The following is a 144,179-nucleotide window of genomic DNA, read 5'->3' as shown; positions in this document are numbered from 1 at the left end:
TTTTAAAATCAATATTAAGACACATATTTCATGTTTTCTTACATATGTCACATCACGATATTTTAAATAGTGTCTTCCCTTGGACTACATCAAAATTTAAAACTTTTGTGCATCAAGAGACACTATCCACAGAGTGAAAGGCAACCTATAGAATGGGAGAAAATATTGTAAGTCATATAACCATAGGAGGTTAATATCTAGGAGCGCCCACCTGGCTCAGTTGGTGGAGTATGTAACTCTTGATCTTGAGGTGTGGGTTTGAGCACCATGTTGGTTGTAGAGATTGCTTAAAAATAAAATCTTTAAAAATATGTTGAAAAAGAGGTTATTATCTAGATATATAAAGAACTCCTACAACTCAAAGACAACAACAAAAACAACCTGATTAAAAAATGGGCAAAGGACTTCAAGAGGTCCAGGTTCTGCTGAGGTCATGATCTCACGGTTCATGGGTTCAAGCTCCTCATCCGGCTCAGTGCTGGCAGCAGGGAGTCTGCTTGGGATTCTCTCTCTCTGCCCTTCCTCTGCTCTCTCTCTCTCAAAAATAAATAAACTTAAAAAAACCCCACAATGAGATGTCAATTCACACCTATTAGGATGGCTATTATAATAACAAAACCAAGCAAGCAAGCAAACAATGAAATAACAAGCATTGACAAGGATTTGGAGAAATTGGAACACGTGTGCTCTGTTACAGGGATTGTAAAATGGTGCATCCATTATGGGAACAGTATGGGGTTTCCTCAAAAAGTTAAAAATAAAATTACCATATGATCCATTAATTCCACTCCGGGTAGATTCCCAAAAGAATTGAAGGCAGGAATTCAAACAGATATTTGTGCAGCCATGTTCAGAGAAGCGTCATTCACAAGAGCCAAAAGGTGGAAGAAACTCAAGAGCCCGTCAATAGACGAATGGCCAAACGAGATGTGGTGTATACAAACAGCGGAGTATTACTCCGCCTTAAATAAGAAGGACATTCTGACAAATGCTATAGCAAGGAATAACCTTGAAGACATTATTCGAAGTGAAGTAAGCCAGTCATAAAAGGACAGATACTATCTAATTCCACTTACAGGAGGTACCTAGAATAGTCAAATTCCTAGAAATAGAAAGTTGAACGCCCGGGGGCACCTGGGTGGCTCAGGTCACGATCTCGCAGTATGTGAGTTCGAGCCCCGCGTTGGGCTCTGTGCTGACAGCTCAGAGCCTGGAGCCTGTTTCAGATTCTGTGTCTCCCTCTCTCTCTGACCCTCCCCCATTCATGCTCTGTCTCTCTCTGTCTCAAAAATAAATAAACGTTAAAAAAAAAAAATTAAAAAAAAAAAAAAAAAGAAAAAGAAAGTTGAACGCCCCTTGCCAGGAGGTGAAGGAAGGCAGGCATGAGGAGTTACCGTGTAATGGGTACATTTGGAAGACAAGAAAATGTTCCGGAGATGGATGGCGCTGATGGTTGCACAACAGTGTAAATGTACTTATGCTGCTGAACTGTGCACTGAAAGATGTTTAAAATGGTAAATTTTGTGATATGTATCTTTTACCACAGTTAATAAAAAGTAACTTGTAGTAAGACATTACCCCTCTCTGACGTGGCAGAGCACATCTGTGTGTCCTTTTTCCTCAGGGAACAATGTTTCTGACAATGCCTCTGGAATCTCTCTCTTAAGGATTATGACTTTTCAAATTAATCAAGTTTTTCATTGTAATTAGTACAGAATGTCACAAGATGTCACTCTTTAGCTGAGAAACGATTCCAATTCCGTTCAGTAGCCGATCAGAAGTAATGCCAGAGCAACAGACAAGTCTGTAACTCTCCTTAGCGGTGCTTTACTCTACAGACATGGTTTTCTGGGAAAGAGAGAAGTTTCCATCTTTGAAGTACATTAATATGCTACTCTTGTTTATGAAACTTACATTAATATTTGTTAACTGCATAAGTACTAATTGCTTTTCATTAAACATCGAATTGATGTAACAAAGACATAACTGACTTTGAAAGTGATAATGTAATACAAAACTGAAATGTAAAGGTTATTGATCGCTGAAAGCTTGTGGCTTTATCGTTAAATGATGTGTGACCTTGGGTAAGTCATTTAATCTGTCTGATCTCACCAGAGATAAAAATTTCCATTCTTAGATCAGTATAGACTACTATATATTTAATATATACTAACATATATTTAAATTCATTCTTCTAATTCTGAAATATTTTGGTTTTTATAAGTGATCAAATTATAACTGTTCAAATACAATACCAAAAAGGAGTTCAGTCATAGAAAATACTGTCTGCAGTAAAACACTAGGAAATATAATGAGACTTCTTGACATCTTGGGTAATCATTTTAGGAAAATACTCACATGTATAGAACAATTATAAAGTGTTACAAACTCTTGATATGAAAAAACACATTTGTTACTGAGAACATTTTTTTAAAGATGGAATATTTTAAGCTTTGCTTAAATATAAAAATTTCAAGATTCAAGAATACATTAACTCTTAAAGATGACAGCATTTGAATTGGTAATATTACCTTGTAACTATAATCCAAATTAAGTTATTTTTTTAAACTTCTAATTTTTGCAAGCAGTTTTATAATCGATTTATAATACTTAAAAATAATCAAAAGCCCAAATGCCCATCCCTGGGTGAACTGCAGGACACTATGGTATATTAATAAACTAGGATACATTTTTATTAATACACTTTATTATTTTTATTCAGATTACATTATTAGGATAAGAAGCACTACGGAAGTGCTGGGTGAAAATATAGAACTCAGAATGATATGACGAGAGTGCAATGCCTGGTTTAGAACACGGACAGTTGTTTTGTTTCTAACATGAAATTTTTTATTAACTCTTAAAATTTAGATCTGTTTAACTTTATGCTCGGATGGTTAAATATGTAAAAGGAAAGAAAGGAATGACTTGTTAAAATTTGCATGATTATTTTAAACATGGGAAGCTAAACACAAGATGTATATTTCATGCCAGTGTCACTTCTATCATACATTTGGGGTGTGTATGTATGTGTGTGGTGGTGGGAAATCTCCCAGTGTGAGAGAAGTCTGGGAGGGGCACAGTGGGGGAGGCCCCTCCTGTCCCATTCATAACACGTTCATTCACTGGGAGCCGGCTAAGACCGACTAATCTCTCACGCAGTCATTCCCTCTACCCTAATAAAGATCCACCACCTCTCCTAGAACTCGGTAAGTCCAAAGTGCAGTCAAAATGCATGTTTCCCAGAAATAATCTGAAATGTTTTTGTAGATAGTTTACTGGAGGGTGAAGAAGGGAGGGGGTGGAAGCGGCAATTTTCAGACATCGCTTTCTTTTCGTCTTCGCGCAGGGTTTCAAAAAGATTTAAAACGATTTTTCAGACAGTAATTGATTTTCTCAGAGGGCCTCTCTCAGGCTGATGTGGGAAGGGGAATTCGTAGATGCGTTTGCAGCAGCGGTCTCTGCTTCTGTGCCCAGGTCCGAGGGACGCTGCTCTCCTGGCCCTGCCACCACTGAAGCGCCCAGGCGTCCCGGAAGATCCGACCTGAGCGCAGACCCCGCGGACCATGAGTCCTCGGAGGCAGCGAGCGTCGGTCCCGCTGCTGCTGCTGCTGCCGCTGCTGCTGCTGGGCGGCTGCCTCCTCGTGGCCGCCCGGAGAGACAAGGGGGCGGCAGGCAGCGCGGCCCAGCCGGCCCCGGGTCCCGCGGGCGGCTCCTCCGGCCGCTTCGTCAGCCCCGAGCGGCACGCGTGCAGCTGGCAGCTCCTGCTGCCCGCCCCGGGGCCAGCGGCGGGCAGCGAGCTGGCGCTGCGCTGCCAGGACCCGGACGGGACGCGCCACCAGTGCGCCTACCGCGGGGAGCCGGAGCGCTGCGCCGCCTACGCCGCCCGCGGCGCGCACTACTGGAAGCAAGTGCTGGGCGGGCTGCGCAAGAAGCGGCGGCCGTGCCAGGACCCCGCTCCGCTCAAGGCTCGCGTGTGCGCGGGCAAGAAGGGCCACGGCGCTGAGCTGCGCCTGGTGCCCCACGCGTCCTCACCCACGCGCCCCACTGCGGCGGGCTTCCCCCCGGATCCCAAGCCCCGCGCCAGGAGCCGGGGGCGCCTCCGGGAGCCGGCGCCCGGCCCCTCCGGAGGGGCCCGACTTCCCGCCGGCGCGTCTCCCAGAGGGAAGCCCTCTGAGACCAACGGCGGCAAGAGGAAGGCGGCCTCGGACCCAGACCAGGAGCGACCCCTGGGGACCGGGCCCGATCCCGACGGGCTGGACGAGAACGCGAAGCTCACGGAGACCTACTGTGCTGAGAAGTGGCACTCCCTCTGCAACTTCTTTGTCAATTTCTGGAATGGCTGAGGCTGCCCGCCTGGGGAGGAACCTGGGTGGGGGGAGGTACGCAGCCGGGGAGGAGAAGTTAAGGGCATCTTAGGCCAGGAGATAAGGGATGGAGAGTGGGGAGGAGTCCAGGTTCTAGAATGGGGCGAGGGGGTGGGAGGGCGTGGGCCTTGGGATGAGAATGTAAGGGGTATGGAGAATCTCTGAGACAGCAGAGACGTTAAACATTTTTGAAGAGTCTCAACCCTGATTAAGAGCAGAAAAAATAGTGGAAACAGAAGTAGGCATACCTTAAATGTGCAAAAACTGTAGACTGGGGAGAGAGACAGGAGTACAGAGGGAGGCTGGAAAAAACTAAGGGGGGAAAAGTGAGGAGAGTGATGTAAATCTCATGTGGGAAGCAGGATACAACATGTACTGTTTAACACATTTGTATTAAAATGTAATCAGGATCTATTGATACCCTGAGCCAGGTTGAATTGTTTAGTGACTTCTCACCCAATCAGCTGACGAGATTCCCAACTTTTTTTTTTCTCCCCCTTTTGGAATTAATATGAACTTGGGTACTGCTTCGTGTCATAGATGACCTCTATTGGGATAGAAGCCATTCAGAGGTCGAAATTGCCTCCAATGAAAAGATTTTCAGGATGGTTGCCCTTGAATTCTTTTAGACGTGTTACTTTTAAACAGAGGGATGCCTTACGTTCTGAAATTTTCCCATTAATCTTCTAAATTCAGAGGTGGATTGTAGTGCTCCAGTAGGTTTTAAAAAAGAATTCTCTTTACATTTGACCATATATTTTTTAAAAACCTGAAATTAAGTATATATCTCAGAGTCATTTGGACCATCATGGAAGTTGTATCTGTTTCATGTAATTAATTGTTAACATATTTCATTTTAAGTAAGATGCGATGACCACTTTGCACATGTTAGGTGCTCAATAAAGACTGTATGGGTAACTTGAAAGAGCTGGCAGGGCAATGGAAATTCTGACTGCATTTGATATAGTTCTGAGTGTAGCTTGAAGTAAGTTCCCAAACACCTCTTGAATGGTAAGGAAAAGACAAGAAGTCTGCATAAAGCAGGAGTGTCAAACTGGCAAACCTTGGGTTGTATCATTGTTCTTTTGGCCTGCATGTGGTTCTCTCAGTTTTCCTCTCTTCTTCCTCCCTCTCAATTTGGAGGTGTTGCCAGCATTTAAAAATTAAATAATTTCATATAAAAATTAAGATTTCTGAATTCTCTTGAAAAATCAGATCTATACATGTTTTGATCTATCTTCCAACAAGGCTGACACTGAATATTGATTGCCCATTGTAGTTCAGGCATGTTGTGTAGAGTTTTCTGCTGTGCCTAGAAATCTTATCTATAAACTTTATTCATTCATATTACAGGCCTGAGCCCATGAGACTTTTAAGCCACTGCTAGATATAAGGTTACCTTTTTCTGACCTTCTGTTCTTCTCACACCCACTCCTTTAAAACAGTGGTAAATGCAACAATCTTACAGATACCGAACATCTCCTGAACTCTTCTTTGACCAGCCTCTAAGAAATGTTAACTATGTCTCACCTTTTTGTACCTTCTTGTAGTCACACAATTGGCAAAACATTCAGACTGCACATGGTTTCAGGCCAGGTTTATGAGGCCATATTCTGAGTAACATTGACCATTAGATAAAATTCATCTTGGCCGTGGAAAGGAAGTTCAGAGTAGTTAGAGACCACTCCCTTAAGACTGGGGCCAGGGGGCGCCTGGGTGGCTCAGTCGGTTAAGCGTCCGACTTCAGCTCAGGTCATGACCTCATGGTCCGTGAGTTCGAGCCCTGCGTCGGGCTCTGGGCTGACGGCTCAGAGCCTGGAGCCTGCTTCCGATTCTGTGTCTCCCTCTCTCTCTGCCCTTCCTCCATTCATGCTCTGTCTCTCTGTCTCAAAAATAAATAAACATTAAAAAAAAAATTAAAAAAATAAAAATCAATTTAACTAAACAATATATACTTGTTGATACTGTGCCAGATGTCCTGGACTTTGTTTGGTGCTGAGGAAGCGGGGTGGGTACACCCTGACAGAGGACTAGACGTCAACAAGCTGGAATTTAGGATTATACACGAAACCCTTCGAGAACAACAATAAAAGAAATTAGGCTTCTACATGTAAGAGATTAGGAAGATGAGCTTTAAGTGTAGGTCTGGTTATCTGGGAAGCCCACTTAGAAGGTGTTAGCTTGAGGTAAACTTGGGTGTACTGTAACTCAAAAAACAGGTGTGGGAAATGAATGAAAATCTAAATGAAATGATGAAGAGAAATGATGTAAATTTAAAATTCCTGGGCCATGTCCCAGTTCTGCCTCTAGGTCTAATTCTGGGCAAGTCATAAAAATTTTTGTGCCTCAGTATGGCATAAGGAAAAAATATATACTATGCCGCTGAAGGCTCCAGAAAACAAGAGTTCTAAGATAACATCGCTGGGGGTGTAAATTGGTGTAACCTCAATGGAAGAGAAGTTGGCAGTTTATTTTCTCAAAATTTCAAATACCCATACCCTTTAACCTGGATAGTTTTTTTTTGTTTTTTTTTGTTTTTTTTTTGTTTTTTTTTTTTTTTTTTTAAAGAGAGAGAGGGAGGGACACACAGCATCCAAAGCAGGCTCTGTGCTGACAGCATAGAGCCCCATATGAGGCTCAAACTCACTAACCATGAGATCATGACCTGAGTCAGAGTCGGACACTTAACCAACTAAGCCACCCAGGAGTGGCTAAAGACAAATTAATACAAGGTGCGAGAAGTGAGATGATTCATTTTCAAAAATTCCAAATAAAAGCTGTGCTGTCTAGTTAACAATAGGTTTACAATCTATTGGAAATATGTACAACTCCCCATCCCCACCCCCTTCCACACACACACACACACACACACACACAATGGAGTCCCAAACCCTTAGACATTTCACTTCTTGGTTCTTCTTCCCCTCACCATTTCACAGGCTTATTTTTTCATGGGCTTGGCAATGAGTATGCACCAAAAAACTGAAGTATCTGAGTCACCTCAAGGAATGTACATTTGTTCCAATCAAAATACTTTTTACTTTACATGGGCATTGGCGGCTTCCAGGTAAGACTAACCTCAGTAGTCCTCAGCCAATGAGGAATTGGGGGAGGGACTTGCACACTAGGAGATAAATTGTCTGCCATGACTGCCCTGAGTGTGCCTGTCCATCAGTCACCCACTTTTTTTTTTTAATGTTTATTTATTTTTGAGAGACAGAGAGACAAAGCATGAGCGCCGAGGGACAGAGAGAGAGGGAGACACAGAATCTGAAGCAGGCTACAGACAGTGAGCTGTCAGCACAGAGCTTGACAAGGGACTTAAACTCATGAACCACAAGATCATGACCTGAGCTGAAGTCAGATGCTTAACCGACAGAGCCACCCAGGTGGCCCCAGACACCTACTCTTGCAGCAAGAACATTGATTAAAGCCTTGCTTCTCCGTGCTCCGCGTCTCCTCATCCCTCCTTTGATTGGGTCAGTGGGCTTATTTCTCACACAAAGACACATAGAAACACATACAAAGTTATTAATAGCAACATTGTTTATATTGGCCAAAAAACAGAAATAACTTCAATCAATGGGAAAGTAAGTTGCAACTCATTTATCTTTTTTAAAATTTTTATTTATTTGAGAGAGAGAGAGAGAGAGAGAGAGAGACAGAGAGAGAGAGAGAGAGAGAGAGATAGCAGGGGAGGGACAGAGAGAGGGAGACAGGATCCGTCTCACGAACCACAAGATCATGACCTGAGCCAAAGTCTGACCTTAACAGACTGAGCCACCCAGGTGCCCCAAGCAACCCATTTATATGGGATTGAGCCATATTGTGTGAACCAAACTAAGGCCATCTTGGACAAATCCACTTTGATGACTGTGCTGTGACCAGAAACCTTCTTGAGCATCCCTGCCCCTCCCACATTCTTTCCTTTTGTTTAACCACACTCTTAAGTACATCCCAGGAGCATAACATCCTTGATCTGCCCTGGAGCTATAACTGTGACACACAACTACCCTTAAACATTTCCCCTTGGGTGGTCCCCCAACAAGTACTCTCAGCTTCTAGGGCTATAGGAGTAGGTTTTTTCTTTCTGTTTTTGTTTTTGTTTTTTTAAACGTTTATTCATTTTTGAGAGACAGAATGGGAGCAGGGGAGGGGCAGAGAGAGAGGGAGACACAGGATCCGAAGCAGGATCCAGGCTCTGAACTGTCAGCACAGAGCCCAATGCAAGGCTTGAACCCAGGAACGGTGAGCTCATGACCTGAGCCGAAGTGGGATGCTCAATGACTGAGCCACCCAGTCACCTTAGATGAGGGTAGGTTTTAAGAGAGGCAGGGTCCAGGAGATCTACTGGTTTTGCGGAGCCCAAGACATGCTTCTGTCTGTAAGTCCCCTTAATGAGCCATTTCTTGTCAAGCTAGCTTTTTTCTTCCCTTTTATGGCTCCTTCAGCCTTTGGAAGTCATTTTGCATATTCTTCTCTTTCACAGAATACACGTGGACCTGTTACTTGACCATTCTGACCTACAGAAAAATGTCAATTTTATGTGGTTCGACTTAATACAATACTACGTGGCCATTTAAAAAATGAAAGATCTAACTGGGAGGCTCAGTGGGTTAAGCTTCTGACTCTTGATTTCAGCTCAGGTCATGATCTCATGGTTCATGGGATCGAGCCTGCATCAGGTTCTGCATCAGGGTCCTCACAGGTGTGGAGCCTGCTTGGTATTCTCCCTCTCTCCCTCCTCTGCCCCTCCCTCGCTCTCTCTCTGTCTCAAAATAAAATTTATAGAAATATCTCGGGGCATTCACTTTCGAATGTCCCCTGTCTGTAAAGACAGCTTTCCTACTATTCTTCATTTCTAATCTTACCCTGGGGTAAGGTGGCGAGGGGAGGGGAGAGGATGTCAGAATACCACTTAATGATTATTAGTGAAAAAACTTCTTGGAAGAATGCAAGGAGACCATGTGACAAATACTTACTCCCAAGCTTGAAGTTCAGCCCTCATGGTCATTTTCTTCTTAGCTAGGCAGGATAGTTTTATTCTGAACATTTGGGTCCTCCATTTGGAACATATAGCTACATATTACATTAAAACAATAAGTTGTTGGTCCTTACAACCTAAACACCTATGACTCCAAATGCTAAAGAAAACAAAATCTATCTAAAAGAAATCAAAGTTGGGGCTCCTGGCTAAGGTGGAAAAGCATGTGATTCTTGATCCTGGGATTGTGAGTTTGAGCCACACGTTGGGTGTAGAGATTACTTAAAAAAAAAAAACTTAAAAAATTTAAAAAAAAAAGAAATCCAAGTTAAATCCAAATTTTTCAAATAAAAGTATTTTATTTTATTAACTCTATGAGTTATATACTGTGGCAGATGTATATGTGAGTATATAACTAATATAATTACTTATATTATCCTGCCTCCTAGTATTCACACCCCTGTGTAATCCCTTCTCCTTGAATGTAGGCAGGACCAGGTAGCTTGCTTCTAATCTCAAAGGAATGCAACAAAGGAGATGAAATGTCACTTCATTAAAAAAAATTTTTTTTTAATGTTCTTTTGGGGGGGGGGGGGTGCGCAGAGAGAAAGGCAGACACAGAATCTGAAGCAGCACAGAGCTCCACATGGGGCTTGAACGCACGAACTTCGAGATCATGAGCTGAGCCGAAGTCGGCCACTTAACCGACTGAACCCCCCAGGCACCCCTTCACTTGTTTTTTAATGTTTATTTATTTTAGGGAGGGGGGAGGGGCAGGGAGAGAGTGTCAGAAGATCCGAAGCAGGCTCTGTGCTGACAGCAGCGAGCCCCAAGATCACGACCACAAGATCATGACCTGAACCGAAGTCAGATACTTAACCAACTGAGCCACCTTTGCACCCTGAAATGTCACTTCTGTAACTACGTCACATAATACTGTATCTTCTCTCTTGCTAGCTGACTCTTTTGCTGAATTTGATGGAGTAAAGCCACCATGTGGAAAAGCCCACATGGCAAGGAACTGAAAACAGACTCTAGCCGACAGCTAGCAAGGAGCTGAGGCCCTCAGCCTGACATCCACAAGAAATTAAATCCTGCTAACAACTCCGAGTTTAGAAGCAGATCCTTCCTCAGCTGAGCCTCAGATGAGACTCCAGCCCTGTTTGAGACTCTACAGGGTCATGAAAGAATGTGAAGCAGAAGACCTAGCTAAGCTGTGTCTGACCCACAGAATATGAGATAATAAATGTGTGTCCTTTAAGCCACTCAGTCTGGGCAATTTGGTACACAGCAATAGATAACTAATATAAGTACATATAAATAACTTTAAAATTATTTTATTGTGTATACATGCAAGTATATCTACAAGATAAACTTAAAACAATTTTTTTTTAACATTTATTCATTTTTGAGAGTGAGAGAGACAGAGTGTGAGCAGGGGAGGGATAGAGAGAGAGGGAGACACAGAATCCAAGGCAGGCTCCAGGTTTTGAGCTGTCAACATAGATCCCAAAGCGGGACTTGAACTCACAAACTGTGAGACCATGACCTGAGCTGAAGTCAGATGCTTTACCCACTGAGCCCCCCAGGCCCCCCAGATAAAGTCTTATACATGGAGTTTGTGGCTTAAAGGGTATATGCACTTAGGACTTTAAAAGGTATTGATATACATCTTCATTAAAATTTCCTAAAACAAGTAAAATATGGAAACTTCTATTCAGCTTCTTTCTCGTCTCCTTCCTCTTCACAGAAGTAACCACTGACTGTTAGAATTTGGTGGGAACCATTAGGGTTTCGTTTTTCCCTCTGGATGTGATAGATACTTAGACCACTGAGAAGTGGCCTGAGGTTCTCAAATTTGGATATATGTAAAGTTTCAGACTTTGTTCAATACAAAGTGCATATATGTATTTAATATATATGTTGTTTCTTTCGTACATAAATGGAATCATGCTATATATATTAAGCTACAATTTACTTTTCACATAATATATTTTCAAGATCCTTCTAAATTAGCATGTGAATATAAATATACCTGAGGCTTTTTCATCGATACATAGTACACAGCATGAACATAAAATAAGTAAAGTTTTGTTTAACTACTTCTCTCATTTTTCTTTTTTTTTAATTTTTTAACGTTTATTTATTTTTGAGACAGAGAGAGACACAGCATGAACGGGGAAGGGTCAGAGAGAGGGAGACACAGAATCCGAAACAGGCTCCAGGCTCTGAGCTGTCAGCACAGAGCCCGACGCGGGGCTCGAACCCATGGACCGTGAGATCATGACCTGAGCCGAAGTCGGCCACTTAACCGACTGAGCCACCCAGGCGCCCCAACTTCTCCCATTTTTCACTGAAGTATAGTTGACACACAATGTCACATTAATTTCAGGTATACAACATAGTGAGTCAACAACTCTGTAACGTTATGCTATGCTCACCACAAGTATAACTACCATCTGTCGCCATACAATGTTATTACAATACCACTGACTATATTCCCTATGCTGTGCTTTTTATTCCTGTGACTTACTCATTCCATAACTGGAAACCTGTGTCTCCCATGCTCTTTTGCCCATTTTGCCCTTCCCACAACCCCTTCCCTCTGGCAACCACCAGTTTGTTCTCTGTATTTATGGTCTAGCTCTACTTTGTTGATTTTGCTTTTTTGATTCTACATATAAATGAAATCTTATGGTATTTGTCTTTGACTTACTCACCTAGCATCATACCCTCTAGGTCCATCCATGTTGTCACAAACGTCAAGATCTCATTCTTTTTTGGTGGCTTAGTCGATCGAGTGTCCCACTCTTGATTTCAGCTCAGGTCATGATCCCAGAGTCGTGGGATGGAACCCCATGTTGGGCTCTGCACTGAGCATGGAGCCTGCTTAAGATTCTCTCTCTCTTGGGTAGCTGGGTGGCTCAGTCATTAAGCATCTGACTTTGGCTCAGATCATGATCTCAAAGTTTGTGAGCTCAAGCCCCACTTCGGGTGAGCATGGGCCCTGCTTTGAGTAAAACACAAGCCCTGGGTAAGCCCCACTTCTCTCTCTGTCTCTGTCTCTCTCTCTCTCTGCTTCTTGTGGGATTCTTTCTCTCTGCCCTTCACTCACTTGTGTCCTCTTATAATCAGCATGTCTTTATCCACTCATCTATCGATAACTTAGGTTACTTTCATATCTTGGCTCTTGTAAATAATGCTGCAACAAACATTGAGGTGCATTTATCTTTTTAAATTAGTGTTTTTGTCTTCTTTGGGTAAATATCTGGTGGTGGAATTACTGGATTGTATAGTATTTCTATTTTTAATTTTTTGAGGAAACTCCACACCGTTTTCCACAGTAACCACTTCCCACTTGATGAACAAAAGCTAAATCTGTTGGGGCACCTGGCTGGCTCAGTCAGTGGAGTGTGCTACTCTTAATCTCGAGGTTGTAGGGTCGAGTTCTACCTTGGGTGTAGAAATTACTTAAAAGAAAAACAAAATCTTTTTTTTTTTTCTTATTGAGAAGGGGGGGTGCAAGTGAGCAAAGAGCAGAAAGAGAGAGAATCCCACAAGGGACAAAGGGAGAGAGAGAGAGGGGAAAGAGAGAGAGAGAGAGAGACAGACAGACAAAGAAGTGGGGCTCACCTGAAGTAGGGCTCCAGGTCACCCATGCGGGACTCGAACTCATCTGACCATGAGATCATGACCTAAGCCAAAGTCAGATGCTTAACTAACTGAGCCACCCACGTGCCCAAAGAAAAATAAAATCTTAAAAAATTATTATTTAAACAAACACTAAATCTCTTTAGTTGCATAGGAAATGATTACAAAGTTGATATCACCTGAGTATTTCCATAAAGTTTTATTCTCTGCTTAGATCTTTAAATAACTGTGCTAGTTTGCTAAGGCTGCTGTAACAGAATACCACAAACTGGGTGGCTTAAACAATAGAAATTTATTGTCTCATAATTCTGGAGTCTAGAAGTCCAGATTAAGGTATCAGCAAGGTTGGTTCCTTCTGAAGGCTATGAGACATGATCTGTTCCATCTCTCTGTCCAGACTTCTGGTAGTTTGTTAGCATAATATTTGACACTCCTTGGCTTTTAAAGTCCTGTCTTCTTCATATGGCATTTCCCTTGTGTGTGTCTGACTCCAAACATCCCATTCTGATAAAGATACCAGACCTTACAAAAGGGCACCAGATAAGAGGCCCACCCTCCTCTAGGAGGACCTCATTTGAATGGCATCTGCTATGACTCTATTTCCAAATAAGGTCACATTCTGAGGCACTGGGGATTAGGACTTTAACTGAATTTTACGGGGGATACAATTCAACCCATTGTAGTAATAAACCTCTCTGACCCCCTCAACTGCCACACACACACACACACACACACACACACACACACACACACACACACAAACAGTCCTTTGTTGTTATACACAAACATATTCCCTTTTCCTATGGATATTGTTTTCGTTTATTTTCTCTCTCTCTCAATTTTATTTAACTAGAAAGAGATATCTAAGAGACTAGTCCAATTTGACTATAAATTTGCTTGGCACTCATGGGAAATGGCTAGTCACAATATGCTTGGCATGCTGTCAGTCTACCCTGCATTTTCAATCCAGGGTACTATCAATCCTGTACTAATATCTACAGGAATATTAGTAGGCTCATAAATGCCAACTTTCTACCATATCTCATTGCCTGGGCAGATTGTCACTGAAAAACGTGTCTTAATTTTCTGCATTCTGATGACTCAAAGACAATTCTAGGGGTAAACCTCAACAGGACAAAGTTCAAGGCCAAAACAAGATTCCTTAAAAAGGTCCAACTAGAAGCAGCGGGCAGTCAGGCCCACCTGAGAGAAAATACACAATGGAGAATCCATTTCCTGCCCTTTCCAGTGTCTGGAGGCTGCCCACATTCCTCGGGTCATGGACGCCTTCCATCTTCAAAGACAGCAATCACCTCACTCTGACCTCTGCTTTCATTACCGCAACTCCTCTCTCCCTCTCTAGCCTCTGTCTTTTACATAAAAGGAGCCTTGTGACTATGTTGGACCCACCCAAATAATCCCGGATAGTCTCTTCATCTCAAGGTCAGTTGATTAGCAACCTCAAATCCATCTGCAGCCTTAGTTCCCTAAAGCTATCCAACATAATTTATGCGCAAATTCTGGGGATTAAGACATGGGCATCTTTGGGGGACGATTATTCTGCCTACCACAAGGGGCTATGCTAATATCCAACAAAGTAAGTTCCAACACAATGAAAAATGATAAAGAGTGACATTACAGGGGCGCCTGGCTGGCGCAGTTGGTAGCACGTGCTACTCTTGATCTCGGGGTTGTAAGTTTGAGCCCCATGTTGGGGAGCACCTCTGAGTCCTATGCAGGGAGAGCGGTAGGAAAGAGGATTGGAAAGGAAAAGGCTTAGGTCTTGCAGCTCTGAGGAGCCCTCAGCCAGGCCGGTGGGGAGCCCCAACACTGAGGTTGGAGGAGTCCCACAGAGGACAGGAATGGCCTGGTTCTAGCACTCTGGCAGGCACAGTCATTGGCTGGGAGTGGCCTGGGAAGAACATGTTCTGGGTGTGGACGCTGTGATGGATTCTGAAGGTGTTGCAGCTGGACACGTCCCCTAACTACATTGCTCACAACAGGCCCTCGCTAGGGCAGATCCAAGCAGTGCACTGCCACTGTTATAAAATAATATTTCGGTTTGGTCGAGGCATAATTTAGGTCTCTTTTTCCTCCACCACCACAAAAAGATATTACCGCTTAAAGCTACCAACACTTTAGGTGACAGAGACCAATACTCCTGGGTTCAAACTTTGCGGTTGCTACTAAGCAGCTGTGTGACCTTGGAACAATTTATTAATCTCTCTGAGCCTCAGTCTTCTCCTATGTAAAATAGGAAGGAAAAGGATAGTAATTTCCCACAGGGCTCTTGGTGGGATTCAATGAGATGCTTATGGTAAAGCACAGTTCCTGGCACATCTCAAACAAGCATTAAGTATATCCTCCGTGCTCACACATTCCTTCAGTGTGGCCATGCAAGCATCCAAAGGGAACCTACCATCTTAAAGGGCACTTACACAAAATGGTGATCAGCAATGCTGCATCTTAGCTAAGAACAGTGTGAAAAAAAAAAATATGCAAGAAATGTGTGGTTGTGGAAGAGAGAATGATCTGATAATGTGTACGATACACAGTGATGGCGCCCGTAATGTGGAAGCAGGGGGTACATGACACCTCCTTGGATGGGGGTGACTTGAACAGAGACAAGGATGTTTGTGGTCTCAGAAGGCTTGGGGACCACAACTGACCTCCCAGCTTCCCGGCTTTGTCACAACTTCAAAGGGCAGCTCTCCTTACTTTTCGACCAGTGCTTACAGCCGCAGGGCTTTGATGAACTTACCCCAAGTTTGTCCCTCCTGTGACCTCTAGCTCACCACATTCAAACTCTTCCCTGTTTCAGTGTTTAAAAGCAGGCCAAAAGCCCTCCTCTCCCTTTTAAAGTAAGAAGGCCATTTTGGCAATATTCTTGGGTGGTCATCATATACAGACAACAGCAGTTAGAAAAGACGATGGAAAGTGCCGTTAGTAACAGCAACACAAGGTAAAGTGTCTAAGAATACACTCAAGAATTTTGCAAGAGCTATGTGAGGAACACAGAAATACTTCTGAGGTGAGAAAAGGAAGGCCTGAATAAATGAAAACATATATACGCTCAATGCCATAATTAAACAAAGGTCCTAACATTTAAAACAATGTCCATCTGTAAATAATCTACTCATTTAAGACAATATTTACATTTACATCACACAAAATATTTAATCATGTAGCAATGGCCAGAATAAAAAACTACCAACAGGATTTTAGAGTGTGAGGCAACTGCTTCTCGAGCACTCAGGGAAAACCAAAATGAATTTGGGGGCTGGAGGGATGCAGGACTGTATGTTTCAGAAGGACAAAAAAAAAAAAAAAAAGAGAGAGAGAGAGAGAGAGAAAGGATGCTTTCATTAAGCAGACAACTTGAAATGGCTAAATACAGAATCTCCAAAGGAGTATTAGCAGCACAGTGCAAAACAATGTCAATGACGTGAGGGGACTGTTTCTAGGTAACCATAGGGACTTTCCATGAAAGGCCAGAAGCTTCCGACCAGCACTTCAGTTGACAGTTGCCTCCTTTGAGCTGGGTGGTCATGTGATCGTGGTGGGGCTGACGACCCTAAACCTTTGATCCATATGTTCTTTTGTTCCCACGCACAATGGTTACAATGAGAACGATTCTTCTCCAAATCGAGACAGGGATAGGGCCCTTGTGCATTGATTTGAAGACGTGGGGAGACGGGTGAAGGGAAGATGGCTAGTGTGGGATCCCCCAGGAGGGTGAGATGTCACAGCTGATGTTTAACCGTGAACAAGTATTCCTTCACAGTGCCCCAGGGTGAAATATTTACCGGCATTCAGAGGAGTTATTTACCTTTCCCTCTTCTTATCCCTTCCAATGACTGCCCAAGGCTCTCTGGAATGCTCTCAATTAAAAAAAAAAAAAAAAAAAAGGCAAGGCAAAACAACACACAACAGCACACATACACAAGCACACACAGGATTGGAGTATTTTGAAAACGTACCAGCAGCAAGCGCCTAGCGGAAAGACATTTAGGACAGCCCTATCTTGAATTCCTTAGTTCACACCAACAGCCTCAACCTGTGGCTATGCAACCAGTTCTTAAAAATGTGTTAATGTTTACTTTTGAGAGAGAGAGACAGTGTGCAAGCAGGGGAGTGGCAGAGAGAGAGGGAGGCACAGCATCTGAAGCTGTCTTCAGGCTCTGAGCTGTCAGCACAAACTCAGGAACCCAGGAACGGCGAGATCGTGACCCAAGCTGAAGCTGGCCGCTTAACCACCTGAGCCACCCTGGCATCCATGCACCAGTCAGTTCCTTAGAGGCGTTTAGATGTTCTGCAAATCCATGTTAAACTTTGCAACATAAACCCTCCGGAAAATCTGGAGGGTGAAACCACTTTGAGTAACTGTGAATGGCTGGAGCCTACAAGTGTTATCCAAACTCTGAGTGAGTCGCCCAGAAGGAAGGAGGACCTCACTGCAAGCATGTGTGCCTGAAAGCAAGTAGGTGCCTTAAAAAGGCTGGGGGCAGATTGAAGGCTGAGCGCTGAAGTTATTCGCCAGCAGGATAATCGGCCTTGTGGAACCAGCTGGTGGGATGTAAGAGGGGAGGGGCAGGAAGTGGCTAGTGGGGGCATTTGGCTGCAGCCTTAAGTTACCAGCAGCCTCAAATTTGACAACTGCTTAGCGGTTAATTTGTTTAAAATAGCAGAAGAGGTCGTGTCTTGTAATAGCCACCCAGTTCCATTTGCCATTAAAAAAGTAACAACTACTGTTTAATGTCTAAAGTATCTTCTTTGGATTTTGAAAAGCATTTGGAAGACAATTTAGGCATGACTGGTATGTTATTTTGGTAGTGCAGTTTTACAAAATTCAATACTGACAACATGAAAGTCCCTTTGTTTATCATTTTACTGTTTATCTCAAAGTTTGCCATGAGATCCGAATTGAAATTCATAGACTTCCCAGCACTTGCTAAATATTGAAAGGGAGCGCTCAGATCTAAGCGTGGGAGGGTACTTAATGAGCTCTGTGAGTTTGTGGATGGGCCCCGGTGGCCTGTTCCCCAGGCCTGAACCCTGCCTGTGGTTGGGGAACAATCGCTGCCTATTAACTTCCCAGGTGTAAGAGCTGGTGGGGATCAAAGGCACCCTATGCTGTGTGGTATTACTCAGATGACTGGGGTCCAACCCCCAGTAAATTGTGCCAGGTCCCCAGGGAGGGATGGGCCACACTAAACTGAGAGGCACATGTCAAAGAAGCTCTGTCCCATTAGTGTTATCTCTGGAAACCCAAGAGGGAGAGGGCAAGACACCAGGAGAGTTCTTGGAAGGAAGGGTCTGAGAGCTGTGGAAATAGGGGTGGGCAATACTGAGGTTATTTAGGCAGAAACCTCACACCAAATAGCAGTTGCCTCTCTAAGTCTCCCTCCGACATTTGCAGGACTTTGGCAAAAGTTCCAATGGAGGGAAATTCACTTACATGTCTAAATATTAATCTAAATATCACATAATCATAACAAGATCTTATATATTCCATCCTATCTTGACTATACCTTCAAACAACAAAATTTTAAATATTTACATATGAAAACTATGATTTTACATGGATGAAAGTTGGCAAAATGTCCAAGACAACGAAATTTAATGATTATGGTGCATGTCTGGTGTTCTGTTGATAGGGCAGTGAACACAAGATGAATAATAGCAACATATAATTCACAAATTATTGTGTATTTATTTTTAATCCTCATTTCAGCAAAATGGCTAATTATGTTGTCGGGATTATAACAGCATAGCCTGTGGTCTATTGCCAGAAACGCCAAATTGGAGAATAATTTTTGAGTCATTATGGTTCTTAGATGGTTTTTATTCAATTCAATTTTGAGATACTTTATTCTGCTGAGGCAGTAGCAATTTATTTGTCAATAGATTTCTTCAATTCAGAAATGAACCCGCAGTTTTACAAATTACATTCGTTGTATTGGAATTGTGCATGATAAACGGACATCCCAGAAAATGTTATTAAATAATTTAATTTCATCATGTAAATTGCTATCACTTATATTGCAATGTTTCCTTTCTTGGAGTAATATCTAGAGCCATACAATATTTCTTCCTTTAAAAGTTTTTTTAAATTGAAAACTATTTCTTTTAGTAATCTCTATACCAACGTGGGGCTCAAACTCACAATTTGGGGATTAAGAGTCGCATGCTCTTCCGACAGAGCCAGCCAGGTGCCTCCATACAATATTTCTTAAGTTCTTCTTTCAAAGTTTCCTGTTTGTTCAAATGTCTTTTCAGTTGAGATTATACCATTCTATAATGACCAGAAAATAGGCTGTAGGAAATTAGTGTAGGGGCGCCTGGGTGGCTCAGTTGGTGAAGCGTCCGACTTCGGCTCAGGTCATGATCTCGTGGTTTGTGAGTTCGGGCCTGGCTTCGGGCTCTGTGCTGACAGCCCAGAGCCTGGAGCCTGTTTCAGATTCTGTGTCTCCGCGTCTCTCTGCCCCTCCCATGCTCATGCTCTGTCTCTCTTTGTCTCTTAATAATAAATAAATGTTAAAAAAAAATTTAAAAAAAGAAATTAGTATACGGTTTTTATCAATAAATCTTTCTTCAGAGTCACGCAAACATTTTCTCCTCCTTGTTTTGAATTCCTTGTTTTATCGGAATGTTACTTTTATTTACATATCACATTACAATTTCATGTAATTAAAAAAACCGATTTTCAGGGTCCCTGGGTGTTTCGCTCAGCCAGTTAAACTTCGACTTTGGCTCAGGTCACAAGTCCTGTATCAGGCTCTCTGCTGTCAGCACAGACCCCACTTCAGATCCTCTGTCCCCTCTTTCTCTGCCCCTCCCCCACTCCTGCTTGCTCTCTCTCTCTCTCAAAAATAAGCATTTAAATAAATAAATAACTGATTTTCTGAAAAATTAAAAAAGCATTTTTATTCCTCTTAAAAGTGAAATATGCTTAGCATAATACTCTCTAGTTCCATCCACGTTGTTGCAAACAGCAAGATTTCAATCTTTTTGATTGCTGAGTAATACTCCATTGTGTGTGTGTGTGCGTGTGTGTGCGTGCGCGTGCACACACACACACCACATTTTCTTTATCCATTCACCTGTCAATGGACATTTGGGCTCTTTCCATATTTTGGCTGTTGTCGATAGTGCTGCTATATAAACATTGGGGTGCATGTGCCCCTATGATCAGCACTCCCGTATCCCTTGGATAAATTCCTAGTAGTGCTATTTTGGGGTGATAGGGTAGTCCTATTTTTAATTTTTTGAGGAACCTCCACACTGTTTTCCAGAGTGGCTGCACCAGCTTGCATTCCCACCAACAATGCAAAAGAGATCCTCTTTCTCCGCATCCTCACCAACATCTGTTGTTGCCTGAGTTGTTCATTTTAGCCATTCTGACAGGTGTGAGGTGGTATCTCATTGTGGTTTTGATTTGTATTTCCCTGATGATGAGTGATGTTGAGCGTTTTTTCATGTGTAGGTTGGCCATCTGGATGTCTTCTTTGGAGAAGTGTCTATTCATGTCTTTTACCCTTCATTGGATTATTAATTTTTGAGGTGTTGACCTTGATAAGTTCTTTAAAGATTTTGGATACTAACCCTTTATCTGATATGTCATTTGCAAATATCTTCTCTCATTCCATCAGTTGCCTTTTAGTTTTGCTGATTGTTTCCTTTACTGTGCAGAAGTTTTCATTTTGATGAGGTCCCACTAGTTCATTTTTGCTTTGGTTTCCCTTGCCTCCAGAGACATGTTGAGTAAGAAGTTGCTGCGGTCGAGGTCAAAGAGGTTTTTGCCTGCTTTCTCCTCGAGCAGTCTGATGGCTTCCTGTCTTGTGTTTAGGTCTTTCATCCATTTTGAGTTTCTTTTTGTGTCTGGTGGAAGAAAGGGGTCCAGGTTCATTTCTCTGCATGTCACAGTCCAGTTTTCCCAGCACCATTTGCTGAAGAGACTGTCTTTATCCCATTGGATATTCTTTCCTGCTTTGTCAAAGATTAGTTGGCCATATGTTTGTGGGTCCATTTCTGGGTTCCCTATTCTGTTTCACTGATCTGAGTATCTGTTTTTGTGCCAGTACCATACTGTCTTCATGATTACAGCTTTGTAATATAGCTTGAAGTCCAGGATTGTGATGCCTCTAGCTTTGGTTTTCTTTTTCAAGATTGCTTTGGCTATTCGTCGTCTTTTCTGGCTCCATACAAATTTTAGGATTGTTTGTTCTAGCTCTGTGAAGAATGCTGGTGTTATTTTGATAGGGATTGCATTGAAGATGTAGATTGCTTTGAGTAGTATCAACACTTTAACAATATTTGTTCTTCCAATCCATGAGCATGGAATATTTTTCCTTTTTTTATGTGTCTTCAATTTCTTTCATAAGCTTTCTATAGTTTCCAGTGTATAGATTTTTCACCTCTTTGGTTAGGTTTATTCCTAGGTATTTTGACAGTCATGTTCTTTTCACAGAGAATCTAAATGTGTCCTTCATTGCCCAAAGCTCATCATGAAGATGGCTGTGAAAAATGTGAGGGGAGCAACAGAATACTTTGCCTTTGTTGCCTGGAATATAAAAGTTAGTTTCATAGGTTCTCCATTGGCAGCAATTTTTACGTAAAATGAAATACTAAACTTTCTGCCAAGTTAATACAATGGAAAATTGGATAATCATTTATTTGAAAAAAAATTTTTTTTTGCTAGAAACATTCTCATGCTGGCACAAGAATGTGATGACCATTTTTCCAGTATTCTTACCCCCAAAACATGGTTAAGTTCTAGAGGTCCTCTCCTTGTTACCTAGCTTGCTGATTTCGTGGATGTCATTTTCTTCATCTCCTAATAGTCCAGAGTAGTATTTGAGCTTTTGAATTGTGATTTAAAAGTAATAATTCTCTTTTATACTTTATGCCTCTTATTTTTTTGTAAGATTTTATTATTTTTTTAAGTAATCTCTACACCCAATATGGGGCTTAAACTTACAACCCTGAGATCAAGAGTTGCATGCTCTACTGACTGAGCTAGCCAGACACCCCGGAATAATTCTCTTTTAAAATTCTCATTGCTTTGATCAGTCATTATTTCTCCCTTTAGTGAAGAATTTGGAGATGTAGAGATTTTCATCTACTTCTTCAAGCTGTAGATTTGATGAGAGTAATTTTCTAGATATAATTTTTTTTCAAGATTTTATTTATAAGTAATCTGTACATCCAACGTGGGATTCAAACTTACAACCCTGTGATCAAAAGTGACACACGCCAGGGCACCCTGGTGGCTCAGTCAGTTGAGCATCTGACTCTTAGTTTCGGCTCAGGTCATGATCTCACAGTTTGTGAGATCAAGCCTCAAGTCAGGCTCTGTGCTGTCAGCACAGGGATTCTCTCTCTCCCTTTCTCTCTCTCTCTCTCTCTCTCTGTGCCCCTCCCCTGTGCACATGGGCATGTTCTTTCTCTCTCAAAATAAATAAACATTAAAAAAAAAGCTAACTTAAAAAAAAAAGTCACACATGCCACCAACTAAGCCAGTCAGGCACCCCCAGATTTCATTGTTTTGATAAGTTCTAAACAGATAGATTGGATATGTCCTCTTTGCACATTTTATGTGGTTATGTCCTAAGTTAGGGTTTAATTTATAAATAAATTTTTATCTTTAATTAATTAATTTATTTATTTATTAATTTATTTATTATTTTTTAATGTTTTATTTGTTTTTGAGACAGAGAGAGAGAGCATGAACAGGGGAGGGTCAGAGAAAGAGGGAGACACAGAATCTGAAACAGGCTCCAGGCTCTGAGCTGTCAGCACAGAGCCCGACGCGGGGCTCAAACCCACAGACCGGGAGATCATGACCTGAGCCGAAGTCGGACGCTTAACCGACTGAGCCACCCAGGTGCCCCCCTTTTTTTAAAAAAAAATTTTTTTTTAACATTTATTTTTGAGACAGAGAGAGACAGAGCATGAACGGGGGAGGGGCAGAGAGAGAGGGAGATACAGAATCTGAAACAGGCTCCAGGCTCTGAGCTGTCCTCACAGAGCCGGACACGGGGCTCAAACCCACAGACCGCGAGATCATGACCTGAGCCGAAGTCGGACGCTTAAGCGACTGAGCCACCCAGGCGCCCCTAAATTTATTTATTTTGACAGACAACGCGTGCGAGTGGGGGAGGGGCAGAAAGAGAGAAAGGAATCCCAAGCAGGCTCCAAGCTGTCAACGCAGAGCCTTACCCATGAAACGTGAGATCATAACCTGAGCCGAGATCAAGAGTTGGATGCTTAACCAACTAAATCACCCAGGCACCCCAGAGCTTAAAATTTTAAACAGATCACTCTGAAAAAAATTTTTTTTTTCAGTTTTTCTTTCTTTTTTTTTGCCTGCTCTGATTGCATTTCATGTTTTCTATCACAATCTTGGCTACTATTCAGTCTCAATGATCTAAGGGATTAAAATATAAAATGTAGAGGTGCCTGGCTGGCTCAGATGGTGGTGAATGCAACTTTTGATCTCCTGTTTGTGAGTTCAAGACCCATGTTGGGTGTAGAGATTACTTAAAAATAAAATCTTAAAGGAGCGCCTGGGTGGCTCAGTTGGTTAAGCGTCTGACATCTGACATCTGCTCAGGTCATGATCTCACGGTTAGTGGGTTCGGCCCCGCATTGGGCTCTGTGTTGACAGCTCAGGGCTTGAAGCGTGCTTCAGATTCTGTGTCTCCCTCTCTCTCTGTCCCTCTCCTGCTCACACTCTGTCTCTGTTTCTCTCAAAAATAAATAAACAGGGGCACCTGGGTGGCTCAGTCGGTTAAGCGTCCGACTTCGGCTCAGGTCATGATCTCACATTCCGTGAGTTCGAGCCCCGCGTCGGGCTCTGTGCTGACAGCTCAGAGCCTGGAGCCTGTTTCAGATTCTGTGTCTCCCTCTCTCTGACCCTCCCCATTCATGCTCTGTCTCTCTCTGTCTCAAAAATAAATAAACGTTGAAAAAAAAATTTTTTTTAAATAAACATTAAAAAACAATAACTATTGTTTAAAAAAATAAAAGAAAATCTTAAAAATAAATGAATAAGTGTAATAATATTATTCAGTGGCTACAAAATGATATATACTTGTTTAAAACATGTACATCTTAGGAGCACTTCGGTGGCTCAGTCCTTTAAGCATCAGACTCTATCTTGGCTCAGATCATGATCTCACAGTTCTTGAGTTCACATCCCTAGTCGGGCTCTGCCCTGACAGGACAGATTCTCTTTCTGCCTCCCTCTCTCTCTGCTCCTCCCCCATGCTCTGTCTCTCCCAAAACAAACAAACTTTAAAAAATATTTGTTTTGAACTGCGAAAATGGAAGTGTGGTCTAAATGTTAAGAGATATTTAATTAGGGTTAATTTTCTTAAGTGTGATAGTTGTGGTTATGAAGGAAAACATCCTTATTCCTAGTTGCTGTATGTAAAAAAGATGTCCTGAGATCAGCAATTTACTTTCAAGTAATGCAGGAGAAAGAAATCTCTCTACAGATAGATGATAAAGCTAAGAAGGCAAAATACTGCCAACAGGTGAATCTAGATGAAAGAGGAATGTTCACTTCTCTTATGGCACCACACTGGCAACTTTTCTGTAAGTTGACTATTTCCTAAATAAAAAGTCTGAAGAAAAACTAACTGGGGGGAAAAAAAAACCCAAAACCCAAAACTAACTGGAAACTGACCATGCCTCTGTTTAGTAAGATAATTTACAGAGAAGGGGAGAAAAGTAAGAGACAGGGCTTCTACCTCGGGGCTCCCACGTGTAAAGTGTGGAGGAGGCGCAGTTTTAAGAGCCTGCATGGTCGCTGGCTCCCCTCTGACGGGCGCTTGTGCCGGGACTTCCAGTAAGACAAGCCGCCAACGTTGCATTGGCTTCCCGGGGCCCACAATGACCTTAAAATGTTTTCTAAATCATCTGAGCTGTAGTGAGACTCTAGGGTTCCGGGAGACGCGATCACAGCGATTACATGACGAGATTAAAACAAAAACAAAAAGACAACAGTGACAGAGCCACGCGTCCCCGCGGAGACAAGGAAACTCGGCGGGCGCGGGCTCGGCGGGCGGGGCTCCGCCTGGGGCGCGCACAGGGTTAACGGCAGGCCGAGGGGCCCGCGCCCCCCGCCCGCCCACATTCTGCCTTTGAATGGAGGCGATGGCCTGATGCCGGTGGGGTGATGTCGCTGCTCCGCGTCCGACCTTCCCACTGGCCAGGCCCGCGCCCCTCCCGGGGCGACCCCGCGCGGCGCGGTCACGTTACCTTCGCCGCCTTTCACGCGGCCCGGCGGGGTTACAAAGCGGGACATTAGCGAGTCTGTCGGCGTCGCCGAAGCTGGAGATGCGGGGCCGAGAACGTGGAGACAATTACGGCGGTTCTGAAGGCCCCCGTCGCCCGGCGGTGTAATCTGACCCCTTCGGTGATGTTACAGGGGGCCTGTGTTTGTAGATCTGTTTCTTTGTCTGATTTTGGAAATAAAGCGTGGTTCAACTTCAGAAATGTGCGCGCGTGCGCGCGTGTGTGTACGCGCGTGCGCGCTACCTTTCATTAAATCCGTATGGGCTGGGCAAAATGTACGTTTTTACTGATTTGCCTTTAATTTTGTAAAGCATAGCCTGTAAACTTTTTTTTTTTTTTTAATAAAAGGGAAAAACCAGGTTTCGAGTCTACAGAAACCCAAGTGAAGATAAAGATGTTTCACTCATAACGCTCCTGAACCAATTCTAATCATTTAACCCCCTCTTGTGAAAACAAAACAAAACAAAAAACACATTTTGGGATATTTTGATAGCTTCAGCTGGCAGTAGTTCCTAAAATATTTAATAAGATACAGAAAAGATAAAATACTGCAAATGCTTTTTATTACATGATCCAATGACCACGAACATTGGAAGAAGGTGTGATTAAGTGGGCAATTCACAAATTTATTGTCACCAGAGAAAGTAAATCGGCATGGTCAGGATGAGTGAAATGAACTGTTCGAATAGAAAATTAATTCACTCCTTCAACTAGAACTTAGCTCAGGATGGGCCTTGCTGTGGGGATTCGCTCAGTCCTGAGCTCAGGAAATCTCTCAGTGGGGCACTCGCTGCATATTTCAGCTCAGGTCAGGATCTCACCTTTTGTGAGCCAGGCTGGTTGCTGGCATCACAGAACCTGCTTGGGATCCTCTCCCTCTCTCTCTGCCCCTCCCCTGCTCTCACAAGCTCTCTCTCCTCTCTCTCAAAATAAATAAACTTAAAAAAAAAGAAAAGAAAAGAATTTCCCAGTATTCCTGAGGAAGAGTGTTGGGTAAAGCGACCAGTATTAGGAAAGGCTAAGTACCAGGTGCCGCAGGAGCCCATGGGAGGGCCACCCCACAGGGTCAGGGTCAGGAGTGTATGGAGATGATAAGAGAGGCAGGGAAATCAGGGAAGTCTTCCTGAAGGAAGAAATAGAAGTTAGGGTGGTGGTTCCCATTAGAATCACCTGGGGAACTTTTAAAAATCTTGGTGGTTTATGTCACATCCCAATTAAATCAAAGTGGGGGTGAGAATGTGGTGTCAGTATATATATATTTTTTTAAGTAGTGTCTAGGTATGGGGCACCTGTGTGACAGTCGGTAAAGCATCCTACTTCGTGAGTTCGAGCCCTGCCTGGGGCTCTCTGCTGTCAGCACAGAGCCTGCTTCAGATCTTGTCTCCTTCTTACTCTCTGCCCCCTTCTCCGCTCTTGCATGCACTCTCTCTATCTCAAAAATAAACATTAACAATTTGATTTAAAAATAGACATAAATAAAAAATAAAATAAAAATGAATAAACGAGCACCCAGGTAATTAATTCCAACATACAGCAAAATTTGGACAATTACTAAGTCAAAGGGAAGGAAGATGATGGTTTTTAATTTTCTGTAGGAAAACATTCACTGGCAGGAGCTTAATATGTGCTAATAATTGTTCTTTGCTTCCTCCTCCTCCTCAGCCTCCTTTACACCACCAGGTCTCTAAAAAGCATTCAGGAAATGTTTCCTGAAGTTGGAACAAAAGTAAATCAAAATCTAGATGTATAAGAAAACCAGGTCTTCTTGGGCTGCCTGGGTGGCTCAGTCAGTTAAGCTTCTGACTCTTGATTTGGGCTCCGGTCATGATCCCAGAGTCGTGGGATCCAGCCCTGAGTCGGGCTGGGCTCTGAGTTGAACATGAAGCCTGCTTAAAATTCTCTCTCTCCCTTCCCCTCTCAGGAAGGAAACCGGGTCTTCTTAAAGAATGCCCTTCCTTTCACACTCACCGTGCACTAATTAGGGCAACATAGAGACAACTGGGGAAAATGTACTCTTCTCTTGATTTCCCTGCTTCACCTTCAGCTGTGTGCTATAATTGTTGCTTCATAGGCAACAGTTGACAGACTATTGTTCCTATCTTCAAATGGCCTTCCCCCCCCCCCTTTTTAAGGTTTATTTATTTTTGAGAGAGAGAGAGACAGAGCTCGAGTAGGGTAGAGGCAGAGAGAGAGGGGGACAAAGAATCCAAAGCAGGCTCCAGGCTCCGAGCTGTCAGCACAGAGCCCAATGCAGCGCTCGAGCCCATGAACTGTGAGATCCTGAACTGAGCCGAAGTAGGATGCCCAACAGACTGAGCCACCCAGGCGCCTCTGGCTTCCCCTTCTTTATTAAAAAATCGCCAGGCCTGCCAAAATGATGAATACATTAGTGAAGAAAGGTCAAGAACAGCCAGCCTGAGAAGGAGGCCACACGAAGGAAGAGTCCTTCGTGTCAGTTAAGGGAAGCTACGTGGGCTGGAATCTAGGGCTCTCCCTGACCAGGGCCACTCTCCTTGCCCATCCCTCTCTCGTCGCTAACATTCTTTGAGATTCGATACCACCTCGGCATGAAATGCCCTCTTGCAATGTATCTCTGGTTTTAATGGTAGTTCCAAGTCTGCAGGCACTTTAAAAGGGAGCGAGAAAAGAAAATCTTTTAATCCAGGCTGAGGCAGGCTGCATTTTCATTAGATGGGAGACCACAGAGTACAAACTTCTTTTCTGGGAGGAGGGTGTGCTATTACCTGACATCCTAAGAGACCCACTGAAGGCCTGACTAAACTACCTCTGACTCAGCATCACACCCCTCAGACAGAGCCCCAGGGAGCAAACCTCACTCTGGCTCCATTTCATTAACCTTTAGGTACTTGTGCGGCTCTCTGTAGGAAAGGGGGGAGAAGCAAATGTAAGGCGTTTATTCCGTTTCATTGGTCCTCCTCTGAAGCTCTGGGCACAACTGTGACCCCATGGGATTAACAAAGGCAATTGTGTGACCTAGATTCAAGCCAGAAAGGCACCCCTAAGTCCAGGAGGTATGGAAGGGCAGGGCCACCTACAGGTCTGCAGGGAGAGGACCCTTCATTGTCCCATACCTGATGCCAGAAGAAGTCTGAGCCTCTGACATCGACCAATTAGCACCAAGTCCTGAAAACGGGAAGCTGACCCAAAATGAAGTCACAGGCAAAGCCCACCGACAAAGGAAGGAGAGGAATGTTTAGTAGGAAGATAGTGTGGATTCTGAAGCAGACTTCCCAAGGGTAGCTGGGAGCTGTTGCTGAGCTCTGAAAATAAATCAGGCTCTTCCAGATATCTTCCTCTTGGGCACAGTGAGGTAACGCCTCCTCACATTTATATGCAGCTTACACTTTGTCAAATATTTTCACAGACATTACCTCATCTGAACCTCAGAGCTCCCCTGTGAGGCATGATCTTTCTCCACACTTACCATTGTGAGAAACGGAGGCTCAGAGCAGGTGTCTTGAGGGAAAGAACTGTCTCGGAACCCGTATCTGACTCTAGAATGCTCCTCCTATTCACTGGTATTTTCTTCAAATCTGGGCTGAGCATTAGCTCTATTTGAACCATTCAGGAAACTTGTGAACACAGATTTCTGCACCCCCACTCTGATCTTCTCAAAGTGACCCTGTGGGGCAGCACCTGGGAAACTGCTTTTAACCTGCAAATTGCCCAGATGCTTCTGATAAGAAAACCATGATCGGGGGCACCTGGGGGGCTCAGTCGGTTAAGTGACCTTGGTTTTGGCTCAGGTCATGATTCACGGTTCCTGGGATTGAGCCCCATGGGGATTCTCTCTCCATTCTCTCTCTGCCCCTCCCCTATGCATGCTCATCTCTCTCAAAATAAATAAGTGAACATTTAAAAAAAAGGATACCATGATCAGTAACTACCGGTGCAATTCATCTGGACAAGACCCAAAAGTGTTTCATTTTGGTTCATGGATCTGGCATTTCTTTGGCCTCGTACTGATTAGACTCGTAAGCTACAGGGGAGACCGGAAGTCTACCTACGGTCTTCTTCCCCTAATGTTCTCCCAGAGGTTCTGCTAGAATGCCCCGAATGTCCACTGATCAAGCAGGTCTTTGGGCTCAAGTGGTGTCGGCAATAACACGCACACATGCCATCTGGAGGGTACTGATTAATCTTTTTTTTTAATGTTTATTTATTTTTTGAGCGAGGGGAGGGGCAGAGAGAGGGAGACACAGAATCTGAAGCAGGCTCTGAGCTGTCAGCACAGAGCCCCATACGGGCCTCAAACTCATGGATCAGGAGACCATGACCTGAGCCGGAGTCGGACGACCCAGGTGCCCCTGGAGGGAACTGGTTAAATGCTCTGCTGCCATCTTAGGACACAACCTGTCCTGAGAGGGTAAAGATTGTGACATGAGGAGAGAAGAAAGATGTAGGCATTACTTGGGAGACCCGGGTTCTGGTCCTTCTTATACCAGTGGGGTGACCTTGAATAAGGTCTCTTGTCTTCACTACCCTCTTCTGAAATCCAAGGGGGTATATCAGACACAAATCCTTATTTCTAACAAGATCTTATGCTAAACACCAATGCATAAAGTAGGTGAAGGCTGAATGGGGTAGGAGATCTGCAGCTTGAAGTGAAGGATTCCAGGAGTCCCCAGCTCTTGGCAAGTCAGAGAGTACAGAACATTTGGGAGGCTTCATTTCAGGTTTTACCTCCTGAGTCCTTCTTCCTCTCACATTATGGTTCAGAGATGGAAATGCAAATAGGACATTTAAATAATAAGACAAATCCCCCAAATCACACACATCTTAAAAACCTGTAAGAGTTTGTTCTATCTCTATGAGAATCTCGGGCTTGAGCTAAATTGCTTTCTGGCTGGATGAGAAAAGAAATTAAAAAGAATGATTACAACTGTACCACACTGAGTATGGCTAGAAAATTCCCCCTTAGACTGAGGCAACATTATACTGACACGGAAATATCTTGGAGATTTATTGTAGACAGAGAGAGAGAGAGAGAGAAAGCAAGGTGTCTTGTGTACTACTATTTGGGTTAAAAAATAAGAATAAAAGAAAGAAGGGGGCGCCTGGGTGGCTCATTGGCTAAGCGTCTGACTTCGGCTCAGGTCATGATCTCACGGTCCATGAGTTCGAGCCCCGCGTCGGGCTCTGTGCTGACCGCTCAGAGCCTGGAGCCTGTTTCAGATTCTGTGTCTCCCTCTCTCTCTGCCCCTCCCCTGTTCATGCTCTGTCTCTCTCTGTCTCAAAAATAAATAAATGTTAAAAAAAAAAAATTAAAAAAAAAGAATAAAAGAAAGAAGATATATATAGATATATATATCTATATATCTATATATATCTATATATCTATATATCTATATATTTGATTATGCACATAATCTCTGGGGAAATACACAGGAAACAAATAATGCTGGCTGTTTCTGTGAAGGGAGCTGAGTGGCAGGGATGGTGTGGGCGGGAGGCTTGCTTTTCACTCTATACCCTTTTATACCTTTTGCATTTTGCACTAAATCCATTTGGTTCCCCCCAGCACTCCCTCTGACCCTTTGGCCAGCAATTCCACTTCTGGAAATTGATCCTAAAGATATACTCACACAGGTAAAATGTGACCATATAGTTGTTCTGAAGCGTACTGTTTTTGTTTTTTTTGTAATGACAAATATTTGAAACATTGTCCATGCCTATCAGTACGAGTCTGCTAACGTGGATTGTGGCACATCCACAAAATGGAATCCCATGCATTTGTCAAGAAGCTGGGGATGCTGTCTGTATACTAATATGGAAAGATCCACAAGATAGTCATTGAGAGAAAACAGGAAAAATCAGACTAGCGTGTACAGGGGCACCTGGGGGGCTCAGTTGGTTAAGTGTCCGCCTCTTGATTTCGTCTCAGGTCATGATCTCAGGGTTTGTGCTTGAACTCTGTGCTGACAGAGTGGAGCCTGCTTGAAATTCTCTCTCTCCCTCTCAAAATAAATAAACATTAAAAAAAAAAAAAAGAATAGCGTGTATAATACAAATTTTAAAAGGGGGTTAAAGTATATTTGTACATATACATTCATATTTGCTTGCGTAGGTAAAAAAAATCTCCGGTAGGGTTACACTAGAACCATGATAGCATTAATCAACTGTGGGAGAGCTGGGTGACTGAGGAATGAGGATAGGAGAGAGGCTTTATTGAGTATCTTTCTGTACTTTAATGATTTTGAATCATGGTAAATATAATACCTATCCAAAATTAAACAAAATATTTTTTTTGAAAATTTGAATGTTTCAAAACAATATTTGAAATATCTGAATATTGAAATATTTCAAAACAAGCCAATATATAAAAATCACGCCTTGCTGTCCCCCTCCCTTACACCAAGCACCGCCATTATGATTTTGCTTCAGGGCCGGAAACAAAACAAAATAACTCTTAAAGAAGCCAAGCCTTGGGCCTCCCTTCATCCTTTCAAACAGGGACTTGCAGAGAAAATCCAAAGCATCTCTTCTAGTCTTTGGAACTGTTCTATGCCAGCGTTTTATCCTTCTTCCCCTACCCATCCCCCTTACTCAAGTCTCATCAATCTTCCCTGGGTGTCTACTCTGACACTGCCGTAGGCTCTACAGCTCTGATTTACAGCACAACTTCGTGCCTGGAATTACAGGAAAGCAGAAGCAGACCTCTGCACACAGGCGTCTCCACAGCTCCCTAGGTTTGGCCAACTCCTGTCTCTACTGCAGGCTCTTAGCTGGCCCCACATTTCACTTTTCTCATGCAGTTGATATCCCAGGGTCCTTCAAGGAGCAAGTAAATTCAGCCTTTCCCACCAAGTCAGTTTTCCTGCACTCAAGGCCGGCTGAGCCTGCCCCCAACCCTTGCTAAAACCCCCACATACCCTGGTCAGCCATGATGTACTCATCTTCACTTGCTTCCTCCAGGTACCTCCACACTTTGTTCAAACTGGTTCTTACAGCCTACGGTCCCTCCACCTCCTCCCGCCCCTCCCCCAAAGCCAGTGCTGGGTCTAAACAAGCTGCCATTCAGGCTTTAAAAAAATCAGTGAACTCCAAAGGGCATCATTATATTCATTTAATACCGATGTCCCTGCCATTGGGCTGGGTGCTGAGTGCTGGGAAGATAGTCATGAACAAGACTGATGTGGCTCCTGTCTACATGAAGCCGCAGCCCAGTTGGAAAGGCAATTGGAACAAGGAATGAAATACTGCAGCTTTCAACTCTGGCTGCACATTAGAACTGTTTGGGATTTAAAAACATACACCAATAGTCTAAGTCCATCCTTTTTTTTTTTTTTTTTAGATTAAAAAAAATTTTTTTAACGTTCATTTATTTTTGAGAGATTGAGAGAGACAGGGTGTGAGCAGGGAAAGGGTAGAGAGAGAAGGAGACACAAATCTGAAGCTGGCTCCAGGCTTTGAGCTGTCAGCACTGCGCCTGATGCGGGGGCTCCAGCCCACAACCGTGAGATCATGACGTGAGCCGAAGTCAGATGCTTAACCGACTGAGCCACCCAGACACCCCTAGATTTTTTTTTAAAGTGTCTTTCTTAATTTTGAAAGAGAGAGAGCTGAAGGGGCAGAGAGAGGCAGAGAGAGAGAATCCCAAGCAGGCTCCACATCATCAGGAATTGACCTCGCAAGCCGTGAGATCATGACATGAGCCAAAATCAAGAGTCAGATGCTCAACTGACTGAGCCACCCAGGTGCTTCGTGTCCATTCTTGACCAACTGAATCAGAATCTCTGGAGGTGAGGCCGAGGCCCACACAGCATTCTTTTCAAACTTTCCAGGTGATTCGAGTGGCAGCTAGCATTGGGAGCCCCTCTCTAGCACAATGGATTTACACAACCTCCCACTTAATCATACAATCTACATGACTCCTAGATGATAGTCCTTATTTGACTAATAAAATCCGGGTTTATTTTCCATAGACACAAAGCTAGGAACTAGGGTAGTATTCTGAAAACCCATTTCATACCACAGACAACAATTTAATCCTGAAAATAAAAGACAAGAAGCCCAAACACGTGCTTTAAAAAATATCCAATGGCAGACATACAATCTTCTAACATGCCGTAGAGTGATCGGGGCTTATGCATGAGACAGGATGGACTATCTTGGTGGTAATAATGGGAGAAAAAGAAACAAAGGCCAGACTTGGCTGCAGTTCACAGTCTCCAGGGAGATTTCCTGAGGCTTACAGATTGTAACCCTCCCACGGCTCTCTCAAGGACTTCCCTGGTTGCTTTACCGCTACAGCTTTGCTCTTGTTAGTGTCCCTTTCTCTGATAGCCATAAACACTCCCCAAGATATATGTTAGCGATCATCTCAAACACATGGCCCACAGAAGGATCTCAAGGCTGATGTTTTTCTAGGCAAGAGTAAATAACCTTATCTTAGCAGCAGCTAGCCCCTCATGGTCCTGAAAACTTTATTTCCAAATTCCTTCAGGACTTATGCTGTCCTTAGCCCCCATTAACTAAAACATATTTAATCAGTCACTTCTCACAAGACAAGTGAAGCTCTTTCTGAGCACGGGTCCTGCCCCCAGGCTATAGTAAAGGCACCTTTTGCACAAACACGGCTCAATAATTCTTTCTTGATCGTTTGCTCCCAGCCCGTGTTACATCATTTTGGCACACGAACGAATGTGGGCTCTGAATCTTCTTAACTGGACCCAGAGCCTCGTTGCAAAGTCGGTGAGTACTTTCTCTTCTTTTCCTTTCCTTTCATTTCAGGGCCTTTTCAAGGAGTACAGTCCTAGTGGGAACACGTTCACGTCTGGTTGCTCAGGCTGCAATCCTCTAACTCTACGGGGAGTAATAAAAGCTTGCCTTTGGGCTGGAAGTTAGGACCCTGGCCTGAATGGTAATGAGACCGGGAAACTTGATGCCCTCTCTTTATTCCTATTCTTACGCAAATTGTCTTTCTGGGGCTCGGGATAGCCACCTGTCACTAGGATGGCTGCCAATCTTAAGACTCCCGCGTAAGATTTCCTCCTCGTTGGTCTAATGTGATCTTCCTATCCACATCTATGGAGGCCAAGAGACCTCCCCTGGGAGCCGGCCGAAACAGTACCCGATTAAATTAAAACCCAACCAGGGACTGTTCTCTAGGAAAGTTGGCTGAAAAGGCTACATGACTTGGAATGTCGCTTACAGCATGATGGATTTCCATCTTTCCTGTTTTTCATCAATGTCCCCTACTGACTAACTTGCAATATTGGGTCATTTCCCCTTCTAAAGTTTTTCTTGTGTTTTCCATGGGTTAAAACAGCAGGTTCTTCTTCAGTCCATTCACTGGCACCCATTTGGAGCCTAGGATGCAATGCGGAAGCCAGGGGTGGTGGGGCGGGAGGCATCCCTCCTACAGGACAAGGTGGTATTCATAGTGATTTTCACTTGAGGGACACCTCTGGTCTCTTTGACACCAGGAACCTCTGACGTATCCTGCATGGGACACCTCCCTGGAGTTGGGAGGGATTTTCTTGGTAATGGACCTTCTCTGCTTTTCTAGGATCACAGATTGTCTTCCTCAGTTCTCAAGGACCCTCCCTTGGGGTGCCTTTTAGCCCACTGGAAACAATTTGGATTGCAAGATTTAAGAAAGAAAAAAATTGGGGATGCCTGGGTGGCTTAGTCGGTTGAGCAACCGACTTGGGCTCAGGTCATCATCTCATGGTTCGTGAGTTTGCATGAACCCCTGTGTCGGGCTCTGTGCTGACAGCTCAGAGCCTGGAGCCTGATTCAAATTCTGTCTCCCTCTCTCTCTGCCTCTCCCTCACTCACGTACTCTCTGTCTCTCAAGAATGAATAAATGTTAAAAAAAAATTTTAATAAAAAAAAAAAGAAAAAACTGATCTTCTGTAACAGTGCATGGCCTCCCTACTCCTTAGGAGAGAAGAAAAAATGGCCCCGCTAATGGGACATTAAACTTCAATACTATTTGTCAGTTAGATCTCTTCTGCAGGAGACAAGGCAAATGGACTGAGACACCCTATGTCCAGGCCTTCATGGACCTAAATCAGGACCCCGATACAATGGCCTCTTGCAGAATGTTAGCTGGTAACTAGGCTAACAAGCTCTCTCCTGATATATTGGACGATGATTGTCTCTACAGGCCTCTCTTCCTCCTCCTGACAAGCCCAGATTGCCAGAGGAATCACAGGCCATCCCTAATGAAGGGAATGCTGACTCTCTCACTGTTCCTCCTCCTAATGAACTCAGGTTACCAGAGGAGTCTCAGAACTCTCCAAATAAAGGGGACATTGATTCTGTCACTTCTCCTCCTCCTTACGAGCCCCCCTCACCACTCTTCTGCACCTGGCCCTACTGGACACACTAGGAGTGGGACTCCTTATTTCCCTGGAATTCCCCCTAAATCAGGATTTTATCCTTGCAGGGAGGTTGCTAATGGAGAAATGGGCGGTATCAGAGTCCGTGTCCTGTTCTCCAGAGCAGACTTGGTTCAAATAAAACAATTAGGATAATATTCCAAAAATCCTTCTCAATTTATTTTTATTTTATTTTATGTTATTTTTTATTTTTTAAAATTTACATCCAAATTAGTTAGCATATAGTGCAACAATGATTTCAGGAGTAGGTTCCTTAGTGCCCCTTACCCATTTAGCCCATCCCCCCTCCCACCCCCCTCCAGTAACCCTCAGTTTGTTCTCCATATTTATGAGTCTCTTCTGTTTTGTCCCCCTCCCTGTTTTTGTATGATTTTTGTTTCCCTTCCCTTATGTTCATCTGTTTTGTCTCTTAAAGTCCATATGAGTGAAGTCATATGATATTTGTCTTTCTCTGACTAATTTCACTTAGCATAATACCCTCCAGTTCCATCCATGTAGTTGCAATCCTTCTCAATTTATTGAGGTTTATCAACAAAGTATCCATTATGTTTGATTTGACCTAGCAAGATATCATATATGATATATATCATATATGATATATCATATCATATATGATATATATCATATATGATATATATCATATATGATATATATCATATATGATATATATATCTTACTAACTCATTTCTGCATCCCTGAGGAAAGAGCGGGGTCTGGCAGGGGCTCAAGAGTTTGCTGATGGCCTGGCAATGGCGATAGGGGACGCTTTCCAGTAGGGGGCACTGCTGTCCCAATTACCCAACCACACTGGACCTAGCAGGAGGATAGTCAGGGAAGAAATCAGATGATCACCTGCCTGATGGAAGGAATGAAAAAAGGACTTACTAAACTTGTAAATTTTGACAAAATTTGAGAAGTTACGCCAAGAGCTGATGAAAATCCCGCTCTATTTCACCGTCGCCTAATAGAGGCTATCTGTAAATACATAAACCTGGACCCAACTACATCTGAGAGAATAACTATCTAATTATTAATTATTATTTTTTTTAAGAGGGAGAGGGAATCTTAAGCAGGCTCCATGCCCACCGTGAAGCCCTATGTGGGGCTCGATCTCACAACCCTGAGATCACGACCTGAGCTAAAACCAAGTGTCGGACATTTAACTGGCTGAGCCACCCAGGTGCCCCTATTTTATTTATTTTTATTTTTAAGAATTATTTATTTTAAGTAATTGCTACACCCAACGTGGGGCTTGACCTCACAACTCTGAGATCAAGAATTTCACGTTCCTCCAACTGAGCCCGCTAGGCACCCCAGGAGTAACTATTTTAAACATGCATTTTATGAGTCAGTCGGCACCTGACATCTGCTGAAAGTTAACTAAAATGGCTTTAGGCCCTCAAATCCCCCACTCAACGCCTCCTAGAGGTAGCTACAGTTTTTAATAATAGAGACGTGGCATTAAGACAGGAAAAGGACCAGCGTGTGAAGTTACAGGGCAAGATATAGGCTTGAGCATTGACTGACACCCTTGCAGACTCCCTCCCCACCACATCAGAATCACCAGGGGCAAGGGCCAACTCCAGACCAGAAGTCAGGTAAGACCCCACGTTTCAGATGCGGCCAGATTGGACACTGGAGCAGAAAATGTCCCAACAGAGGCTTTGTTCCTGGGCCATGTCCTGCTTGTAAAAAAAAGAAGGGCATCGGAAGAGAGACTGTTCTTGTCTTCAGGGAGAGGAGCTTAGGCACTCACTTCCCCGTCTGGGTCAAAACCGGAGGGTCTGGCATGATGGGACCCTAAGGCTGGTCCAGCTCCTTTTACACCAAAATGACTGAGCCCTGGGTTACCCTGGATGTGGGAGGGAAGCTCATTGATTTTCTTATTGCTACAGGAGCCACTTACTCTGTCCTTATTCAGAACTCTGGCCCTACTTGTCCTTCTAATCATAAAATTGTTGACACAGAATGGGAAACTAAAACGTGCCCACCAGACAACGCCTGTAACTTGTACATCCAAAACACCATCGGTTACTCATGTTTTTCTGGTCCTTCCGTCTTGTTCCACTCCATCACTTGGATGAGACTTGATGTAAAAACTAGGGAGCAAGTCTGCTCTTATTAAAGAAGAGGATGGCTTGTTCTCTTTAACACTTGGAGAACCAAGACCTTGTACTGATCTCCCTTCTAGTATCTGGAAGGAAGTAAATCCACAGGATGGGACTGTGACGTCCCAGGCTGGGCTCTTAAAGCTCAACCAGTTAAAGGGACTTTAAAGAACCCAACCATTATACCTCACAAAAGACAATACCTTTTAAACCCTGAGGAGAAGCCTGAGTTACAATCACTTATTGATAAACTTCTTAAACATGGTATTTTAAGGCTTTGTCAATCTCCTATTAACACTCCGATTTTACTGGTAAAAAAGCCAAATGGAGAATATTGGGTGGTACAAGATTTGAGAGCTGTGAATGAGATGGTGGTGCCTATTCCATAGATCCAAATCCATATACTCTTCTCACCCGGGTCCCTGGTGATGCGAATTGGTTTACGGCACTGGATTTAAAAGACCCCTTCTCTTGCATCCCTCTAAGTGAAGAGATGCGGCCGCTATCTGCCTTTGAATGGGCCTCACATTCAAGTCCACAGGCTGCTCAATTAACCTGGATGGTCTCTCCGCAGGGATTTGGAGACAGTAGTCATTTATTGGGGGCTGTACTTAGTAAAGACCTTCGTGATATATCCCTGCCTCCGAGGACTGTAATTCAATATGTGGATGTTTTCATCTGCAGTCCCACAAAGGAAATGTCTGACAGTGATTCTGTAACCTTACTTCGTTTCCTGGCAGACAGAGGGTGTCGCGTCTCCCCTAAAAAGGCACAAATATCTAAACAGAAAGTACAGCATTTAGGATATGAGCTAATAACACCAGGTGACCATACTCTAGTTACTGACAGAAAAAAGGCTATATTAGACCTTGAGCCCCCAACTACAAAGAAACAACCCTGTACCGTCCTAGGCATGGCAGGCTTTTGCCCTCTGTGGGTTCCTGGATTCAGGCTCTAGGCCAGTTAAGGGCCCTGATGAAGAGCCTTTACTCTGGACTAAAGGCCAGCACACGGCCTTCAAGACATTAAAAGCTAAGTTTTTATCAGCCCCAGCCTTGGCTCTACCAAATGAAGAAAAAAACCTTTCACTTTATATGTAGCAGAGAAACAGGGTCAAGCTTTGGGAGTTCTTACCCAGAAATTAGGAAATGAAACAAGAGCAGTGGGTTATTTGTCAAAGCCACTTGACAATGTAGCACAAGGGTGGCTGGCTTGTCTCTGAGTGGTGGCTGCAACAGCCCTCCAGGTAGAGGAAGCCTGAAAACTTACTATGCGACAGTCCCTGACTGATGGCTTCACATCAGGTCCCAAGTATTTCAGCAACTAAAGGCCATTCATCAATAGATGATGGAGGTGCCGACTTAATGCCAGTCTATACTCGTAGATACACCTGAAGTCGTCTTTAAGACCTGTCAGACTTTAAACCCAGCTGCCCTTACACCTGGATCTGACCATTGTACTTCTGTAGAACATAACTGGGTAGAAGTTATTGATCTCGTTTATTCTAGCAGATCAGACTTAAAAGATTCTCCTCTTGGTAATGCAGATGACCACTGGTTGACCGATGGCAGGAGTTTCATAGAAAAGGGGATACGAAAAGCTGGGCATGCTTTAGTCAGTCTAACCCCAGACTATTGAGGCCAAAGCCCTTCCAGCAAATACGTCCGCCCAGAAACTGGAGGTAATGGCACTCACTCGTGCTTTACAATTGGCAGAAGGGCTCAAGATTAATATCTATATTGCCTCTCACTATGCCGTCCTAGTCCCACACGAGCATGCGGCAATTTGGAAAGAGGGTCCTTAAGAAGTCCTAACTCTCCCATCAAACGTGGACCTAAAATAATAGCCCTTTTAGACGCTGTACACAACCCCAGCCCTAAAGAGGTGGCTGTAAGTCACCTCAGGGGACATCAAAAGGACATGTCTATGGAATCTAAAGGATATAACATGGCAGAGCACACAGCCACCCAAATTGCACAAAGCCTGAGTCTCATACCAGTCCTAACACCAGTAAAAGATATATCCCCTGTCTGTTCAGATCATGAAATCCAAGTATCCCAGGAACAGGGATTTTCAAAAAATGCACAAGGCTGGGTTTATAAATAAATGATAGAGGAAAAGTCTTCAGACCCAAAAGCAGTTAACGGAAACTAGTGCAGGGTATACATCAGGCTACTCACCTGGGTAAAAAGGCCCTGGGACAAATGGTTAAGAACACCTTTAATGGAATTAACGTAACCACTACCAGGGCACCTGGGTGGCTCTGCTGGTTGAGCGTCTGACTCTTGACTTCAGTTCAGGTCATGATCTCGTGGTTCGTGAGTTCAAGCCCCACACCCAGCTCTGCACTGACAGCACAGAGCCTGCTTAAGAGTCTCTCTCTCTTCCCCTCTTTCTGTAGCTCCCCTGCTCTCTCTCTCTCTCAAAATAAATAAATAAACTTAAAAAAAAAAACAAACCACTAATCACTACCATAAAACAGGCCTGTCAATCATGATCAATTCTAATACCCCCTTTTCCAAAGGCAGGGGACATATCCTGGGGAGCAATTAGATTTTACGCAAATGCCATCTTGTAAAGAATATAAATACTTACTGGTTTATGTAGACACCTTTATAGGATGGATAGAGGCCTTCCCTTGCAAAACAGAAAAGGCCACTGAAGTGACAAAAACTCTATTAAGGGAGATTGTCCTTAGGTTTGGACCTAGTTCTTACAAAGTGACAAAGAACTGTCTTTTCTTGCAGAAATAACTCAGCAAATAGCTCAGGCCCTAAAAATCAATACCTATTTGCATTTGGCCTGGCATCCACAATCTTCCGGAAAGGTGGAAAAGGCTAACCATGCCTTAAAAAGACACCTTACTAAACTAAGCATTGAGACTCAAGAAAATTGGATCGCTCTGTTACTCATAGGGCTTCTCAGAATGAGAATTGCCCCCAAACAATCAATAGTGCTGAGCCACTTTGAATTATTATACGGAAAGGCTTTTCTCACTCTAGACCTATCAATAGATGCAGATTGTAATGCTCCGTTAAATTATTCGAGGCTGGGTTAATTCATATTAAACAAATACTAGACCATACCCTCCCCAACCCTGATTTCACTGTTACTAACAACCCACTTCATGTAAATCCAGGAGACACAGTTTATTGTAAGGATTGGAAGTCTAGGGGCACCTGGGTGTCTCGGTCAGTTGAGCGTCTGACTTGTGATTTTGGCTCAGGTCATGAACCTAGGGTCGTGGGATAGAGCCCTGAGTTGGGCTCCGTGCGGACCATGGAACCTGCTTAAGATTCCCTCTGCCCCTCTCCCCTACTCGCACTCTCTCTCTGAAGTGAATGAATGAATGAATGAATGAATAAATAAAAAATAAATGATTGGAAGTCTAATACAGTAGGGGATTTAACTCCAAAATGGAAGGGCCCCTACGAGGTCATTTTATGTACTCTCCCGGCCATAAAATGAGAAGGACATTCCTCATGGACTCCTATATCAAGAATTAAATCTGTTATCTTTCTCACAGGGATCCAGTGTGCCAGCTAATGTGTCTTCTTACTCCTGTGAACCTGTGGAAGCTCTCATACTTCTCTTCAAAGGACAATGAAGGTTGTACCTGTCTTTCTCATTCTCTTTGCCCCGGTTTATACTGGTAATTTCTTCTTACAATGGGCTATGCATTATGCTTCAAAATGAAACAGCTTGCTGGATAGGTGGAATTCTGCTGGTATCGAGTATGTCCAGTCTGCCTTGTTGGGTCTCCCCATTTCAGGGCGCAGATTGGCATTCCTTCTGTAACCGTGTCTTAGATGTCATCTATGACTCAGACACTTTGTGATAGCTCTATAACAAAGCACAATGTCACTCTCTGGCCTATAGTCAGTACCACCTGGAATCTCCCAGGCCACAGATCGGACCTTTTCATACTCTCGAACCATTAAGGTTCTGACTGGCTTCACTCACGCACAAATGCACAGGGCAATATTACGAAATAGGATGGCATCAGACGTTTTAACTGCTGTACACGGTAGAACGCGTGTTATCATAAAAACGGAATGCCGTGTATACATCCCGGCTTACCACAAAAATATTTCTGGGTTTCTAACTGTCACGAACACTCGAGTTGGTGCTCTAAAAGACCCCTCCCTTTCTCTTACTGACTGGTGAAGCTCCTGGACAGGAGGGGGATTTTGGTCAACTATCAAAGGACTCTTGTTTGGGCTTCTTTTTCTTCTTGTTACTCTAATCACGGTTTGCTGTTTCTCCGATGCCTCTTCACCTGGTGCCGAGACTCCTCCACTGACATAATTTCAAGCTGACAGATGATCCTCTCTGTTTAAGGAGACTCCTATATGTTATCAACTCTAGTTACAGGTGCGTCAGCCTTCCATAACTCCTGTTATTTTTTAAAATGTTTATTTATTGAGAGAGAGAGAGAGAGAGCGGGGGCGGGGGGCATAGAGAGAGGGAGAGAGAGAGACAACCCCAAGCAGGCTCCCTGCGGTCAGCACAGAGCCTGATGTGGGGCTTGAACTCACGAATGGTGAGATCATGACTTGAGCTGAAATCGAGAGTCAGACGCTAAACTGACTGAGCCACCCAGGTGCCTCTCCATAACTCCTATTAAATTCCCAACTGACCAATGTTGACCATTAGGTAGGGACATTTCTATGCCCCTATTCAGTAGGAGGAAGTCACAGAAGACAGGACCTTCCATTGTCAACAACCTTAAGGGTCAAAGTTGTTCGGAGGGGGGGGAAAGGATGGGAGAAAAGGAAACAAAGGCCAGACTTGGCTGCAGTTCACAGTCTCCAGGGAGATTTCCTGAGGCTTACAGATTGTAACCCTCCCACAGCTCTCTCAAGGACTTCCCTGGTTGCTTTACCACTACAGCTTTGCTCTTGTTAGTGTCCCTTTCTCTGATAGCCATAAACTATATATTAGCAATCATCTTTCAAACATGCAGCCCATTGAGGGGCACCTGGCTGGCTTAGTTGGAGGAACATGCAACTCTTGACCTCGGGGTTGTGAGTTCGAGCCCCATGTTGGATGTAGAGTTTACTTAAAAAAAAATTAAAAATCTTAAACAACAGCAACAACAACGACAAGAAACACCATCTGGCCCGCTGATACACATCTGAAGGGTCTCAAGTCTGATGTTTTTCTAGGCAGTAGTAAATATAGCCTTATCTCAGTAGCAGCTAGGCCCTCATGGGCCTGAAAGCTTTAGAGACTTATGCTATCCTTAGCCCACACTAACTAAAAGGTATTTAATCAGTCACTTCTCACAGGCACAAGTGCAGCTCTTTCTGCCCATGGGTCCTGTCCCTGTGATATAATAATAATAACAAAAATAAAATAGTAATTTAAAAAGCCCCACCTTTTTTTGCACTGAAAACGTTTCAAGAATTCTTTCTTGACCGTTCATTCCTGGCCCACTGTATCACTAAGAGTCCTGGGAAATCAGGAAGGTATTTTCCGATCCTCTTTACTCAAAGTTTTGGATTTCTTGGCTCCCCTCCATTCCTTAGAGGGTTCCAATGGAATTTAAACTACATAAATAACCTACCACCCAAATCATCCCTTGCCTCTATGATGGGGACCCACATATATATATAGTGATGTCGTGATGTAACTCTTCAGTTGGGGGGGGGCCTCACAGTATAGAAAGTGGGTACTCTTATATGCAGGTGGGAGTGTAAATTGGTGTAACCTCTCTGGAGGTTAATCTGTAAATCATAAAACAGCATTTCCCAGACTTCCTTTTTAGATATTAAAAGAAGTAATAACAAATATCATCTACTGTGTAGTGTTATATATCAGACTCTTTACCTAAATGACAACCATTAAATTTCTTTTTTTTTTTTTTTTAATTTGAGAGAGAAAGAGAGGGGCAGAGGGAGAAAGAGAATTGTAAGCGGGCTTCACGGTCAGTGTGGAGCCTGATGAGGGGCTCAATCCCATGACCCTGGGATCATGACCTGAGCTGAAATTAAGAGTCAGGTACAAAACCAACTGAGCCACCCAGGTGCTCCGATTTTGTTAATTCTAAAGTTGAACTTTTTTGGTCATATTTCTGGTCTATTTTGAATTTCTTTTTTGTATTTATGTATTTTTTTTACATATCAAATTCAATTTAAAAATGTAACCATATTGCTCAATCTTTTGATTTTTAACTTATTTTTTTTAAGCTTATTTATTTTGAGAGAGAGTGTGAGCAGGGGAGGGGCAGAGAGAGAGGAGAGAGAAAAATCCCAAGCTCTCATCTCAGAGCCTACTGCGGGGCTTGAACCCGTGAACCATGAGATCATGACCTGAGCTGAAACCAGGAGTTGATGCTTAACTGGCTGAGCCACCCAGGGGCCCCTTGATTTATAACTTCTTAAAGAATGCTTTTATGCTTCCTCATCTTGAGATCATATATTCACCCTTATTATTTAGTTCTATTTGAAACATTTTTTATTTTAGAAAGAGAGAAAGAGAGCACGAGCGGGGGAGGGGGGCAGAGGGAGAGAGAGAGAGAGAGAGAGAGAGAGAGAGAGAGAATGCCAAGCAGGCTCTTCACTGTCAGTGCAGAGCCCAATTGGGGCTCCGTCTCACGAATGGTACGATTATGACCCGAGCAGAAATCAAGAATATAGGTTGCTTAACCAACTGAGCCACCCAGGTGCCCCAAAGTTACCCATTTCTAAGAAACAGGATAATGGGTGATTTTCACTTTGCTGTAATTTTCAGCCTTTCCCAAAGTTTTACAATGAATGTGCTTTACTGTTACAGTCAGAACAATCGGTAATTAGTATTATGTAAATGGATGTTTTTAAGGCTCAAACTCTCACACCCTCCGGGCTTGTTTGGGCAATTGGGAGGAGTCAATCCCACCCCAGAGAGGAGACAATCTCTCTCTCTCTCTCTCTCTCTCTCTCTCCCTGGGGAGTCATGCACAGTAGCTAGCCCTGAAAGGGGATGCATTTACCACTTCAGCTCAGTCCTTTTGATTGGGAGATGCTGCCATTAAAAGATGTTAAGTACCAAATAACATCATCTGGAATCTCACTGTGACCCTTTGTGTTGCCAGCTTGGAGAGGGGACTGTGGTGTCACCTCCTACTCGCCCTCTCCACACCCCACCCAGAAGGGCTGGGAAGGCACAAAGACTTACGCGCTGTATCTGGGTGGTATGCAAATGCAGGCTTGTCTCCGACTGCCTAATCCTATCAGGAATGCTTAGGGTGTTAATTTGACCATCTTTCACAGCTCATAAATCTACTTGGGGGCAAAACCAAGCTGCCAGACGCCATCAAGCAAAACTCCTCCTGAGGCTGGCAGTTTCAGTAAAGCAGTCAGGATCATGCCTCAGTAAAGTCCAATAAAGAGCTTTGTATGTGGGGGACTGGAAAGCAGCTTCTCACATTTGGATACAATAGAACAAAACAGTGGGAAATGTGAATGTCTGATTATCCGGACTGGTGGCCTCCTCTATGCTCTGCCTGCCCACCGAGCCACGGATCCTCATTCATTCGCAATTCTTTGCACGCAGATGGATCTGTCTTGCTCCCGAACAACTGCCTGCAAAGAGTCCTGTCGGATTAGTTTATTTAATCCCTGTCTATAAATACAAATTGACTATATTTGCTTCCACTGCAATCTGCTAGCCTTTTTATATTAAAATCTATTAAACTTCAGCCAGCTCATTTCTGCCTAGATTCATTCTCCCTTTATTTAGTGGTCAGAACAGAAGAAATCTTTTCTTTCTGGGACAGAACACTCCCCAGGAGAGTTCCCACTTGCTCCTGACAGATAGGGTTGAAAGTGCCAACAGAAATCAGTTTCAACCTCTGGATTACAGCTTCATCCAGAATCCATCTGTTCTGACGATTGGTCAGTTTAAAATTCAGCTGATAAGAGATCCTCAGTAAAAATATCCTTTCCAGGGGCACCTGGGTGGCTCAGTCGGTTAAGTGTCCGACTTCAGCTCAGATCATGATCTCGTGGTTCGTGAGTTCAAGCCCTGCATCAGGCTCCGTGCTGACAGCTCAGAGCCTGGAGCCTGCTTCGGATTCTGTGTCTCCCTCTCTCTCTGCCCTCCCCACCCCCCCGCTCGTGCTCGGTCTCTCTCAAAAATAAATAAACATAACAAAACAAAACAAAACCCCCAAAACATCCTTTCCAGCCTCTGTGAGGGAGGCACTGAGGGCACACTGGGCTGGTGTTCTGCCTGTAGGGACATGAAGCTCCTCTGGCTGAACCTGCACAGAGATGGGAGGAAGTGTTGGCTCTGGGAGAGGAACACAGCAATAACTCCGCATGACCGCAGACTGGAAGTACCAGAAAAGTCAGAGATTTATCCATCCGGCATCTCTGCACGGTTCAGGCAACAAATAGCATTCCCCCAGAGTCTTGAGGAAAGACTCCATACAGCTTGCCAAGAGTGCTTACAAGGTCGAGGAACACGGAGGGAAGGGAATCTGAAAAGATTTATCAGCTTTGGCTCTGGGCTCTAGTTCCCTTATCTGAAAGATAATCTATGTGGGATTATCTGGCTCGTGGTGTAAGGACTTAATACATGGTAACTGGGATTACTGATATTACGTTACTGGTGGTGAACTTAAAAAATAATTATTGAGGGGCGCCTGGGTGGCTCAGTCGGTTAAGCGTCCGACTTCGGCTCAGGTCACGATCTCACGGTCTGTGAGTTCGAGCCCCGCGTCGGGCTCTGTGCTGATGGCTCAGAGCCTGGAGCCTGTTTCGGATTCTGTGTCTCCCTCTCTCTCTGACCCTCCCCCGTTCATACTCTGTCTCTCTCTGTCTCAAAAATAAATAAACATTAAAAAAAAAAATTAAAAAAAAATAATTATTGATATTATATTATTGCTACAGTGAATTGGATACATAATTATGACAATTGATATTATTATTGCTGGAAGTGGATTTGATAAATAACCATGTTGTTACAATTGTTACTACTGGCAATGTCACTATTAGCTATATGATGGTAAGTAGACTTTAAAAGAATTGAGTGAAGAACATACAAGACCACTCATTAACCACATGTTTATTATCTGTGTCAGTCACTGTTCTAGGCATTGGGCTACATCACTGCAATCCATCCTTGTGAAGCTTCTCTTTCAGTGGGGGAGATGGGCAATAAATATAATAAATACACTATGTTGAATTTATAAACTGTTTAATTGGAAAAACAGAGCAGGGTAAGGAGGATTGGAGCGAGTTGGGGAAGAGGGAGGTTGCAATACATTTAAAATAAGGTGGTTGCGGAAGGCTTCCCTGAGTTGACATTTGAACAATAAGGAAGGAAGCAGGGGAGTAAGTCACGGGGAATGCTGGGCATTCTGGGCAGCAGAAATAGTACCTGCAAAGGCCAGGGCTGGGGGAAGCATGCCTGCCTGTTCAGAGGCTGACATGGCCAGGGGGTAGAGTGGGACATGGTGACACAGGGGTGGCAGAGGCAGGTCATATATGTCAAGCTGTGCATTTAAAGGACTTCACCCCCCCACCTTTTTTTTTAAGATTTATTTTTAAGTAATCTCTACACCCAATGTGTGGCTTGAACTCACAGCCTCAAGAGTCACATGCTCCACTGACTGAACCAGACAGGTGCCCCAGGACATCATCTTTTTAAGTGACGAGGGGCGTCACTGCAGAATTTTGAACAAGAGGCATGACATGGTTTGACTTATGCTTCAACAGGATTACTCTGGTTCCTGAGTTGAAAATAGACTAGAGTTTACTAAAAAGAAAGAAAGGAAGAAGGAAAGAAGAAAGAGAAAGAAAGAAAGAAAAAAAGAAAGAATAAAAAGAAAGAAATAAAGAAAAGAGAAAGGAAGAAAGAAAGAAAGAAAGAAGAGAGAGAAAGAAATAAAGAAAAGAGAAAGAAAGAAAGAAAGAAGGAAAGAAAGAAAAAAGAGAGAGAAAGAAAGAAAGAAAAAGAAAGAAAGAAAGAAAATAGAGCATGGGACGTGCAACGGGTGTGGTGGACAAGGGTGAAAGCAGGGAATCTAAATGGGATGACTCGGGCTGTGAGGGAAACATGAAGACCCAGGGTTCCTGTTTTGAACAACGGGAAGAATGGAGGCTATGAACCAGGAAGAGGCAGATGGCAGATGAAGCAGGTTTGGGTGACTTCTCAGTTCAGTTTTGGTCACACTTTAGCAGTCTTGGAGCTTAAAAGAACCCTTCGATATTACCTAACTTAAGCCTCATCTTTAAACAAGTACTACCTATATCTTTATTTTTATGATATTATTTTTAAGTAATCTCTACATCCAACGTGGGGCTTGAGCTTAGAACGCCGAGATCAAGAGTCTCATGCTCTACCGACTGAGCCAGTCAGGCGGCCCTAAACAAATTATGTTTAAATGAGCCCCTGTAGTACAAAATTCTAAGTCCAACGAATACAGCATGGAAAATTAGCTTTCATTTCCATCTGTAGGTATCCTGCCACCCAGATCTCTCAGATTACGGTTACCATGTATTTGCCATTTATTCCTCCCAACTCCTGATAGCCTGTGGACAAACAAGTCTGCATGTTGATATTTCTCTATTTTTTTTACAATGGTAAGTCACCATGCACACTGCTCTGAATCTTGCTTCCCTCCCCACTCCCTTCCTCAATAATTTGTCTTCATCAGTAGTACATAGGACTGACCCATTCTTTTCATGACTGCAGACTTTCTGGTGTATGCATGCACTGTAATTTACTTAACCAGTTCCCTACTGATACATGTGTTACTTACGACTCTTGTCATTTCAAATAAGGCTGCGATGTATTTCCTTACCATGTGTCCTCTCACGAAAGGGTATGTCCATTCACAATTTGGGCAAACACTGTTTTCCGAGGTTGTTTTTCAACAATGCGAGAGAGGTACTCTCCACCAGGTCTGATAGGTAGCTGTGCTGCACCAGTGGTGTTGTACTGGTTAGGTACCATCATTTCCATACCCACTGGCAACAAGCTCTGTCCCAAGCCCCCTAAACGATTCGTTCTCTCGGGTAGCTCGGCAGCTCCGTTCCCCCCGCTCCCTCCCACAATCCATCATCTAAAGGACTGGCGCCAGGCAGAAGAGGGAGTCTTGAATCTGTCCTGATTGACAAGTGTTCAGGGTGTTTATTACTTTGAGTATCACTCCTTGATCTTTGCTAATAGAGGTGGTGTTGTAGAGTATGAGTAAGCTGAATTTCTCTCCCTTAAATGGCATTATCCTTGCCTTTTCTGTATATTCATTTTCTGTTGGGTTATTGTTTTGCTTCTTGATTTTCAGGAGCTTTTTTATGTAAAAGAGAACCGATTCCTTGTCTACTGTGCACACTGCAAATATTTGTCAGTTTGGCATTATTTATCTTTTTGTTTGCAGACGTAACATTTTCCTGAAGTTGGATTTATCAATCCTCTCATTCATAGCTTCTGGGTTTTGTGTTACATCAGAAAGATCTTCCCTACACCTAGATTAGCAATATTGTGTTTCTCTTGTAACTTTGCAGTTTCATTTCTACCATGCCACATTTGACTCACCTGAAATATTCTGACATAAGGAGTAAGGCTTGTTTTTTCCAGATGGCTCCTCAGTTGTTGCAAGACCATTACCTTTCCCACAATTTCATAATATACTACCTTTATCACATACAGTGGATTTGAGCCTTCTGGGCTCTCTTCCATTCCACTGTGATTATCCTATGCGTCAGGATTACTGTTTTAATAAGTTTAAGAACATTCTTTTTTTTTTTTTTTTTAACATTTATTTATTTTTGAGACAGAGAGAGACAGAGAATGAACAGGGGAGGGGCAGAGAGAGAGGGAGACACAGAATCTGAAACAGGCTCCAGGCTCTGAGCTGTCAGCACAGAGCCCGACGCGGGGCTCAAACTCACGGACCGTGAGATCATGACCTGAGCCGAAGTCGGATGGTTAACCAACCAAGCCACCCAGGCGCCCCAAGAACATTCTTAAGATGTGATACGGCCAGTAGCCCTTCACTCTTTCCTTAAATATTTAATAAGAATCCTCGTACATTCATTTTTCCATGGGAGCTTTAGAATCAATTTGTATGGGTTTCTACTCCTTCCCTCAATAAGGTTGACCTGTAGACAGAGACAAAAACCATATGATTTCACTTATATGTGAAATCTAAAAAGCAAGCGAATAAACAAACCAGAAGCAGAAACAGACCATTAATAGAGGACAAACTGGTGGTTGCAGAAGGAGGTGGAGGATGGGCGAAATGGGTGAAGGAGCGTGGGAGACACAGGCTTCCAGTTACGGAATGAGTAAGTCAGCAGGATTAAAGGTCCACCATGCAGTTGTACCGTATGGTGACACGCGGCGGCCACGCTGGTGGCACACACAGCGAAGCAGACTTGTGGAATCGCTGTGCCGTTCACCTGAAACTGTTAGTTCATTTCATTAAAAAAGAAAAGGTTTGATATGTTATTAGGTCATGGGAAACTTACATGTTAATTAAGGGAGAAACGAAATCTTTGGAATAGTGAATCTTTCCGTCCGAGAACAGCATATGGTACTCTATTTGTGCCAACTTATTTTGTCTCTAAGTAGCATTAAATATGTTTTATGTAATATATATATATATATATATTTATTATAAATGGGATCGTCCTTCCATTTCATCTTAAAACTGCTTTTTGTGTATAAATAGGAAGGCTTCTACTTACTGCTTATTAATTTTGTACCTACTCATCTTACTGAATTTTCTTATTCTAGCAGTTTTTCAGGTGATCTTGAGTTTTTCAGTGTATCAACTGTAAGTAAAAAGAGCTTGACTGTCCCCTTTATCATTTTCCAGAAGAGTGCTAAACCCGGATGATGGACAGCCCTCGTCTGATTCTTGACTTCTGTTTCTCTCATAAGCAGGAGGCTGGCTTTTGGCTTATATAGAAAATTGATTTAAATACATATTGATTTATATATGCAGTTTTTAATACAGTCTGAGTTTCTCTGCCCGTTACATGTGCTGCACATATTTTCTCCCACTTTGTGACTTGCCTTTTTACTTTCTTCACAGAGGTTATTAAATGAACAGATGTTCTTAATTTTAATATGATTTTATCAATCTTTTCTTTTAGGGCTAGCATTCATTAAAACTCAGTTAAAAGTTCTCTTTTGTCTCCAAATCAGAAAGTCTTCCAGAGTTTCTTCTCAACATTTAACATACTTTACTTTTCCTACAGAAGCCCTATAGAAAATACATTTAGAATTTTTGTTTATGCATCCAAATACATGTGTTTTTTCATATGCTTATCCATAACAATTTGTTGAAAAGGCCCTTCTTTCTGCATTATAATGATACTGTCATGCTATCTCTGGTATGTATAAAAATCCTATATATACTCCATTCAATTGGTCAAATGAGCCTATCCCTGCACCAATATCACACTTAGTTGCTAGAGCATTAATTCTATTCTCCATCTCTGGCCCTCTCCCCCAACCCCCTTCAGGCATGTCTAGCCTATTCTTAGCCCTTTATAGATATTTCCTACTGATCCTGGATTCTTTTATACCTCTGGGGAGAAAAAGGACATGCATTGCCTGTTATTTCCATTTCTACTGGAGTATTCAATTTTTTCTACCCTTTTTTCACCTTTACAATTCTATTTCCACTCTGATTACCCTTAAAAATGTAATATGCATACTGAAGTTCATCAACATTTTAAGGTTTCTCTTATCTTCCTATATCACTGTCAAGTAGTACTTTAAATTCCACCTTGTTTTTGTTTTTTAATATTTATTTTTGAGAGAGACAGAGACAGAGCGTGAGGGGGCGAGGGGCAGAGAGAGGGAGACACAGAATCTGGAACAGGCTCCAGGCTCTGAGCTGGCAGCACAGAGCCCGACGCGGGGCTCAAACTCACGGACCGTGAGATCATGACCTGAGCTGAAGCTGGACACTGAACCGACTGAGCCAGCCACCCAAGTGCCCCTAATTCCTTGTTTTTAAAACCTCAAATCTATTCTTTACTTCTGTAGTATTTTTATAGACAACACTTATTTTAAACAGATATATAGTGAAGTCTTTAACACCTTTGGTGTCCTCCCAAATTTATGTGTATCCTGGAGGCATTTTATGCATAAAGAATCAAATGTATATTGTATTTTTTCCTTTTATAGAAATAGCAGTAAAAAACAGGAAACCATCTATACTGGTCAACCTCTTGCTTTTGTTTTTCATTTGTTATGTCTTGAAGATTATTCTCTATCAGTTAATAAAACAGTCTGTTTTTACATGAGTATTTCAGTCCGTTTACCAATTTTTTCCCCCAATGTTTATTTTTTAAATGTCTATTTTTGAGAGATAGACAGAGAGCAGTGGAGGGACACAGAGAGACACGGAATCCAAAGCAGGCTCCAGGCTCTGAGCTGTCAGCACAGAGCTGGACGTGGGGCTCAAACCCAAACTGTGAGATCATGACCTGAGCTGAAGTCAGAGGCTCAACCAACCGAACCACCCAGGCGGCCCTATCAATTTCTTTGTTCACTCTGCTTCTTGCATTTAACTCCTTCCTTCTGGACTCAATTGCCTTTTTTCCTAAAAAACAAACCTATGAGTTCTTTCAGCAAAACCTGAAAATGCGTTTTTATCCTCCCTGCCCGCCCCTTTAAATGTCTACTCTTCCTCCTGCAGCTGTTAGTTTTAATTTCTTTTTTAATGTTTATTTTTTAGAGAAAGAGTGTGTGTGGGGGGGCGGGGCACAGAGACAGGGAGACACAGAATCTGAAACAGGCTCCAGGCTCTGAGCTGCCAGCACAGAGCCTGATGCGGGGCTTGAACCCACGAACTGTGAGATCACGACCTGAGCTGAAGTCGGACGCCCAACCAACTTGAGCCACCCAGGCGCCCCTGTTAGCTTTTTTTTTTTTTTAGAAGTTTTCATTTAATTTTGAGAGAAACAGAGCTGGCACACATGGGGGAGGGATCGGATCCCAAGCAGGCTCCATGCTGTCAGCACAGAGCCCTATGAGGGGCTTGATCTCACGAAACCATGAGATCATGATCTGAGCCAAAACCAAGAGTCAGTCACTTAACTGACTGAGCCACCCAGGCGCCCCATATCCTCCCTTTTAAATACTCCTTTATGTGTAGAATTCATAGCTAACTCGTTTCTTCCCCCTCAGTGCTTATTTTATTGTCCCCTGGCCTATATTGCTGTCATTGAAAAGCCTGCTGTTAATGTAATTATTCCTTTGCAGGTAATGTCTTTTCTCTTTGGTTGCTTTTATATTTCTCTTTTTTTTTAAACTTTAAAAAATGTTTTTTTATGTTTATTTTTGAGAGAAAGAAGAGAGAGACAGAATCCAAAGCAGGCTCCAGGCTGAGCTGTCAGCACAGAGCCCGACGTGGGACTTGAACCCATGAACTGTTGAGATCGTGACTTGAGCTGAAGTCTGACACCCAACTCACCGAGCCACCCAGGTGCCCCTGACTTTTCTCGCCTTTCATGATTCCACTACATGTCTAGAAGTAGATTTGTTTTCATGTGCTCTCCTGGTATGTCATGCTTCAACTTTATGTCTTTAATAAATTGCACAAAAATCTTCAAATCTCTTCCCTCCTATATTCTTTTAAGTTGGATCTTCTATACTCCATCTCTCTCAGCCCTCTTCTATTTCTCATCTCTTTCTTTTATGTGGGTATTTTCCTGATTTATCTTGTAGTTCTCTCCACTTCTCTGTAGCACTGCTCTACCGGCAGACCATGTGGGGGGCTCTGTGCCTGTGTGTGACGGGGAGGGCAGCTGTGGGTGGATGATGAACTAGGAAGACAGTTCTGACAGTGGTGGCTTGTGAGGAGCAAGAACCACCGAAAAGGGTGTAATTAAGTATTTTAGGTCACTGTCTATCTAAGCTAGTAAGCATGAAAAGGAGGGGCGGGGAGGAGATTGAGCAGACAGCGAAAAGGCCACATTATAGTCTAACTTTATAAGAATATGACAGGTCTCCTGCCCTCCAAAGGAAGAAGGGGAGGCAGAGAATGGGTGGGGAGCTCGAGCACAAGCAACCTGGGTCTCTGAGACGCCTCCACTCTGCACCCCAAGCCAGGATGCCTCCACTGCACGGTTTTAGAAGTTTGACAATCCATAAAGCAAGTCAAATATTAAAAACTAAACCAAACTGGGGAAAAAGAGTCTGACCGTTCTCCTGGTGAAGAATCAGTATTCCTACTTGCTTTCTTCGTCACTTTTGTTCTCTAACAGAGAGAACAAAAGGTAAAGGGCCAGTCAGGAATACTAATTACAAAAGCTTATGGGAATTTATTTACATGTTTTCTTTCCTCACCACCATGAAAAGAACTGTATCGTATCATATACTAGGATGCTTAGGAACTAGCAAGCAAACATATTGTCCTAACTAAAGGAGTAAGACTAAGCTGCTGAAAAATCTTTCAAAGCCAAATGACTCATAGGTTATTTGCACCATTATTCTATTATTAGGGAAAGCAAAGAATTGATCACACACACACACGTGAACACTTATACTGTAATCTAAAATACATACATTACTATAATTTTTAAAAATGTTTTAATATTTTTGAGAGAGAGAGAAAGAGAGTACGCGTGCAGGCAGGGAAAGGGCAGAGAGAGAGGGAGACAGAGGATCCAAAGCAGGCTCTATGCTGGCGGCAGAGAGCCTGATGTGGGGCTCGAACTCATGAACCACGAAATCATGACCTGAGCTGAGGTCAGACGCTTAATGGACTGAACCACCCAGATGTCCCTATACTTTAAGAGTAATAAGTACCACTAACTTTAAGATTTTAAAACTTATAAAAATTGTTTTTAGGGGCACCTGGCTGGCTCCGTGAGTACAGCATGCAACTCTTGATCTTAGGGTTGTGAGTACAAACCCCATGTTGGGCCTACAGTAGCCTACTTAAAAAAAAAAATGTAGATATATATTCCGCTTTAGAAGAAGATAAATTTCCTGGGAATGACCTTTAAGGTTTGCTGAAAGTTGTATTGGATACAGTAAATGTCTAAAAGCATCACATATTAAAGCATCTGAGAGATTATGGTCACAAAACTCAATATTTCAAATTTTAAACTGCATTCTATCACTGTTAGACTCAGAACTGCATTGTTTTCCTGCAATTGTGGTTTATTGCGATCTTAATCCATTTTCTCAAGACCATTCAAAACATTTATACTATTCCAGTAATTACCATGCTACCCAGAAAAACAAATGAACACTTTATTAAGAATTAAATGAAGGTATGGAATGTGATACAGTACAAGTAAGACACCCAAGATGGATATAATAGTACTACCCACACAAAAAGTTAATTCTCACTCCCCCCCCCAAAAAAATCACAAGACAAAAGAAAAAGCAATTCCATCATTATAAAGTATGATATTTCATGCAAAAACTCCAAAAAAAAATCCCCCCAACCACCCCCCAAAATCCCTCAAACTGTCAACAAACCAAAAGCTATTTGAAAATATTGCCATGCTAACATATTAACCACAATATAATCATTCATAGAAAAATAACACACTAATTAAGCAATGGATTAGATGAAACAATACAGGCTGCAATATCATAAACTCAAAGATCTCGATGATTTTCCATGAAAAGTAATTCCAGATTCACCTACAGGGTGAGTAACGGGCTCAATGCTGAGAGATAAGGTAGGTAAATATAAATTCCATTAACTCATCTCATTAGCTTCTAATTATAAAATCTGGAAGCTTCCAGAATCTGAAAAATTATATAAAATTTGGCATACTCCATTTGTGTTCCAAGAAATTACTTTAGGATCATAACTGCAATTATTAGAGAACTGTATAAAAGCACTTCCAGGTCAGGAACTGACCTCTTAAATAATGATCACAATTTACATCATAGAAACAACTCCAGATATGCATTTACTCTGATTAACTCTCACTTAGGACAAGAAACATGATTTTCTAGCACTTTATGTACAAGTTACTGCAAAGGGCCAGATAATTTAGAGACGGAATAAAATGTAAAACAAAAGTGAACTGGCACAGAGACTGAAGGGGAACATTCCCACTTACAGAGACATAAGTCGGTAAAAATCTTGCCTTGCTTTCTGAGGGAGCTAGAGTCAACAACTAGACTGACAAGCTATAATTCATGTCTCTGTACCAAGATGCTTTCGCCTATTTCATGGAAAAGACAGTTTTACATTAGAAAACAGGAATGGCATTTTATGGGATAGCATTCCCCTCCACAGCTGCCAAACAAGCCTGGTCACCATGTGGTGCACACACAAAGTGTATTTCCAACTGACTGTTAGTGTCATGATGAGGCAACCGAGGACCAGGAAGCAATGGCTCACAGCACCTGCCCATTCAGGCGACCTGGAGAGAACTGGGACACCTATATTTCATGGTTCTGGGTTCAGTTTACCTACGGTGTAAAGATCGGCTCTAACAGTAAGGCCAAGGAGAAAAAACAAGAGAAAGTTACTTAGGATAAAAAGCGACCCACTCTCATTCGCTTCCCCTTCCATCCCCCCGCTTTAGATTTAGGGTAATTAGAATACATTGGAAAATTATTCAGAATTACCGTTCCTACCTCTGAAATGTAACTTCCTATTTACACTCCATGAAAAGAACACCATAATTGTTCACTGGCAGGATTTAGCCTCTAAAACACAGAAGCACTTGCTCTAATTTTTACAAAATGAAATGACAGAATTTTCCAATGTGAAACCCGAGAGTTTGAAGCCAGTAAAGAAGTATCTTTAATTATCAGGACGTTCATAATTAGAGCTCTTTGGAATGTGTCTTATACATACAAAGGTACCAGAAATTAAATCCCCAGAGTATTTATGAAGTAGGTTCTGAAATGGGAAAGATTTCTAATGAGAGATAAATGCTTCCATCAGCAAATTAAATCTGATATATCAATCTTTCCTAACTGACCAAGTCTTTGCTAATAATAGCTCAACATAGCCTCTGGAATCAAACGTAAAGATCACTCAATCATGATGATGCACGATGAAGTACAGATGGGCAGTACATATGAAAAACAATTTGTAAACCGCTGCAGTTCTAAAACGGATTTATATTACAAAGCAATGTAAATAAATATTGGGCTAGTACAAAAGCTCTTATTTACAGTTTTACAAATGAAATTGTATTCAGTGTAAATGCTGTGTTTTAAAGAACACAGTACTGTATTAGTAAAATGAGTCTGTTGAGGGGATTACACTTTCTGTTAGAATCAATGCATAACATATAAAAGATTCAAGTTAACTTTGTTTATAATTTAGTACAGACAAACCCAGTTTAACCTGGAATGGCATCTGTTAAAGTGCTGAAAAACAGGAAATACTTAGAAAACACTGTACATTATTAAAGCTTTATCAAGTCAGAATGTTAAACTTCTTTCACATTTTTTTATCCTTTGGCCACAGGCTTGTGGACAAGATGACACTTCTCAGCAAAGGAGTAAAACTTAATAGGCCACCAGCTGCTTAGATGACTTTAGGTTCAGTGGATTTAGTTTCCTAAAACAACTATTTATCCATCAACCATACCTTCGGGCCTCACAATCTGGTAAGTAATTAAATATTCAGGGTAAGCCTGGAAGAGAAAGATCAATTTAAACACTGGTAAACAAACTTTTTAAAACATTTTACTATAAGGATTTCCAAACTTTAGAAAAGAGGTTCTAAATTAGTGCTGTGGATCAGAATCATCTAAGGACATTTTCTCAAAACATCCTTACCTTGATTCTAATCACTTGGGTTCTGAATCAGAAGGTCTAGGATGAATACTAAGTATGTGTTTGTTTTTAATAACTGAGGTGATTCTGCTACATTTCCTCAGTTAAGAACACTGCTCTAGAGACTGGATCTGTGTCACTAAGAGCAAGAGGGAATTGTTTGCTTCTTTGCTACAGATAGGTTAACTACTAAATACAGGATTCTGACTAACTATATTTTACAGAAGGTAAGAAACAGAAAAAAGATCCACTGTAGTTGGCAAAATCTGAATAAAGTCTGTAAGTCAGATAGAATATTGTAACAATGGTATTTTCCCGATTTTGATAATTTTAAGACAATGTCCTTGTTTTGGGGAAATACACACTAAAGTACGTAAGGGTAAAGCAACAAGCCTACAACTTTCCCTCAAGCAGTTCAGGAAAAACTATTCACACACACGCGGGAGAGAACAAAATGTTGACAATGGGAAAATAAGGGACTTCTTGATTATTTTTGCAACTTTTCTGTAAATGAGAAATTATTTCCAAATAAAAGTTAAAAAAAACACAACAACCCAGTTCTCAGGGCAATATGCCGTGTCAGTTTAAGAGATTAGTAAGAAAAGGTTAAAGTATGGCTCTAAATAATTTCTGAAGATGAGCAAATAAAACTGAATTACCTGTTCTCCTCTGTAAATAACATATTCAGCTAAAGCTAGTCCATTTACACTGGGTCGACCAGTGACTGAGTGATGTCCTGGAGGAGAATGTGCCATTTTCATTGCACTGAACTGCAGGAAAGACTTTCCCAGGGTTACCCGGCAAAAGAGCAGCTGCCTATAACATGGAAGGGAAAAGATCTCTCTGAAGACAAGGCAGTATAAGACATTGTCTGTGTAGACTGCATAAGCTTTTTAATGTATTTATACATAAACACAAGTTGTTTTGTCATTTCACCCTTAAAAGAACTTTGTGAGAATGTCTTCTACTCTCATTAATGAATCTGTCACTTTAATCCTTATTTTAACTATAACAACTGAGAATGGAATGACCTTATAGAGATGGAGACTCCACTTGTTTGTATCCCAGCAAAAGCACAAACCACAGCCCAAGTGAGAAGGAGAAGCAAATTTAAGGAACCCCCATGAAGTAGCTTGCAAAGTTGGACATTTATCCAACTAAGTCTAGTTGATTCCACCTTCAAATTATATCTGAAACTCATTCTCTTAATTCTTAATTATATCTGAAACTAATTCTCTTAATTGGCTACCATTAAATTCAAATCACCAAAATTTTCAGTTGGATTGGGACCAATGGCCTCTGAACTACTCTATTTCTACTCTAATTCCTAAACTATTTTCCATCCAAGCAACAAGTTATTTGGGAAAAAAAAAAAAAATCCAACACATAAAACATTAATCAAATCACATCACTTTTCTGCTTAAAACCTTGTAGAGGTTACTCAGTATCCTTGGAAGAAAATCCAAATTCCTTACAATGGCTCCAAATTCTCTAATCTTACCTTGTGTTGTGTATCAGGAGCATTAATTTTCTTTCTTCACACAAACCAACTCTCTTACCTAGTGACCATCATACACAGTTTCCTTTACTATAGAGAATGGTATCTATTCTACCACTCTTCAAACGGGCTAACACTTGGTTTTTTTAGGTTTCGGCTGCAATGTTAGTTCCTCAAATAGGTCTTCCTTTACCAGAAGTTTAAGTGGATTACGCTCCCAATTCCCAGGCATATATATGATTGACTTGCCTTATTTCCAATAAGCCTTTTTTATTACTTCATGGCTTTTCTTCTTTTCCAAGGACAGAAAGAGATTTTGGTGAATGAGTTAATTCTATTCTCCAAAGAGAGGCTATCTATACTTTTTATTCTAAATAAGCCTGTTGGAAACCTTAGCATTGTTAATCAATATGTATTATAGTCCCAATCAGCCCTGTGATAATCCAAAGACAAAAGTCTTTTTAATGTTCATCTATTTTTGAGAGAGAGTGAGCATGAGCAGGAGAGGGGCAGAGAGAGGGAGACACAGAATCCAAAGCAGGCTCCAGCCTCTGAGTTGTCAGCACAGAGCCCGACACGGGGCTCGAACCCATGAACCATGAGACCATGACCTGAGCCAAAGTCAGACACCCAACCAACTGAGCCACCCAGGTGCCCCCCAAATTTTTTCTTTAATGTTTATTTATTTTTGAGAGAGAGAGAGAGAGAGAGAGAGAGAAAGAAAGAGAGAGAGAGAGAGAGAGAGAGAGAGAGACAGAGACAGAGACAGAGACAGGGAGGGAGGGAGACACACAGAATCTGAAGCAGGCTCCAGGCTCTGAGCTGTCAGCAGAGCCTGATGCGGGGCTCAAACCCACGAACTATGAGATAACGACCTGAGCTGAAGTCGGATTGCTTAACTGACTGAGCCACCCAGGTGCCCCTAAAAATTTTAATAAACTTATTTCCAGACAGCCAACCACTCTGTTCTAAAAAGTAATGAGAGGTGGTACTAGAACATTATTATAATCTGAACTATTTTACCTCCAGATAATATGACTGCAGAGTTGAATTTACAGAATCTCAAGAGATTACAAGCTTTCTAAACTGTCCAATTTATGATCTAAAACAGAAGTGGATGGGAGTTCATATCCAAAAGGGCTGACTTCAGGCACCTACACAAGTCTAAACTTAGGGGGAAAACAAGAGTAATACAAAAACAAATCTTGTTTCTCCCCAGGACCAGAGTTCTTTACCTCGGCAACCTTTCAAAATCAGCTGGGAAGCCTTTACAAATCCTAATGCCAGACCAATTATATGAGAACCTCTGAGGGTGGGACACATGCATCAGTAGTTTTTAAAGCTGCCCAGGTGATTCCAATGTGTCACCAAGGCTGAGAACTGCTCTAGGGTTTTCTTCAAGATCAGTGATCAGAAACATTAGCATCACCTGACAACTTGGTAGAAATTCATATTCTAGGGCCTCCTCTCAGGCCTACTAAGTCAGCAACTCAGTAGGTAGGGCTCAGGAATCTGTTTTAGTGAGCTCTTTAGGTGATTCTCCTGCTTGCTAGTATCTGATGAAGACTGCTTCAGATCTGTATAAGCAGTACCCTAACTGTTGAGTGAATTTCAGTAGTTAACCTTACTCAATTTTTCAAATGACAAAAGATAATTTATATTTACCTACGAGGATTAATTAGGGGCAAGTTATTTGAATGATTTTAACAATTGAGTTAGGCCAGAGTAAAACTGGGGGGAAAAAGTGCAAAGTAGTTATTTGATAATAATGTGTTTTATTTTTTTTATTCAAAAAAAATTTTTTTTTTAACATTTATTTATTTTTGAGACAGAGAGAGACAGAGCATGAATGGGGGAGGGGCAGAGAGAGAGGGAGACACAGAATCGGAAGCAGGCTCCAGGCTCTGAGCCATCAGCCCAGAGCCCGACGTGGGGCTCGAACTCCCGGATCGTGAGATTGTGACCTGAGCCGAAGTCGGACGCTCAACCGACTGAGCCACCCAGGCGCCCCAATAATGTGCTTTTTTTTTTTTTTTTTAAATTTTTTTTTTTTTCAACGTTTTTTATTTATTTTTGGGACAGAGAGAGACAGAGCATGAACGGGGAGGGGCAGAGAGAGAGGGAGACACAGAATCGGAAACAGGCTCCAGGCTCCGAGCCATCAGCCCAGAGCCCGACGCGGGGCTCGAACTCACGGACCGCGAGATCGTGACCTGGCTGAAGTCGGACGCTTAACCGACTGCGCCACCCAGGCGCCCCAATAATGTGCTTTTTAAAAGGAATATGTTTCATGATAAGTTTTTCAAGTAGTAATATCACAAATTCAGGATTAGGATCATATCACAGTGGAAGAGAGACTCCTACAGGCATTCCTATGAAATACTAGACTTGGCAAAGGAATACTATTTTAGCATTTGAATACACATTTTTTAAAGAATCCACAGTCCTATAATATTTAAGGGCCACAATAAAATCTCTCATGCCCAACGATATTTCCTGCTTCATATTGTTTAAAGCACTAGGTGTTCTAATGATTAAATGAGTTAAATAGGTCAAGTGGTTTGAACTGTGCTTGGCTCACACAGATCATTTAATAAACACTGGCTCCTGTTACAACTGGTGAGAGAGCCAAAAGCAACCTGAAAAATACCTATCTTGGAGTCCTAAGGTTGTCCAAGATGATGCCTTGCTCCCCTAATTTCTCAAATATGAAACTAGTTCTTATTAAATTCTTATCAAACTAAATGAGAACAAGTGATCTCTTACCTGTGGCAAATGTAACAAGATCTGTCTTTGTGAACTGGACACCCAGTACCTCCTCCAATTCCATATACATACTGATTGCTTTTGGAAGAGTTTTCAGCAAAATAAATCCCAGCTCCAAACATGCCACCTATGTAGGCATGCCTTTCATCAAAGCCTTTATGGATAATCGCATTCACAAAGGGAGATCCTAAAACAGATGTAGATGGATAAGAATTTAAAATTATCTTAGAAGAATAAAATGAAATCTTCATTGAAGTTAAATTCCTAAACATACATACTGACCACCGATATAAAGAATATTAAAAAAACAAGGATAACAAGTTACCTCTCACCTAGTTTATTCCTTTAGAATAACTACATTATTTTATTTTTAAAAATTTTTTAACGTTTATTCATTTTTGAGAGAGAGAAAGACAGAGCGTGAGTCGGGGAGGAGCCGAGAGAGAGGGAGACACAGAATCTGAAGCAGGCTGCAGGCTCCGAGCTGTCAGCACAGAGCCCAACATGGGGCTTGAACTCACAAATTGTGAGATCATGTCCTGAGCCGAAGTCGGACGCTTAACCCACTGAGCCACCCAGGCGCCCCAATAATTAACTACTTTAAAAGAAATGCTAACGTTGACTGACGTTTCTAATAAGGGGGTGGATCAAATGCCAAAAAATAGGACACACAAAGATTCAACTAGAAAAAAAGATCACTTAAAATATCAATGCTAAAGTTACCAAATTCCAGACCCTAAATCCAGAACCAAGAGTCTCATAATTCATCTCCTATAGCAAGGCTGTATGCAATTAAGCCTTACAGTGACATCCCATGTCTGTGTGCTTTTTCTAGATATCAAGTGGCCAAAGTGGTCTTTTCACGTTTATTCTCTTCTTTATACTTCCTTCTCATCTCTCCACTTCGCGGCCTTTCATCCTGTCACACCAGATTCTATCTGCAAATGTGTGTTCCTTCACTCTCTGCATACTGACTACTCTCACCCCTTTCCGTGCATGGGTGCCAAGGAGAGCTTAGCCAAAGGAAAGGAGGTAGTCATGGGAACCAGGCCAGAGAGTAGGGTGAGGGGTGGGCGTTAGGAAAAGCCAATGTAACAGTTAACTGATTCATTAAGATTAGTGTCCCTGTTCATAAAGGAATAGGAAAATACACTGAATTCCACTACAGAACTACAGAAGACCAGAATCACTTATTTCAATTAATTTGGAAAAACCAAAATCATTTATTATAAAACAGAAAAATCATTCATTATAACCATCAAGTCAGTACCTAAATGAATATTACACTCTTTGACAAGAGAGCATCATGATGATTTTTAGAGTTTTAGAATGAGAAATACCATTTAGATATTATCCACCAATTCAGTCTGCTATAGCCATTCCTCCAGGGAACTGTAAAATTTAAATGTTGTGTTTCATAGAACTTTACAGGTCTCTAAAAATTTTCTGCAATCAAGGCCAAATGAAGAAACATACTGGAGTTACTATGTGCCTGAAGACTTGATAAACACTACGTTAACATTTACATTCATCTTTGCTATAAATCTCAAAGACCAATCAACACCTGTCAATTTGCAGCATAAAACAAAACGGGAAATTTCAAGACAAATATTGCTTTCAATCCAACAGAAGTTCTTAGAAAATTCCCTAAGTTCAATGACAACAGCTCTTTATTTTAAAGATTTCATTTAAAAAAAATTTTTAGGTAATCTCCACCCTCAAATTGGGGCTTGAATTCATGACGCTGAGATCAAGAGTCACATGCTCTACCTACTGAGCCTGCCAGTGCTGCCCCCTGCCCTGAGGAATCTTACCATGAAATAGCATTCTTTCATTTGCATGGTTGTGGTTTTCTTCAGAAACTTCTTTTCTTCTGTGGGTGTATCTTTCCCACAGTTTCTTGTTACAAACTTTCTGAATCTATAAAAAAGAAACCAGAGGAATCAAAATCTTTACGTCATAATTACTTACCTACTTTACTTGTTCATCTTAACCTAAATAGGCCACATAGTCAGAAGAGAGGCAAAACTTCTCTGAAATATAAACTATGTTTTATTTTAGTCAGCTAAAAATACTTGGTCTCAAACATAAAGATAGAAATATAGCTACATTTTGGAAATGAAAAACTTCAAAGGGAAAAAAGCTATATATGGACTTATGGGAAGGTCAAGAATACCGTAAACTAAAATACTCCCATTCTCATTAATTTAGAATTATTACTAAAACAGCTCCAAATCAGGTATACTGAATTCTGTATGTAAGTATTAAAAAGAGAACGGTTATCTTTCACCTCATCCTATTTTATTTGGCTCAAAGTATCATCTGTATCTGCTTTTAATGAAAAATATTTGAAATAACCCCCAGCAAAAAACATTCTTAAAACACACACACACAGACACGCCTCTACTACTCTCTCTACCCTTCCCTATCCCTCCAATTCCTAAAATTTTTGTCTTGAGAAGAGTTAAAGATGGATGCTGGTCTCACTGGGAGTATTTCCAGGATCAAAATTCACAACCCTAGAGCTGTTTCTTGGCTGTGCTTAAAGGTGTTACAGCCCCCTGCTGGTCCTAGAGCACATCTGGGAGCTGGTGGATTTAGTCTTGGCTTAAAAAAACTCAAATATGGCTACAGATGTAATCAAGGAACACAACTGACACAGCGATCTCACTTATATTAAGAAAATAAAAGGCATGATTATTTGCCTTATTAAAAATATTACATATGTTCATGAATGGAAATAACAAGATGTCACTCTTGTCACACTATGATATAAACTAATAAATAGGAGCTCCCAGGATTTCTTTATCTTAAATCATCTAATAGGATGAACAAAGCAATCTCCTATAATTTTAGTATTCACTAACTCTAAAATACGACATCTAATATAACACTTGTAATAGTATATATATGACAATAATATAAAACAGCTGAAATATTTGATACTGTTCACTTTTGAGTTTAAAATTTAGGTATTAAAAAGATACTTGCCACATTTTATTTGTCTTATTCCATAATTATTAAGAATATACCAATGTAGTTAATAAAAAGATTTATTCATCTCAAGTAGAGCGTGCATTTTTGCTTGCTGCAGTTCAAGAAAAACACAGCAAGGTTGGAAAAGGCCCTGAGAAGAGTACCTGGTATCAAGAAAAGACAGGACTCTCCTCTGAATGACTTAAAACCTCAGACTATTTTTGGAAAGGATGAAGGTACAGAGGGAGTACTATTAAAATTATAAAAAAGTTGTATAGATGGGGGACTCATGGACACACGTAGTCGTCACAGGACAAATAAGTATAAAGATGGAGTCCTTTCTTGAGCCACAAAGGAAATTCAGCTTTGCTACAAAAGAGTACTTGAATAATTGATACATTTAAGGTCCTAAACCTCATGGATTTATCATGATCTCAAGATAATTCAACAAATGCTGAATTATTTGTTACGAAAACAGCACAAAAAAAAGGAAGGAAGAAAGAAAGAAAGAAAGAAAAAATGAAACACAGTACAGGGATTTTGAGAATCTTAACCTTTAAGGATCTACCCTTTCCCCAAATATCCCTTGATGCTATGTCAAAGACTTACTAGGCTAGACGATTATATTCTTATGAAAGTTAATTACTGTTTCAGGCTTTGAAAACTACGGTCTCAGAAAACTTTATTTTCACTAACTTATTACCTTGAGAATATTGTATCTGTTGAAGATTCCACCTGCATGACCTCCATCTCTGTGCTCTCGGACTGTACTTTGCATCTGATGGAAAAATATGTCAAATATATGTGTATTAACTTTTGTTTTTCCTTCAAAAATTTGTTTTAATATTTGTTTTTGAGAGAGCAAACAGGGGAGTGGCAGAGAAAGACACACAGAATCTGACGCAGGCTCCAGGCTCTGAGCTGTCCGCACAGAGCCCCATATGGGGCTCAAACTCAGGAACCCAGGAACTGTGAGATCATGACCTGAACCGAAGTCGGATGCTCAAGTGACTGAGCCACCCAGGCACCCCCTACTTTTGCTTTTTTTGATTTGGGGAAAATGGTTCTTGACACCTATGATTCTGTTTTTGAGAATACAAAATGAGATTTTAATATTTTTCTTGTATATATGAGAGTTCTTCTATAACTTCACAAGTACTACTTTCTAGAGATAGCTGTTAGCTAGTCAATCTGGAAACAATACTTTTAGGCGAAAATTATATAATGCAAACTAAAGGAAGAAAAAGGAGCAGATGCATGGGTGAGTTAAACATACAAAGCTAACCACCTCACATGCTAAAAAATAAAAAAAATCTGGGAGTGCAAGCTGGTGCAGCCATTCTGGAAATCAGTATGGAGGTTCCTCAAAAAACTAAAAATAGAACTATCCTACAACCCAGCAATTGCACTACTAGGTATTTATCCAAGGGATACAGGTGTGCTGTTTCAAAGGGACACATGAACCCCAATGTTTATAGCAGCACTGTCAATAATAGCCAAAGTATGGAAGGAGCCCAAATGTCCACTGATTGGATGAAGGGATAAAGATGTGGTATATATACACAATGGAGTATTACTCGGCAATCAAAAAGAATGAATTCTTGCCATTTGCAACTACATGGATAGAACTAGAGGGTATTACGTTAAGTGAAATGAGTCAGTCAGATAAAGACAAATATCATATGACTTCACTCATATGAGGACTTCAAGAGACAAAACAGATGAACATAAGGGAAGGGAAACAAAAATAATATAAAAACAGGGAGGGGAACAAAACAGAGAAGACTCATAAATATGGAGAACAAACGGAGGGTTACTGGAGGCGTTGTAGGAGGGGGGATGGGCTAAATGGGTAAGGGGCACTAAGGAATCTACTCCTGAAATCATTGTTGCACTACATGCTAATTTGGATGTAAATTAAAAAAAAAAAAAATTTAAAAGAAAAAAAATAAAAAAATAAAACAAGCATTTATTTGCTCCCATTCATTTTGCCCTAGTAAAGCACAATATGTACTCCATTGAGAGCTGGAGTTTCTGGAGTATTAGAACTCAGTTTCACTCAAGTTTCTATCCCTGTGTTCCTCACACATACAGGATACGTGTTCTTCAAACTGTAAAGCACTATTCAAAGATTTCAGTGGATCCAAGAGTTCTGTGAAAAGAAAGCTGGAAGAAAAACTTCCTGGAAAAGTAGCATCCACATATTCTGGGTCTTGTATGAGATACTGGGGTTTGCAATTGCCTTCATGAAGGGAGGGAATATTTGCATCTCCCCCGCCCCCCCCCCATGACAGTAAACTCTTCTCCAACAGAATCCTGTGTCAGTATTAATTGTAGTATTGAACCAAGTTACTGGATTCAAGGTTTATTGAGGGAGTGTACCTTAAACGCTGATTTTGAACATTCATCCAGGTGGTAAAGAGTTAGGGACAATTAAAATCCTATTACATTTTCAAGATCTGGAAACCTCTAGGAAGTTCAGCTATTGAACCAACATTTATTTAAGGTATATGAACATACCTCTTCCTCCACAGACTGAAACTCTTTATCATCAGGAGATAGATCTATGAGAATTGTTCCACTTCCAGAGGTGTTCAGAGTTAAGTATGGGTTAAGACCTAGTAAATAAAATTTGAAGGTAAAAAAAAATTATGCCAAGTCCCCGTCCTCTCCAATTAACATCAACCCAAAATGGCCACCTGATTTATCTGATGCTTACTACTTTTTTTTCTTGCTTACTACCTATTTTTAAAAACTTTTAATTTTGGACTAATTTACATTTTCAGAAAGACTGACATCACGTAGAGAGTCCCTGTGTACCTTTTACTCAACTTCCTAATGTCACCATTAGGAATATTAATGCTCCTCCAATGTTCCCATTCTATATAGCCACAGTACAACACTGGTCACACTTGTTAAGTAAATTACAGAATTTATTTGGATTTCATTAGATTTTCCCATTAATGTTCTTTTCCTGTTTTAGGATCCAAACCAGAACACCACACTGCATTTAGGTTGCTAATTTTGACACAACAAGTTGTAAGGGTTTTGTGGGAATAATTCAGAAAAACCTTTCTATTCTTTACCCCTTATCCTTAAGGAGGTTGTCACAAAATTTCTTCTTCAGATTATTTCCTTTACTAACTATTCAGCACTTTCAGCATTTAGTCTCTTTAATTTCTGTAAATATGAGGAAGAATTATGACAGAAATTTATACAGCTTCAGGTAATTTTAAATCATCCTAGAATGACACTCCATAGTTTACCGACCACTGAATGCTTATTCTTTTATTCATTTTTCATTTTTTCAATTTATTTATTTACTTAGAAGTTTGTGTGAGAGAGAATGTGTGCACGCTCAAGAGGGGGAGGGAGAGGGAGAGAGAGAGAATCCTGAAGCAGGCTCTGCACTGTCAGCACAGAACCCGATGCGAGGCCTGAACCCACAAACCAGGAGATCATGACCTGAGCCAAAACCAAGAGTTGGACGCTTAACCAACTGAACCACCCAGGCGTTCCCTGAATGCTTATTCTAACCCCTCACAGTCTCTAATTCAGCAATGAATGCTGTGTTTTCTGAATGTCAATGGTCAAGACAACTATGTATTTTGTACCTTTACTCTCACAAAAACTTTTCAAGTGGAATTTTAAACAGAATTTTCTAATTTCTTCCATGTATTTGTAACAAACCTTTCCTTCAGTCTCTACAAGATCTCTAAAGCTCTGGTGTTTTCCCAGGTAGGGCTCAAATCCATTACTGCTGGGTCAGTGCATGGCAGTGTGAGTGTAGAGACTAAGAGCACTATTCTAGTTCTGAGTCTGGTCTGAATAACAAGACCACCACCAGATGCTAAACTCTGATAAAGACTTATCAGGTATGTAATGTGAATTACATTGTCTGAAGTACATTATCTACAGGAAGTATGGAGACTTTACAAAGAAGAATATTTCAGAGACTAAAGACTTAACAGAATAAAGACCATGGCACACGCTTGACGAAAGCATCTCTGGACCACCCCAAGATGTCTTATAAACACTAAAAGATCAGGACAAGTAATGTATTGACTTGATGCACTGAATGAGAGCTAAGGCTAAGCCAGCAAAATGAGAGACTGTCAGAAGACTGCCACTGGTTCCACTTTGCAAATTAGGTAGAATGTCGGTATAGAATCCTGGCTTCAAATGAAGACAAGGAAGGTGATAACTTTATGTAGGCAAGAGACCCTGATGTGCTAGAGCAGACACGGTCATTCTGAGTCGTGACATTTCTCCTCCATGTGGGAGTGAATGATCCTTTGCGATTGCAGCTGTATGTATCAGAATGACCACAGACCAGAAGTGGCACAGAGTTACACACCTCTGCCACTTGGAGGCGGTGTGCCTGTTTCTGTCATTGTTTCCTGAGCCTTTCAATGCAGTCTTAATAACTGTGTCCCAGACACTCTATGTTTAATGAACAAACACTGTCTGATTTCCTTTTTAACCTGCCTCTTTCATAAGTGACCCTTGTTATTCCAGTACTCCACCGTAATTTCTATCCTACCGGATTGGTATTATTCTAGTAGAGTCATGACGGCTGTCTACAACTGCAGGTTCTAGTTTCTCTTCATTTTTGATACTTTTTATATTGTATACTAACATTCTAGGGAGTCACGGGTTTTCTCTCTTCTTTATCTCATACAATTTTGTCATCTATACTAGACATATCCCAGACTACCTCATATTTTAAACATTTTGCCCTAGTCCCTACCAGGAAAGTAAAGTGCATCCACTTTCAATCGATTCTATTCCAGAATTCCAGTGTAAAGTATTGCTTAGCTTCAGTCACCTACTTTTTAGAGGTAGTTTTTCCTTTTCAAGAGATGGCCCCTACCCTGCCTACCATACATCCTTCCCTGAAAAGCTCTTCATTTTTGCTAGTCTGGGTTTTTCTTCAACTCCAGTTGTACAGCCAGGACTTCAATGACAGGATGTGTCTGACCGCAGACAGGGTAAATCACACCCTTAGTTTAACAATTAAGTTAAAAATGCGGCCTTGATATTTAGAACAATTCACCTTTTCATACCTGGGACTTGGTACATGGGAAATGTTAACATCTGTTGAACAAATGCAATTTGCATTTTCTTTAAGTAATGTTCAGAAGAAATAAAGATATTATTCAATGCTGTTCTGTCAAGTGTTCTCAGTTACAACGCTGTTTCCCAGTACTTTCACAGCAAGTGCTAAAGAATTTAGCCATTTACATACAACAAAAAAAGAGAGATTTACAACATTATTTTATGGGCAGACCTCAATGCCTAGGCATTGCCTATTATATTATCATAAGACAGAAAGATATTCAAGTTTCTGATCTTTTAGACTCATAATTTTAGGGCTAGAATAACTTCAGAAGTAACTGAATAGACTTAAGAGAAATACTTCAGAGCTAAAGCAATTCCCAAACTTCTGAATAGCCCAGAAATTTTACTTAAGTTCACCTACTAACTGCAGAAGCTCAGTAAACTTAACACTAGCAGCATTAAGACCTGATACCAGGTTTCACAAATTCTAATTATTGCTCTTCCTATTAAATGGACTCTCTCTCATAGATTTTAAATTATCATTTAGTAAGTTGAGGGCTGCCTTTATACCAACCATTAAATTGTTAGCACTGATTTAAAATGAAATACCTTGTTGTCCAGAGAGAAGTCTTTCAACTCCTTTGATTAGTTTGTGTCTATGTCCATAAGCATTGATTCCAATCTCCTTCAGCTCCTTGTGCCCCATCTCAACTAACACATCCAAGGTGATCTTACAAAAGAGGATGAAACTGTTTAGAAGACTTCTATTTGGTAGACATTCACATACTGGTGTTCTCACAATGTATTAGATTCAAACATTTACTTTAGATTTTTTTGAACAGCTTAGAAATGAAAGCAAACCAGTTGTTAAACAGAAACCGAAAAGTTGCAGCTAACTGAAGTTCAGTCATGCACTACCAAAAAAACAGCGTTATTTTCATTTAACATAAGAACCTGAACCGAATTAAGCTGCGAAACAAAAATGTACTTTCAAGTTAATCACATTCAGGTATTCTATTTTGTCTTTTCCACCATCACTCCACAACCCACCCATTTACACAAGGCCTTCACTGGTTCCTCCAGACTCCAGACTATGCTAACTGGTACTTGTGCCTCAGGGTTCAAACTATTTCTTTACCCTCAAATATTTTATTTCCACTTTGTGAAACCGAAGACATTCTAAAGATCCTGTTTTATTTATACGTCTTCCATGAAACTTTTCCTGAGTAGTCCAGCTTGCAATAACCTTTTTTTTCCCCTTTGAATTTCTAAAATCTATGCCCAAAACTTATTTCTTCATATGTTGTTAGAGCTCCATAAGTAGATCAAAAGTTCCTTAGGAGTACAAGTCTATGCTAACTATATTTTCTGAACCAAAAAAAGAAAAAAACACCAGTATTCTGATGGCATAAATTGGGACTACTCTGGAAAAGCCCAGATATATACTTAGCATATCTATATACCTTCCCATAGTGGCTAGCGAAGTGTCAGACTCAGAGCAGGCAATGAGTGACACAACTGAACTAAACAAACCAAGCTCAAGGATAACTTATTTTAAGGGCTAAATAAGCTAAGCTTTCTATTTGGGAAAGCTATTTTACTATTACTACACCACAGTCCATTTTTCCATATATTTTAAAATTTCTTCTTTGATTTCCTGGTTGACCCATTCATTGCTTAATACATGTTGTCTAATCTCCATGTATTTATGGTCTTTCCAAAAATTTTCTTATGGTTGACCTGGTTTCAAAGCGCTGTGGTCAGAAAATACGCATGGTATGATTTCAATCTTCTTGCACTTGTTGAGGCCTGATGTTGTGACTTAGTATGTGACCTATTCTGGCGCATGTCCCATGTGCACTTAAAAGAAGGTGTATTTTCATTAGTTTCAATGTACTTCTTATTTCATGAGAGTCCATTTTTATATGCTAATAAACTAAGCAGAAATTCCAAGATCAAGCCCAATTAGAAGAGTTAACTGATTTCCAGTCCCTTAAAAAAACATTCTCCTCTCCCCACAAACAGTTGAATGGTTTAAGGCACTTCAAGGATGTCCTAATTTTTTGTTGAGGTCTCACAGAACACCAAACCAAGCAAATCAATTCATTTACTCACCTGTTCTCTCTCAAATATATCCATCAGGTGCTCAAGCCCAAGATTCCTTACAAATTGAGTTATGCTAAAATCTACTGCTGGAACTGGAAAATAAAAAATCCAGAACAAACAGAATAAGGTATATCAACATTTTAGCAACAAGGTTATGTGGTATTACTATACACATCAAGAATGCAAAGACGAAGCAAAACATTGCATCAAAAATTGCAAAAAGAGAAAGCTACAAAATCTCAACATCATAGAAGAAACAGCCAATGGGGCACTTTCAGGTTAAAAAAAAAACATTTCATTTAAACAAATTTATTTTTAACTGTATCTTTAAAATAAGTGCCCATACTGAAACTAGTATGTCAATTATATTTCCACTCAAAAAGTTTCCTTATCTTTGAGGATATAAGCTTCTTCACAAAAAAGTTTATGAAAACAAGTTCCACAATGTTACATAAGGTGAGATGAATTTTGACAGGTAAAAAGTAAAGAGAACAGCTTTATAGAGACCACAAGTATGCTGTCTTTTTCTTTCCTTTAAAAAAAAAAAGATCTTCACAACTGGGTATTCTGATAAGGAGAAAAGATATTTCCTAACTCTGTAATAATATACTGGACTAGGTAAAGGCATAACTACTCAAGCACAAGCCATCTAAACCTTTCGAAAGCATAATGTAAAGAAAACAACGAAAGACTAAAATTTTAAGGCTATGCTAATTAATCTGATACTAACAGTTGTATTTAAAAAATGACTTGTTTGCATTCTAAATGACAACTAGGCGGCTACAATACAAGTTAGAAAGTTATTCTCACCCTCCTTTTTCTCCAAGCTAGAGGCACCCTCTGTTCCACTTGAACTAACTACTGAAGACAGTTCAGAAAAACTCCCAGATAAGTTGTCAAGACTGCTGGCTGCAGAAAGACTTGATGGGCTGGATGGACCTGAAGACAGAGCATCTCCGGTAGCTCCTGGGCTTCTCACACCATTGAGCACTTGAGGTTTATAACATGAAGGCAGAGCAGAAGGGGGCATGGCTGCTGTCAGGAGGGCGCTAACATCATCTGCCTAGTGTGTGTGTCAGAGAGAGATTAAATCTGTGATAAGCAAGTTTTAAAATTCTCCTGTACCCAACAGAATACATTAAAAAATATGACAAAAACTCAGATTTGCACTAGAACTGCGTATAACATAAAAATGATTATTTTAAAAAGTAAAGCAAGTAAGTGACATCCAGCTAAGCTGTTATTAAATATAAAACATAATTCAGAACATCTCTTCCAAGACACAGAGAATAAGAACAAACCTGTTAAATGTGGCTAAGCATAAAAAACCCTAACTTTCATACTATGATTTTCTGCAAAGCACTGAAATGAATTATATAACAGCAATTTTAATTTTTTTTAATGTTTATTTATTTTTGAGACAGAGACAGAGTGTGAACAGGGGAGGGGCAGAGAGAGAGGGAGACACAGAATCTGAGCTGTCAGCAGAGCCCGACGTGGGGCTAGAACCCATGAACCATGAGATTGTGACCTGAGCTGAAGTCACACACTTAACCGACTGAACCACCCAGGCACCCCTATAGTAATAGCAATTTTAAAAGGTAAGAATTTTTTAACACTATCGCAATTACTCTGAAAGAAGCAGTAAAACCCTGGATTGTGAGTAACTTGTTCTGTGAGCATTCCTCAAGATGAGCAGTACGTGACGCTGAACATCACATGATCAAAACGGAGCCAATGGTTCTTGAAATCCGCTTTAATATACAAATGCTCTGGATTATAAGCATGTTTCTGGAACGAATTATGCTCCCAAACCAAGGTTTTACTCTTATTCAATCTACATGGAACTTGAATCTACATGGTGTATTTACATTTCCTGGAAAATATTCAGTGATACATCCTTAAAATTGAGTTATTTTTGGGGGGGAGAAAACAAAGATAATAATTTTAATCAAATCTACTAGTATGGGAAAAAAATCCTCAAACTTACTAGCTTTAATTTGCTTAATTAGTGACATATAGTATTTTTTCTTCACAATGCTCAAGACACTAATAGCAAGAAGTAAATCAGTACTTGTTTTCATGGTTAGTCACATTTATATTGCCTATTTTAATCCTTGTCTTTTTTCTTCCCAAGTCTGAGGACTTCCACGGCACCCACATTTTAAAATAATATTAGCATCATCTATGGGGTGCTTTTTATGTATCTGCTATCATGCCTGAGACTTTAAGTACATTACCTTAATTCTTGTATTAACCAGACACACACACACACACGCACACACACACACTCTCTCTCTCTTTTTAAAAATTTTATTTTTAAGTAATCGCTACACCCAATGTGGGGCTCGAACTCACAACCTTCAGATTAAGAGCTGCATGCTCTTCTGACAGCTGGCCAGGCACCCCTTAACCAGACATTTCACCCCCATTATAGATGACATGACTGAGGCTTAGAGATTAGGCAAGGTGAAAGACCGTACATCTTTAAGTGGTAGCCAGAATTCTAAGGCAAGTCTGTTAGGCTCTAAAGCCCACACCTGTTCTCTAGAGCACTTTGTTTCATGTCAATTATGTCTGGTGGACTAACAGATGGGTGGAATGAATTAGAAAAGTGCGTTCCCAAGGTAGTTTGGGATTGGAAGGACACTTCCCTGAAGAAATGTTGCAAATATGGTTGGGCTGTCAGCCTGCTAAGAAAAATCTACTTAACCCCCAATGAAGCTGAACTGAATCAGCTTCTCAGTGTAACTTGTGACAGTGAAATCTCTCTCAGTAGAAAGCAATCTAAGAGACTGCTTTTCCTTTGTATCTCAACAAGAATTTCTTCTCTCTTTCCCTCCAGTGCCCTGGCCAATTTCCTCAGTGGTAGAGGTGAGAGAGGAGCCTGTGTCACACTGGCCAAAGAGGAAGTGGAGGCTACAACAGAGACTCCTACACGAGTTCCCTTGGGGGGGGGGGGGGAGGACCACAACCCAAAAAACTTAAGGAACAAGCTTGTTTTCTGAACACTTTTGGGGAGGTAAGCACAGAACCGGAACTCTGGGAACAGGCAGTGTGGGAGGAACTAGAATCCTGACAAGAAGCAGGCTTTGTGGCTGCAGCACCCTGAGGGCAATGAGGGGAAATTCATCAAGACCAGTGTCCTATGTGACCTTGCACAGTATGCCCCTTAACAGCCTTCACTGAGGGCCTGTATTTGGAAATTTTATTTCCAAATTAACGTAAGCAGCTATACCTCGTACTTCTTTTTCCTATTTCCAAAGGCACTCAGGATACAATAGCTTATTGATAGTCCTATTATTTACATATTACATTTTAATGCCAAAGAAATCCTATATTTAAACTGAGCTAAAAAAAGATTTTGCCACATTCACCATAAAGATATTTTATATGTACCAAGCAAACATTAAAAAGTTAAGAAAAGCACTGAGATTTTTCAAAGAGTCCATCACTTACTGAAACTAAATCTAAAGGCGTTTGTCCTTCCTGATTTTTAAGAGTAGGGTCGGCTCCGTGGGCCAACAGCAAAGCACAAAGCTGTGTTCGTCCCTTTTGGGCTGCTTCATGCAAAGGTGTGAAAGCCCACTTGTCCGTAGCATTGACACACGCATTATACTTTATTAGTAAAGCTGCTACATCTACATGCTGTAAAAGAAAATACTCCTGTTACAGTCTGAAACGTTATCACATTTTAGTTCCTAAGAAGAAATTAGCTACATACTTATTTTTCCATATTTTCAAACCTACTCTGGAAATGAAAAAAAAAATCGTGTTTCTCCCCAACATCATAATTTATGGGTAGCTGATTAAAAATTACAATAGACATTTTAATAACTTGAGAAATCAGAAAACATTTAAGAATTCTACACAGGACAGGAACTAAATAAATGAATGCGACTTAAACAACTTCTCATTTATCCAAGTGTTATAACTGCTGGACATCAGTTTAGAAACCAGCAACCTTCCCCAATTATTCAAACTACACCTACTGAAAATGGTCAATACTAATTGTAATATTTAGGGCTGTTATAAACTCAGGAACAATGCACCTGAATCTCTATGGACTCTTAGGAGTCCCAGTGGTTTTCCTGGTACCAACAAATAAACAAAATCATTAACATCTCACTGAAAATAAGAGGTGCTAAGGAAGATAATAAAATGAATGACAAATATGCTGCCTGTCACACAGCAAGCTTACAACGGATTCAGAATTGAAACCTGGACATTATTTAATCTCTTTAGCCCTCATATTTATTCCTCTATAAAATGAAAAAGTCAAACTAAATGCCCTTTGAGAACTGCAATATTGATTTCCACTTTGAAAATTTTAGAGATTAAAAAAAATTTTTTTAACATTTATTTTTGAGAGACAGAGTGTGAGTGGGGGAGGGGCAGAGAGAGAGAGAGAGAGAGAGAGAGAGGGAAAGAGAGAGAGAATCCAAAGCAGGCTCCAGGCTCTGAGCTGTCAGCACAGAGCCCAACTTGGGCTTGAATCCATGAACTGTGAGATCACGATCTGAGCCGAAGTCAGTCGCCTGACTGAGCCATTCATGCGCCCTGAAAATTTTAGAGATTTTTTTAAAGGTAATATAAAAGAACTTACCCCATAAGATGCTGCATTATGTAAAGGAATAAGTCCTCCTTTGTCTTGGGCATTCACATCGGCTCCATGTTGCAACAAATACTCTGCAACTTCTAAATTATTATAACCGGCTAATTTAGAAAAGAATTAAAATTACTTCCACTTGTTAATATAAAAAATTAAATTTACGTGTCTGTATATATCTATATAAAAAGCATAGACATGCTTTGAAAAATAAAGCAAGTTTACAGAAATCTAAAATTCTCCACTAGAATATATTAAAAACTTATCTTATGAAAAAAACTGCCCACTGGTCTCAAGTTGGAAGCTTTCAGTGATATGCCTTCCACAGACTCTCAAAAGTTATACTGACTGATTTGCTAATATCTTTCCTTTTAAAACCTTCTACCTAAGTCCCTGCCTTTATGGTTGTTATATACAACTTCCTGTACTCAGGTACATGGTCTCAAGGGCTACAAGCATATAAGGCATTTAAGCATATAAAAGCCAAGTTAGAAACACAAGTGGCCAGCAGAATAGGAGACAGCACACCAGCATGGGTCTCAAGACTCCATTTTCCCGGAAGGCTGCAAAGACATGCTTTTTGTAGAGTGAGATCTTAGGGATATACATCTGTGCGCGTCTGATAGTAGAACCTAATGTTGCTAAAGCCACATTTTATAAATATACCATAACTTCTTAGCTGTCATACTGGGAACTGTTAGTTACCTTAGTACATAGTCTTATGGTAAAGTATATTTTATTTGACACACAATCATAGATTGAAAGCAAATTGGGAACTTTGCCAACATAAAACCAGGTATCACTTGAAACTTTAAAATAGTTCAAAATATCTTATTCACATTTATTTTTTTGTAGCTTTTATTCTTTTGCTAAAGGATTTAAAGCCAAAACATTTAAGATCAAGAAGGGAGAAACAAAACCACAGAACTACCATAAACTAAGTATTACAATGAATCCAAAAGTTCTTTCAGGTCTCAAGTTATAAAACTGCACAAGTAGGCAGAAATGTTTTGCATATACAACTTATTTACCACTTACAAAGACAACACAGATTTAAATAGTTGTTGTTAAATGTTCTAGATAAGCTACCATAAAGATACAGAAGAGCTAATATAAATAAATATACACAGCATAATTCAAATCGGATGTCACATCACATCCTGTCTTGTATGGATGAAAAACTGATTACCAGTGGAAGTATAAAAGCTTTTTGTCATCATGTTAGCGCTTGTGGTTATCACTTCCAAAATTCTCTAAAGACATAGAGTAATTCTTTTCCTTGGACAGTGGGGTCCCAACTTACAGGTGGTGAAAGTTTAAAGGTAAAAATCACATATCACCAAAATTGTCTTAAAAAATTTTTTTTTAACGTTTATTTTTCGAGAGACAGAGAAAGACAGAACATGAGCGGGGGAGGGGCACAGAGAGAGGGAATCACAGAATCTGAAGCAAGCTCCAGGTTGTCAGCACAGAGCCCAATGTGGGGCTCAAACTCACGAACCACGAGATCATGACCTGAGCCATAAGCTGGATGCTTAACCCAGTCGGAGCCACCCAGGCATCCCCCAAATTGTCTTTTAAATACTAAGAGCACACTCAGTTATTCACACTATGAGACTAACATAAATTGAGAGAGAGAAAGAGGAAAAAAAAATAAGAGTAGACATCCATCTCCCATATTACACAAAGTGGCAGAAACACCTGCATTACTTTTTTCTCTGATTTATTTATTTTTCTTTCTAAACTATGTATATTTAGATAAACTTGTATGAGTCAAATTATGCCTTTAATGTGACACCAATGAAGCAATAGCTGTAAGTTCAGGGATTTTAATGGCCCGTTCCCTAGCATCTTCCACGCCGCTAAAGAAACCAGGCTGTACACCTGCACTAAAAAACAACTGCACTGTGCCCATTTCATGAGTGAAAACTTGTAAAAATGTTATGTGCTCAACTGTCTCCCAAATTCCTATGTTGGAGCTCTAACCATCAGTACCTTAGAATGGGACTGTATTTGGAGATGAGGTCTTGAAAGAGGTAATTATGTTAAAATGAGGCTGGTAGGGAAGGTCCTAATCCAAGCTGGCTGGTGTCCTTATAAGAGGAGATTAGGACATACTGTGAGAGACACCAGGCATGTGCACACAACAGAGAAAAGGCCATGTGACGACACAGTAAGAAGGTGGCCATCTACAGCCCAAGGAGAGACTAATCCTGCCGACACCTTGATCTCCAGACTGTGAGAAAAAAAGTTTGTTGTTGAAGCCTCCAGTACCTTCCTACGGCAGGACTAACAAATACAACAAATTACTTTGGCAATAGGCTTATGTAACTTTTTAGTCTTAAGATTTTTTTCTGCTTGTGCTTAATAGCTACCCCAAGAGTGGAGAGCTTTAGCACGAGGAGGAAAGCTGGCTCAAGCAGGCTAATTTTTCAAGTTTATATGGCCAAAACTCAATCACCAAAGAGGATTTAAAAATTATAGTGACCGGCAGAGCCTCTTTCAATTGTTCTTACCGAATGAAACACACTAGCACTAAAGTGAACATGAAATACAGTTGCCCTGTACAAATATACTCAGGTATAACGGTGGTAAAAGAAGACATCTGAGTTGCATCTTTTAAATTTACTTGCAGGAAATATTTTACTCCGATAAAATGAATCTTAGATGTCACCAGCTTAAAGGTATGCAACTTCATTCACTTACCTGCTAAATGTAAAGGTGTTGAATGTCGGCCTTGGGTATCACGGCAATTTACGTTATCAGGAGAAGACAACTTCTTTACTCTGGCTAAACAACCCTTCTTGGCAGCATCTAACAAAGCTGCGTCTCCCCGAAGCAGATCTTGGATGTCTGTATCTCCATCTTTAACAAGATCCAAAGGAGTATTTCCATCCCTGTTTTTCTTTGTAGGGTCTGCACCATGCTGGGCATGTGAAAAATAGACAAAGGGGTACTAACTTAAGTTTGCCCTTAGTCAAGAAGAAAATAGTCAATGTAACTATACCAAAAAACCTATCCTATTTTATATGGAGAGATTCTACCTTAAAGATGAACATGGTTGTTATATTTGATTTAGTACCCAGAAAATTATAATAAAAAGAATACAGAGGCAGTTAAATATTATTGGGCTTTAATAATGCAATTAAATTATTACTATTATTATTTTATTTTTTTAAAGTAGGCTCCACATCCAACTTGGGGCTTGAACTCACAACCCTGGGATCAAGAGTCGCAAGCTCTACCAACTGAGCCACCCAGGGACCCCTATAATGCAATTTAATAAAAATTGTACATTACGTTCAAAATAAGGTAGTATTTCATTAACAACTGACTTTCATGTATGCTATTTTTAATTTTCACGAACACTGACATAAAGTATAGATTTAATTGAGTCATATGCTCTACCGACTGAGCCAGCCAAGTGCTCTAACTTTTGTTTTTAGTGTAAAATATCTACACTGGTACCTGTATTAAACCAGTACTATCACTTTTATTAGTGCCAAATAAATCTGGCTTATAAATTACATAATCCATCAAATGTCTTGAGGCTAAAGTACTATATAGGAAAAATTAAGACAATCATCAGAGAACTGTTACATGAAGATAGCTGACTTTATATAATAAATCTGTGTGTGGTAAACATCCTAGCAGATTAAGATATACAAGTGTTCATGACATTTATTCTGAAACTGAGGTAGAGAATTAGCTCTGTTTCATACTCCTTTACAAGTTTAAGTTTATATTAAAAGTTATTAGAAATATAAACATATTCTATGTAATAAACCCAGTCCACAGTAAGCAAATATACCTGGAGTAGGAGTTTGCAAATTTCATACTTTCCTTTTGCTGCAGCTTCATGTAAAGGTGTAAATTTCCATAAATCAGCTACATTAACTACTGCTCCATGCTTAACAAGAAGTTCTGCAACTTCATAATGTCCATAAGAACATGCATTGTGCAAAGGTACAAGGCCTCTGAAATGAAAAATTACATAAGGAATGCAACACAAAGATATATATATATATATATTTAATTTTTATTAAAAAAATCTTTTAAAAAGTTTATTTATTTTAATACGAAGTTTATTGTCAAGTTGGTTTCCATACAACACCCAGTGCTCATCCCAACAGGTGCCCTCCTCAATGTCCATCGCCCACTTTCCCCTCCCTTCCACCCCCCATCAACCCTCAGTTTATTCTCAGTTTTGAAGAGTCTCTTATGGTTTGCCTTAAATGCTTATTTTTGAGAGAGTGAGCAAGAGGGAAAGCGAGCGCATGCACAAGCAGGGGAGGAGCAGAGAGAGAGAGGGAGACACAGAATTCAAAGCAGGCTCCAGGCTCTGAGCTGTCAGCACAGAGCCTGACACAGGGTTCGAACTTGTGAACCACGAGATCATGACCTGAGCTAAAAGCAGACGCTCAACTGACTGAGCCACTCAGGCACTCCTATTTATTTATCTTTCGATATTTATTTATTTTGAGAGAGAGCGCAAGCAGGGGAGGGACAGAGAATCTGAAGCAGGCTCCTTGCTGTTGGCACAAAGCCTATGCGGGGCTCAAGCCCACGAACGTTGAGATTGTGACCTGAGCCGAAGTCGGACACTCAACCAATGGCACCACCCAGGCGCCCCCACAAAGACAGATTTAACTTAGAATTACATATAACTGATATATTTCCTTTTATTTTATTATTTTAAAAGGTTTTTAACGTTTATTTTTTTTTTTTTGACAGAGAGAGAGCGCGCGCGTGAGTGGGGGAGGGGCAGAGAGAGAGGAGACACAGAATCCAAAGCAGGCTCCAGGCTCTGAGCTGTCAGCACAGAGCCCAACGCGGGGCTCGAACTCACAGACCGTGAGATCATGACCTAAGCCGAAGTCAGACGCTCAACCGACTGAGTCACCCAGGCACCCCTGACATATTTTTTGAACTGCATAAGAGATTACACTGCTTATTATTATTTTATAGAACGTAAATTTTTTGAAAACAGAAATGGAATTATTTTTGGAGGGTCTGGGAGGAAATTTAAAAAATTTTTTAAATTGCACAGAACAAACACCTGTAGACTATCTAGAATTGAGAACTGTATACTTCTAAAGAAAAATACACACGAAGAATTCCAATATCCTCAATGCATACTGAAAAATTCACTATATTAAAAATCAAACACACTCATGTCCTTAGTCATTATAAGATCACAAAGCATTATACAAATAAGGCTTTATACAAATGCTAACCATTATAAAATCTATTTACTTACTTATTATTTTTAGAGAGACAGAGAAGAGTGTGCGAGCAGGGGAGGGGCAGAGGGAGAGAGAATCTCGACATGGGGCTTGATCCCAGAACCCTAGGACCATGACCCGAGCCCAAATCAAGAGACAGACGCTCAACCGACTGAACCACCCAGGCGCCCCAGATCCCTCGTAAAATCTTAACTGAAATTAAGAAGCTACATTTAAGCCAGTGTTAGGTAACAGACTTCTCTGAAAATAAAAGCGCTACCGACCCAACTATCTGAAAAAGATTTTCAAAACAAATTTTTTTCACACTTTCCTAGAAAGGTCAGATAAAGGAAAAGAGGCCACAGCAATTCTTGGTACTTGCCCTTTATCTTTAGCATGCACATCAGCTCCGTGCTGCAGCAGATACTCCACCACAGACACCCTATTGTAGCCAGCTGCAAAATGGAGTGGTGTAGACTGACGCCCTTCAATGTCTCTGCAGTTGACACTCTGAACGGTGCACAATTTCTGTAGGATGGAACACAGTACACACATGATGCTGGCTACCCTGACTTCTTGTTTTCATTTAGTAGGAACTTCAAATGTCTGATTTATTTTCTTGTCTCATTAAATCAGTATTCTCAGAAACTACTTATTTTCTTTTTTTAAATTTACTTACTTATTTTGAGAGAGAGCTGGGGAGGGGCAGTTAGAAAGGCAGAGAGAGAATCCCAAGCTCTGCACTGTCAGCGCAGAGCCCCACACAGGGCTCAATCTCACGACCCTGGGATCATAGCCTGAGACATTAAGAGTTGGACACCCAACTGACTGAGCCACCCACACGCCCCATTATTTTACCTTGTCATTTAAAGGGAATTATATTCTTATTTTACCTTGTCATTTATAGGGAATCCATCCCTCTGGTCCTCTCATCTATGCCTAAAGATGAGGCTAAAGCTAGTGGGTAAATTTTATCATTATCACTACTACTATTTACACAAAGGTAATCTAAAGTACCAATTATCAGCAATCGTTCATGGCAAATATACGTAGAGGTAGACCGGGTCACAGAAGTATTGGCATCACCTGGGTTTTGTTACAAATGCAGAATCTCAGACCCTCATCTATGGAGCCAGAGCCTGCATTTTAACAAAATCCCGAGACGATCTGTAAGCAGGCTAAAGTCTGAAGTGCTACAAGTTCTAGAAGTACTGCTCTAGACAGGGGTTCTCAAATTTTCGTGCGTACTGGATCCTATCTCCAGATTTTCTAAATCAGTGTGTCTGGGGTGAGGCCTGAGAACCTGCATTTCTAACAAGTTCCCAGGTGATGCTTGTAGTCAAGGAACTACACTTATAATCCTCGGGAAAATTAAGGAAAGAGTCAAATAATTTTTTTGTGTTCTTTGCTTTAGATGAGGAAGCCTAACTGAGAAAAGCTGTAAGAATAACATTTTTATTCATGCTTGTATGAAAAGTACAAATGTTTGGGGGAAAAAAGAAACATAATAAATTGTGGTGCTTAAAAAAAGTCCAAAGAATATCAATATTAGTAAAAACTCTTACTTTTTACTATCCTACCTTAAAAGCAGGGATAACTTAAGCCTAATAAACCAAAGTAGGTAGCTATCCATGGGTTTAACTTCAGGGGGTTTAATCAGAGGACTGATAAAGCTTTTTTACACTTTCAAACAAGAGGCTGACAGATCTACAGATTCAGTGTTGCATTTGAGACAGTATTTCACGGCTTTGAAAAATGAATATTTTTAATACATGTGCCATGTGCTGCTAGTTTGGGTAGTTATCACCAGCCACTTTACTCCCTACCTCTCGGTTTAGTTTTATATACTCTGAGACAAGTTTTCTAACACCTAGGAAGAAATATCTAGCCTGATGTATTTAAACAAACACAACTGAACACATAATTGAGTGTTCATTGGGTAATATGCAGATGTCACTGTCCCAGTGATTCACACCAAGTCCCCTGTCTACGGACAGATAAGGACTAGGAAGGCTGTGGAAATAAATTACCATCAGGTGATCTTAAAAGCAGAGATTAAATGAAGATGGCCTAATGCTTATTCCCAGAGAATGAGAAAGGAAGGGCTCTCCTCAATCCAATGGCATTATTTTGTTCTCTAAGTCCAATTCCTGCCCCCATCTCTTCTCTTTATCTCTTTCTTGCTCTGGACTCCTTTTATCTTTACAAAAACAAAGTCTAGTCTCCACTATTATATATACCGGATATAGCTTTATGCTCTTGAATATATGTAAGTGAATGAATGCTTAACAATTTTTTTAATGTTTATTTTTGAGAGAGAGAGAGAGAGAGAATGCGCGAGCGAGCACGAGTGGGCGAGGGGCAGAGAGAGGGATACACAGCATCCAAAGCAGGCTCCGGGCTCCAAGCTGTCAGCACAGAGCCCAACGTGGGGCTTGAACTCACAAACTGTGAGATCATGACCTGAGCTGAAGTTGGACACTTAACTGACTGAATCACCCAGGTGCCCCAAGTGTTTAAAATTAACCCAGCACCCTCACCCCCACTCAAATCAGCTGGTAGCCCTTTAACTAGTTGACTTTAATTTTTTTTAAAGTTTATTTATTTATTCTGAGAGAATGAGTGAGCAAGAGCATGTGCACAGGGGAGGGGCAGAGAGAGAGAGGGAGACAGAGAATCCCAAACAGGCTCCATGCTGTCAGAGCAGAGCCTGACTCAGGGCTTGATCCCACAAACCTGTGAGATCATGACCTGAGCCAAAATCAAGAGTCAATGCTTAACTGACTGAGCCACGCAGGAGCCCTGCCTTTAATTTTTTTTAAGTGTTTATTTATTTTGAGACAGAGAGAGCACGAGAGCGCTAGTGCAAGCAGAAGGGCAGAGAGGGGGGGAGAGAGAGAGAATCCCAAGTAGGCTCTGTGCCACCAGTGCAGAGCCTGGAGTGGGGCAGGGCTTATACTCACGAACTGTGAAATCGTGACCTGAGCTGAAACCAAGAGCTGGATGCTTAACTGACTAATCACCCAGGCACCTTGCTTTTACTTTTTTAATCACTTTTCCAGGAAAAAAAAGAACCAGCTCACTACTTTTAACTCAAGTGACTTGTTTTTCTGTAAGTCAGCAGTATTCAGTAATAGAAACCAAATCCTCCTTTCAGTATCTTATTTAACCTCCTACTTAAATGAATAAGAATGTAAATATAAAACATATCAAACAATAAGACTGCATTATAGTGGTGTTTTTTTCTTTGAAAAATGAAATTATTTAAAAAATAAAATCTGAAGTTACTTGGAGATGATTATACTACTATCTACCCACATAAAGCAGCAGGAAAAGATTACGTGCACATTTAAATCAACTTTCAGAGGTCTCTTTTATATTTAAAAGGACAGTGAATAAGTTTCCTTAGAGCTCAAGTTCAGATGCCACCAACATATTTCATTCTCAGGAAATCTTTGTGTGGTGAGTCTGTTCAGGATTGAGGACACAAAAGAAACACAGTGAAATTGTTTTATTTGGCTACTTCTGTCACACATCAACAAATTTCGTTTATAAAACTTATTACCTATCACTGTTCCCTCAAATAGGACCAGCACTGTTTTTGAAAAAGTCTGAGGGCAACAGTGAAAAAATAACACCCATTGCATTACTGAAGAATTATTAGAATTATTTAATTCATAAAACATGTTAATTTTAACCTATATTAGGTGAATTGAAAAATAGTCTTGCTCTTTCAGAATGTTAGGCTCTGAGTTATTTACTGGGATATGCAATTTCTGTAGGTAACAGAAATATCTGGTACAGGCATTCAACTACTACATATGACTCTATGGTAAAAAGTAAAGCAAAATGTGAAGAAGGGTAATTCAACAGAGGATAACCACAGGAGATGGGCCGCGTACGAACTGAAGTTGGCTAGATGAACTGAAGATTATTAGGAGACAGCGGATCCGAAAAGTGACAACACAGTGGTAGAAAAGGGCAAAGAAATGAAACCAGAAGAAATACGTAGACACAGTGACACACTGTTTAGTTCTTTTCCCCATTCCTGTTTTATGTGTCATATGTAAACAATGGACAATAATTTGGTATCTTATTCTTTTAAAGGGACAAATGAATAGGTGTTTTAGACAAAATGTATTTCCGTAAACATGCAGTTTACTTAATTAAGTTTGTGATTGTGAGGTATTTACTGAGATGCATGTGAAACTAAAGTTTCTTTCATTGCACAATGATCCTTACTTGGAGAGAAGAACTAGATTATCATTATTTACCTTTTTTTTTTTTTAAAGGGTTTTGTCTTTTTTAATTTGAGAGAGACTGTGAATGGGGGAGGAGCAGAGAGAGATGGAGAGTGGGAATCTATGTGCTGTCAGCTCAATTTCATGAACTGTGAGATCATAACCTGAGCTGGAATCAAGAGCTGGACGCTTAACCGACTAAGCCACCCAGCTGTCCCTCATTATTTACCTTTTAAAACAAGGCACATATACATAACTAGGCTCTTCATTACAACAGTACAGATACATTAAACACTGTGAAAATAAAACCCAAAAGTTAATAAAAACACAAGATCATATCTTACTTTTACAGTTTCTACATCGCCAGCCTTTGCAGCTTCCAGCAATTGTCTGTCTGCCTCTGAATTGCCTAATGGGATGCCCTCTAAAAACAGAGAAGGAAAGAGTGATTAGCTCTTATTTAGAAGGCAGGACCAAGCTTTAAGGGAGGCATCTTATCTCAAAGTAAAGTTCTTTTTGCAGTTTGGTAGATTACATAATAAATCTCCAAGGTAGTAGGGGAAAACCATTAAGACACTGTTAAGAACTTTTTTGAGACAAAAAAAGAATTTTGGGAAACATTAAACATATAAATAGGCAAAATGTATGTAAATGCGAATAACAACTATAAACTGTGATTTAAACAATATAACGGAATGTAAAATAGATGAAAGATGGCATATTCTACAACCAAGGCCACTGGATGGTGGAAAAGCTTTACATTAGGAGAGCAATGGCCAGAGATCTAACCATGGTTCTGCCCTTAACTAGCTATCTGAACTGGGGTGAAGGGCCTCAGATTTTTTCAGTTCTAAAAAGAGAAAAGATGGACTAGAAGATAACTAAAGTCATCTTCAGGTCTGAAATTTTGTTTTATAGCTCACTTAAAATCTCATAGAAAAGAAAGAAAACATGTACTTTGTATCTTAGAACAAAAATTCCAATGGACTGAAGACTGAAGGATAAAAAATTAAACCTTAAAAATACTCAAAGACAATCTAAGTGAATATTTTTATACCTGTAGTAAAAAAGCATCTTAGAGTAGTACACCAAGGCAGGACCCAAATCAATTAGGAAAAATATGTCAGGCAATAACATAACATTAAAATTATGAAGGCAAATAAAAAAAAAAAAGGAAAAAATACTGCAACCTGTATCTTAGAAATGCAAATTAAAATACTGCGATACTAGATTTTTCTTTTTTTAAATGAATCTTTTTTTTTTTTAACATTTATTTATTTTTGAGACAGAGAGAGACAGAGCATGAATGGGGGAGGGTCAGAGAGAGGGAGACACAGAACCTGAAACAGGCTCCAGGCTCTGAGCTTTCAGCACAGAGCCTGACGCGGGGCTCGAACCCACGGACCGTGAGATCATGACCTGAGCCGAAGTCGGCTGCTTAACCGACTGAGCCACCCAGGCGCCCCTAGATTTTTCTTTTTTATCCATTAGTGGGCAAGGTGGAAATGGGGGAAGCTACCCTGACAATATTTCTATATTTTGCATTAAAAAAAAGCATCTATTACTTCTGAAATTCACATTCACCCAACGAAAAGATTAAGAATCATACTAGCGCTGACAAACAGGTCTTGTCATACACTGTCAGTAGGAGTATAAAATGGTACTTAAAAACCTTTCTAGAAGATGATTCAACAATTACATGTTATCCTTTGACCTGGAAATTCTACTTTGACAATTTAAGAAACTCGCTGGAAAGGTAAGAAATCGCTTAGCACAAAACTAGCAAGACTGTAAATGTCCATCACTATGCAAGTGAATAGGACCAGTCTTATAACCCCAAACCTGACACCAGAACAAACATATCGTATACGGGGAACTAAAGAGAATCTTCAAAGAGTCTTGTAGTTAGTTCAGCTTTGGCAGTTTCCAGGAGGTTTTACCAACCTGCCTTCATCTATTCAGTGTTTTTCTCAAAAGCTGGTTTCTAAGACCACAGGCATAAGGATCATCAAAAGTAACTGTTAAAGATATAAGAGGCTTGATCTGTTAGATTTCTTCTCATTTGAGCCCTGAGATGTCAAAGTCACTTTCAAATTTATTGGACCAGATTTCTAGGCTGAAACGTATAACCTAGGCAAAATGTAGATATTTGATCTAAATATTTAAAAATGTAATGAATATGCAGGGATTCAATAAATGTTTTATTAAGTCAAATAGTTGGTTACCTGGTACAAATTCTACATGCCTCATATATAAAGGAGATAATAAAACAGCGAAGAGGTAGGGCCAGTCTTTAGAGTATTATTTATCATTATGGATCAACTAAGAGACACCTACCTTTTTATGTTTTCCTTTCTTTAAAGAAATAGCAACTATTATAGCTCACTCTTAAACATTTTCTAGATAAAAACTTAAGAGAAACTGGGCAGAAAACACTACTGGAAAATCATAACTAAGACTTCATGACATCTGGAGCACTGAGTAGAAAAAGTTATGAAATAACAGCCAAATAGTCTACATTTTCTTTTTACTACCAACTCCCATGTAATATGTGAAAAAATTTAAAGGATAATTTTATTTTTATTTTTATTATTATTTTTTAACATGTATTTATTTTTGAAACAGAGGAAGACAGAGCATGAACGGGGGACGGTCAGAGAGAAAGGGAGACACAGAATCCAACGCAGGCTCCACGCTCTGAGATGTCAAGCACAGAGCCTGACACAGGGCTCGAACTCACAGACCGTGAGATCATGACCTGAGCCGAAGTCGGACGCTCAACCGACTGAGCCACCCAGGCGCCCCTAAAGGATAATTTTAAAAAGTTGATTTCATGAAAGCATTTAATACCTTGAAGAAGTTGCTGCACGTTTTCATTTCCCATCTGCAAGGCAGTAAAGCCCTGAAGGGATATGATGTTAGGATCACACCCATAGCTCAGGAGTAGGCGGCAGGTTTGCAGATGACCACAATGTGCGGCTCTGTGCAGAGAAGTCTGACCAAGATTATCCAGAGCATTAACCTTAACAATGCAGAAAAAGCCAAAATTAGCCTGCAACACAAAACTTAAAACCATCCAATTATGAATTTAACACTTGCTACTGATTTAAAAATCCCAATTATTCTCTTATGAAGCCTCTTATCTGGTGCCAAAACAAGTGTTTTTGCTCAAATCTAGAGCATAAATTCACTAATTCATGAAGGCCGATACCAGAAAAGACCTTTTTTTGGGTTAAAAGCAGGAAATGTTGAATAACAGTTGTGTTTGACATTCAAGTATTAGTAAATTTACTGCATTTTGAGGCAGACACTGCCTAAAAAAGTTTAATCCGTGTGTTTTTAAAGATCTCTGAAGTCCAGAAACGCGGAGACTAACCCTCAAGATACACGACAGTAACAAAGCCAGAGACTAAGTTAGCATTGAAAACATTTATTCCTATCGGCTTAATCTTCTACCTTTTTTAATCATCCAAATATAATCTGTATAGATACACAAACACATTACATACATTTACACAACAGAATACTTCTAAGCAATAAAAAGGAACAAGCTATTGGTACATGGATCAATCTCCAAAATATACTGAAGAGAAAGCCTTACACTGAGTATGTATTGTATGATTCCACAGACATGAAGGCCTAGAACAGGCAAATCTAATCTATATAGGAAATCATCAAAATGGTTGTTGCCTTATGGGTGGAGATTGCCTTGGATGGGGCCCTGCTTCTGCCATGAAATAACATTTTATATCTTGGTAAGTTTTGGTTACACAGGTGTATGCGTTAGTCAAAACTCAGCAAACGTACATTTAAGATTTGTGCATTTCAGTGCACGTAAGTTTTAGATCCCACCAAAAACCTGTACACAAATACTGACCTCTAGATAATGCCTATATGGAAATATTTAGGGAGAAGTGTATAGCAATTTGCAAATTATTCTGAAATATGTAATATGTATATATACACGTATGGACAGAGGGAGAAACTGATGGGTATGTAATAAAACAACATAGTAAAATGTTAATTCCCCCATCTCATCTCTACCTGCACCCCTCCCTACCAGGGAAGTAATTCTTTAAACATAAGTGAGAAATTAAGTTCCTCAGTAATCAATCCTGTGGCCACTAGTGTGATTTGAGACACATCCAATTCATATTCATAGAATTGGAGAATATTTGAACAGGAATATATTAAGACTTTCTCAATGAATCTCAAACTAGATTATAGAGAGCTAGTCTCCATGCTTTTGGAAACTGAAAACTGATTTAAAATGCTCAGGACAATCAATCTATTTATTCCCAAAACAAAACTCACTGAAATGTGAAATACATCCCACTTGACAACTTTATTTGGGTACCACTTTGTGTGAAGATCAGGGTGACAAACTTGTCCTGGTTTGCCTGGGATTTCTCTGGTTTTAGCACCGAAAGTCCTGTTTCTGGAAATCCCACAGTTCCTGAACAAACCTGGATAGTTTGCCACCCTCATCAAGATTGCTTCGTTGAGTTTCACAACTCAAATTTAGTATGTATCCAGATATTCTTCTAGTAATGCACCACATGTATGAAAAAAGCAATCTATGAAAAGTTATAGAACAGACGAGATATGCCAAGCAGTCAAGCAGAAATAAACTTTATTTTATTCAGTAATTTACAATAGGAAAGACTGAGATTATACATTATCAAGAATTCCCCCAAATCAAAGAGAAATTAGAACAGTGAAAGGAAACACAAACAAGAAATTGTAGAAAGAATTCTGAGTGATTCCTTGAGTGGGATCCCACAGAAGGACAGATCAGAAAACTATTCTGGCAAAGCACATTTAGGGAAGAGCCTTGGGGCCACCCAAGGGCTAAAGGGTCTCTACTCCTTTCTTTTCCTTTCATTCAGAGCAGCTCCATTCTTTGTTACATAATGAGTTTCTACTCAAGATTCTGTTTGGAAAAGGCAAGGTTCTGTGGCTAAAAACTGTGAGAGCTGTTGAATTAGATGACTGTCATCTCTTCCAATCTGGGATGCCATGTGTATCTTTTACTGAGTGGTATTTTTTAAAGTTCCTGGGTAACAAGTGATGATCTCTAGCCTGATGAAAACATAAGTATTCTAAGAATGAAATGCTTTGTATACAAATGTCAACCAAAGAATACTAACTTCCCAATATGGGGAGCTATGAATGGGGAGTCGAATTTTTTAAATAATTTACTTCCTTCTGTTCCAAGTCCTTTGGCTTAGTCACAGAAATAACAGACAGTAAGAAAGACTGTGGCTGAGGATAACAAGAGTATCATGGTAACCAAGGAACAGAAGACATGAGTGAGAGGAGACTGGAGATGATGGGTCAGAATCAGTGTGTCTCCAGCTGAGGATATTCTCAAGAGTATTGTTAAAAAAAGACCTCAAAGGTAAACTTGACCAGTGGGGTGTGGGTAACAGGAATGGAGAAGGAAGCATGTATTTGAGGCATGTACTTTTGAATAAATCCTTAGGTTTCCTAGCAAAAAATCAGATAAAGAAAAGTACCTGCTAGTCTATTTTTAAGTATAGATTAAGACGAAAGAAATAGCACTCGTGAGAGAGAATACAGTTTAGGAAGCCAGGTATTTCATCTGCTAAACAGGAAATAATTCACTGGATTACCAAAGATTACCAAAAAGGAAGTATACCTTTGCTTCATGTTTCACTACTACTTCGACAACATCATTATGAGCTTTCTCAGATGCCACGTGTAGAGGAGTCAAGAATCTTAAAAAGAAAAAGTCAGCCAGACAGTGAATATATTATCCAAAAAATAAAAGGTCAATAATTTTTAATTACTAAATGTATACTTACTCTTTAGTCTTTTCATTGATGTTTGCTCCTTTTCTTAGCAAGAGTTCACATATTTGCTTTCTTTTGGGGTACGGAGATGCGGCAGCACAATGCTAGATAATTTAAATTGCAGCATTAATCAAGGACTATACATGACTGATTTTTATTTAAGAACATTTGTGTTTCCAATCAAGAACAACCAAGAAGTTATTTAATTTCTTTGTTTTATTTTTGACCTAACTTTGCTACTCAAAGACTTTCTATTGGATAAAATGTACAACAGTTACCAAATTCTGGCAGGGCCTGCAAATCCTATTTACCAGAGGGTATCTGTTGCTAAATATTCTGGTTGAGTTTTACAGTTGTCCTACATCTTTGAAAAAGTCAATAGTGATGTGATGAAAATTCAAATTACTGTGACCAATGCTCCTTTTAAAACTATTCCCACATAACATGGTATTTATGTTATTTTTAAAGGTTAATTAATGAAACACCCCAAAGGTTGGAGTTTCTTTACATGAAGAAATAAAAGACACTCATCAGCTCTGGAGGCTGCTTGGTAACAGCACGGATCAAATAGCTGCCAAGATTAGTATTTACTTCTTTCTCAACTAGTTGCTTCAACAGAATAAGGAGCTTGGATTAGTCAAAATCAATGGGAGAAGATGAAATGCTCTACAATGAAGGCTGTAGCATCTATATCTATGATACGTCAAAGAGGAAAGGAGTCAGGAAGTGGGGATTTGCCAGTTATAAACCTAGTATGTATCTCATGGTCATGTCCCAAAATCTTTGCATCTCTAATATCCAGGATAATACTCCTATACAATAGGTGTTCAACAAATGTCTGAACATGTGAATGACGAGATCAATGTAAAGATACTAAGTTCAACCGAAGCCTGAGAATTCATGGAATAAAAGTTCTGGATAACTGTTAAGCTAAGTTGTTCTATATATCTAAATTCAAAGTACATATGAAATTTGTTCTCTTACTTTAACCTATTAATTATAAAGCTTATCTGATCTTCATGACTGCTTCAGATTCATTCTGTGTTGTTGCTGTCACCAAAATCATTCCTTTGCCCTCAATAAAAACCATTTCTAACTGGTAAACACAGCTCCTTTGGTATGTCAGGAGTTACCATCCCAGGACATCTATCTATCAGGGCAGCACACAAAATAGAAGTAGTTTATTTCCAATTCTTGATCACATTCATCTCAAAACTGCACTCCTACTCCTCAGCCCCATCCTGGGGCAGCACCTGTAATTTCTGGAAGCCTGGAAAATACTGCCCCTCCCTGCACCACAACTATCCACCAATACTTAACTCCTAGTAGGTTTTAACGTTAGTAACAGAAATAAGTTGTTTAATAGCAGACTACTTACAGGGAAAATAATATATAGCATTAGCTTTTCAGACCAGAAAATTTTCCTGTCAGTCTTTTTAGATTTCTCTGTACCATCTTGATAATTTGCACTAGCATTTCTTATTAGTCTGCAGCTTTACCATTTTTTTTGCTTAGATATTTTTTACAACTAGAGTGGCAAAAAGGCCTAAAATGTGTTATAGATAGGTTCCTACATGACCTTCACATAGTTTACATCATGGCATAAGGAAGGAAATTAACCAATAACCAAGAAAATGAATTATCTACAAGATACTAGGTAAGTAGGACTATGAGTTAAATTTGCCCCTAACCATATTTGTTTACTTAGGGTCCTCTTCCCTCACTCAAAGCACATTCTGCAATTCATACAGCAGCACTGACTTTGTTCCTTTTAAACCGTTAGTTCTAAGACAGTCTGATTACACCATTCTCTTTCTATCTGCCATCACTTTATCCCTACTAGATCCCATTCTTTTCTGCTTTTCCACAGACTGTCCAATTCTCATCTACTTTGTTACAGCTCCACAGAAGTGTTACTACCTCTATCTGAGAAGCAGCCTCTACTCACATAGACACATTATTCACAAAGTATAGAGGGGATATAAACAGACCTTAGACTGATTCTGAAAAAAATTATAATACTGGAAGGAAAAGCAAGTGGTTTTTATATGGATGGCAGAATTATTTTTTTTTTCATTACTCTGAGTGGGTTCAAAATTCTCAATCACAAGCATTTACAATTTATGTAACAAAAAAGGAAATGATATGTACTATTATGATAGTAAAAAGGCTACCTATAATATATGTCAGTATATGAACAGTTTTTTTTTTTCTGGAAGGATACTTAAATGAATAATACTATTGCCTTTTAGAGGGGTGAGGTTGTCTATTTTTCTGTACTGTTTGAAATTTTTTCTTTATATATGTTCAGGTACTAATTTAAAAAAAACAAATCTTTAAAACAATTCTATTAGTAAAAGTAGGACATTATGTTATTCTGTGTCATCAAAAGAAGTATGACGTTATGATTAGTTTAGCATGTTTTTGGTTATTGCATCTTAAAAACTTTAATCTGAAACATTACCAATGCTGTTTCATGTGTTTGAGGATGCTTGAAATTCACCATTTCCAGAGAGAGATGTTTTTTGATTCGTGTAACATCAGCTTCCCGTGCAGCCTGCAGCAACGAGTGGCCTTTAAATTCATCTAGATGAAGAAAAAGCATGTAAATTATTGAGGTTCTGAAGATATTCTCCAAATATAACCCCCCAAAAGGGAGACAGTGCTATACCAGCTTTTCTCAGTTATGACCCAATTCATCCCCAAATGTATACACAGATTTAGCCCATGGCTGACTCAGGGTCTATTTTGGTCTGTAGGGACCCAGAGTACTGCAATGTATTCCCAGACCTGAGAGTTCTAAGAATTTTCCAAAGCAGAGAATTTTTCTCAGTAAACAAATAAAACAAAAAGTGATCATGGTCCCTACACTAGCATGGCAGCAGCAGGTAATTTTGCTCACACATCAGAGAACTGGTGACCAGAAAATCAAGTATTTTTAAGAGCCACCTACTGATGAATAAATGAAAGAGTATTTTCTCAACATTCCTTTCATGCATCAGATTTGTGACACCACCCATTAGCCTTTATTGTTCCAGAAGAATACAAATGTTAACACCAGTTTCCTACTTCTATGTAGTAATACTGTATCTGAACCAGGTGGCTGTTTCTCACTACATCTGTATCAGTTATAGACCGAAAACCATAGAACTGCCTACATAACCAAAGCATATTAGATGGTAAAATCTGGGGACTATGTTTACAAGACAGCAATCCTACAAATAACACTGTAACTTCATGGCAAATTAATCAGAAACTCACACCAAAGATAGGAACAAAACCTAAATTCTTTCTTTTCAAACCCATACCAACTATCTAGACTAATACATATAAAAAGCATTGAACTTGACTTGAAAAAACAAATACAAATATATTTTCTTTTCACGGCATCTTAAGACTAGAAGTTCTCGAGTAGAAACCTCCAAGTGACTAAATATGCTAGCACGAAAAACAATAGATACCCATGGCTAAGGGTATCATAGCTATTATTTAAAAATTTCTAAAAACAGTGAGAAAGAACAAATTTTTAGTTTATTGGTATCTTAATATTCGAGGTTGAACATTCATCATTTTATACTCACATGCTAATCTTTCTTTTAACTGTGGTGTGGGAGCCAAGTCTATAGCACTTTTATTATGACAATTCAGCAGTGTTGGATCTGCACCATAACTTAGGAGAAGAGAACACACTTCAACCCTGTTCTTTGAAGCTGCCTCATGAAGAGGAGTGAATTGCCACAAGTCCATTGCATTTACACAGGCACCATGCTGAGGGATGGGAAGGAGGGTAGAGCATATATTTAGTGTTCAATTTGTAAGAGAGTTTAGAATTATTAGTACTGTGTAATTTAACATCATGCATGCTTAAACAAGTTATGTTCTCAAAGTTCACTTTTCAAATTATTTCAGAAATACATTTCTCCCCCCACGGAAAACCAGCAGCTTGTTGCTAGGCCTATGCACAAGGGCCTTATTTAACTCTTTTATTGTTAAAAACACAGTCAAGAACGAAGCTTTAACTTGCATCTTTTCCAATTTCTAATTTTTTTTTTTTTGTGGTATAATTTACATATGGTAAAACACAGTACTTCAGTGAATAATCTGACAAGTTTTGACAAATATATACAGCCATGATAACATCACCCAATCAAGATATAGGATACTTTCATTACCCCAGAATGTTCCCTCACGCTCCTTTTATAGATAATTCCTGGCCCCATTCTGTTAGCACCATATGTTAGATTTACCTGTTCTTGAACTTCATAAAAATAGAATAACATAGTATGTACTTTTGTGTCTAGCTTCTTTCACATACAGTGTTTCTGAGATTCATTCATGTTGTATCAACAGTTCATTTTTATTGCTGAATAGCATTCCATTGTACAGATACACCATAATTTACTTATCCATTACTCTGTTGATGGGCATTTGGACTATTTCTAGTTTTTGACTATTATGAATAAACTGTTATGAACATTCATGTACGAGTCCCTTTATGGACACATGCTATGTCCCTACGAATGGAATTGCTGGATGATACGGTAAGTATAGGTTTACTTTTATTAGAAACTGCCAAATAGTCTTCTAAAGTGGCTGTATTACTTTTGCATTGCCATCAGCAATGTTTGAGTTCTAGTGCTCCCCCATCCTTGTCAGTCTTTTTAATTTCAGCCATTTCAAGTAATGGGGTTGGACAGAGCACAGAAGTCATTCCAGTTCAATCTCATCTCTCACAATCCCTTCCACAGTATTCCTGCACAAGACAAATGAATTCCTTACCCTTTTTGGTATTCTCAATAATGGGAAACTAATTCTCAACTAACATGATTTTTCATAATTACCAGGTAAATCTTATTACAAGTTATCTTCTATCTTGAGTTAAACATGTATTTTAAACTTTGATGCACTGATATTCGGAGCAAATGAGATCAATATTCTTTGCAGTATTTGAAAGCAACTCTTATGTTTTTCTTTTTGAGTCTAAATACCTTCAGCTCCTTCACTCATCTTTCTTATCAGATGGTTTCTAGACTTCCTTTCACCCTAGCTGCCCTCAGCTAAATATACTTCAGTTTAAGAACTTCATTAAAAGGAACTCCTGGGGGCACCTGGCTGGCTCAGTTGGAAGCCAATGTGACTCTTCATCTTGGGGTTGTGAGTTCGAGGCCCATGTGGAATGGAGCGATTACTTAAATAGCATACATACATAGATACGTACATACAAATACTTCATTAAAAAAAAAATACTGAGAGCTGGGGTGCCTAGGTGGCTCAGTTGGTTAAGCTTCTGGCTCTTGACTTCAGCTTAGGTCATGATCTCACAGTTCGGGAGTTTGAGCCCTGTGTTGGGTTCTGTGTTGACAGCTGGGAGCCTGAAGCCAGCTTTGGATTCTGTGTCTCCCTCTCTCTCTGTCCCTCCCCTCCCTGCACCCCTCCCTTGCTTGTGCTCTGTCTCTCTCTCAAAAATAAACAAACATTAAAAAAATTTTTTGGAAAAAATAAAATAAAACCATATGGTACCTCATAAACCTCAAAGCGGTCAAATGCTGACCTATAAATCATCTATGTAAGGATTATACATATTCCTTCTATACCCACCAAGCACTGAAAACACATAGTGAACAGATATACGATGTATTTCAAATTGGTTTTATAATTCTAGAAAAACAGAAGAGAACTAACCTTGACCAGAAGTTCAGTTACTTCATAATGACCATAAGAACAGGCATTGTGTAAGGGCACCAGATCACTGCAGTATGGGGTGAGGGTGAAAAGAAGTCTGTGTTATTACAGATCCCCTAGGCGTAATTGTAATTAACTTAAATATACACTTAGATTTAAATAGCAAATGGCTTTTGTGACCTTCACACAGAAATGTACAGAATTTAACATCCATTTAAGTACTAAATTCTAACAATCCTAACTCCCAAGTTGCTTCCAAATCCATCTTTTCTTTCCTGCACGGCTAACACCACGGCCTTTATTATTTCTTCTTATACTACTGAAACAGCCTCCACTTCAATTTACCCTCCAAACTGTAGCCAGATTTTTCTAAAAGGTAAATCTGACGTAGTTACTCCTTGTTTTAATGCCCTTCACTGGTTCTTCCTTGCTTTTGAAAGCTGGTTCCAACTGCTTACCCTGGCATGCAATGGTCTGGCCTTCTGGAAGCTTACCCTTCAATGATGGTACACTCAAGCACTTGCAGTTCCCTTGATGCCTCTGCACATACTATCCCCTTGGTGTAGAACAGACTTCCCTCCCTCCTGGCTTCTACAATCTTTTCCAGACTCAGAGCTCAAAAACTGGCTCTTGAGACTTTTTTTTTTCAGATTCTGTAGGGTATATTACTTAATAAACTAAAACCCAATTCCTTCATGATGGCAATGGAAAAAGAACTTTCTGTATAGGAAGGTACGGTGGAACCTTAAAATCCTGACTTGTACCTTTAAGCTGCTCTTCCTTGGGGATCACTTATTCATTAATTACCACAGACACTATCGTGATGGCTTCTGGTGAGGAAGAGCCACTCACAGTTTAGCCTTTAATTTTACCTGTCCTCTCTTTAAAGGCTCATGGCTTTCCTCACCATTTTTCATTGTAGGATTTCTTTCCTGAGCACCGATTTCATTCCCAACTATCTACTGGGTCTCTCTACTTGAGCCCTCATCATCATCTCATAAAACCGAGAGTTCTAAAAGTGAACTCAGGGGTGCCTGGGTGGCTCAGTCGGTTAAGTGCCCAGACTCTTGATTTTGGCTCAGGTCATGATCTCATGGTTCTTGAGTTCGAGCCCCGCATTGGCCTCTGCCCTGACTACATGGAGCCTGCTTGGGATTCTCTACCTGTCTCTCTGCACCCCCCTCCATCGCCCGTTCGTGCATGCTCACTGTCTCTCTCTCAAAAATAAATAAACATAAAAAAAAAAAAAAAAGGGAACTCAACGTTTTCTTCCAAGATTTCCCTCCTGGATTTTAGCATGTGTATCACTGGGTCTCAGTCATTCAGCTTCAGAATTTGAAATGTAGTTATCTTTGTATTCCTTTCTCATTCATCATATTCAGTCAACAAATCTTGGCCATACTTACCTTGTAATGTATCTCCTGCACCTATGTCTTCATTTCCATTCCTCTGCAACATTATTATAGATTCTCATCGTGCTTGAACCCCTACAATGATTACTCTAACTGCTCTTTTCCTTCTGGCTCTTTGTCTCCAAACTACTCTACACATTCCTGCCAGAGTGTGTCCCCTAAAACCCCTCTTTTAGAAAAAAATTTCCCCTTACTTAAGATCCTTCAATGGCTCACAGCTCACAGCTTGAATTCTTTAGGCTAGAATACCAAGTCTTCTAAAACTTGCTTCTTACCTACTTCTCCAACCCTAAACTTCATGTCTCCCTCCTGCATAAATCATCTGCTTCAGCCATACTGGTTTAGTCTTTGTTTCTTAAAGATGTTGTAATATATGCTTCAGCATCTCCTCTCACACAGATTCTCTTGCACAAAGATGTTTCCTAAGCTCTCTGCTCTCTTGAACTGAGTCCAGGTCAAGTATCACCTCCTCCTGAAGGATTTTCCAGCCACTACAGCCATCACTGAGAGTTCCCTCCTGGGAACTCCTAAAGTACTATCTCTATTATACCTCACACTCGGTAGAGATCTTATATTGTTAGCTATCTTTCCATTCTCCCTAAATGCAGTGTAAGCCTTATGAGTGGGAGCTTTAAGATTTTATAATTCTCAGATTCCTGAGAGCAATCTGCATATTGTAAAAACTCAATAATGTTTATGCTGTTTAGCAAACAGTAAGATTTTTATAAGATTACAGAGATTATTGCAAGGACAGAAACATCTGAGAAATCCTCACCTGTTTCAAATGCTTACTTACCCTTTGTCTTTAGCATGGACATCGGCTCCGTGTTGCAGTAACAGCTGTACAATTTTTACTCTGTTGTATCCTGCTGCCAAATGCAATGGAGTTGACTGAAATATTAATCAAATTAATGAAATTAAAATAATAGCTAAAAAAATGTGTGAAAAGGTAAAAATCCAAATACCAAAAAACTTGATAAAGGTATTAATTTGGTTTTATAGAATCCAACATATGTACTGAAGGCATAAAAGTTTGTAAGCTCGTTATTAAATAAGAAGCAAACAACTATATATTTATTTTCAATAAAGTATTACTAAATTTAAGAATCCAAACTATTACTTAAAAGAAATATTAGCATTTGCATCAAACGTTTTCTTTTTTTTTAAGTTTATTTCTTTCGAAAGAGAGAGAGAGAAAGAGCGCAGGGTGGGGGGTGCAGATAGAGAGGGAGAGAGAATCCCAAGCAAGCTCTGCACTGTCAGAACAGAGCCTGATGCAGGGTTTGATCTCACAAACCATGAGATCATGAGCTGGGCCACAATCAAGAGTTGAAAGCTTAACTGACTGAGCTCTCCAGGTGCCCCTTCATCAAATGTTTTAATTTTTAGTGACACAAATGCATTTTCATGTTACCAGGAGGATGAACACAAGTTTAGTTGCAAAAGGAAGTACCTTTCTGCCATCACTTGCATGGCAGTTGACATTTAATGGTGTAAGAAGAGCCATCATTTTTTCTTCATTGCCACTCCTAGCACACAAAAAAATGTATTAGTAATTTGTATTCTTTATCAGAGCCTATATGGAGGCATATATGTGACTATTAAAAAATTCATTCTCTTTTAATGTTTGCTTGTTGTTAAAAAAAAATTAATGATGAAGTTATTCATGGTATGTATTTATTACACCAGTACATACCTGGCACTTTCCAAAAGTTCATCTTTCTTATATTCACCTGTGAATTAGGGGAAAAAAGGAGATTAAAGAAAACTGAGTCACAAAAGTAGTAACAGTTTTATGCATAAAGATCCTCATGAACTATATTTAAAGTAGATAAACGAAATTTCCAACAAATGGAAAATGGTTAATTAAGAAAATATTGTACAGTTTAAGAATAATTATAAAGAACATGGAATAATTTTTATAAAAGTAAAAAAAAAAAAATCCAATATTACATAATGAAGCTATATGAAAACAATATTCACCAAAAAATGAAAGCCAAGAAGAAAATAAACCAAACTTTCAAAAGTTTGTTCTACGTGGTAGGTTATTGGTGAGCTTTTCCTTTTCTTTTGTAAAGGAAAGAATTTTCCAAATTTCCTAAAACCAGTTATGTTATTTGTTCAACAGACAAAATGCACCCACAACTTCACTCAAAGGTAAAACAAAACAAAATTCAATATACCAACATTATAGAGATAACAAAAGATAATCTACGGCATTATCAACTGAACATATTGTTAACATTTTTATGGATCCAGAAGATTTTTCAACACTAAAATTATATTTATTATAATGCTACTTAAATATATGCAAATAACAATTGGATCAAATATAAACTCTTTATGCCTATAGCTTTCATATTTACAAACGAATACAAACAAAATTTTAAAATGAATATAACTTAAATTAACCTAATGGATAGTGTTTACTGATTTGCTGAAATAAAATCCAAACTGCTGCCCACAGTGCAAATTATATATTGATCACTAGTGCAAGGCTTCTTTCAGCCCCAAGGTGTTTAAAAAGAAAAAAGCAGGGAATAGCATGGAATAGGGAAGGGGGAAATAAACACTGGATTTATAGTTACAGCAGTTCACTTTTCTAGAACCCCTTTGAGGGACTAGTCTAAATTTTCTCAGTAGTACCAGAAGAAATATCACAAATTCCAAGCACAAGAGCTCATAGCACAAGCTCTCAGGCTCTTGACTATTGGACTGGACATGATTCTAATGGTGATCACACAGTGAAGAAGAATCCAGAAAATAATATGGCAGAGAGCTGCTTAAAAGGAAACAGTCTGATGAAGGAGAAACATTTGAAGTGGATACTACCACTTGAAAAGGCTTGACAGTCTAAGTAAACCTAGAGACTAAGCCTTACACATCCTAAGAGGTTCCAAAGACATGAATATGTTATGCGAGAACAATAATTGACACTCTTCATGGTAATGAAATTGGTATGGCCAGAATCCTCTGTCTAGAAAAGGGAATGGTTAGAGCTCTTAGAGCTTTTTGAAAGGGTTTCATAAAAAAAGAGAGAAAAAGAAAAAGATTAAAATACATTAAAAAAAAATAGTATATTAGGGGTGCCTAGGTGCCTAGTTGGTTAAGTGTCCGACTTTGGCTCAGGTCATGATCTCATGGTTTGTGGGTTTGAGCCTCATGTCAGGCTCAGAGCCTGGAGCCTGCTTGGATTCTATGTCTCTCTCTGCCCCTCCCCGACTCGTGCTCCACCTGTCTCTCTGTCTTTCTCTCTCTAAATAAACATTAAAAAAAAAAAGCTTAAAAAAATAGTATATTAAAAGGGTAAACATGTTATCTTGAAAAATCAGGACATTTATTTTTTTAACTTCTTATAAACTGACAGCCTATACAGAACCTTGTAAAACCATATATATCACAAAAAAATTTTAGCAGAACAACTGCAATGCCTGGAAAAGTAGCATTTTTAGGCAGCTTTAGCTTGGAAACAGAGATTCTCTGATTTCAAAATGAGATGTTTCCTTATTCACTGGCTAATAAAAATTTCTGAGATTTCACTTATTTTAAGCTATTCTTTTTTTTTTTTTTTTTTTTTTTAAGCTTTTAATTACCTGATACTCCTCACAACAAGTGTACTCCTTAATCCTCATCACCTATTTAACCTGTCCCCCCACCAACCTCCCCTCTGGTAACCATCAGCTTGTTCTCTATAGTTAAGCGTCTGTTTCTTGGTTTCTTGCTCTTTTTGTCCCCTTTGCCACCCCCCCCCTTTTTGTTTAAGTTCCTCATATGAGTCAAATCATATGATATTTGTTTTTCTCTGACTTATTCTGCTTAGCATTATACTCTCTAGCTCCATCTATGTTGTTGTCAATGGCAAGATTTCATTCTGTTTTATGGCTCAGTAATATTGCATTGTGTGTGTTTATGTATCTATGTATGTATGTTATACATGTGTGTGTGTGCGCACACCACATTTTCTTTATCCGTTTACCTATTGATGGACATTTGGCCTGCTTCTGTATCTTGCCTATTGTAAATAATCCTGCTATAAACATCGAGGTGCACCTATCCCTTTGAATTAGTGTTTTTGTATTCTTTGGGTAAATACCCAGTAGTGTGATTACTGCATTGTAGGGTAGTTCTATTTTTAACTTTTTGAGTTAAATCTCCATACTGTTTTCCACAGTGGCAACACCAGTTTGCATTCCCACAAACGGTGCACGAGGGTTCCTTCTTCTCTACATCCTCACCAATACCTGCTGCTTCTTGTGTTGTTGATTTTAGCCATTCTGTAAGGTGTGAGGTGGTACCTCATTGTAGTTTTGATTTGCATTTCCCTGACAATCAGTAATGCTGAGCATCATTTCATGTGTCTGTTGGTCATCAGGTATGTCTTCTTTGAAGAAATGTCTGTTCGTGTCTTCTGCTCATGTTTTAATTGGATTATTTGTTTTTTTGGGTGTTGAATTTTGTGAGTTCTTCATATATTTTGGATACTAACCCTTTATCAGATATGTCATTTGCAAATATCTGCTCCTGTTCCCTAGGGTGCCTTTTAGTTTTATTGATTGTTTCCTTCTCTGTGCAGAAGCTTTTTATTTTGATGTTGTTCCAATTGTTTATTTTTGCTTGGAAAAATCAGGGACATTTAAAAATCCTGAATACGTGATAGTAACACACAACTATCTAACACCCCTGACCCAAAATAAGGCAGAAATCACATATTTAAAGACCAATTTAAAAAGAAAAAAGAAAAGCTTTACTTTTCTTACACAAAAATCAAATATCAACTGTCCAGATGTAGAAAAGAGTTAACAATTGAACTGACAGCATTTTGAAAATCTAGTTGACATCATTAACCGCAGGAAGCAGACTGTCTACCTAGCGAGCTCAATTCTTTATATTCTTCCTGGAATACCCAAAGAGAGGACATCGGCTTACCAGTCAGCACTGCTTTGGCAGACGGGTCTGCTAAATCCAACGCTGTCCTTCCATCTGTATTTCGGATGGTTGGCTCAGCTCCGTGCTGTAAGAGCACTGCAATACAGAAACACTACCTTTCAAAATGGTAACCATGACAATATTCTTTTAGTAAATCATTTTCTCAAAAACTCTGGTCCAGAAGTCTTAGAGTTATTTAAAGACCTTTCATATCCTGACAGTATGGTAAATGTTATATTTTAAAGATAAGAATATAGAAAATATTGCATTATTTAATGTATAAGACACCTTAAATAAATGTCCCCTAAGATTAATGTCAGGTTTCCTTTGCTCTGTGACTGAAGACAGATCAGAGTATATAAAGAAATAAAAGACTAGTTTACTTAAAAGCTTGTTTTCTCATTCCAAAGGAACACTGCCTATGTTACAAAGAATGTCCTACCATAACAAAAATAGAAGTTCCAAAGCTATGAAAGCCCGGGAACAGGGATCTGTGGAATTAAAAAAGGAGGAAAAAAAAAAAAAAAATCACACAGGTAAATTCTTTGAAAAAGAAAAGAAAAATACTCTGTAGGGTTAACAAACCCCAAATCAAAACTGCTATGTTACATCCTAGAGCACATGAAAAGAACAGATTTGAGCTATATTCTCTACTGTTACTTGTTATATAAAGATATTCTAGGGGTGCCTGGGTGGCTCAGTTGGTTCAGCTGATGCTTGATTTCGTGAGATCCAGCCCTGCATTGGGTTCTGTGCTGTCTCTGGAAAGAAATACATACATAAACATGGAAGAAAATTTTTTAAAAAATATTCTAGCATACTCTTTAAGTAAGTGCTGGTGAAAGACAGGCAAATACATGCAGAGCAGGAAGCCTACCTCCTGTTCTTTGACAGGGTTATCATATTCATTCCACTCTACCACTACCTGTAATAGTGCTGTCCGATAGAAATAAAACGGGAGCACGTATGTAATTTAAAATTTACTAGTAGCCACATTAAAAACAGGATAAGTTATTTTCAATATTTTATTTAATCCAATATACCCAAAATACCATCATCTCAACATTTATATTTATATTGTGATCAATATAAAATTGAGATTTTTGCATTCCTTTCTTTCATGGTTTTTGAAATATGGTATGTAAAAAGTATATCTCCATTCAGACTAGCTGCATCACACGTGCTCAGTTACCATACTGGACAGTGCAGATCTATAACCGTATTTGGAAAATGCTGCATTATTAAAGCTGATGATTTATATGTCTATGACTCAGGAACTAGAAAAGGGCTGTGAGCAGAGGGCAGCAGCAATTTCAGATAACACACAGGAAAGGAGAACAGGGCAGAGGCTACTAGGTAAAGTGTTTTGTATCTTGATTATAAATGACCTAACTTGAGCTAGGCTGGGACTGGTATAAATAGTTATAAATAGCGATATGGGTTTTGGGGTGAGGAGAGAGCGACTTTTTTTTTTTTTTTAAATGTTTATTTATTTTTGAGATAGCGCAAGCGGGGGAGGGGCAGAGACAGCAGGAGACAGAATCCAAAGTAAGCTGCAGGCTCGGAGCTGTCTGCACACAGAGCCAGCCCAATGTGGGGCTGGAACTCACAAACAGTGAGATCATGACCTAAGCTGGAGTCGGATGCTTAACCGACTGAGACACCCAGGTGCCCCAAGAGAGCAACTTTTAAATCCAGCATAGAGCACCTGGACTTTTCCTAGTGCACCGAACTGGTTTTCTAGCTGTCTCAAGGATTTCAGCTGTCCTTGTTTTGAATCAAGAAATAGAGCTAAGGTAAGCAGAGTCTGAAACCCTTGACTGTTAGGCTCAGAAAAGTCAATACCAGGGTTAATGAAAACTCTCAAATAATCTTTTCAATTATAATTTTCTGCCAGTGACCAACCAACCTATCAGGCCAATCCTGTATCATTTGTTAACTGATCATTTGTCCTTCAAATGCTTCTTTACTTATCCTGCCATTTCTATTCTACAATCCTCCTTGATGCCCTCATTTCTCATCGGGATTATTTTACAGCTTCCAAGCTAGTCTGTCTGATACCATCCATTCAACCCAGCACTGTACCAGATTGTTCTTTCAAAAATATACTACTCTTACCAGACTGTCTCCTCCAAAGTCTTCAATGATTTCACACTACCTACATAACAGTATCAAGCTCCTTAATCTGCAATTCAAAGCTTTTTACAAAGAAGTCTACCTACCTTTTCAATCTTTCTCCCACAACTTCCTGGAAAGACTCCAGGAAGGAGAAACTTGACTCCAACCCAGTCATGGTACTCAGTATCCTCTAACACTCTCTGTTCACTTCTATCATGACTTTACTTGCTTCTTCATGTGTCTTATCTAAATTTCTACAGAATGGGAATTTTGTGCTCTCTTCTTTAAAGAACTTAAGCTCAATAACATACAAAAACAGACACTCAGTAAATAATGGTTAGATTAAATCGCAAAGTATTCTCTAGTATTTAAATAAAGTCTGGCAGAATTTGATCACATTAACAAATGAATTTAACTTAGATTCAGAATAGTTACTTCAAGAATATTCTGGAAAGTAAACAGACTTACCAATGCAAACATCAATCTTTCCTTTAATTGCAGCTTCATGGAGGGGAGTATAATTCCAATTATCACGAGCATTTGGGTCCGCACCATGTCGCAAAAGGAGACCGACTACTTCAGCATGACCAAAAGAACATGCATTATGAAGAGGAATAAGCCCTCCATCATCACGTGCTTGGACATTTGCACCATTCTGAAGCAAATATTCAACCACATCTTTACGCCCAAAACCTAAAAGAAAACAAATTATCCACATTTAAGTTTGCCAAAGAAAATACATCAATTAGTATCAATAAATACTAGCCACGCTAAAATGTCTTTGGATGAAGAATAACAAAAGATACAACAATTAAAAAAATAATTGATGAAAAGAGGGTCTGAAATATATCACTTACTAATAAGAAAGCAGAGGGACTCTCCAATGCTTTAGGTAGTATAGCTGACTCTTGAACAACATCGGTTTAAATTGCATGGGTCCACTTATAAGCAGATTTTTTTACAGTACTATAAATGTATTTTATTTTCTCTTTGTTATTACTCTAAGAATACAGTATATAATACATATGACATATGAAATATTATTACTTGACTGTTTATGTTATCAGTAAGGTTGCTGTGGGCAACAGTAGGCTATTAGTAGTTAAGTTTTTGGGGAGTTAAAAGTTATATCTGGATTTCTGACTGCACAGAGATCAACACCCCAACCCCCACGTTGCTCAAGGGTCAAGTGTACTAACTAACTTCAGAGAAAGGTTATGAAGTAAGTGACTGAAAGCCCAGAGTTCAAATGTTTCCCACTCTCTAATGGCATTTCTAATTGCAAATATGGAGTTCTGCATATTTAGCGTGCATACATTTTCAGATATTCAAAGTATATAACTCTTGCTAGAATCTCTTTCCCACATCTATCTCAAAAAAAATGGTTCCACTAAATTAGGGACTATGAGATAGCAACACAAAAAATATCTGCTTACAGTTAGTCTATGCAATGAAAATAGAAGCGATCTTGGGCAACAGTGTGACATCAGGTGTCTTCAAAGGAGCCCCTACGTTGTCACGTGCACAACACAAGCAACCTCTTTCTAGGTAGGAGACCTCCTTCAGAAAACCATGTTCCACAGGTCTGCTGTAACTGGCCCCATATCAAACAAGAGAAAAAAGTCTGACAACTCATTTATACTGGTTTACAGAATCAGTACTAATGAATTTCAATCTCTTAACCATTCTCACATAACAACGCTAAAAACCTTTTTTACAGCTAAAACAAAATGAAATGGGAAGAATTTCAGGCATATGTTAAAGCAGATGGGGAGGTTATACCTGAGTGCTAGGAGAGACAGAAGCCCCTTCTCACTCATCTAAAGTTTTACCCCAATATTCTTTTTTGCTAAAAAAAATTTTTTAAATTATTTTTGGGGAAGTGCAAGTAGGAGAGGGGCAGAGAGAGGGGGACAGAGGATCCAGAGCAGGCTCAACGCTGAAAGGCTGACAGCAATAAGGCCAACACGGGGCTTGAACTAATGAACCACAAGATCATGACCTGAGCTGAAGATGCTCAACTGACTGAGCCACCCAGATGACCCTTACCCGAATATTCTCAAAACCACCAACCCTGAATACAGTTTTTCTAAAACCAGAGTGGGAGCTGAATGAGAAAGCAGCAGTAGTGGGGTGCCTGGGTGTCTCAGTCGGTTAAGTGTCCAACTCCTGATTTCAGCTCAGGTCATGGTTTTAGGGTTTGAGGAGTTCGAGCCCTGTATGGGCTGAGGTGACAGTGTGGATCCTGCTTGAGATTCTCCTTATTTCTCTGCCTCTCCCCTGCTTGCACTCTCTCTCAAAATAAATAAACTTAAAAAAAAAAAAAAAAGCAGCAGTAGAATCTTTTTAAGGTGTATGCCTGGGGCTGGCCTAGTTGCAGCCGATGTAAGAATTAGATGGTTGGAAAGATTAACTGGATTCTTTGTTTTAATATTGCTAGGCTCCATGTCACAAAGATAAGTATCTTCCTATCTCTGATTCTCCCTATTCTCAAAGAGCTCACAATTTAAGATGTGGAAAAACAAAAAAAGGCAATCATTTCAATACAACTGCCATAACAGAGGTATACCAAAAATGTTACTAAAGTCCAAAGAAAGGAACACCTAAATTGGGGGAAAAGCAGAGAATAGGAAGGACTACCCAAGGAGATTCCAGTGAAATCTGAATTGAAGACTTACAGAAAAATCAAGGGATTTTTCTTCAAGGGATCATGAAGAAAATGAGGAGAGGAGAGGTGGGTGGGAAGGATCTGAGCAAGGGTAGAACACTGCAGTCCAAGCAGAAGAGACAAAATGTACACAGACACGGAAGCATGAAAAAGCAAATCATTCACGATAAGACAGAGAATGCCAATTAGGCAGATAACCAGATGAGGAAAAATCTTTTATGTCATGCTAAGGTGGCATCTGGACTTTGTCTTATGGAATACTGTTTTTAAAACTGTTTTCAGGCAGGTTTTAGTGGAATCTTTTGCCTTTAAAAAAAAAAATTGAGACACAACTCACAAATAATGTATTAGTTTCAAGTGTACAACATAGTAATCCAGCATTTTTATATACTGTCAAATGAACAGCACGTTAAGTCTAGTTAACATCCATCAGCACACATAATTACAAATTTCCTTTTCTTATGATGAGAACTTTTAAGATCTACTCTCTTAGCAACTTTCAAATATACAGTGATTAAAATAGTCAGCATACTGTACATTACATCCCCAGGACTTATTTATTATGTAACTGGAAGCTTTTATCTTTGGACCACCTTCACTGATTCACCCACCCCTTCACCTCCCACTTCTGACAACTACCAATCTGTTCTAGGAGGGGTTTTTTTTGGGGGGGGGGGGTGTGGGGGGGTAAGCTTTCATACATAAGTGAGATCACACAGTATTTCTTTCTTTTACTTACATAATGCCCTCAAGGTCAATCCATGTTACAAATGGCAAGATTTCATTCTTATGGGTGAATAATATTCCATTAAATATACATATACCACATTTCCTTCATCCATCAATTGACACTTAGGTTGCTTCAGGTCTTGACTATTGTAAATAATGCCGCAATGAACAGGGAGGAGAGGAGGGTGCATGTATCTCTGTGAGCTTACAATTCCTAATGAAATCTTATAAAATTCATGATCACTGCAAAAATACCCAACACCTGGTACATAACTGGCACTCACAGAGTTGCAAATTAACTGAATTCAATTTAATAATACAATTCAGGTTGAATCCTCCTTGAAAAGCCCTCACAAAGACCCAAAGGAAATTACTCCTATATTACCAAGCCTCCTCTTAGAAACAGCATAAATATACTGCTACAACATAAAAGTGCTTACTGAAGGACAAATACCTACTAGTATTTAAAAACAGCAAAAAGAGTTTCGCATCCTCCTTTAAAAACTCTAGTAATATCCCAGAAATCAACTCCTATCATTACCTAATTTATCTGCTGGAAGTACCATAATTTAACTACAAATCTTCCTCAACTTACAATGGGGTTATATCCTGATAAACCCATTTAGTTGAAAATACTGTATGTCCAAAATGCACTAAATACACCTAACCCACTGAACATCAATCACAACTTAGCCTAGCCCACCTTAAACATGCTTAGAATACTTACGTATTAGCTTAAAGTTGGGCAAAATCTAACAGAAAGCCTATTTTATAATAAAGTGTTGGGTATCTCATATAATTTACTGAACACTATACTGAAAGTGAGTAACAGAATGGTTTTAAGTGTATCGGTTGTTTACCCTTGTCATTACAGGATCACAGGCTGACTGGGAGCTGCAGCTCAATGCCTCTGCCCAGAATCACCAACATGTATTGCACGGTGCCAGCCCAGCACAAGATCAAAATTCAAAATTCGAACTATGGATTCTACTGACATACCGCTTTTGCACCATTGTAAAATAGTACAATCGTAAGTCAAGCCATCAACAGCTGGAGACCTGTAGGTCCTTTCTCGGGGATAAATTGGTTCTAATTTTTTCTACTGTACACAGGAGTAACTAAAGAGACAAGAAAGCACCTGGTAACTTCTTTACTCTGGGGAAAGAGGAGAAGAAAGGGGTGGCCGTCAGATCTTTGAGAAACAGGTTTCATGGGATAAGATCATTTGGATTTGGAAATGCTTAGTTTGAGGTGCCTGTGGAATGAATGCCAAGTAGAAAGCTCCGCAAATCTTGAACTCAGGAAACTGGTATGAGCTGGAGCTGTGACCGTCAAAATTGCATCTGAAGCTGGTTTTCTGTTGTGTTGAAGTGTACTTTCTATCAAAGATCAATCCCTTTTCATCTTGTACTTTAGTCCCTTCTCAAAGTCTTTGTTCTCTCCCCACTCCCAACAATACCTCCCTCTCTACTAGATCATTCCTGACAGTATGTAAACATGTTCTGTATCTTCCATTTTATACAAAATATTCTCCCTAAATTCAAATTTCCGTTTTTCTGCTCCACTTCATAATCAAATCTCTAGAGGCTGCCATCAATTCTTTCTCTTATTCACTCCTCTTCCAAATCCAATCTGGCTTCTGCTGCTTCTTTACAACTGCTTTCATCAAGGTTACTTAAAATCTCCATGTTACCAAATCCAAGGGATATATGTCTGTTTTCATTTGACTAGACCTCTCAACAACATTTGGCAACTGACTACTCCCTTCCTTCCTGAAATAGTGTCTCCAAAACTTCCATTTCATCACACACTACTGGTTTTCCTCCTGTCTCATCCATTCATTCAACAAATGATTAGGGAATATCTACTATATGAGAGACATTTTTTTTGGTGCCTGGGACATGCTAGTGAATGAGAGACCAAATCCCTGCCTGTGAGGAACTTCTATTCTGTGGAGGTGGGAGAGATGAGCAATAAATGCAAAAAATAATTATGTTAGAAGGTAATGAGAACAAAAGCAGAATAAGAAGTGATCAGGGTGTGTGTAAGGAGATGGGTTGTAAAGTTGAACAAGGAGGTCATCATAGGCAGTGTTGTTCTTGGTTTATTTCTTTAAAAATTTTTTCTTAACATTTATTTTTGAGAGAGAGAGAGAGAGAGAGAGAGAGAGAGAGAGCGCGCGTGCATGAGTAAGCAAGTGGGAGAGGGGCACACAGAGGGGGACAGAGCATCTGAAGCAGACTCTAAGCTTGGAGCTGTCAGCACAGAGCTGAATGCAGGGTTTGAACTCCTGAACTGTGAGATCATAACCTGTACTGAAGTCAGACCCTTAACCAACTGAGCCACCCAGGCGCCCCTTTGCTGTTCTAATTAAAATCCAAGTTAGTTAACATATAGTGCAATGATGATTTCAGGAATAAAATTTAGTGATGCATCACTTACATAGAACACCTAGTGCTCATTCCAACAAGTGCCCTCCTTTTACTTAAAAAAATTTTTAATGTTTATTTTTGAAAGAGAGAGAGAGAGAGAGCACGAGAGAGAGCACGAGAGAGAGAGCGCGCACGCATGAGCACACAGGGGAGGGGCAGAGAGAGAGGGAGACACAGAATCTGAAGCAGGCTCCAACCTATCAGCATACAGCTGGACACGGGGCTCAAACTCACAAACAGTGAGATCATAACCTGAGCCAAAGTCAGACACTTAACCAAATGAGTGATCCAGGTGCCAACAACTGCCCTCCTTAATGCCCATCACCCATTTAGCCCATCCCTCCACCCAACACCCCTCCGCCAACTCTCAGTTTGTTCTATGGTTTGTCTCCCTGTTTTTATCTTGTTTTGCTTTCCTTTCCCTATGTTCATCTGTTTTACTTCTTAAATTCCACGAGTGAAATCATTTGTCTCTGACTTATTTTGCTTAGCATAATACACTCTAGTTTCACCCACATTGTTACAAATGGCAAGATTTCATTCTTTTTGATCGCTGAGTAATATTTCACACACTACATCTTCTTTATCCATTCGTCAGTTGATGGACTTTTAGGCTCTTTTCATAATTGGGCTGTTATCAAAAGCGCTGCTATAACCATAGGTATTGCTGTGATGGTAACATTTGATCAAAGACTTGAAAGAACAGCCAACAGTAAGGCCAGAGTGACTGGAGCTGAGTGAGAAAGCTGTAGCGAAGTAGGAGATGAGGTCAGAATTAATGAGGGCCAGAAAGACAGGCTTGAGGACCACTCTAAGAATCTGGTGGCAATTGTGAGAGTAATTAGGGCATATTCTGGGTACTCTGAAGGTAGAAGCAGTATAGTTTCTTCATGGATTGGATGTGGGGTGAGGGTAGGGGTAAAAAGGTGAGAGAGAGAGAGGAGTCGTGGATGATGTTAAGGTTTTTGAACTGAGAAACAGAGGGGTGGAGCTGGCATCAACTCAGATGAGGAAGGCTACAGACAAAACAGGTCTCTGGCAGAAGAGGAGTTCAAGTCTTGGACAGTCCTATCTAGCTGAGGCCTTCTTGCTTCCTCCACCCAATTTCTAAATGTCAGCATTCCTCAAGATTCAGTTTTCTATCCTCTTTTCCCTTCCTAGGTGATCTCATCTACTCCTACAGCATTAAGTACCAACTACATACATAACCTCCAAATTTAAATCTCCAGTGTAGCTAGACTTTTCACTTGAATTACAGACAATTTACTGGACATATCTCTACCTGGATATTCTAAAGGCATCTTAAACTCAACATGTTCCGGAACTTCTCTTCATTTCCAATCACCCTGCCCTGACCCAATCACTATTGTCTCCAGCCTGTATTATTACAACAGTCTAATTGGGCCCCTCACTCTACTTCTGTCCCAAGGGACCTTTTGAAAACAATCATCATCGGAGCACCTGGGTGGTTCAGTTGGTTGACTTCAGCTCAGGTCATGATCTCATGGTTTGTGGTTTCGAGCCCTGCACCGGGCTCTGGGCTGACAGCTCAGAGCCTAGAGCCTGGAGCCTGGAGCCTGGAGCCTGGAGCCTGGAGCCTGGAGCCTGGAGCCTGGAGCCTGGAGCCCGGTTCAGGTTCTGTCTGTCTTTCTCCCTCTCCCTCTGTGCCCCTTCCCCACTTGTGCTCTCTCTCTCTCCCAAAAATAAACTTAAAAAACAAAATAAAATCATCATTAGTAAGTTACTTAAATTTACCTAAATTATTTAAATATGTACCAATATTACATTATCATTATATCATCAGTGATACTTTAGAATAGTTCACTGGCTAAATGTACTACATTTAAATTCTTGATTACTTCTGTTCCTGAAATATAATAAAAGTTTGAGTAATTGGGGAAAAAAAAAAAGCTCACTGGCTTCCCACTGATGCTCACAGAATAAAATTTAATCACTGTGCTGTGTCCTGCAAGGCCTGTTGCATGAAAACTGGCTCTTACCTACTTCTCTTAAGTACATTTCACACCACTCTATGCTTTCTGAGCTATGATCCAGCTTTTTTTCTGTTTCAAGTGTGCCAACATTACTTCAGGGACTTGGTACATGCTGCCCTTCTGCTTGGACTGCTCCTCCCTTGTTCTCTGCATTTCTCACTACGCACGGTAGCCGTCACTCACTATTCATCCCTCCTAGTGTCTATTCTGTTCAAATATCACCACCTTAAGGAGGCCATCCCTGACCATCCTATCTAAAGGAGTCCATTCTACCCACCAGTGTTACTTTCTATCTTAACATTCTTTATTTGGTCTCCCCCTTTTCTCTAGTAGAACGCAACCTGCGGAGAAATGGAGATTTTTTTTTTTTTCTTGGTTGTTCATGGCAATAACCTCTGACACTTACTAAAATCTGGATTTACCATTTACTCATCTTCTGGACTCTTAAGTTCCATAAAAGGCAGGAGCCATGTCTTTTAGTTTATTATTACTTTCCCAGTGTCCTTCACACTGTGTGGCACACAGCAATTTGTTGATATTTGCTGAATTACTATGAGAAAAGGAGCCTAAGAAGTAAAATTAAGAATAGATGGCACTGCAGAACCCAAGAGGGAAAATTTTAAGGAGGAAAAGGCCAAATATCTTGCCACTATGTTCTGACTTTCATCTTCCTTATCTCTGCCTGAGCGTTGTTGATCTTACTGTCCTCTCCAAGTAAGCCATCCACAGTTGCCCCAATTAATAGTTCTGCTTTCCCAGCCATTCAGCACCCACCTGGAGGAAATGCTTTTATAAAAGAATTCTTTTTTTTTTAAACTTTATTTAATTTTTTTTTTTTAATGTTTATTCATTTTAGAGACAGAGAGAGACAGAGCATGAATGGGGGAAGGTCAGAGAGAGAGGGAGACACAGAATCCGAAACAGGCTCCAGGCTCCGAGCTGTCAGCACAGAGCTCGATGCGGGGCTCGAACTCACGGACCGCGAGATCACGACCTGAGCCGAAGTTGGTCGCCCAACCGACTGAGCCACCCAGGCGCCCCTTTTATAAAAGAATTCTTAAACTGGAGAGTAAGAGAAAAGGAATCAGAACAAAGAAAAATTAGTCAAAGTATCTCTTCTTAGGGAACGCTACTTGATGTGCCCACTTTTAGAAGGAGGATCACTATTTCTTCAATGGTAATCAGCACATCTGAAGTAATCAAAATGGTAATTCACAGGCTAACTTCTCAAAAAAGAAACAGCTTTAGTTGAACATGTAATTATTACAAGATATTGTGTCAATTATGAAGGTATCTATCCCAAAGGACTGGTGATCTAGCTGAAGTCAAGTAGTAGCCTTCTATTAAAATATCATTTGGGAATTGAAGAAGGTTGCTTAAAACCAGTTAAAGAGACTCAATACTGACATGTATGACTAAATACTAAAACTGAAGTTTTAGCTGGGGAAGAAACAGGGGTGGAATGGGTCAAGTTATTATACCTACACAGTTACCAACAGTCCAAGACACAGATGACTGTTCAGTAACTTTGTATTAACGTGATTCTCTAGCCATTAGGATGACTAAAACCTGTCAGGAGGCTGACAGCAGATATAGGCACTTTTTACAAGTCACATTGTAATGACTATACTATGTGAGTAGAGATCATGTTGCTATCCTAAAAGAGTAGATGAGGACTCTCAGCTTTTGAATGCCTGAAGCCACTTCCTTGGTTTGGGGGGGGGGGGGATTAGAGGGGGGTCAGTAGGTAGCTATTTCAAATTCTAAACATTTTATTGTTGGGAGTTTGGCAAAACCTTTAGATTTAAGATGCTTCCCGAACTCTGAGGGCTAATCCTTGATGAAATCTTCATTCATATGGTCTCAAAAACAGTTCAAAGTCTTCTGTTAAGTACTCAGTTCTTTAAAAACAAACAAATAAACAAAAAAAGCATTTCAGGATATATAGGATATATTTTGATAATGCTCTCACTGGCCAGGTAAAACCTGAGAAGGTATATCCTTAGAGTTAGTGCCAATCTCTAAATCCCAAGGATCTCATTGGCAGTCATGGCTGCTCAGGATACACTGGATACAATGCAGTCTATTTGATAATTATGGGACGGCACTCATCTTCAAACACTACTCTACATTCGAGAACACTGATGAAATCAGGGGCGCCTGGGTGGCTGAATTGGTTAAGCGTCCAATTCTTGATTTTGGCTCAGGTCATGATCTCACGGTTCATGAGTTCCAACCTTGTGTCAGGCTCTGTGCTGGATTGGGATTCTCTCCCTACTCCCTCCCTCTCAAAACAAATAAACATTAAAAAAAGAAAGAAAGAAAGAAAGAAAGAAAGAAAGAAAGAAAGAAAGAAAGAAAGAAAGAAAGAAAATACTGATGAAATCATACTTGAGCTTGAATTCACTAAAAAGCACTGACAGTGAAACAAAGCAGACTTATTTGTAAAGTGAATTTACTGATCAATAAACTGTGTCACTTAATGGTAGGTATTGTATCCTGTTCATTTCTGTTCACTGGCCAAAGCCAGTATCTGGCATAAAACAGGACTTAATAAACATCTGTTTAGTGCAATGTTTAATATTTTGTCGGAACAGTAAGCAAATGACCCTCACAGAGAGTATGGAGTTGATGATTTGTGGCTATTAAGAAATCTATTCAGTTTCTTTCTTGCCAAATTTCACCACTATCTAGGTGCTATCAGTCTCGGAACTATTGCCAACTCTTGTCAGAGCAGTATTCTTAATACTACTGTATTGTTAACAGTATCTTATTTTGCTCCCATACTAAAATATGCTTTCAGTGAATGGCTTCCAAAGTTTTTGGAATGGTTTTCCACAGTATTGTGGAAGTCACAACAGAAATCAATTTGGATGCTTAGGAATATTCACCAAAAGCCACCACCTCTCCTTCCTTTTACAGTCCGAAGGTGGGATGGGCCATCGATATAACCAGTCCAATACAAAATGATAATGCTGTCCCTGTGTCCTGCTAGTCTAAAGGTAGGCTGGTCTCTTGTAGGACTTTGCCAGAAGGAAAAGCTCAGAAACAGAAAATGTCAACAAGGCCATGAAACTGAGAAGGCTCTTGTGGTCTGAGAGTTGGGAATGTATAATCAAGCGGCCTTCAGCTTTGACTTATATAGCCAGGACTCTTACCAAATTTTTCTGAGGAATATCATTTTAAACCTCTCATTTACTATTAACTTTACTAACATCCGGAAACATATTTTCCACATATATTTTAGAATGAAGAATACAGGGAAAAACGCTTTGCCTAGCTCAACTTAGGACAGATATACTACCTCTCTGGTCAGACTAGGAGAAACTTGGAAAAGAATGCCATAGCCTTTGGGTTGATCAAATCCTGATAATCTGAATGGGGAAGTACTGAAACAAGTACTCCAAACTATTGTTTATTGAAGTCAATCTCTAAGTCTAGCAAGATCTGAAGAAAGAAGTACAGCTCAAGTCTTGAGAATATACTGGGAGATCTGGTAAGTCAAGAAAGGATTCTAAAGTGGTTTTTTTTGTTTGTTTTATTGGGGGGGGGGGAGAGGGAGAGAGAGAGAGAGAATGAATATCTTAAGCTGGACTTGATTCCACAACTCTGGGATCATGACCTGAGCCAAAAATCAAAGTTGGATGTTTAACTGACTGAGCCAACCAGGTGCCCCAAAGATTCTAAATTCTTTTTAAAAAATGTTTATTTATTAATTTCAAAGAGAATCCCAAACAGGCTCCACACTGCCATCAAGGAACTTGATGTGGGGCTTGATTGCATGAACTGTGAGATCGTGACTTGAGCCAAAATCAAGAGTTGCACACAACCAACTGAGCCACCCAGGGGTTCCCTGAATTCTTATATAGACTGGTCTTTATTTCAGATTCGGGTTTTTTACTGATATAGGATTTAATCATCTCCCACAGCAAAAACCAATGCTGGAAACAATCTATAATTCTAGTCCTAGAGGCGCCTGGGTGGCTCAGTCGGTTTGAGCATCCGACTTTAGCTCAGGTCATGATCTCACAGTTCATGAGTTCGAGCCCCACATTAGGCCCTGCTCAGAGCCTGGAGCCTGCTTCAGATTCTGTGTCTCCCTCTCTCTCTGCCCCTCCCCTGCTCACACTCACTCTCTCTCTGTCTCTCAAAAATAAAAAACTTAAAAAAAATTCTAGTCCTAGGTAAGGAATATGGGTATATCTTGTGTATCTCCCATAATTATGGTATTGGCCTACAGCCAAGAATAGGAAATGCTATTGAAATGTTTTTGGAGGTCTTCAACAGCACCGTTTTGGGAAAGGATATGAATGGCAATCACAAAAGCTATTATATCTTTGGTAGCTGAGCTGTTAAAACCTTCAATTGGGGGTAAACATTCCACTTTCTTATACCAATCCAGATTCTGACCTGTTGGTCCAGTTGCCCACCTGTATGCAGGAATCCTTCCCACATTTCTGAAAGATGCCAATCCAACCACTGTTTGGACACTTGCAGCCAATTCCACAGTTAAACAGATTGTTAAAGTCAGTCTGACTCCTTGTAACCTTTCACCTACTGGCCCCGGTTTTGATTGCCCAAGCCACTTAAGTCATATCCAATATCCATTTCACTCTTCTACTTGTCTTCTACATATGTGAAGACAGTAACATTCTGTCTAACACTGTCTAACCTTAGTCTTCTTTCATCCCTAAAGTAACTCTAGTTTTTGTATCTGTTGCTTTTATAATAATTTCCAGATGCTCTAATTCTACTACCCTCCTCTGAATAAAAAACCAAACTGAACCAAAAAAATAAAACAAACAACCCTTTGCAATTCACTCCATTGAATATAAGAACTGAAACTGAGTCTGACTAGTCCAATGTAGATGGCTGAGTAGCACACAACTGCAGAACAAGTGACACCTTGTTTAGCTAGAACTCCACAATGCAAGCTCTTTTCAACTTGTCATTCTCCAATAACATACAACTATGTACCTCATCTCTTCCCACCATTTCTATACCTGAATTCTTTAAACCTAATAAATGATTTTACATATTTCTCTACTGAATGATACCTCTCCGCACACCCCAAAGACCGAAGTCATGGAATTCTATCCCCACCCCCAACCCCATCCTAAGATTCTACAGCACGCTATGTACTTCTTTGGCTGTGACAGACAACAACATGGCTTTTTCCTAAAGTTTCTGTCCCTCTTCTTCATCTTTCAGAAATAAATTCAGAGAACCAATCTCCTTTACTGAAAACTGCTGTTTTCTAGGGGATTACACTGTCAAGAATTTCAGGTGTTATTGCTTTTAGCAAAATTAGAGCTGCAGTCTCCCTACCATCAACTTGCCGCTACAAGTTTTGTGATGCATTACAAAAAAATCATTCATATCCTGTGTGTGTGGTGGGGGACTGAAGAGGAAACAATTTTTCTCATAAGAAATGGCTTCTTAAAGAGTATTTATCTAGAGGAAATGCAATCTAGTTTAATAATAAAAAGCACCTAATAGGAAAAAAGTTCCTATTTATGTTATTTTTCATTAACAGAAGAACTTAACTTCTTTGGGGTTAGCAATTTATTCTTTATAGCTAAATATTTTAGACCCTTAACCGACTGAGCCATACCAAATTTTTCTAAACTGTTCTTCTATCATGATTCATTTCCTTGGTCTGCAGAGATCTCTCATTCCTATTCCCTGGACATCAAAACAGAAAGACAAAAACATGTCCCCTTCCCCCTTTAATTGGCTTAAAAGTATATATATATATTTTTTTCTGCGTTCCTGGATAGTTCAGTTGATTAAGCTACACATAATTCCAGCTCATGATCTCAGCTCAGGTCCTGATCTTAGGGTTGTGAGTTCAAGCCCCTCATTGGGCTCTGTGTTGGGCACGAAGCCTACTGAAAACAAAACAAAACAAAACATTTTTCCCCTTTGTACCTTACTCTATAATGTACAAACACAAGAAACTACTTGGTCAGGCAGTTACATAGTCCCCACACCTACAATGAGCTTCCAACGGCGTGTTTACATGCATATCAACATGACTGACAGCTATCTACAAGAGATTATTAAATGTATTTTCCATATGTAAGAGTAAATGCAGCTAAATGCATTTATTTAAAAATTAAAACAGGTTCTGGGGTGTCTGGGCAGCTCAATTAAGTGTCCAACTCTTTTTTTTTTCAACGTTTTTTATTTATTTTTGGGACAGAGAGAGACAGAGCATGAACGGGGGAGGGGCAGAGAGAGAGGGAGACACAGAATCGGAAACAGGCTCCAGGCTCCGAGCCATCAGCCCAGAGCCTGACGCGGGGCTCGAACTCACGGACCGCGAGATCGTGACCTGGCTGAAGTCGGACGCTTAACCGACTGCGCCACCCAGGCGCCCCAAGTGTCCAACTCTTAATGTTCGGCACAGGTCACAGTCTCATGGTTGATGGGATCTAGCACGAAGCCTGCTTGAGATTCTCTCTGTCCCTACCCTGTTTACGCTCTTTCTCTCTCTCTCTCTCAAAATAAATATAAACTTAAAAACAAAAAACATATTTTCTCATTAATAACTCAGATTGAATTTACAAAACTAATTTTTAAATAAGTTTCTCATATGCCTGGGTTTAAATGCAGGGCTTTTATTTTTAATGCTCTGATTTAATGTACACCATTCACAATTTTTATTTTATTATTCTCCCTTTGTACCTTAAATTCTTAGTCATATGACCTGTACCAGATAATTTGGGTAAATAGTGAGATAGATTGGTTCCTAAAACAAGTTTTTTTACTTCAGTCTGAGTCACATGAAATCTATGTAAAAAAGTACTTCGAAATGTTGGGACAGAACCGAGGGTGGGATTGTGGGGGAGGAACAAGGTCAATAAGAAAAGCTAATCCCATAATCTCTAAATACTACTATTTTCAGACATGAACTCATTAATACACCAGATTCTTGAAAGGTAGCAACTAAGATCTTGCTTGGTTATTTTTATCCCACAGATCAAGTGAACAGAATCTAAGTAACACTACCCTTTGGATTACTTATCAGTTGGTTATGAGTTTGCCAAATCAGTTGCTTAAATGTTGACTACATGGCCAAATGAGACAACCCAAATTAGCTGAGAAAAGACTAAAATTTTAGGCAAAATGGCAAACAGGTGAGATCTGACTTCAGTGGCTTTCCCCCTTTCCTTTCTGCTGCCCAAAGGCTGTTTCTAGTTCTCCCACCATACCTTCCTCTTAAAAAGGCTCCCCAATAGGAACCCAACAAAGTTGTACCTGATATAGAAAGCATTACCTCTTAGTAGTATTTAGATTTTAAAACAGGGCAAGTTAAAGCAAACAAATCAAGTAAAAGCAATTATCTGTGAACAAGGAAATTTTTCTTACACTCTTTCTCGCTCATCATGCCTACTCTAAAAGAAGGGAATGCTTTAAAACTCATCCTTCTGCTTTTTTCAAAATTGTTTTAAACAACCATGTAATACAAAATAAAAAAAAAAAAACAAGATTATCCTAAGTATGAGAACCCACTCCCATTTTCAATCATGCATGGCTCACTTGAGGATATATAACCTCTCCTCGAAGTGAAAAGTTTAAATGCTTTATGGAAATAAACTGAGTGTCTCATTTCTAGTTCTTTTAAATTCTTCAATTAAACCTAGTACACTTATAAAGCCAACCTAGTAAATAATTAAGTAAAAGTAATTCAAACAATCTAAACTCAGAATGAGGCGAGGTTAGTCCCAACTTCAGTTCTAGATGCAAGTTCAAGTTCCTGTACCATCTTTTCCCTCATCCTACCACTGTCCACCCCAACTTTTGAGTGTTAATGTAGCAGCCACTACCCACCCGCACCCAGCCCAAGTCAGATCTCAGGTTTCCCAAACTTGACTATTTCCAGTTCTAGCCTCTCCAGAAACTTGCTAATGATTGACGACCCTGATAAACCCATTAACACTAACGTGTCAACGGCTAATTAAGCTACTCCTCCTGAATTACATCGTCACATTTTACAAAGGAAGAGCTGTAGTGGAACTTGCAAGAACGACAGATTTTGGAAGATCACTGGCCTTTCAAATCACAAAGTCTACTAGGTCCCCTACTCTTTCTTGTGTCTGGAAGTCTTTGAGAGTAGCAAGACCGGAAGTTGGTACAGGTATTGTTGATACAAAACAAAGCAAAAAAAAAAAAAAAAAATTCCAGGGAGTGGGACACGCTCGCCCCCTAGCCCCAAGTCCTCGCCTCGGTCCCCAATCGGCGAGAGCGAGACGACCAGCACCCGAGTCCTACGAGGAAAAGCAGAGGACCACCGTGCCTGCTTTCAGGCCTGAGAGCCCGGGTGCGCAGGTGGGGCGAGGCGAGGAGGCACTGGTCCCGGTTACCTGCGGCGAAGTGGAGCGGGGTGGATTTCCTGCCCGCCGTGTCGCGGCTGTTCACCTTCTCGGGGGTCACTAGCCTCTTGACTCGCTCCACGTCCCCGTTGCGGCACGCCTCGAACAGCTCGCGGGCAGCCGGCTCCACAGCCTCGGCCGCCGCGCCCGCGCAGGCCGCGCCCCCGCCGGCGCAGCGGCGGCCCGACATGATCCTGGCCGCCGCCGCCGCCGCCAGCAGCAGCGCCAGCAACGGCAGCAGGAGCCCCGGCCCTGCGAGCAAGAGGGCGAGGCCCCCCGGAGGAGACGCGCTCAGGGCCCGGGCCGCTGGGCTCCCTACTGTCACCGGGGTCGGCGCAGTCCCATGGCCACGCTGCCGCGCGCCCCTCGCTTGGCCCCGCGACCCCCGGGTGCCCCGCGGCGGCGGCAGAGGCAGCACGAACCCGCCGTTCGAGCCCCGAAGCGACGCGGCGGCGGAAGCTGGCAAGGCCCCTCCTGCCAGCTCCGCTGAGCCCTGGGAGGGCACGTGACGTGGTGCCGCGCTTGCGCAGTGGTCCGCGACCGGCCCGGCAGGTTTCTGCGAGCCGGGCGGCGCGGAGGGGTTTGTGGGAAATGCGAGGCGAGGACCTTCGGCGGCGAGAGGAGAAGGGGCTTCGTCCCACCGCCATCTTTGCAGTGGGTTTTGCTGAAGTCGAATGATTGTTTCTTGCCTTTTTTTTTTTTTTTTTTTTTTAAGGCATGGTTTTCCTGAGCTGAATTTCCTTATTGTTGTACACTGAAAAGAGCGCTTGAAAGGTTTTCCCCGATCTTGCATATTTTTTTTAGAATTCTTAGTCTCCACTTTTCAGTTTCCACAATCCCTTTCTCCTGGGGGTGGGGTGAGGGCGGGGGATTTCTTTTCTGTTTACTGTCTCTTCCCTTCCCCTGCAACTGCTGTTTTGTTGCTTCTTGTAAGTCACTTCTCGAAAACGAATGAGTTGCTTTCCACTTCATGGGAAGTTTGGATGAGCTGCCCCAAGTTCATTTAAAGGAAATTAGGAGAGCGATGAAAGTTTGTTCCTATTCTAAATTATTGAGAGGGATGGCTCTGATTAATTACTCTTGCTATCGTTATTAGCTCAGAACTAACGGGCCCATACATGTATCAATATTGTACTGATTTGAATGAGGTGTGGATACACTGGGTATACGGATGGCTGACAAAGTTTAATGATTTGCGATGTATATGTGGACCACAGAAGCAAGAAAACCACAGAGATAATTGTCACGGTTAAGGTAGTGATCTAGCCAGGCGCCTGGGTGGCTTAGTCGGTTGAGCCTCTAAGTTTGGGTCATGATCCCAGGGTTGTGGGATGGAGCCCTGCCTGGGGCGGGGTGGGGGCGGGGAGGGGGGGGGTCTTTGCTCTTTGCTGATAGCACAGAGCCTGCTTGGGATTCTCTCTCCCTCTCTCTTTCAAAACTAAGAGGAAAAAAATGGTAGTGATCTAGCTATTTATCATTCCCTACTCCCTGCCCTGGCCTCTGGGAACTTTTGAAAGTTAAGATATGCTTACATGAAATGATACATGTTGACCTTTGGCATGCTGACAGGCATTTTCCCCCTGTGGTCTTTAACTTCTTAACCTGTTTTTCAGGAAATTCAGTTTCTATTGGGTTGATTCACTACTGTGCAAGAAGACAGAGAATATGCACTTTTAGGAAGGAACCTTTTAATACATATGTAAGTTATATAATTACATATAAATATATTTAGTATAAATTTAAATTATGTTGCATATTAATAAAATGAATATCCATGAATACATAAGACCTATGACACCAATACTATTGCATCTTTTTTTCCCCGTTTCATTCACCTGCCAAATGTATTCCTAATTTTATTATTCCCTATTTACTGGGAATTCCCTATTTACTGATTTGTTCTTATTAATCCCTTCCCATGTGTGTATCTCTCAACAACATATTGTTCAGTTTTACTCGTTTGGAAGCTTTATAAAAACGTCAGTCTTGGGGCACCTGGGTGGCTAGGCCGAATTCGAGACTCTTGATCTCGGCTCAGGTCATCATCTCACTGTTTGTGGCCCCACATCAGGCTCTGCACTGATGGCTCCGAGCCTGCTTGGGATTCGATCTCTCCTTCTCTCTGCCCCTCCCTTGCTTGTGCTCTCTTTCTCAAATAAACTTTAAAAAATTTAAAAAACAAAAATAAAAAAATGTCAGTCTTTGTGGTGTTTTTTTCACTTAAGGATACGTATGTAAGTCGCATGCATGCGTTTTCATTGCTTTATAGAGTTGCCTTGTAGGAACACACCACAAATTTACAATTTTATGGGCCACTAGGTTTGCTTCCGATTTTTGTTACTATGAACATTCTTATACATTCTCTTGGTATGCGTGTGCAAGAATTAATGAGAGGTTTTCAAACTTTTTCACCATTACTCATAGTGTAAGAAATGCAATTAGTGTCTTCCACCAGTAAACATACATATATAAAACAAAAGTTTCACAAAATAATAAAACAACATTTACTTCTCCAGGGCTAATTGTGACTCTTAGTAAATGGATTACAGAACTCACAAATGAGTGTGGACTCAAGGTTTAAAAAGCACTGCAGGAACCAACTACCTAGGACTGGAATTACTGAATCTTAGGGAAAATGAATTCACTTTACAAGGTAATGCCAAATTGTCCTTCAAAAGAGATTGTTAATAATTTACATGCCCCCCAGCAGCACGTTTTTTAAAAGTCTCTGTCTCATCAATTCTTAGTATTGTCAGATTAACTTTTCCAATACATATAGTGGATGTAAATGGTATCTCAAAAAGGTCTTAGCATTTTTAAAAACCGAATGATCATTAGGAAAATGCAAATCAAAACCACAGTGGGATACTACTGCACATCCATCGGGATGACTACTAGCAAAAAGCCAGAAAATAATAAGGGCTGGTAAGGATGCAGAGAAATTTTCTAAGTCTTGTGCGCTGTTGGTGGGACTATAAAGTGGTGCACCTACTGGGGAAAGCAGTATGATGTTTCCTCAAAAAATTTAAAATCACACTACCATATGATCCAGTAATGCCTCTTGCATATATACAGAAGAATTGAAAGCAGGCTCTCTAAGAGATATTTGCACACCCATGTTCACAGCAGCATTATTCACAATAGCCAGGAGGTAGAAACAACTTACGTGTTCACAGCAGATGAATGGATAGACAAAATGTGGTATATATGTACCATAGAATATTATTCCATCTTTTAAATTTTTTTATTTTTATTTTTTTAAGTTTATTTATTTTTGAGACAGAGAGAGACAGAGCATGAACGGGGGAGGGGCAGAGAGAGAGGGAGACACAGAATCGGAAGCAGGCTCCAGGCTCTGAGCCATCAGCCCAGAGCCCGAGGCGGGGCTCAAACTCACAGACCGTGAGATCGTGACCTGAGCCGAAGTCGGACGCTCAACCGACTGAGCCACCCAGGCGCCCCTATTCCATCTTTTAAAAAAGAAGGAATTCCTGTCATATGTTGTAACATGGATGAAGCTTGAGGACAAGTGAAATAAGCTGGTAACAAAAAGGATAAACACTGTATGATCCCATTTATATAAAGTGGACTAGTTTGTTAGGGTTGCTGTAAGGTATTTTTTCTATACCTTAGAAAAAATAAGTAGAAAATATAATTTTAAAGTCTATTGTGGACAATTTCAAACATGCACAAAAATAAGGAGAATAGTATAATGAACTCCCACGTATCTATTACCCAGCTTCAACACTTGTCACTATTTTGCCATTCTTCTTTTAGCTCTTCCTCATTTGTAAAATAAACTATTTAAAATGATTTTTATTAACTTTTAAACAAATGAAACATCATGTCACTTAACAGTAAATATTCAAATATAAGTTTGTAATACACAAAGGTCTTACTTTCTTTTACCATAATGAATACCATTTAAACATATTAACCTAACCAAATTCACATCAATACCTTAGTATCATCTAATATTCAGCCTGTATTAAAATCTCTCAAAGTGCTTTAAAAAAATTTTTTTACAGTAGTTTGATAAGCCATATTTTTAAAAAAAGTTGCTACTTATGATAGCAATAAAACTAGAATGTGCAAGACCTGTATGAAGGAAACGATAAAACTTTATTGAAATTCACTAAAGAAGACCTAAATAAATGGAGAGATATGCCATGGCCAAGGATGGGAGGACTCAATATGATTAACATAGCAATCCTTCCCAGATTGATCCATAAATTCAATGCAAGTCTCATCAAAATCCCAATGGGGTTTTCAAGGAACTCGAGATGGATCCTGAAACGTATATGGGAGACCAAATCTAAAAAAAAAAAACCAAAACAAAAAAAACAAAGAAGAGTTAGGTGTGAGGTTTGCCCTACCTGATATCAAAATTTATTACCAAGTTGTACTAAGCTAGTATTGGAGGATGTGTTACGATGTAGTGGAGGAGGAATATCTAAATCGATCAATGGAATGAAATATAGTCCAGAAATAGACTCATGAATACATGGAGGCTTGATGTGGCCCTGCAGCTCTCATCTGAAAGGTGGGAGTTCTTAATGAATGGTGACAGGACAATGCAAATATACTTAACGCTTCTGTACTGTACACATAAAAATGATTAAGATGATGTAAAAATGCAAATAAAGTTGTGTATCTCTTCATATGTTTACAGTCTATTTGTATTTACTCTTCATTAAATGCTTACTTACATCTTTAGCCCATTTTTCTGTTGGGTTGTTTGCCTTCTACTACTGAGCTCTGGGAATTCTTTATACATTCTGGATACTAATCCTTTGTCAGTGTTGAAACTACCTCCTCCCAGTTTGTGGTTTGCTTGTTTACTTTCCCAAAGAAAAGACGTCTCAATTTTAATATAGTTGAATTATGAATATTTTCATCTACTTTGTGTCCCTGTGTGTGTTTATTTAAGAAAATTTCCCTTATCCTAGGATGGAAAACACATCCTTTATTTTCTCCTACAAGTGAAAATTTTTGCCTTTTACATGTAAGTGTCCTTAATCCTTCTGGACTTGATTTTGGAGTACGGTATGAGATAGGTATTCAATATCCTTTATTTTTTTTCAGAGAGAGAGCAAATGGATTGTTGATATTTAGATTTAATGCTGCCATGCATTAAGGTTTGGGGGGGATTTGGAGATAGGGTAAAATGTATTTTGCACATGGGATGGATGTGAGTCTGGGAGAGCCCGAGGGCAGACTATACATACTGAGTTGAATAGTATCTCCTCTAAAATCATGTGCAATTTGAATCTCAGTATGTGACCTTATTTGGAAATAGAGCCTTTGCTGATGTAATTAAGTTGAGGTCATACTGGATTAAGATGGGCCCCAACTACAACCACTAGAGCCCTTACAAGAAAGATAAGGACACATAGACACAGACACATAGGGGAAAATTCATGTGAGGATTGCTGGCAATCGCCAGTAGCTAGAAGAAGCATGGGAGGTTCTTCCATAGAGTGTTTCAGAGAAAGCATGGACCTGCTGAGACCTTGATTTCAAACTTCTAGCTTCCAGGATTATGAGACAATACATTTCTGTTATTATGAGCCACCTAGTTTGTGGTACTTCGTTACAACAGTCCTGGGAAATTAATACACAGAGCCACTGATGGTTGTAAGAAATGCTTGTCAGACACAGGTATGTATAGGATTGACAGCTCACAAGATAATGGTAGACTGGGCAGGTAGGTTGGTCAAATGAACGAGTGGTGAGGGAACTCTTTAGGCTTACTAAGTGACCTCTGCTCAAGTGTGATGTTGCAGGAGCTTGGGAAGGAGACAGCCACTGCAAAATGATTTAGCGAGGAAGTTTTGGCTTGGTATTTAACTTGCTACCTAATGGGAACTGCTTATATGTGCATTTACTTTTCATTTGTGTATTCCTTTGAATTCCTCTGATTAAATAGGGATGGTATTTTGACTTTTCAATGTCTATGTATTTTCAGTTATTTTATGTTCGCCAGAGACAAAAAATCCGGCACATTTTGTTATTGCTAAAGCCGATAGAAATACATCCTCATCATATTTTGTAAAAACAAAACCAAAAACAAAGCACACACAAAAAACTTCTGTATTTTTTCTTTTCCCAGAATGTTTGTTGCTGAAACTTTGAAAAATGGAGGTCAGCAAAAGAGAAAAATACATCAACAAAGGTTAACACACACGTACTTATGTTAATGTTTGTGTCACAACTTGAGTTCTTTGGGAAGCTGACTCTGAGACAGAGATTGGCGTGCAAGACATTTATTAGTCAGCGGTCTTTATTGGGGAGGTGAATGAAACAGGATTGGGTAGAGGGAGAAAGTTGAACTGAGATGCAGTCCCAATCAACCAACCTGATGACAAAGTCTGCATCTGGAATGGCCCTTCAAAACTATCCCAAGTCTGGGCAAGGGGAACAGATACTTATACCTCCTGCACTGATCAGTTACTGGATATGAGCTACCTTTGGAAGGAGGTATGATCTTGGGCCATTTTTCTTCAGGCAAAACAATGCCCAAAGAAAGCTGAGAGCTGAGGGCTGCCTTCCTGCAGCACTTCCAGCGGCTGAGGGAAGAAGTCCTCCATTTCTGGAGAGGGGTCTCAGTGGCAAATGCAGCATTTACCACATACAGCTACAGACCATTGAGTTAATCATAGAACACAGTTCATGGCTGCTATGGACTGAATGGGTCTCCACCAAAACTCGTATGTCGAAGCCCTGATCCCCAGTGTAAAGGTTTTTGGATGTGGAGCCTTTGGGAGGTAATTAGGCCATGAGTCCTCACAATGGGATTAGTGCCCTCAGAAGAAACACAAGAGAGATGATCTCTCCGCCATGTGAAGATCCAGCAAGAAGGCGGCCATCTGCAAACCAAAAAGAGGGCTTTCACTGGACGTGAATTTGCTGGCCCCAGCATCCAGAGCTGTGAGAAATACTTCTTATTTTGCATATTTATTTTTCTCATTCGTTTCTGGACAAAATAGTCCAATGATAAGTTCTATAATTTAAATGTATATTTTGTCATAGGACACACTAATTACAGTTGGGATTTAGAGACCATCATATACCTGATTTAAGAAAAACGATTGGGGTGCCTAGGTGGTTCAGTTGGTTAAGCATCTGACTTTTGATCTTGCCTCAAGTCATGATCTCAGGGTTAGTGAGTTAGAGCTCTGTGCTGACAGCTCGGACCCTGCTTGGGATTCTCTTTCTCTCTCTGCCCCTACCCTGCTTCTGCTCATGCATGCACTCAATCTCTCTCTCTCTCTCTCTCTGTCAATAATAATTAAAAAAAGATAAATTCTCTTATTCAGCGGTTTAGCTTCCTGACTGATAATCAATAGCTTTAATGGAGGGGGAGCTCTAAAACTCTGTGCTTAGAACTTCTACTTTTATTTAGTATGATAGAGTAACTTATGGCACAATAATGCATCCCTTAAGAATAACTAGAGAGGTTGAATTAAAAAAAAATCTTGGGGAAGACTGCGTGGCTCAGTCGGTTGAGCATCTGACTTCGGCTCAGGTCACGATCTTGCGGGTTGTGAGTTCAAGCCCCACGTCAGGCTCTGTGCTGCTGACAGCTCAGGGCCTGGAGCCCACTCTGGATTCTGTGTCTCCCTCTCTCTCTCTGCCCCTCCCCCACTCATGCTCTGTCTCTCCCTGTCAAAAATAAATAAACATTTAAAAAAATTAAAAAAAAAATCTTGAGTCTAGGGATGCTGCTAAGGCAACTTAGAACTTGAGAGGTCAAAATTCTGATCAGGGGAAAACCATGGAGAGCTGAACTAACATCCTGCAGTTGTGTTTTTTCCATGGGGAATTTCACAATTATGGATTCAAGGAATGTGGCTGAAAACCCATAAAATTCTTGGGGAAAGGGCCGCTGCTGGAAGGCAGAGAAACCATCAGAGCTTTTGGTGATCCTGTGGAGCTAAAGAGACTGAAGCCTGGCCGGGAAGAAAACTGATCCCCATTGGTTAGTTTTTTTCCAAGCTATTTTGATGAATTCTGAACCTGCAAAGTATAGGAGGCAAGAAGCTGGGCAGAGGCTTTCTGAAAAGCAGAGTGGAGATTGTGGCCATCTCAGGCTACTAAAGTATCAAGGATTAGAGTTCGAGACAGGTCTGTAGAGTTCCAACCTACAGTCTGGGCAGTTCCCTGAGGTTCCGCCTCCATGACCTGTGGGAATGATGAAGGGGTAGAAAAAGCCTTTAGGAAAACTGCAGCCCGATACTGAGTCATTTCATTCCTGAGTAGATTAAGGTGATCAGCCCTAACTCTGCCTGCCTAGCAGAGTAAATGGAGAACATTCCTTGGAGATTCCCTCATCATCCAGAGCTTCTGTAAATTTTCAAACAATATCTGACTGTCAATCAAGAGGTATCAAGCATACCAAGGAACAGTACAAAATGACCAAAAACACAAGAGAAAGCTCAGACAGGTGATTCAGATTTATAGATATCAGCCAAATTTTAAGCATAACTTTGATGAATAGATATAAGAAAATAGAGAAAAAGGAGAAGATGGATTAAGAAAAAGAGAATCTCAGCAGACACAGATGGGACATAGTGAACAGGTCTGACATATAGGTAAATTGAAGATCCAGCAGACTAAGAGAAAAAGGGAAAGCAGGGGCGCCTGGGTGGCTCAGTGGGCTAAGCGGCCGACTTCGGCTCAGGTCATGATTTCACAGCTCGTGAGTTTGAGCCCCACGTCGGGCTCTGTGCTGACAGCTCGGAACCTGGAGCCTGCTTCAGATTCTGTGTCTCCCTCTCTCTCTGCCCTCCCTTGCTTGTGCTCTGTCTCTCTCTGTCTCTCAAAAATGAATAAATGTAAAAAAAATTTTTTTTTTTAATATGTAGAATTAATATACAATAACAATAACACAAAAGGCAGGAAATGGTAAATGGGGTTAAAGTGTTCTAAAGTCCTGGATGTGAGGGTGATCTGGCTGCGACATCTGTCACCCCATTGATCGCCAGGGTTGATTCGGCTGATCTGGCTGGCAAGGCGGGTGTCCCCTTCCTCCCTCACCGCTCCATGTGCATCCCTCCTGAAGCTGTGCGCTCGGTCCAAGAGGATGACCTTCCCTGATAGAGGAGGACATTCTTCGGTCAAGGGTATAGGAGTAGGTGCACTCCCCTGCTAGAACCTCCAAACAAGCTTTCAAGGTCCATTTGTAGGAGAACGTAGGGTAGTCAAGCTTCCAAGATTCCAGACACATCCAAATGAGGCACTGCACGTGGCAGTCTGCCTTTCTTTAAAAAACAAACAAACAAAAAAAAAAAAAACTCTAAAGTCCTAACATTGCCAGGGAAGTACTAAAAGTAATAAGTAATTTAAGGCTGTGTAGTGGCTTAAATTGTGTTCTTCCAAAAAGATACAGGGAAATTTGTAGCTTTAAGTTATTTTGAAAGAGAGAATGAGAGAGTGCAAGCTGGGGAGAGAGGCAGAAAGAGGGAGGGGGAGAGAGAGAGAAAGAGAGAGAGAGAGAGAGAGAGAGAGAGAGAATTCCAAGCAGGCTCCACACCGCCTACAAGCAGCCAGATGTGGGATGTGGGGCTCGAACCTATGAACCATGAGATCATGACCTGAGCAGAGACCCAGAGTTGGACGCTGAACCAACTGAGCCACACAGGTGCCCCAGAAATCCATAGTTGGAAATGAAAGACTGAAAATGAAGAAAGACTGAAAATGAAGTATTTAAATATTCATCTTGAGAATTTAGAAAAACAACAGCAAGATACACCTATAAAAGTAGGAGGAAGTAATTAAAGATGTGAACAGAAATTAATTCAATAGAGAGCAAATGCATCGTAGAGAAAAATGACAGGCACAAAAGTTGGGTCTTTGAAAAGACTAGTAAATTTGAGAGACCTCTAGCAAAGTAAGTCAGGGAAAAAAGATAGAGAAAGCACAAAATTCCAATATCAGTAATAAAAAGAGGCCATTGCTATAGATTATATAGGCATTAAAATATAATAAGATGATACACACAGCACAGAGTGTATAGTCAGTCCCATATCAACTAAATACGTTGATTCTGAAATTAAAAACTTTCTCATGAAGAAGTTTTCAGTCCCACATGGCCTTATGGGTAAATCCTTTCAAATATTTCAGGAAGAAATGACATTAATTTTATACAACTCCTCCAGAGAAAAGAAAAAGATGAAACACTTCCAATTCATTTTAAACATAACCTCTGGTACCAAAGCTTGAAAAGGACATTAAGAAATGAAATGAAAATTGGCCTATAAGGCCAATCCCTTCTAAGAAGAGATATGCAGGGGCGTCTGGGTGGCTCAGTCGGTTAAGCGGGTGACTCTTGAATTTAGGTCAGATCACGGCATCATGGTGGTGGGACTGAGCTCCGAGTCGAACCCTGTACTGGGTGTGGAACCTGCTTAAGATTCTTTCTCTCCCTCTCCCTCTGCCCTTCCCCTGCTGGTGCACACATTTGCATGCTTTCTTCCTCTCTCTCTCAAAAAAAGAAGAGATATGCAGAAATTCTAAACAAAATATGAGTACATTCAATCGATCAATGTGTACATAGGATGATGTATAATGACCAAACTGACTTTTGTTGAGGTTGGTTTGACATTTGAAAATTACCAGTGTATGGGGCGCCTGGGTGGCGCAGTCGGTTAAGCGTCTGACTTCAGCCAGGTCACGATCTCGCGGTCTGTGAGTTCGAGCCCCGCGTCAGGCTCTGGGCTGATGGCTCGGAGCCTGGAGCCTGTTTCCGATTTTGTGTCTCCTTCTCTCTCTCTGCCCCTCCCCCGTTCATGCTATGTCTCTCTCTGTCCCAAAAATAAATAAAAAACGTTGAAAAAAAAATTAAAAAAAAAAAAGAAAATTACCAGTGTAACTCACCATATTAACAGAAAAAAGAAGAAACTCATGATCATCTCAGTAGATGCAGAAGAAACATTTGATCACGCAAAAACCATTCGTGATAATTTTTTTAATGTTTATTTATTTTTGAGAGAGAGAGAGAGAGAGACAGAGTATGAGCAGGGGAGGGGCAGAGAGAGAGAGAGGGAGAGGGAGAGAGAGACAGAATCCTAAGCAATCTCCAGGCTCTGAGCTGTCAGCACAGTTTGAGCTGGGCTCAAACTCACGAGTGTGAGATCATGACCTGAGCTGAAGTTGGACGCTTAACCGACTGAGCCACCCAGGTGCAATAAAACCATTCATGATAAAAACTCTTAGCAAATTTAGAGTAGAAGGAATTTCTTTTATCTGACAAGGAATATCTGCAAAAAACCTATGGGAAATATAATATTCAAGAGTGAATTATTTACAAACCCTCCCTTGAGATGGGCAGTGAGACACGGTTACCTTTTTTTTTTTAAAGGTTTATTTTTGAGAGAGAGAGAGTGAACAAGCAAGCGGGGGAGGAGCAGAGAGAGAAGGAGACACAGAATCCGAAGCAGGCTCCAGGCTCTGAACTGAGCTGTCAGCACAGAGCCCCACACGAGTGGGGTTCGAACCCGCGAATGGTGAGATCATGTCCTGAGCTGAAGTTGGACGCTTAACCAGCTGAGCCACCCAGGCGCCCCGACAAGGTTACCTTTTATTACCACTGCTACTCAGTACTATACTAGAGGTCCCAGGCAGTCCAAAAAAGGAAAAGGAAGAAGGGAACACATTAATCTCAGATATCATGATTGTATATGTAGAACATCCAAAAGTGTTCATGAATTATTAAAACTAAATTTAAGCAAGGTTGTAGGATACATGTAGGATACATGATCGAAATGTAAAAATCAACTTGTATTTTTATCTACCAGTCACAAACAGTAGCAAATGAAATTTAAAAAGATGAAATCTCCAATTGCATCAAAAACATCACATACCTGGCAATAAATATAATAAAAGTTGGGCAAGACCATCACACCAAAGAACTACAAATCATTATTGAGAGAAACTAAAGACGATCAAATTAACAGAAGTCAGAGGAGGTGAAAGAGGAGTCACAGGAAGTTGGAACAACTGCAGGCCCCACGCGGTTCCCAGGTCAACAAGGGGAGCCGTGAGGTAAGAGAGAGAAGGGACAACGTGTACCAGCTAGAACAGTGCCTGCTGCGGAGTTCTAAACATGAAAATCATGGCTGCTGCATCGCTTCTGCCCTCCAAATCTCAGGGTGGGGGGGCAGGGGGAGGGAAGAAAAGTAGGGGCACCTGGGTGGTGCAGTCGGTTGAGCGTTCAACTTCAGCTCAGGTCATGATCCCACAGTTCATGAGTTCGAGCCCCTCATCAGGCTCTGTGCTGACAGCTCAGAGCCTGGAACCTACTTCGGATTCTGTCTCTCTCGCTCTTTCTCTCTGCCCTTCCCCTGCTCGTACTCTCTCTCTCTCTTTCTCAAATAAATAAACATTAAAAAAATTTTTTTAAGAATTATTTCTACTAATCAAATAACAAGTCATTAAATACTAATACGTAACAAAGCATTTAAAGGGAAGAAACAATCTCATTGATAACCAGAGGAGAAACTGTGTAGCACATGATAAATTCTACTCAGTAGATTATATTTTGACTTAAAAATACTATCACTTGGAGAAAAGATATAAAACAAATGCCAACTATAAATAGCAATAGCCAATTGCTTCTCCCAAATGTCGTGCACAATTTTTAGAACCAACAAGTACTTTAAAAATTAAAAAAATTATTTAATTTAATTTACTTATTCTTTTAATGTTTTTATTTATTTTCGAGAGAGAGAGACAGAGCATGAGCTGGGGGGGGGGGGGGGCGGTGGGGAGAGGCAGAGAGAGAGAGGGAGACACAGGATTCGAAGCAGGTTCCAGGCTCTGAGCTGTCAGCACAGAGCCTCATATGGGGCTCAAACTCACAAACCATGAGATCATGACCTGAACCGAAGTCGTACACCCAACCAACTGAGCCACCCAGGAGCCCCTAAAAAAAAAAATTAATGTTTATTCATTTATTTTGAGAGTGAGAGAGAGAGAGAGAGAGAATCCCAAGCTTGCTCCGTGCTGTCAGCACAGAATCAGATGTGGGGCTCAATCCCACAAACTGTAAAATCATGTCCTGATTTGAAATCAAGAGTCAGATGCTTAACCGACTGAGCCACTCAGGTGCCCAACAGGTATTTTTTGTTCTGAGACTATGAACGACAATTACAAGAGATAATTTTTTATATATGTCTTTCAGTCTTTCTTCTGGGAGAAAGTCCTTATTTCTTCAAGAATATTTTCAGGTGCTGTTTAAGGCAACAAACCAGAGAATGGTAAAGAAGTCCCAAAGGTCTAATGCACAGTAACAGTGACCAGAAACAGCAATATTGTTTTACCATCATCAAACTTGCTATGAGACTAGAACTTAAGTATTCCAATTAAATGACAAACATGTAACATGATAGAGGTGCTAATTATCACTACAGTCACATTACAGCATATGAATGTAACAGATTAACATGTTGACGCCTTAAATTGACACAGTTATAGGTCAAATATGTTTCAACCCAAAAAAGAAAATAACAAAGAAAAATTTCAACTTGAAACACGATTTCTCTCCTGTTTTTAAAAAGCACATTATATTTGCATTTATTGGCTTTTTCTACAGTGGGGGGTAAAAAAATGGAATCACAGAAGGTTTGTATGAGTAAGTATACTCACCTCTCTGAAAGGCAGGCTTTAAAACTTGTAAATTGCCACCAGCTGGCATAGCTCTTACAGTTCTTGGTAAAGACCGCCATCTAGTGGAAACAGTTCTGCTGAGTTTTAAAGACCCGTTAAATAGGATGAATATGAACCTTCAGCCCAACTGCAATCCATAATGTTGGTTCAAGGTATAGAAAAAAAAAAGTATTCAGTTTTCAGCCACTTCCTTGTTTTACGTGCAGGTCTGGAAGTGAAGTGGGAGGCAGGCTGTGGGGTAGGGAGAGAAACTGGTGCTTTGCACTAATACATACGAAAGAGAGAACAGGTGCTTTGCAGTTAGTTGTGATGTAGGAACTTCAGTTAGCTAGTGGCCATCAACTCAGAGATCTAGGATAATAAGCATTCCTTCAAGTTGAGGGTTTAAACAACCAGAGCAATATGTCAACTATACTAAAAAAAAAAAACACAGAAAAAAAGAATACTAAATAAGAAAAAAAAAAACCCAAAAACAAAAAACAAAGCCGGGGTGCCTGGGTGGCTCAGTTGGTTAAGTGTCAGATTTCAGCTCAGGTCATGATTTCACAGGTTGGTGAGTTTGAGACCCGCATGGGGCTCTGTGCTGACAGCTCAGAGCCTGGAGCCTGCTTTGGATTCTGTCTCCCTTTCTCTCTGCCCCTCCCCCGGCTCACACTCTTTCTCTCTCTCTCAAAAAATGACTTAAAAGGAAAAATTAAAAAAATCTTTAAAAATCAAACAAAACAAACCAAAAGGCATTGTACTATGCCAAATGTACCCAAAGTCTCCAATGCTGAGAAAGAATGGGGTAAATCGGACTCTGAATTAGGGGTGAGAATATCTGTGTTCGGTCTGCTTCTCGTGTGTCTAATCTATATGACTCTGCTCATTTTACTTACCCAAATTACAGTTTTCTTATTTATAAAAATAGTATGGCATAGTAATAATATCTACTTCCATGACTCCTAAGTAGGAAGAGAATGACTCTGCCTCTGGTTCCTGCCTGAAACTTTGGATGCTAGCTGTAGATCAGTGGTGTGCAGGAACAGAGTAAAACACTCTCTCATCATAACTTATTATAAGTCTGTGTTTCTCTTTTTGGGGGGAGAGGAAGGGAAGAGAGAGAATCTTTAGCAGGCTGGGAGCCTGATGTGGGGCTCGATCTCATGACCGTGAGATCTGTGACCCGAGCCATAATTGAGGGTCAAATGCTTAACCGACTGAGCCCCCCCCCCCCCCCCGCCCCGGGCACTTCTCTCTAACTTTTAATGTCCATGGCCAACTTAATGGAGTTTTAGAGCATATACAATGAGTCAATTTTAAGTTTACAATCTATTAGCATTTTAAAAAGTAAAGCATATTAAAATTAATAATCTCTGACAGGTTTGATCATGGCTGACCTGAACTGCAGTTCGGGTTTTATGTAGCTGTTTTCTTACTCTTTGTTTTCTTCTAAGTTAGAACATGCTAATTCACAATTACAAGTCATCAGAAGTGGGAACAAATGTTTGCCGACTTTGTCAGATAGTTTTGGATTTTTGGACTGAATACAGATCCAAAACTGTGGGGAGATCCAAAAGTGTGGGGAGATTTTTCTCTGAACAGCACATTTGGTTCTCAGTCAGATGCTAATGTTTCAAGTGTTTCAAACATTTGAATATCTAATAACACTCTTTGGTTGTGTGTGGCTCTAAGAAATATTTCTTGATGGGGCGCCTGGGTGGCTCAGTCGGTTGAGCATCCGACTTGGGCTCAGGTCATGATCTCCCAGTTTTGAGTTCGAGCCCCATGTCAGGCTCTGTGCTCACAGCTCAGAGCCTAGAGCCTGCTTCGGATTCTGTGTCTCCCTCTCTCTGCCCCTGCTCTGCTCGTGCTCTGCCTCCCCACCCCCCCCTCAAAAAAAAAAACCATTAAAAAAAGAGAAATATTTCTTGATGTTCTCTTGTAGCATCTGGTTGCAGTTTTAAGATCTGCCCATTAATATACCATAGGTTTCTTTCTTTGAAGAATAAAGAGAATCAAGGGCTGGCAGAGTGCAATTCTTGACTATTGAATCATTTTCACTGCAATTCAGTTTTCTTATGAAATCTTAGCATGTTAACTTCAGCATTATGACCATCATGATATTTTTAACCTTAAAATAAGAAGTTCTGGCTATTCAAGATACTAGGCATATTTCTGAGATGCGCAGCTTAAGGAAGCCATTTGAAATCTTAAAAAGGGTCTTTACAAGCATGATGAGAATCTAGAACAATATTTTATTCTCAGCATTTTAAACACTGTGTGATCAAACGGCTACTTTGACATGAAAAAACAATTTTACTCTTAAAATTTCCTCTCATCACAAACATGAAATATTAGCTGCACCTTGGGGCGCCTGGGTGGCTCAGTCGGGTAAGCATCCAACTCTCCGTTTTGGCTCAGGTCGTGATTTCACGGTTCGTGGGTTCAAGCCCCACGTTGGGCTCTGTGCTGACAGTGCAGGGCCTGCTTAGGATTCTCTTTCCCTCTCTCTCTGTCCCTCCCCTGCTCATGCTCTCTCTCTCTCTCTCAAAATAAATAAACAAAAAAATATTAGCTGCACCTTGATGATTGTCACACTTGTCACCATTTCCTCTACACTGAGTAAAGACCGGGAGGCAGGAGTACATAGCTGGCTGGGCTCTGTGGCTGGCCATGGCAGCCTGTGGATCGGCTCTGGGCTGCCGCGTCTTTGATTTGCACAGAAGCACATCCCCTGCTCTAACGTATAGCTGCTACTCCGTCACTACCAGATCCGTTATCCATTTTCCGTTTCACACCACAGACTCACAAAATATTTGTTAACCACGGTCTCGTTCCGTGTAGCATGCATTTGCTGTGATAAACACATGAAGCCATCAAGGGCCTCTCCATTATCTAATATATACCTAATATATAATATCTATTATCTATCATCATAATGTATAGAATCATGTAATATCAGGTGTACAATGTTAAAGGTGATTCATAACTTCAGTGATTTTGAGCAACTGTAATTTTTTTTTTTTTTTTTTGAGAAAGAGAGGGCACAAGTGAACGAGGGGCAGAGAGAGAGGGAGAGAGAGAGAATCCCACAAGGGGCAGAGAAAGAGAGAGAGAGAGAGACAGAGAGAGAGAGAGAAGCGGGGCTTGTGCTCACCTGAAGTGGGGCTCAAGCTCACAAACCATGAGATCACAAACTACGCTGAAGTCAGGCATTTGACCGACTGAGCCACCCAGGCGTCCCGGTTTTGGGCAACTACAGAGTGAGATATCTTCTGGCATGGATACGTGATAGTAATGGCCTTCCACAACTGTGTTCCAGATATTCAGACTCCAGTAGTCTTATCTGACAAAGAAATTTTGCCAGTAGGTTGTTATGCTTTATTCTAAGAGAAAAACACCACTTTTACTGATCGTGGTTCTTGTCACAAAGTTCCTATCAACTGTATAACTTACACCTGTTTTTACTACAAGGCCTGCAACTTGGAGCAAGGCCTCTGTAATGTCAGCCTCTTTTTCGCCTTTAGCAACCAAAATTCCTCATTTTAGGACAATGTAAGCATTATCTTACGCACATTGGGCTTACTGAAAAGACCTGGGTGCTTTAATCGGAAACAACCCTGATGTTTCAAAGGCGTGAACTATTTGACACATTGCTATGACAGATGCTGCTCTGGAAACTAAGCAAATGGATTGCCAGTTTTCAGAAATCTTATATTCAGATACCAACCGTACTTAATTGTGATTTTCTTTTGCAGTTCTTGTATGGAATAATCATGCTCAGCGATGTCTCTGAACCAACTCTAGTTTTTTTTTTTTTTAACTTTATTTGTTTAATTTACATACAAGTTAGCATGTGGTGCAACCATGATTTCAGGAGTAGATTCTTTAATGCCCCTTTCCCAGTCCGACAATTCCACCTCCCGCTACCTCTCCGGCAACGCTCTGAACCAATTCTAGTTATGTATTCACGCTGTAGACTTGTGGTATAGGTTTTTAAAGTTTTTTTTTAAAGTTTTTATTTAAATTCTAGTTACCTAACAGTGTAATATTAGTTAAGGTGTATAATGCAATGATGCAACACTTCCATAGGTCACCTGATGCTCATCACAGCAAGTGCACTCCTTGATCCCCACCAGCTACTTAACCCATCGCTGCCCCCCCCCCCCCCCATCCCCTCTGGTAACCATCAGTTTGTTTGCTATAATTACGAGTCTGTTTCTTGGTTTCCCTCTCTTTCTCTCTCTCTCTTCCCCTCTTTTTCCTTTGTTTGTTTTGTTTCTAACATTTCACCTATGAGTGAAATCATATGGCATATGACTTTCTCTGACTTATTTCGCTAAGCATAATACTTGCTAGCTCCATCCATGTCATTGCAAATGGCCAGATATCATTCTTTTTTATGGGTAATATTCCGTTGTATATATATACCACATCTTCTTTATCCATTCACCAGTTGATGGATACTTAGTCTGTTTACACAGTTTGGCTATTGTAAATAATGCTGCTTATAAACATTGAGGTTCATGTATCCCTTTTTAAAAAAAAAGTTATTTATTCTGAGAGGGAGAGAGAGAGAGAGAGAGAGAGAGAGAGAATCCCAAGCAGGCTCTTCACTGTCAGAGCAGAGCCCGACTTGAGGCTCAAACCCATGAACCATGAGATCATGACCTGAGCTGAAATAACCAACTGAGCCACCCAGGTGCCCCTGCATGTATCCCTTTGAATTAGGATTTTTGGATTCTTTGGGTAAATAGCCAGTAGTGCCTTTGCTCCATCATAGGATAGTTCTATTTTTAACTTTTTACTGTTTCCCATGATGGCTGCACCAGTTTGCAAGGAATAGTTATTTATAATAGCACATGATTTCTTTGATTTATAAGATTATGGATTTTGATAGAACCTTCTTTATTTACTTAGAAATGAGTCTAAAATGTCATTTACTCCATCTTTATTTTCAGAATGAATTGCCTTTTCACTACGGGCAAACTACATATGGCAAAAATATAAAATGTTAGTACGTTTTTGGGGGGGGTAGCTTTTACTTTTCAAAAATTAATTTTTAAAAGCTTTTATCGTAAATTACTAAATTTTGGTTTGTTAATTTTGCACTAAAGCTGGCTTTTGATGCTGTAGCTTTTGCTTAAAAAAACTAAGTAGCTTTGTTAAAATAGAGGAGTGGAATTCTTTCTAAACACCACTTCCCTATGATGAAGACAAACGGTTTTTTTTTTAAGTTTTAAAATTTATTTTGAGATAGAGGAAGCACGCATGAATGAGGGATAGTCAGAGAGACAGGAAGAGAGAGAATCCCAAGCAGGCTCCATACTGTCAGTGCAGAGCCTGACGCTGACCTTGAACTCATGGAATCGTGAGATCATGACTTCAGCCAAAGTCGGATGCTTAACTGACTGAGCCACCCAGGCGCCCCCAAATATTTTTTTTAAAGTAACATTTAAAATTTTTACCATTTCTGTTCTTAAAACAAATAAAGAAACAAAATTATTATGATCCTTAGGTTCATTTCCCTAACTGGTTCAATTACCAGCTACTCTAGAATCCTTAGGTTTGCTCACGGCTGTGTCCATAGTCTCATGTCATGGCCCTGTGTTTATATATCTTTCCTCATAACTCTTTGCCTGTAAACTACATAAATAAACAAACAAAAAGCTCTTCTCTTTTGCAACTATAAAGGGACTTTTAATTTTTTTAAATCTTTTTTTAAACATTTATTCATTTTTGAGAGACAGAGTGAGACAGAGCATGAGTTGGGGAGGGGCAGAGAGAAGGAGACACATAATCCAAAGCAGGCTCCAAGCTGTCAGCAGAAAGCCTGATGCGGGGCTCGAACCCATGGACCAGGAGATCATGATCTGAGCCAAAGTCAGATGCTTAAACAACTGAGCCACCCAGGCACCCCCATACAGGGACTTTTTAGGTTGGTCTCATTCTCAAAGACCAGCTGTTAGCTTCCCTCTTGAGGTAGAAACTAAAAAAGAGCTGATAGTCCTGTAAAACATTCCTACAGTGTTTTTTTTTCTTTTAAAAATCAAGAAATGGTTCTTCAACTGTTAGTGAAAACTTGGATTAAAAAAAGACTTTACTTCTGTTCATTTTCTTTGACTACTTGCTTTCCAGGGACATCTATAATCTTCTTTAGGTAAAGTTGTCCTGGGTATGTTTCCTTGACTGGGTGCTTTAGTATTATAATGATGTCAATGATCCAAAACTTCATATGTAAATTCAGTGTAATCCCAATAAAAATTCCAGTTGGCTATTTTGAGGAATTTGATCAATGTTTGAAGTTGTATGGGAGAATAAAGATCCACAAGTAGCTAAGATAGGAATAAAAAAAAAAAAAAAAAAGACTCTTCCTTTGAGATATAAAGACAAATCACAAACTATAATAATAAAAACAGTGCAATATTGACACAAGAATAAACAGACCAAAAGGACATAACAGAGAGATCATAGACAGACCCATGTATACCGAGTATTTAATATATAATGAAGGTGACACCATAAATCAATGGCGAAAAAATGGATTTAATTAGCAGTGGTATTGGGAAAATTGGCTCAGTACATGACGAAAAATGAAACTGGATCCTCACCTAAGCTCATATCCAAATTTGGATTCAGATGGTTGAAAGACCTAAATGAGAAAGGTAAGTTACAAAGCTAATAGAAGAAAACTTAAGAGGATATTCTTTTGTAACCCAGGGAGAAGGAAAGGCTTAACAAAACTCCAAAAGCACAAATCATAAGACAAAGATATGACATCAAAATTAAGCATTCCCACAAAGGATATTGTGGAGAAAATTAATAGGTGACACAATATATTTTCAAATTTTAAAATTGACAAGGAAAATTATATTTAATATATCCAAAGAACTACAAATCACCAAGACAAAGACAATAATTCTAATAGGAAAATGTGCAAAGGATATGAACAGAAATGGCCTTACTTATAGTACAGGAAATTCCAATGAGCAAATTAAGAAATGCATCAGGATCTGAGAAGTGCAGGTTAAAACAATGAGATATCAGTTTTCATTTATTAGAAAGCCATGTCATGCCTAGTGTGATGTTACAGGAACTCCCAGGTACTGTTAGACAGTTGTTACCCAGCAGTATTTGATAAAATTAGAGGCTCACAGCAAGTATATTATACATATATACTAGTATGTGGTATAGAGTCATATTGCTAGTATATGCAGTTCTGCTCTTGGGTATATATGTCAAAGAAATTTCACACAGGTAAATATGGGAACTCATCTAAAAAATTAAAAAAAAATTCTTTTAATGTTTTTATTTATTTTTGAGACAGAGACAGAGCATGAGCAGGGAGGGGCAGAGAGAGAGGGAGACACAGAATCGGAAGCAGGCTCCAGGCTCCAAGCTGTCAGCACAGAGCCCGATGCAGGGCTCGAACCCATGGACTGTGAGATCATGGACCTGAGCCGAAGTTGGACGTCCAACCAACTGAGCCACCCAGGTACCCCACACATAAAGACTTTCATTTCAGCATTATTTGTAGTGGTAGGTGGCTGGATGCTCTCTTGAGTGCCCATCGTTGAGAAAGTGGTTAGGTAAAACATGGTGGTTGTACACCATGGGAACAAAGCAAGAATTGGAAATAACTAAGTAGATTTACACCTGGCAATAGAGATGAATTTAAAAAGCATAGTGCAGGGGAGCCTGGGTGGCTCAGTAGGTTAAGTGTCTGACTTCGGCTCAGGTCATCGTATCACGGTCCGTGAGTTCGAGCCCCGCATAGGGCTCTGTGCTAACAGCTCAGAGCCTGGAGCCTGCTTCAAATTCTGTCTCCCTCTCTCTCCGACCCTCCCCCGTTCATGCTCTGTCTCTGTCTCAAAAATAAATAAACATTAAAAAGAAAAGCATAGTGCAGAGTGACAAAATAAGAAATGAAAACATACAGAGTAATACTATTTAAATAAATTAAAATCATCTCTCACACAAAACAATATATTTCACAAGTACACTTAACAAACAAAAAGATACGCATCCAACTGATTGGTATGGCTGCCTCTCAGAGGATGGAGGAGAGAGGCATGAAGAATGGGGATTAAAGGGAATCAATAAATAAAATAAGGGCGAGCCCTTGCACAGACATCTGATGATAATGGACCATGAAGTGAAGAATATGATTAACTCAACCCTGGGGCATTTACCATATCCTCCCACCTCCGCAGATTAAAAAAAACTCCCGCGCCCTTTCATCATGTATTTGCTTTGCATGTATGTCTAATCTCTTCAGATAAAGTTGTTCCAAGCAAGTTTGGGCACACCTGATTTAGAAAGTCTCGCTTTTGAACAGGAGCTGTGAAGGACTACGTTGTAAGTTTTATATTTTCCCCAAACGACAACAATAA

General features: G+C 40.3%; 2 protein-coding genes and 2 long non-coding RNA genes across 6 annotated transcripts; 3 read left to right on the top strand and 1 right to left on the bottom strand.

Annotated features, from left to right (window-relative positions):
• Nucleotides 1-3,048: 3,048 nt before the first annotated feature.
• On the top strand, nucleotides 3,049-4,426 carry FGFBP3 (fibroblast growth factor binding protein 3). Its single transcript, XM_019445074.2, has 2 exons — nucleotides 3,049-3,209; nucleotides 3,478-4,426. The coding sequence occupies exon 2, from the start codon at nucleotides 3,567-3,569 to the stop codon at nucleotides 4,344-4,346; it is 780 nt and encodes a 259-aa protein (XP_019300619.2). The 5' UTR covers nucleotides 3,049-3,209; nucleotides 3,478-3,566; the 3' UTR covers nucleotides 4,347-4,426.
• Nucleotides 4,427-54,980: 50,554 nt separating this feature from the next.
• TNKS2 (tankyrase 2) lies at nucleotides 54,981-122,623 on the bottom strand. 2 transcript variants are annotated; one of them, XM_019445071.2, is made up of 27 exons: nucleotides 122,128-122,623; nucleotides 106,404-106,628; nucleotides 103,818-103,913; nucleotides 100,588-100,624; nucleotides 100,345-100,420; nucleotides 99,688-99,782; nucleotides 97,480-97,546; nucleotides 95,379-95,565; nucleotides 94,262-94,383; nucleotides 91,810-91,901; nucleotides 91,644-91,722; nucleotides 88,832-89,003; nucleotides 86,326-86,405; nucleotides 82,123-82,268; nucleotides 80,327-80,492; nucleotides 79,222-79,441; nucleotides 76,513-76,622; nucleotides 75,366-75,554; nucleotides 72,717-72,969; nucleotides 71,916-71,998; nucleotides 70,410-70,530; nucleotides 67,260-67,357; nucleotides 65,443-65,517; nucleotides 63,578-63,683; nucleotides 61,764-61,950; nucleotides 58,159-58,315; nucleotides 54,981-57,357 (listed from the first exon to the last, which is right to left on the bottom strand). In XM_019445071.2, the coding sequence occupies exons 1-27, from the start codon at nucleotides 122,324-122,326 to the stop codon at nucleotides 57,295-57,297; spliced, it is 3,501 nt and encodes a 1,166-aa protein (XP_019300616.1). In that variant the 5' UTR covers nucleotides 122,327-122,623; the 3' UTR covers nucleotides 54,981-57,294. The 2 variants fall into 2 exon arrangements, with proteins under 2 accessions (XP_019300616.1, XP_019300617.1); XM_019445072.2 differs by lacking the exons at nucleotides 91,644-91,722; nucleotides 91,810-91,901 and having other exon boundaries at nucleotides 122,128-122,603.
• LOC109264650 (uncharacterized) lies at nucleotides 90,846-92,817 on the top strand. Its single transcript, XR_002078821.2, has 2 exons — nucleotides 90,846-91,382; nucleotides 92,266-92,817. It is a non-coding gene; the product is annotated as an uncharacterized LOC109264650 (long non-coding RNA).
• Nucleotides 122,624-122,827: 204 nt separating the features above from the next.
• Nucleotides 122,828-134,157, top strand: LOC109264648 (uncharacterized). 2 transcript variants are annotated; one of them, XR_002078820.2, is made up of 4 exons: nucleotides 122,828-122,910; nucleotides 123,750-123,835; nucleotides 124,653-124,789; nucleotides 133,935-134,157. It is a non-coding gene; the product is annotated as an uncharacterized LOC109264648 (long non-coding RNA). The 2 variants fall into 2 exon arrangements; XR_008424884.1 differs by lacking the exon at nucleotides 122,828-122,910 and having other exon boundaries at nucleotides 123,501-123,835.
• The last annotated feature ends 10,022 nt before the right edge of the window (nucleotides 134,158-144,179 follow it).

Source organism: Panthera pardus, unplaced genomic scaffold, assembly GCF_024362965.1.
Source record: "Panthera pardus isolate Hobbes unplaced genomic scaffold, ASM2436296v1 HiC_scaffold_22, whole genome shotgun sequence".
Classification (NCBI taxonomy): Eukaryota; Metazoa; Chordata; class Mammalia; order Carnivora; family Felidae; genus Panthera; species Panthera pardus.
Note: the sequence above shows the minus strand (reverse complement) of the source record. Positions and strands in the feature narration are given on the sequence as shown.

What these genes read in the sequence shown, in the direction of transcription:
- TNKS2 (XM_019445071.2), bottom strand. Translation starts at nt 122,326, where the DNA reads ATGTCGGGCCGCCGCTGCGCCGGCGGGGGCGCGGCCTGCGCGGGCGCG. An exon ending in AAAGATTGATGTTTGCATTG is followed by an intron (nt 103,914 to 106,403) that starts GTAAGTCTGTTT and finishes TCTGTATTGCAG; the next exon opens with TGCTCTTACAGCACGGAGCT. An exon ending in CGCCTTTAGATTTAGTTTCA is followed by an intron (nt 72,970 to 75,365) that starts GTAAGTGATGGA and finishes CACACACACTAG; the next exon opens with GCAGATGATGTTAGCGCCCT.
- FGFBP3 (XM_019445074.2), top strand. Translation starts at nt 3,567, where the DNA reads ATGAGTCCTCGGAGGCAGCGAGCGTCGGTCCCGCTGCTGCTGCTGCTG.